This window comes from Camelina sativa, chromosome 15 (genome assembly GCF_030686135.1).
Source record: "Camelina sativa cultivar CO46 ecotype springtype chromosome 15, ASM3068613v1".
Taxonomy (NCBI): domain Eukaryota; kingdom Viridiplantae; phylum Streptophyta; class Magnoliopsida; order Brassicales; family Brassicaceae; genus Camelina; species Camelina sativa.
In genome coordinates, this window is record NC_141894.1 from 32,531,762 (window position 1) to 32,650,158 (window position 118,397).

Genomic DNA, 118,397 nt, shown 5'->3' on the forward strand with positions numbered 1-118,397 from the left:
GCAAACTAAGGTTGTGAACACCCGAAAGGTGAATCAAATAGCAGGACGGAATTGGAGCGCAGGCCGCAGGAAGGTCAAGATGAACGTTAACCAAGGTGGTAGTAAGGTGAGCAACATGGATCCGAGGGGATGCTATGTGTGCGGGAAAGTGGGGCATTTCGCTCGCGCTTGTCCGACTGTCGAGGAAACGAAGAGCAATAACTTGTCAACCGTCACATGTTTCTACTATGGCGAGTTGGGACATTACGCGAACTCATGTCCGTCGAAGCCGGCCAAACCGAACACCCAAACTGTGAACCGTGCCCAGATAGCGAACCAAGTGAAGGAACCCCCAGCGAAGAAGCAAGCAACCCCAGCAAATGTTTTTGGTTTAGGAATAGAGCCACCCAAACCTCCACAGGCCGCGAAGGGCCCTATAACAGGTTTGATTGGGTTCTAACTCTCTTGTGATTGTTTTGTGTTGCTTGTGAGGTTGTGTGATTAGTTTGGCATTGCATTTTGTTATATTTGCTTTGCATTTAGGAACATTACTTGTTGGTGGTAACCCCACACATGTACTGTTCGATTCGGGAGCGTCCAATAGTTTTGTGACACCCGAAGTGGTTGACAAGTTGGGAGACTTGTGTGAGGAGGAAGAGGTGAACATTAATGTCTACACTGCGGGTAATCAGCCGCCGTTGAGGACAACAAGATGGGTCAAGGAAGTGTCGATAGTCTTGCAAGATACGAACCTCCCGGTAAATCCTTTGGTGATGCCATTGGAAAGGTTCGATGCTATTTTGGGAATGGATTGGTTATCGGAACACCAAGCCCATATAGACTGCAGCAGAAGCAGAGTTATATTTGAAAATGGAGGGAGGACCCCTCTAGCTTTCAATGGGATCAGCCCAAGTAAAACGGCATACTTCGCATCGGCAGCAAGGATTAGAAGAGTGAGTGAGGAAGATGAAGTTTATTTAGTCACTCTAACCGCGATGGGAGGAGATGACAGAGAAGGCATGGAAGTTGAGGATATTGCCATAGTCAAGGACTTTGGAGACGTATTTAGGCCATTGGAAGGATTGCCTCCACCTAGGAGCCATCCGCTTACCATAAATTTGGAACCGGGAGCTACCCCAATTGCTAAGGCACCGTATCGCATGGCGCCAGCCGAGTTGGCTGAACTCAAGACTCAGTTGGAGGACTTGTTAGAGAAGGGTTTTATAAGACCAAGTTCGTCGCCATGGGGAGCCCCAGTGCTGTTCGTCAAGAAGAAGGACGGAAGCATGCGATTATGTATTGATTACCGAGGTATCAATAACATAACTATAAAGGACAAGTATCCTTTGCCAAGGATCGATGAGCTGTTGGACCAGCTAAGAGGAGCAAGTTGGTTTTTGAAGATTGATCTAGCCTCCGACTATCATCAAATCTCGATTGCGGAACAAGATGTGATGAAGACGGCGTTTCAAACGAGATATGGCCAGTACGAGTTCGTAGTGATGCCGTTTGGACTTACCAATGCACCGGCCGCATTCATGCGATTAATGAATGAGGTTTTTCACGATTATTTAGATCGATTCGTGATCATCTTTATTGATGATATCTTGATATACTCAAGAAGTGCGGAGGACCACGCGGAGCATTTGAGGAAGGCTTTGGAAAGGTTAAGGGAGATGAAGCTATTCGCGAAGTTTCGCAAGTGCAAGTTTTGGCAGAGGGAGATTGGATTTTTAGGACACCGAGTGTCGGAACAAGGTGTGTCCGCGGATCCAGAAAAGATTGCCGCAATACAGGGTTTGCTGATGCCAACGACCGCAACGGAAGTAAGGAGTTTCTTAGGCCAGGCAGGTTATTATCGGAAGTTCGTAAAGGGGTTTTCGACTATCGCGAAACCTTTGACACGACTTACCGGGAAAGGAGTACCTTTCATATGGAGTGAGGAAGTAGAGGAGGCTTTCAGAAAGTTGAAGGGAGCGCTGACAACCGCACCGGTGTTAGCCCTGCCCGAACAAAACCAACCATATTCTGTGTTTACAGACGCATCAAGAGTTGGAGTTGGATGTGTTTTGATGCAAGGGGATAGGGTGATTTCCTATGCATCTAGACAGCTAAGGAAGCATGAGGAAAACTACCCCACACACGACCTAGAGTTGGCCGCTGTGGTGTTTGCATTGAGGACTTGGAGATCATATTTGTATGGAGAAGCTGTTCAGGTATTTACAGACCACCAAAGTCTTAAGTACTTGTTCACGCAACCGGATCTTAATTTGCGTCAGAGGAGATGGATGGAGTTCGTAGCCGATTACGACTTAAGAATCCAGTATCACCCAGGCAAAGCGAACGTAGTAGCGGATGCGCTAAGCCGAAGAAAAGCACAAGTTGATGTTGAGAAGGACGTGGAGTCTTTAACTGAGGAATTGAAGAAGGTAAGGCTTTTAGCCTTGGAGGGAGAATCTAGTGAGCCGTTAGGTTTACAAGCCGTAACTCAAGCGAGCCTACTACAACGAGTTCGTGAGGAACAACCTAAAGACGAGAATCTGAAGAAGATCATCGAAGAGTTGAAAGGGTTAGAAGGACCAAATGCTAGTGGATATCATCTAGCGGACGATGACACTTTACTTCTCAATGGGAGAGTGACCGTACCAAATCGGAACGGATTGCGAGAAGAGATATTAGGAGCCGCCCATAGCTCAGCATTGAGTATACATCCAGGGAGCACCAAGATGTACAAAGATGTGCGTAGATACTATCATTGGCCTGGACTGAAGAGAGCAGTAGCAAAATGGGTAAGCCAATGTGATTCATGTCAACGAATCAAGGTAGAGCATCAAGTGCCAGCGGGATTGCTTCGCAACTTGCCCATACCGACATGGAAATGGGACTCTATCTCTATGGATTTTATTACCGGCCTACCTATAAGAAAAGGGAGGATCAATGACGCAGTGTGGGTAGTGGTTGATCGTTTAACCAAAGTAGCCCGTTAGGTTCCAGTGAGGAGCACGGATCAAGCGCCAGTCTTGGCAGAGAAATACATAGACGAGATTTTGAAGCTCCATGGAGTGCCAGCGAATATTGTTTCCGATCGTGATCCAAAGTTTGCGTCAATATTCTGGCAAGATTTACATAGGGCGTTGGGAACAAATGTTCATATGAGCACCTCGTTTCACCCAGAGACTGACGGGCAGACGGAGAGAACTATTCGAACCATAGAGGACATGATTCGATTGTGTGCATTGGAGTGGTCATCTGATTGGGAGAAGAATTTGCCTTTGGTCGAGTTTGCGTATAACAATAGTTATCACTCGAGCACTGGCATGTCGCCATTTGAAGCCTTGTACGGAAGGCCGTGTAGAACGCCTTTATGTTGGACAGAAGTGGGAGAGCGAACAAGTTTCAACCACAAGTTGATTGATGAGACGACAGAAAAGATCAAGTTTATTCGAGAGAGCATGAAGAAGGCTCAAGATCGCCAAAGGAAGTACGCAGACCGTAAGAGGCGAGAAGTGGAATTCGAAGTTGGAGACATGGTGTATTTGAAGGTTGCACCACAAAAAGGAAAGGATCGTTTTGGCAAAGTGGGAAAGCTTGCGGTAAGGTTTATCGGACCGTACCGGATTGAGAGAAGAGTTGGCGAGGTAGCCTATCGGTTATCAATGCCCGAGGTGATGCGGTTGCATAAAGTCTTCCACGTATCACAACTACGGAAGCATGTGCCAGATCCAAGAATGATTGTGCCCGAGTCTATCGAGGAGTTGGAGCCAAATCTCACATACCCCGAAGGACCGTTTGGAATAGGGCAAAGAAGGACCCGGAAGTTGAAGAATAGGAGTATTCCTCAAATTCAAGTGTTCTGGGGAAAACAGAACCGTAAGGTCACCACATGGGAAGATGAGGATAGGATGCGTGCCAAGTATCCTCAGTTGTTTGCGGAAGAAGATGAGGCAAGACCATCAGAACCCTATGGAATTCGGGACGAATTCTATTAAGGGGGGGAGAATGTAGTGACCCTCACCTAAGGGTAAAATTTTGACGTGTTTTCAAGTCCAAAAGACCGGAAAAAGGAAGGCAGAAAGAAGAGCTGGAAGTTTGATGAAGGGAAGTCCGAGAAAAAGTTAACGGACCGAGAGTTGTCCGAGTCGTCCGAGACGTACCGCACGTACCGTCCAAGACGCATTACCCGGCAATCGCCCAGAGATGCCGAGAGTACCGAGTACCCGAGGAAGTGTCGAGTACTCGAGGGAGAGTACCGAGTACCCGAGAACGTGTCGAGTACTCGAGGAAGCTACCGAGTACTCGAGGAAAGCATCGAGTACCCGAAGAACATTGCCGATGGATGCCGATAGTTGCCGAGAGAGCTGCCGAGGACCGGCGATGGTCAACCGAGAGTAGAAAAAGTCTTCCCCAAGAATCACTTAAGGAAGTTAAGTGGAATGATTATTTTAATCAAGAAGGCTTAGTGGAGTTAAGTGGGTGAATATTTTATTCAAGGAGGCTTAGTGGGTTTTTAGTGGAGGATTAAAGAATTCAAGGGAGCTTAAGTGGAATTCAAGGTGTTGAAGCAAGGAGCTTCCAAGTGTTGAAGTCCCTCTAATAGGGAGAGTGCATGCGACTCCCATTGGCTGTCTCCACCGCCCACTTGTTCTATAAATAAGCTCTCACTCCTCTCATTTTCGCTCAAGGAAAGAAGGGATAAGTTAAGAGAAATTGAGAGAGAAAGAGTGAGTGTTTGGGAGAGAAAGAAGAGAAGAAGAGAGTGGTTGCAAGAGAAGACTATCGACCAAGACCATCAACGTTAGATCGATAAGGAAATCGATTCTAATCAAAGGAGAGATCCGAGTAGCCGCGAGAAGAGCTTCATCAAAGGAGATCATTCGTCGACGGTTTACTGTGAGTTCAGGCACATATTTGCATCGGCTTAGATGGAGAGTTGAAAACATCCATCTAGTGCGCGGTTTTGCATGTTGCATGTAGATGCATTTGCTTGAAGTTTTGTTATGTTTTCTTGTTTAAATGCATGCGGGTTGAGGTTGTGCTAGTTGCTAGATCGAGATGATCTAGTAACAAGGGCAAGTTTTGGTTGGAATACTTGTGAAATTATGGGTTTAAGAACCGCATAAATTCAAGTATAAACTTTGGTGAGATCTTGAGACGCTTTAGTCCGCGAGGGATTCCGGCTAAGCGATGTGAGAGTTGGTATTGCTATCCTTCCCATTCCGTGCCACATGCAGCCGCGACATGCAACCCATGTTCGTGTGTGTGCAGGGTTGGTCACGAAGAGCTCGGAGGTTACTGGGCTCGCTACCCTGGCCGAGGCTATTTTACACGATGGTGTAACGTTGGCTGATATCCAAACGCGTACCTTTGTGGTTGCGGCTTGGAGAATTCACAAGGGGTTGGGGAAGAGAGATGCGTACCAGGCCCAGATGGATTAAACTTGTTAAAAACTGTTGTTTTTATTACAAGTGTTATGGTTGCATGTTGTTGCATGCTGTTGCATGATTGTTAGTTATGGTTGCATGTTGTTGCATGCTGTTGCATGATTGTTATTTATGGTTGCATGTTGTTGCATGCTGTTGCATGATTGTTAGTTATGGTTGCATGTTGTTGCATGCTGTTGCATGATTGTTATTTATGGTTGCGTGTTGTTGCATGCTGTTGCATGATTGTTGTTTATGGTTGCATGTAGATGCGAGTGATGTTGAAATGGTTGGTTAGCTTTTTAGCTTCCGCATGCCATCTTTGATGGTTGTTGAGTTGTTTTCGCTTGCTCGTTGATAGCTTATGCTTGCATGTTGCTTATTTATGCTTGCATGTTGTCATATATGCGTGCATGTTGTGTGTGATTGGGGGATTGGGGTTGGGAATTTAATTTCTCTGCAGGAACCCTGAGCTCACTAAGTAATCTTAGATTACTTATGATAATATTGTTGTTCTGCAGGTGACCCTAGAGGGAACTAGAGGGCGTGATGAACGATAGGGCTCCGGAGTAGTTTTCTTTTTGGTGTCTATTGTAAAATTCAAAGTATGTTTATTTGCGAACCAAGTTTTGGCGTTAAGCCTTGCGAACTATTTTGTGTAATCGGTTGTGGATACCCTTTTAAGAAATAATGAATTCGTATTTTCTTTTAAATCAAGCGGGTCGTACTGGTATAGGCTTAGTCCGAGTCGGCCCAACGCACGACGTGTCCGTAGGGTTGCAAAACCTGAAGGATGTGTCGTGTGGTCGGGAACCTCGTCGAGGGACTGGCCGAAGGGCCTGATTTGTTCTCACACCCGGCCGGACCTTTGATGAACGTTCCTATAGTAGCGTCTCCGGGCTGTGGCATGGCCGGGATGGCTATAGCGCGGTTCGGGGGCGTTACAAGTGGGGTCCATGGGACAGGTTGTCACATGTTTTCTTTAGTTATCCGCTGTTGTTGATTGTTGCTAGGTTGATAGTGGGTATGGGACCACTAGTGAATTAATATTATTGAAAAAAAAAAACGGGAAGGGTTTGTTTCAATTCTCTTCAACCCCAGGCCCCCACTCTCTTTATTGGTGCATACTTTCTCCCAGCTGAATTTGGCTCCTCTGGCCGAATTTGAAGCTTCTTGCTAAAAAGAAAACATTACACATTTTCTCAATCTCCTCAATGCAATTCCTAGGGAGCAAAAAGATGGACGTCTAGAAGATAATAGTAGAGTAAATGACCGACTGTATGAGTTGTAACCTCCCTGCAAAAGATAGATTTATGACCGGCCAAGCTGAGAATATGTTCCTAATCCTGTTTAGAGGAGGATGGTAGTTTTGTCTTCTTATCTTTTTAAAGGATAGAGGCACAGGCACCCCTAAGTATCTCATAGGGAGTGAACCTTGAGTGAGTCCTAGTCAAAATGCTGACTATTATGAAAATTTCCTCTATCCAAAAAAAGATTGGTTTTCTCTCTGTTAACTTAATCCTCAAACCTGATTGAGCTTTAAATTCCTCAAGAGTATCCAAAATTTCTTGGAGAGATTGCTCTGTCCAATCAAAGAAATTCAGTATAAATTAAGTTACTTATATCTAGTATCATTGCTTCTAAAGGTGCATAAACATTAATTACTTCTTCTTTACGTAATCAAATTACAATCCTTTTTCCTTTTGTAGCATGTATGATGAGATATAAATTATGATTTTCAAAATGTAAGTGAAAGACGAAACGGTATTTTAGCATTGTATACGTCCACGAACGACGATTCTTTCAAAAGCAAATTTTAAAGTGTCATATTTGTCAAAAGCTAGATAGTAGAGATATATTCAGGTCCACTAACACGAGTACCTCGAAAATTTAGACTAACGCAGGTTGAACTACATACGTACATGTCCACCATTATCATTAAATCGAATAATTTCGTTTACTCATAAACTTTGAAATGTATATATGCATACAGTGGCGGATCCAACAAATCTTTTGAGAGAGCGCAAAAAAAAACCAAAAGTGTTCAGGTGGGGATTTGAACCTTTGAACTCAAATAGTATGTGGTGCATCATTGTACTACAAGAAAACAGTGGATTAGCGACTACAAGTAGCGACTACATTTGTAGTCGCCAAAAATAACAACTATATAGTGACCACTTTGCGATTATGTTGTGACTACAGTGATTTAGTCGCCAATCAGTCACTACTTTACCGACCACAGTAGATAGTCGTACTATAGTCGTCAATTTAGCGACTATTCTGCGACTCATTCGGCGAGTCATTAAATAGTCACCCCTTAGTCGCTAAATAGTCGTAAAAGACAGTTAAAAAAGTGTTTTTCTATGGGGGCCAACTGATATTGAGTAGTCGCCTATTAGTGGCATAGATGTAGACTTTAAAAACAAATTTCACCCATTTGCCGTCTTCATTCCAACACAAATTTCACCCATTTGGATTTATAAAAATTTTTATTTTCTCCAAAAAAATATATATATATATAGTTCTTAAAAAAAACAATTTATATATATATATATATATATAATGGCGGGAAATTTTTCATTAGAATTCGAATTAGTGGGGTTGGACCAATTCTCGTTTGGAAGTAGCCAAGATACAGTTCAGAATAATGGCGGTAAGTTTTTCTGTTCATGTAGTAGAAGAAGAAAACAAACATATGTTTTAAGAAGCCTATCATTTTCTTACTTTTATTCACAAACAATATTTGCATTGGATTTGGACTTATGAATATGCTCTATTTAAAGTATCTATATAGGTTATATATAGAATTTTTTCCTTATTTCTTTTTTTTGTTTCAATATTCATTAAGGATTAATAAGTACTAAAATAATTTATGTGAAGATTTATTATTATAATTAAGATAGAAATTATAATATTAAAATTAATTTATTATTTTTCTAAAATTAAAATTACAAATTCTTTTAATTATTATTATAATAGAGATAGAAATTATATACAGAATCTTTTCCTTATTTCTTTTTTTTTTTCTTTTTTTTTTTTTGACAACAACATAAAAGATTGACTTAAAGCCAATGAGACGGGATATCGTTGACGTAGATGGTAAGTTGAGCTTCAGAACGAACACGTCTTGCCAGATTATCGGCTTTCCCATTCTGCGAGTGAGGGACGAGAATCAACGAGAAGGATGCGAATTCTTCCTTATCTTCCTGGATGTTCTCTAAGTAAGTCGCAAACGCCGGCCACTCTGTAGGTGAAGACACCATCTTCACTAAGTCAGAGCAATCGGTAAGGAAAACAACATCCTGATTATCTGCCCCAATCATGCAACGCATCGCCCAAATAAGGGCTTCAACCTCTGCATGAAGCGGGGATAGACTACGACGAAGATTTGCTGCTCCCATAGTGGGGACCCCTCCCGAAGGAGGAGAGCAGAACCAACCTCGGCTGGCATATGGATCTGTCGCTTTCCAAGAACCATCAACATAACATAAGAGACTTGTCTGAAAGCTACCTCTTAAACCCAAACTACCATTTCCAGGGAAAATCCCTGGGATCACCGGCGTAGACTCAGTGACATCCTCTAATTGTGCTAAAAACCAAGCCTTAGATTCATCCACCGCTATCCGGAGAATTGCCTCTGGGTGTGGATCCAGATTACCAAAAAACTTATCATTCCGGGCCTTCCATAAATACCACAGTAGCCATGGATAAACCTCTGGAGTAGGTGTCTCCGAAAACCTCCAAAAAAGAAAATCCATATTCGTGTATATGGACGCCGAAGGGAAAACTCCTGGACTTGTCGGGAACTGAGATAAAGCCCACACCTGCCTTGCCGGGGAACACTCAAACAGAACATGATTAATGGTCTCCTCATGAACCCCACAAAGCGAACACTGAGTATCACAGCCCACACCACGTCTCTGAAGATTAGTGGAAACCGCCACACAGCCGGTAACCACTTGCCACAAAAAATGTCGAATCTTAGGCGGGCACCGGTATTCCAAACAAAAGCTTGTAATTGAGTAATATGAGGGCCGATAACTTTCCCCCCTGAGGCAGGGACCTTTTGTTACTGCAAAACAGCATACCCAGACTTAACTGTATATTTACCCGTTTTTGTGAAATGCCAGCCCAACAAGTCTGGCGATTCCGGCTGTCCTAAAGGTAAGGCCGAAATAGTGGCAACATCTTCTGGCACAAAAGTGGCCGTAAGTAGAGCCATGTTCCAGGAATTGGAATTCCTGTCGACGAAAGAGTTAACTCGGAGCGTGGGGTCGAAGGTCGACCCACAGCTCAATGCTGGTCTCGGGGATTGTGCAGGAATCCAGGGATCATTCCAGACGGAAATCGATTCACCTGATCCTACCCGTTTAATGAGTCCTTTGTGTACCAGAGAGCGAGCAGACACCATACTCCGCCAACCATATGATGGGGAATATGATTTAATTGGATCCAAAGGATCTGAATGTCTATAATAGCGGCCCTTAAAGACCCGAGCAAATAAAGAGTCTGGTACTGTAATCAACCGCCATAGTTGCTTTGCCAGGAACGCAGTATTACAGTCATCCAAACACCAAAAACCCAAACCTCCATCCGACTTACTGAGACACAATCTATCCCATGCTACCCAATGTAATCCCCTCGATTCTCCCGATGAGCTCCACCAGAAATTGGAAATCGCGTTGTTTAACTTCCTTGTAACCCCTTTCGGAAGCCGAAAGCAGGACATCACAAAAGTTGGAACAGCTGTAGCCACCGACTTAATCATCACCTCTTTCCCCCCCCCTTGGACAAGAGCCGAGCCGGCCATGCACCCGCCCGAGCTTGTAATCTATCCTGAACGAAGGAAAAAAATTTTGTTTTAGACCCACCCAGACTCTCCGGAATACCCAAGTATGAACTCATACCACCCATAGTTGTAATTCCAAGGACCCCTTTAAGCTCCTCTCGGAGGGTACCATCTACTGTATGGCCGAATTGAATCGACGCTTTCTGGAAATTTATCTTTTGACCCGAAACCCGCTCATATTGCTTAAGGATCCCAAGGACAACCTCACACTGATCCTTCGAAGCCCGACAGAAAAACAAACTGTCATCTGCGAACAACAAATGGGAAATCGTCGGGCAAGCCGTCGACACCCTAATCCCTGTAATAAGTTTGGCCTCCTCCGCCTTCCGAAAATTAGCAATAAGCACCTCCGTGCATAGAATAAAAAGATAAGGTGATAAAGGATCCCCTTGGCGCAGTCCCCAATGGGGAACAATGGAACCATGTGGTTGCCCATTTAGTAAAACCTTGTAACTAACGGACGTGATACACCATATAATCCAAGTGATCCATTTCTCACAGAAACCAAACTTCCGCAATAAATGTGCAATGAAAGGCCACTCTACCCGATTATATGCTTTGCTCATGTCTGTCTTGATGGCCATAAACTTTCCTTTACATGAAGGGTTAGTCCGTAACCCGTGAAACATCTCTTGAGCAATCAGAATGTTATCCGAGATGAGCCGACCCTCTACAAAAGCCGGCTGCATCTCCGAAACCAGAGAAGGCAGTAACGTGCGTAACCTCTGACACAAAACCTTTGAAATAATCTTATACCCAACATTACAGAGGCTAATGGGCCTCAATTCTGTCATCCGTGTTGGTTTATCCACTTTAGGGATAAGGCAAATATTTGTCATATTCAACCTCTTATCAAAAACCCCGTCTCGTAGGAAGGAGTTTACCATAAGAACCAAGTCCGCCGTGACCGTCCCCCACGCCTTCTGATAAAACAAAGCCGTCATCCCATCTGGGCCTGGGGCCTTATCCGGGTGCATCAAAAACACCACTTCCTTAACCTCCTTTTCAGTAACCTCTTTAGTCAGGAAATCATTTGTGTCCTCGGTAACCACAGAACGAACCTCACTCAGGGCTTCAGAGAAACCTGCCGGATCAGACGATGTGAATAAATCCTCAAAATAAGTTACCGCAATATTTTGAATTGAGGCCTCCTCGGTTGACCAATTACCATCTTCATCATGAAGACCAATAATCCTATTTTTAACCCTCCGTTGCTTTGTTTGGGGGTGGAAATAACTAGTGTTGTAGTCACCAAGCTTCATCCACCGACTCCTACTCTTCTGATACCAGTAAATTTCCTCATCCCGATAGGCCTTCCTCAAACTCTAAGTCAAAGCCGCAATCTCTTCAACAGTGGTTGCATCATTCGATTGAGCCGTTGCCAATCTTGTCTTTAATTCCTCGATTGTTTCTCGCCCATATGGCTCTTGTTCCTTCCTCCACCTTGAAATCGCCGCCCGACAGGAGACAATCTTCTCAAACACCTTGCCCAAAGCAGAACCTGCACCGGACGCCCAACCCGTAGCAATAGTGCCAAGCAGACCCTCTTTGTCCAACCAACGCCTGTCGAAACGAAAGACGCTCTTCCGCGACGGACTTTATCATCCAGAGAAGCTAAAATTGGTTTGTGATCCGACGCAATCATCGGTAGGTATTCCGTAAAGGCATTACTAAACATATCATGCCACGCCTCATTAGCTAAGGCTCTATCCAGGCGACACCTAATCGGCTTTTTATCCCGCCAGCCTCTCCAAGAAAGACTATCTCCAACCGATGGAAACTCAAGTAAACCACAGTTACGGATCATAGTGTTAAACGGCACGAAAGAAGAAGCATGACGCAATTTCCCCCCGCGCTTTTCATGATTGCCTTTTAATTCATTGAAATCCCCAATTAGAAACCAAGGTGAGTCCCGATTTAGGCCAATTCTCGTTAACCGTTCCCATACCGCATCCCGGTTCTTTAGAACAGGATCACCATAAATAAAAGACAGATAAATAGTCTTCCCTTGGAAATCAACTTCCACATCAATCAATCTATTGGATGCAAATAAAATTGAAACATGAAAATTATTATTATAAAATAGGGCTAAACCGCCACTACAACCAACTGGTTCAACTGTTTTTAAAGAGAAATAACCAAAATGACCAACAAAAGGTTCTAAAATAGAAAAAGATTGTCTAGTCTCAGAGAGGAACAAGAAATCAGGACGATGCTTCCTCCATAGATCTCTGAGATAGCCAATTGTCGCCTTATTACCCAAACCCTGACAATTCCAGCTTAGAACCTTCATTTATCAGTTTTTGGAAGTGGTGGTTTAGGACCACCCATTGCCTCCTTCTCCACCCCATGTGGTTTTAGCAGGGACCCCGGTAAGAACTGAACCCTTCAGAGCTGGACGCTTGCGGGGAGTACGGACGTAGACATTTAACTTCTTCGACCCCATACCTTTAAGACCCATGACACCTTTACCTTTGCGTTGCTTGGGCAGAGAGCCTTCCGCCATGACTTGCTGATCCACCTCCATCCCCTCAACACCATCGCCATCGGACATATTGGCCTCTTGGGCCTCCATAGTCTCCCCCGAGCCACCTAAGCCCCCAATTGCAGCAGCATCCACTTTCGGTGGAAGACTAGTCTCAATGGGTTCCTCTGAGCCTAGGGAGCACTCTCCCACAAGCCCTGCGACAACATTAACAATACCTTCTCCACCTACCTCAGAATCGATACTCGCACCCTCCTCCCCAGTTTCTGGCAAACCACAATCCCCAGCTTGGCCTTGTCCTTCTTCAACCACTGAAGCCAAATCCGCATTAGTCTTTGTCCCCTCCGCTTCCATGGATACATCAACACTAGTATCCTCCTCTTGAAACAACACTTTGCGGACCACTTTGGTTGGAATGGATACACCAGTCACCACCTGCGAAGCAGAGACCTCTCCCTCTTCCCTCACCACCGGGAGCTCCACATGTTCCGTACCCACAATCTCCTTAACAGCCAAACTTGAGTGATAATGATCAATGTCCTGAACAGAAGACTGGAATCGTCTCTGTTTAGCCATCGGTTCCCTTGCTGATAAGTCAGCCCTAGGCTTTGCACCCTTAGCATATCTCCCCTCAAAAGGTCGCTTGCCTTCCGCTTGAGAAACCTCCCCTGAGTGCTTGCCTTTAGGACCATTCTTATACCCCCGCTCATGACCAGAACCCTGTCTCCCTGAAGATAAGACAGCCCCTTTGTAGCTCTTAGCTTGACGATCTTCAGGTTCGTCATGATGCAGAACCGGAACATCAGAAACCACTGGTGGTTTCAGCAACGGGCAGTGATCATCGTCATGGCACAGGCTGAAACAGTGCCGACAGTAGCCGTATAACCGTTCATACCGGAGCGACACCACAGTCTCCTCACCATTGTGAAACTCTACTTCAGTCTCAAAACTCAAAGGCCTGAACCCATTGATTGTAACCTGAACTCGGCCACCATCAATGTCAACCGCCTCAACACGCCCCAAATCCGCAGCGATCCCTTTGAATGTTGGCTCAGCCCAGAACTGGAATGGAACCCCCATGATGTGGACCCAAAAAGTTAAGGAGGAAGGATACTGAGGATCCACCGTCGGTGACCATCGAACCATTGACACCATCCAATGGTCAAAGTCAAACGGAGTCATCTTCAAGACCTTCACCATGTCTTCTTCCTCGTCGAAGTCAAACTGGAATTTACCCATTCCCAGGTCTGCACCAACCACCTTCCCTTCTAACTGCCAGATACGCGGAAACATGATGAGAAGAGCTTTCATGTCTTGGCGTCTGGGATTGAAACACCTTCCGACCACCGTCTTGGAATAACCTTCAATCAGAGCCGTGTTATCAAAGAACGGGATCTTCACCTTCCTCTTGTTCACAGCAGGAACCGTAGACCCAAGAAGCTGACTCTTACTCATCAACATACTCTGAGACATTATCGCAGACACAGGGAACTGAAAAGATCGCACTATGAGGGGTAGCAAAAGATGGAGAGAATGATGAGTTCTCCTTCTGACCCGAGAAGCCCTTATATACCCCAACCAGATCTTCAACAATAACGAAGCAATCGCACCCTTGAAAGCCAAATCTCCCGAAATCCTCCGAAGATATCCAAACCAGCCCTCATAGCAATATTCTTCACTGTGTGACCGGAAACATCGTCGCCATATCCGTCCAAGATCACCAAGGACTTTACTCCACCGCGAATCAAATCCACCCCAAGAATAAAACCCAGATATTTGTATTCCATTTCCAACGTTGATAACTGATACCCATAAAACCAGAATCGAAACCAAATCCAAAATATACCACAGACAGCGGGAAGAAAATCAGATCCCAGAGATCCCCAAATCACAACCCTTTAATCCCAAATCGAGTACAATCAGACGCAACCACTGATAGCAAATCGAAAACCCATAACAAATGCATGAGAACCCGCAAGAATCGAGAATCAAGAACCCCGAACAAACGCACATCAAGAAATTAGGTCAAAACCCCGATATCGCCATCGTCGTCGCCATACGTTCTTTTTTGTTTCAATATTCATTAAGTATTAATAAGTACTAAAATAATTTAAATTTGTAATTATAATTTTTAGAATAATAATAAATTCATTTTATTATTATAATTTCTATCTTAATTACAATTTCTATCTTAATCATTTAAATGTTTAAGGCCCAAACCCACTACCTAATTATCTAATTAGGCCTTGTAATTCCTAAAAACCCATTAACCCACTAACTAACCTAAACCCATTAACCCACTAACTAACCTAAAAAACATAATCTCACGACACAACTCACAACACAACTCTCAGTTTCTTCGAAACTCTATCGCCTCTATCTCTCAAACCCTAATCTCACAACACAACTCTCACTCTCTTCGAATCTATCAGTCTCCATCACCAAGAAGATGCCAAATCGAGGGAAGAAGAGGAAGGTTGGTCCTAACGTTACTCAGAGAGCGACAGGGGCAACACCAAATCGACGGCCTAATACTCTGCCTAGTCGGTACAACTTCACGCCGGCGGGACAAGATCCTCCTCCTCTGCAGACGCCTGAAGCACAAGTCGGCAGTTTGCAACGACAGTCTCCAGCCCAGATCCGGAACTATACTCCGCCGCAACAACTTTTTCAGAACTCATCTACACATCCACCTCCACCCAAGCTACACCGGACTCCTTCAGAAGAAGTCCACTTCAATCCACGGACTCAGGGGAGAAGTCATGATGTCTCTCCGCCTTCTCCAGTTCGACCCTCTCAAACTCAGGCGAGAAGTCAGGCGAGAAGTCAGGTGAGAAGTCAGGCCAGAAGTCGGGAAGTCTCTCCGCCTTCTCCAGTTCGACCCTCACAACCTCAGGCGAGAAGTCAGTCGCATCCATCGCATCCATCATCTCAAGGGAACAACTTTGAAGAAGAATCTTCTCCGGTGTTGCCCGAACTACAGTCCGATGTGTTGCGTGCTCTAAATGCATTGCTTGTGGTTCCAGACAGGGATAAGTTCACCACTGTCCTCTCTCCCACACCCGCACCGAACACCCAATGGTATGATTTTCCTCTTCAATTATTGTGGTCTTGTCTTGTGCGAATATAAATGATTGTGGTTTGTCTTGTGCGAATAGCTTCTAAGTTGGTCTTGTCTTGTGCGAATAACAATGATTGTGGTCTTGTGGTCTTGTCTTGTGCAAATAACAATGATTTTCCTCTTCAATTACTGTGGTCTTCTCCTGTGCGAATAGAAATGGTTGTGGTTTGTCTTGTGCGAATAGCTTCTAAGTTGGTCTTGTCTTGTGCGAATAACAATGATTGTGGTCTTGTGGTCTTGTCTTGTGCGAATAACAATGATTTTCCTCTTCAATTACTATGGTCTAGTCTTGTGCGAATAGAAATGGTTGTGGTTTTTCTTGTGCGAATAGCTTCTAAGTTGGTCTTGTCTTGTGCGAATAACAATTAGTGTTGATCTTACTTATTTTATTGGTTCATGTGTATGGAGGTTTACTCGTGACAAAGGATCGAAACTTGTTCGGAAGATTACTAAAATTCTTCAAAACAAATTCGAAGGTTCCTTCTACAGCTGGACATGTGTGCCGCGGGACAAACAAGAGAGATACTTCCTTGAGTTCGCGGTAAGGATAGCTCCTTTTTACATAGCTTTCATACATAGCTTTACATGTCTTTTTACTCACAATAGCTCATTTTTTTCTAGAAAACCCACACTTGGGATCCTTTGATAACCGGGACTGTTCAAGCTTACTTTGAGGGAATCTTTCAAAACCGGATCAAAGACATGGTTAGCAGTGTGAGGACTAGTCGAGTTCAACCAAACTGGATTGGCGACACTCTCTGGATTACGATGGAGGATTACTGGGACATTGAAGAAGCACAACAAAGGAGTAAAACCTACTCTGATGCCCGTATGTCTGACCGTAACGGCCTAGGTCCTCACGTACACCTCTCAGGGCCAAAGTCGTATCGACAGCTTCAAGACGAAATGGTTAAGTAGCTGTTATTTTTGCCACTTTCAATTCTTACATAGCTGTTATTTTTTTTAGTTAATATTTGTTTCTTTGCTAACATTGCAGGTTGAGGAATTGGGAAGAGAAGTCCGACTTGGTGAGGTTTTTATCAAGGCACATACAAAGCCTGATGGTACATATGTTGATCGGAAGGCAGAGAAGATTGCTGGAACTTATGAGAAGACTGTTCAAGAGAGGTTGTCTCAGCTCGAGGCAGAGTCTTTTGCTGTGTCGGATGGAGAATCACGGCCACGGGACCTCACAACAGAAGAATATACATAAATTTTCCTTGAGGTAACTTTTTTAAAAAACCAATACACATTTATAGTTTCATTTGTCATCCACTAATCTTAACTTTTCTCTTATTTTCAAGTCCACTGAGAAAGATACAAGAGGAACACCTTATGGAGTTGGAAGCCTCAAGGACTGCCTTGTCAATGGAAAGCATAAGCAAGCATGTGGCTCTTCTACCTTTGTGGCTCTCGAAGAACAGTTGAAGGAAGCTCAATGCATGATAGAAGAACATGCTGCTCAACTGCGGAGGCATGATGCAGAAACAGCTGTGCGTGAAGCTGAGCAATTCAAACGTATTGCTGCCCAAGCTGAGCAATCCAAAGTTATTGCTGCCCAGAACGACAAGATTGACCATTTATCAGTCGTCGAGGATTTTCTGAGGGAATGTGATCCGCGGTTTGAGAATTTCGTTGCAAGGAAACAGACAACCACAGAACCTCTTCTCCAAGATGATCCAACTCCAACTTCATCAACCGCTGCTTAATAGGTTTCTTCTATGTCTTAACTCTTTTTGGATGAACTCTATCTCACTCTACTCGGATGAACTCTATCTCTCGCTCTTTTGTATGAACTCATTGCCACTTTTGTATGAACTCTATCTCATCCTCTTTTGATTTCTGTAACTTGAACATGTAGTGTATTTCAATATTTCGATATTATGTCTTTCTTAATTCGAATCTTTCAATTAATATTGGTATACAAGAATGAAAAGAAGAGGATAATGGGAATGAAAAGAAGAGGATAATGGGAAATTAGTATATGAAACTTTCAAATAATGAAATCAACAGCAGTGGCTAAATAGTCGTAACATACAGATTCTAAAATCAACATCAGTGGCCAAATAGTCGTAATGTAGTTTCTAAATAGTCACTACGGTAAGTGACTATATAGCGACTATAACCATTCAGTTACTAATTAATCACACTATAGTCGTAATATAGTTGTATTTTAACGACTATGAGACGACTACGTAATGACCATATAACGACTACATTATATGGTCGTACAGTAGTCGCTAAAAGGCGACTATAAATACGACTACATAAATTAGCGACTATCGATCTCCGACTGCTTGAGTTAGTCGCTATTTGGTCATAAACACAGTTTATACGACTACAAACCGACTAATAGTGTAATCGCTAACCGCCTGTTTTCTTGTAGTGTTGACCATTAGGCTATTTACATCACTAATAAGTATACATAAAATAAACGTTTTATATTTTTATCTGGTGCACTTGCACCCTCTCTAATGAACGTGGGTCCGCCTCTGTATGCATATATATATATATATGTTGTTACGTTCAAAATGCAGATTTATCACTACTTTTTTTTTGTTATAATTGAGCAGGTATTCAGATTATTCATTCCTCGACATCAAAACAAGTGTTCAAACTATTTCCAGGATATCTTTACTTCCAAAAATGGGAATAGGCTGTCCATTGTGCACGAAGCCCTGAATCCACGAGTTACACCGGAGATGAATGATCAGCTGATCAAAATGCCTTCTGCTGAGGAGATCAGAGAAGCTTGCTTCTCTATCCATCCGGACAAAGCACCGGGGCCTGATGGGTTTTCGGCCTGCTTTCTTTGTATCTGGATCCCTCCCTCGGAATATAAACCACACCCATGTTAGACTCATCCCAAAGATCCTCAGCCCTACAAAAGTCTCGGATTATCGACCCATTGCGCTCTGCTCTGTTTACTACAAGATCATTGCAAAGCTCCTATCTCACCGTCTCCAACCAATCCTAGCAAGCTGCATATCAGAAAATCAGTCAGCTTTTGTTCCCCAACGAGCTATCTCAGATAACGTCCTAATTACACATGAAGCTCTTCACTATTTAATGACATCAGAGGCTAAAATAAGATGCTTTATGGCTGTCAAGACAGACATGAGCAAGGCTTATGATCGCCTAGAGTGGGACTTTATCAAAGTTGTTCTTCACAGATTAGGTTTCAATCACCAATGGACTACCTGGATCATGCAATGCATAACTACGGTATCGTATGCATACCTTATCAATGGTCAGGCTAAAGGACTGGTGAATCCGCACCGGGGCATTCTCCAAGGCGATCCACTTTCTCCCTACATCTTCATTTGTTGTAGTGAAGTCCTCTCGGGGCTCTGCCACAATGCTCAAGCTCAGGGATGATTTTTTGGCTTGTGAGTGTCAAAGCAAAGTCCACGAGTAAACCACCTCTTATTCGCGGACGATACCATGTTCTTCAGCCGTTCAAACAAGCAAAACTGCCGAACCCTGAAGGATATCCTGCACAAATATGAGGAGGCATCTTGATGTGATCGCAGGACGCGACCTCGGACAAGAAGACCAAGACACGCCGGACGCGATTGAGACGCCTGACCAAGACGCATCGGACGCGGCCAAGACAACCACTTCGGACGTGGCCAAAGCTCCAACAATCCTTCCCGGAGCCACCACATGCTCCAAGAGCTCAGCGAAGGCGGCCAAGCAACGTCTCAATCTATTCGTCCGGTCATTCGCTCAACACCAGCCATCCCATGAAGACTCCGATGGCTCAGTTCGCTTAGTCTTCACTCGAGCGCACCATTGCTCACCTTGCCTAATTTCAACAAAACTTTTGAAGTCGAGTGTGATGCGTCGGGAGTCGGAGTTGGAGCCATCTTGACCCAAGGAGGCCGACCAGTTGCATATTATAGTGAGAAGCTTAGGGGTGCAGCGCTTAACTACCCAACGTATGACAAGGAGTTGTACGCCCTCGTTCGTGCGATGGAGGTTTGGCAACACTACTTGTTGGCGCGAGAATTTGTGATTCACACCGATCACGAGACCTTGAAGCATCTCCGCGGCCAAACCAACCTCAAGAGGCGCCATGCGAAGTTGTTGGAGTTCATAGAATCTTTCCCTTACGTCATTAAATACAAGAAGGGCAAAGAAAATGTGGTTGCCGATGCTTTGTCAGGGAGACACGCTCTCATCACTACTATTGACGCGCGAGTGTTGGGTTTTGAAAGCATCAAGGATGCTTACGCTGGGGACGCAGAGTTTGGAGATTGTTTTCAGAACCATGGGAAGGGAATTAACACCAAATTCTACCTTCATGAGGGGTTCCTGTTCAGAGGACGTCGGCTGTGTATACCAAATGGCTCTATCCGGGAGTTACTTTTTCGTAAAGCTCATAGTGGTGGTTTAGCGGGTCATTTCGGTATCACCAAGACCTTGGCCGTGCTCAAAGAGCATTTCTACTAGCCAAAGATGTGTAGTATGGTGGAGAAACACGTTGGTCGATGCATCGTTTGTCGCACTTCTAAGTCGACAACTCACCCGCATGGCCTCTACATGCCTTTGCCCGTGTCAACCGCACCATGGATCGATCTCTCCATGGATTTCATCCTCGGCCTACCCCTTTTGACGCATAGAGATAGTATCATGGTGGTTGTTGATAGGTTCTCGAAGATGGCTCACTTCATCCCGTGCCACAAGAACAATGATGCTGTGCAATTGGCGAATCTGTTCTTTAGTCATGTCATAAGGCTCCATGGCGTTCCTCGCACCATCATATCTGATCGGGATCCCAAGTTTCTTGGCCACGTTTGGTGCACTATTTGGCGAAAGCTCGGGATGAAGCTCCTTTACTCCACCGCGGCTCATCCTCAAACCAATGGCCAAACGGATGTTGTCAACACATCAATAGACGCTTTACTCCACACAGCTATCGCAAGCAACAAAGGCTCCTGGCTCAAGTGCATTCCGATCATCGAGTTCGCATACAACCAGGCGGTGCACTCTTGCTTTAACCTGCATATCATACGGGAGTCTTAGTGGAGAGCGTTCTCTGGTTATCATCCCTAGTCATCCACGAAGAAGTCACCGTTCGAGGTCGCATACGGATTCAAGCCATTGACGCCACTGGATCTCCTCCCTATACCACCAAATGAAGCCGAGAATCAAGATGGAGCCGCAAGAGCAGAAATGGTTAAAGCGTTGCACGAGGATGTTCGAGCCAACATCGAACAAAGGAACGCGCAATATGCACGCTTTCTCAACCAAGGCCGTAAACCGATGCTATTCAAGCCCGGCGACTGGGTGTGGCTTCACTTAAGACCAGAGAGGTTCTAGCAGAAACGAAAGGATAAGCTCAGCCCGCGTGGAGACGGTCCCTTCCGAGTCGTTGAAAGGATCAACGACAATGCTTACCGACTCGAGCTTCCAGGTGAGTTTGGCACATCTACCTCTTTCAATGTCACTGACCTCGTTCCATTTGATGTAGGTGAAGACGGAGATGTTTTGGGGACAAAACCTTTTCAAGGGGGAGGGAATGATGTGATCGCAGGACGCGACCTCGGCCAAGTAGATCAAGACATGCCGGACGCAACCGAGACGCCTGACCAAGACGCATCGGATGCAGCTAAGACAACCACTTCGGACGCGGCCAAAGCTCCAACAATCCTTCCCGGAGCCACCACACGGTCCAAGAGCTCAGCGAAGGCGACCAAGCAACGTCTCAATCTATTTGTCCGGTCATTCGCTCAACACCAGCCGTCCCATAAAGACTCCAAAGGCTCAGTTCGCTTAGTCTTCACTCTTACCCAATAGTGAAGACGAACAAGTCGCTCAAAGCAAGAAAGTGTACTCTTTTTACTTACTCCGGGTTTTTCCCAATGGGTTTACCGGAGAAGGTTTTAACGAGGCATGTAGCTTGGCGCACAATGCCTAAAGCCAAGTTGCTTCCCGCGCAAGGCCAAGGCGGTTATCTCTTTTATTTCTTGTCGTTGGTTTAAATTTGAACTTTGGGGAATATTCCTCTCTTGATGCTTTTGCTTATGAACGTTGAGAGAGTTTGTGGCTAGCGTGTTAGTCAAAAGGTGGCGATGGGTTCTCATTGCAAACAGAACACGTCAAAGGATGATGTGTGGATCAAGATGAATCTGTGTGTCCTTAAGCCCCTACCTAAACCTAACTATTTAAACTTCTCTTAGCCCTTGTTCCTCCTGTAGACTTGAATGAAAATACAAACTTTTCTCAAGAGAGATTCTTGACTTGTCTCCATCCTTTCTTTAGATTAATCCGGGATTCATCTAAGAGAAAGAACCCTATCAAACCTTGAACCGGGTTCATCGTTTGATAGCGACCGTATCAAGAGAAGAGCCACAACTCTTGTGTCGTCTATCGTTCCACCTTCGTCAACCTCGAGTTCTTTCCCCACGAGCCCTCGAGTTCACCATCGAACCATCTCAACTCGCTTCCACCGTCGCTTCCATCGCAACCGTCCGATAACCACTTCCATTCGATCGCTATCGCATCCGTTCCATCCAACCGTCCTGTTCGAGGCCTCACGACCGTATTCCTAAACGGCTCGTTTGAATCGCTTCAAACTCCGTTTCGTTTGTTTCTCCCATAGATCCGAAGCCACGAGCCTTTGCCGAGTAAAGTCTTACTGATCTTAAGTTGACCGAGAGCTTGAGCCGCGAATGTTCCGCAACCGCGTCTCCGGGTCACATCACATCTGGTCAGCAAATAAATCAAGCAAAGTCCTCCATCACTATTTCCTCTAAAATGAGTATTGAAGTCAGGACGGAAGCCAAAAGAACACTAGGCATATCAAAAGAGGGTGGTCAAGGTAAATACCTGGGACTACCGGAGTTGTTTTGAGGCAAGAAAAAATATCTCTTCAGTGAAATTGTTGATAGGATTAAACAACGGGCCCTAAGTTGTTCATCTCGTTTCCTCTCATCTTCTGGTAAGCTAACTCTCCTTAAATCTATTATGGCGGCTATTCCATCTTACACAATGTCCTGTTTCAAGCTCCCCAACTCTTTGTGTAAATGTATTCAATTTGCGCTTACTCGGTTCTGGTGGGATTCTAACGATGGGAAAAAGAAAATGTGTTGGCTAGCGTGGAAAAAACTGGCAAAATCATTCAAAGACGAAGGTTTAGGGCTCAGAGACATCCAAACCTTCAATGATGTGTTACTGGCAAATATCAGCTGGAGACTTCTGTCAAACCCACACTATTTGCTGGCGAGTACTTTATTCGGGAAGTATTGCAGGAACACCTCCTTTACCGACTGTGCACCCCCTTCATCGGCTTCCCACGGATTGCAAAGCATATGTATTGGCAGGGATTTATTCAAACCCCACCTGTAACGCCCGCGTCCCGCAATCCTAAAGGGGGGCAATTTGTTTTAAGAAAAATGATAGCTAAATGAGCTTAAGTAGCTAAGCTACTAGCTCAATCAGCTGGAATAGGAGCTAAACGAGCTGAACAAGCTCGATGAACTAGTTAGCTCAGCTGAGCTGAGCTACACCAGCTGGTACACTAGCTAGGTCAGCTGGCCATCAGCTCAACTCAGCTCGGTTAACTGGTCCGGTGCTGACCCAGCTGAGTAGTCCGGTCAGCTTACACTCGAGCTGGAGGAGTGTGGTAGCTCGGTAGCGTGAGCGGTCACCACCGGAAGGGTGCGACTCTTCAAAGAGACGTGACCCATCGAAAAGGGGCGAGGAATGGGCGTGTCCTTTCATGGAACATACCCATTGGCGTCCTATATAAGGGATGGACGCCCAGCCTCTCATACACCATCATCCTTCCTTCGTCCATCGAAGCCTAAGAAGAAAAGGGGGTGCGGCTCGGCGAGTATTCTCGTTTGAACTGATGCGCACGCTACCTCTTTATCGAAGGTACGATGAGACGAGCGACGGGTTGGCAATCGGGCCGAGCCGATCGTAGGATAAGCGGTGTTTCGTCCAAAGAGTCGAACTGACCGCAGGATGATCGACGGTTCGATCATAGTGTCGGACCGATCGAATGGTAATTGACGATCTGCGTCCACGGACGGATCGATCAAGCGTCGACCGGTGATTCGATGGCTAGTCGGATCGGGCGATCTAAGGATCGACGATACGAGCCGTAGGTCGGATGGATCGGTCGGGTGGTCGACGAGTCAGTCGGAAGTATCAGCTTGGTCTGTGGATTGGCGACTCGATTATGGGGTCGGATCGTTTGATCGGACCTGACTCTGATACCAAGACCGACGAGTCGACCGGGGTACCAAGATATGACCGATAGGTCAACGGACGGTATGTGCGGTAAGCTTCGGACATGAGTGGTACGAGAAGCCGATAGAGCAACCGTACACCGTGATCCGAAGGGACTATAAGTCCCCATCCCTAAACTGTGCAAGCCTGTGGGGTTGGTTGGTTGTATGGCTAAGCACCAAGGGATGGGTTAAGGTTAATATGATATTCCGCTGCGTATAAAGGTCCAAAGGCAAGGCCGCGAGCCAAAGCTAAGTGGACGGGTTAAAGGATATTCGGCCGGGAATAGGGCCGAGGGGAAGCCGTGACCGCGGACGCTGGGACGTCCGGGTCGGGGTCTTTCACCACCTGGGACGACTGCTAGGTAGTGGAGCTTCCACACCGATATGGAGAACACCATGGTTATCTCTCTCACAACCTCTTGCACCTATTGGCCCGCCTACTAAAGCCACCCAGAACCTCGCTGTCTCGGACCTCCTACTACCAAACTCGGCAACCTGGAACAGAGAACTTATCCGTCAGATCCTCCCCCAGTATGAGGAAGATATCCTTAAGCTAAGACCAAGTGGAACTCATGGCTCAGATAGATGGGGGTGGCTACCTTCAAATGATGGTTACTATTCCACTAAATCGAGATATTATGAAGGATTGCTGTTAAAGGATCAAGATGGATCCGAGTTGACGACTGCAGCAAGACCTTATCATCCCCAGAGAAATCAACATATTTTGTTTGATTGGAAATCTAGTATTTGGTCCACTAACTGTTCCCCCAAAGTAAAACTCCTTCTATGGAAAGCAAGTTAGAACGCACTTCCGGTGGGTGAAAATCTCCTCTACCGACAGATCAGAGAAGAGGCAAGTTGTCCTCACTGTGGTGAATCGGAATCTGTCCTCCACCTCTTCTTCCATTGTCTATTTGTCTCCAAGATTTGGTCCTCCGCCCCCTTAAAAGACTCCATCCGGCCCAAACTCATTTGTGATGTAAAATCTGGTATAGCTGTAGGATCCCGATTGATTAACCTCCCACCCTCCGGACTTGGTAATGGCCCTCTCTTCCCGTGGATCCTCTGGTCAATCTGGTCAGCCCGCAACCGCTTCATTTTTCCCAAAGAACAGATCCAGGCAGAAGAGATCCTCTTGTTAGCAATTACCAGAGCTAAAGAATGGCAACAGGCACAGATGAAAGAAATTTGAGCAAAGTGACCAGACCTGATCGATCCGCAACCACCTGTACCTCCCTCCACAACTATGTATTACACGGATGCGGCTTGGACGACGAACAAAAACGCGGGTTTCGGCTGGGTTTTCAAAGATCGACCCGGACAACGCTGCTCTATAGATCCTCATCCTCCGACTTTGTTGATTCCTCCTTGATGGCCGAAGCAATAGCAACTCTCACGGCAGTTAGAGTTGCCTTTGAATTGGGTTTCACCCATCTTCATGTAGCTTCAGACTCGCAGACGCTGGTCAAAACCCTCAACTCGAAGATCTGATCCAAAGAACTTCACGGGATTCTCCTTGATATCATGAACCTTTCGACTTCTTTTGTTAGTTGTTTGTTTAATTTTATCCCAAGAGATCGAAATGTTGAACCTGATACTCTGACAAAATAGGCTTTTTTAGTTTGTAATGAGTCAATTTAATTAAATGAAAGTAGTTGGTTGTTAAAAAAAAATAATAATAATAATTTTGATTATTTGCATATCTTAACTCTTCAGTAATTTATGTGGGGGTTAGTTAGGTAAAACGCGTGTCATCGACAAACCTTATGATTCAAAAGGCTAGCCATAACCTACATCCATCTCAACCGTCCAAAATTCACCTGCATCTATCTCGCAAAAGATCAACGGTGATTAATTCTTTGGTACGACACTTAAGAGTAGCAGTTCATTAATAACAAATCTCAAAGCATTCTTTTTGTTTTCTCTCCTTGGAAAAAGTACATGCAAAATCAATGGCTCCGAGTCCGAGGATCACAACAATCACTGGCCTGGCCAATACAATTTAAATCAGATCCTTTTATGTTTCTGTCCCTGTGATGGTATTTGCCTATTGATCCCAATACAATTTGGTGAGATATATAATTATATATTGTCTTAAATTTCCAAGCATATGAAACAAATAAGTTAAATCTATATTATGAAAGTTGCTCAACTCTCTCTATATGAGTGACATATCAGTAGTGGAGAGAGTAACACATGTCATTCCAAATTAAAAACAAACATATTTAAAATTAAAGAGGAATTTGAAACATTTTCTATATCTTTTATTTTTTTCAAATTACAAATAATTTTAATATTTATATAAGAAATATAGAAAGGCTTAGAACATATTGATGTATTTTTTAAATAAGCAGATGCATCACCAAAAGAAAAAAATGTATCGAGAGTAAAACCAAAAATTTATTTCATCTTCTTAGAGTAAACCATAAAGATATGAACATATGGTTTATGCGCTAGAATTTTCTCAACAATTTGACGGGTTGTAGCAGTGAATGAGAATTTGGTTACTATTGTATAGAAATTCATGAAAGTGTGTCCTTAGAGAAATTTGTCCAAAAAAAAATAAACAAGTGTCATTAGAGAAATAAATTTTATATATGAAAAAGATCGGAGTTTTGTTCACTATCGAATGAAAGATAGTTAAATCAATGATATAATGTTGGTTGAGGAAAATACATAGAAAAAAGAAGAAGAAAACTAAATTAAATTTCAGTGAAGTGAACTTAGTGCAGTGGCAGAAGATAAGTCCATTTGTAGAAGGCATCATCACACCAGAGATCGAGTCTCGCTCCCTACAAATATAAGGATTTGGCTAATGGGCCGGCCAGTTGTTGTCCGATGGTTGACAAAAAAAAAAATTGAATAGCTAGCAGGAAGGAAAATTGTCTATCTCAATTATAACCATTAAAGAGTTAACCAAACTGCATGAAAATCTTTTTGATAAAAGAAAATTTGATAGTCTCATGGTATTTAATTGAGAAGCTTAAATAAAAATATATCTAAATACCTAAGTTTTAGACAAGAATTGTAGGATGTTTAAATCTTTTTATCTACCAATCAAATGTGCCAATAGTTTTTATCTACAAAAATCACTTTAGAATAAGATTTAGCTTCAAACAAAATTTAGTATTTTTTGCCTCCTCAGAAAAAAATCTTAGTTTTGTTGGGTAATATATACTTTTTAATTTTTAAAATGTGAAAATATAAGAAGCAAAAAATATATTGCAATAAATATATATATATATATGCAATAATCAAACCGTACATAGTGCATGTATTCATCTAGTTTATAAGAAACAAGTAAGTTAAAAATAATGGATCACGAGCCCAGCCCTTTCGTTATTTTGTTTTTTGGTAATTATATATATACAGTATGTAGGCAGGCTTTAGTTATATGGACGAATTTGATAAATATATATGCGACCTCCTTCATGTTCTTCCGATAATCACTGTTTTAAGGCTTAAAATCCACTTAAATGCTATACTGCCAATCAAGACTCAAGACTCAAGAGGCTCGGTTAAAATAGTTAAGACCTCTTCACTTCCACCAAAAAGCCAAGCCACCGAAACTCTTCATCTCCCTCAAATCTTGAAATGGAGAAGACGACTCAAGCGACTTCCCCCAAGGTATCACCAATGGTTTATTTTATCATTACATGAACATTCGTTTTGCAGACAGAATCTTATAATTTGGTATTGTTTGTGTAGCAAAAACCATTGACGACGTTAATTGACTCATACGTTGTACAATGTGGAAAGTGTAAGAAACTGAGATATATAGAGACACAAGAAAAGTATGAGGAGATTCGAAGTAAATCACCAGAGACATGTTTTGAATGCAAGAGTTGTGAAGAACCTGGATGTGTGGTTGTGGACTGTGATTCCCCTGGTGTGCGTTGGTTTGTGGATCAACATGGTATACCCAAAACCCCTGAAGGGTTGAAGAGGCTGTTGGTTGTCAGAGAAAACGGCGAGAGAGTGGATGTGTATTACGAATCTCTCCAACAAAAAAGACTAAGGAGTCTCACGGAAGTAGCTAAGTATATTAAAAGCAACGAACAATTCAAAGACGTAAAGATTCAAGACCTTTCCTTTGCCGCACCCAAACTCATGAAGAGACCAAAGTTTTAAGGATGCTGTTGATAACACAAGATCTCAGTATGGGTTAAGGTTTATCATGTCTCTTTAGCTTTTTCTTCTTCTGCATATGATGAACAAACTTAAGCACTAGCCTTTTCTTTTTAATGTTTGTTATGAGTCTTAAGTTTTTTTTTTGTTATCTATTTGCTCTTAAGGGATGGTTTATAGAGAATCAACTGTATCATTTTCTAAGGATGTGTTGATGTTAATGAAAGACTCAAAGATGGTAGTAGAAATCAAAATATACACCTAAACATCATTTTTCTTGGTAGAGAAACAGAGATAAAAAAATGCCATGAGAAAAAGAAAAAAAACAGGGAAATACTATTCACCCAATTGTTCATTTCATTTTTTCAACCAATCAAATTATGCCAATTAATAAAAAAAATTAGTATTTTTAGAAAACTAAAAATATTATTAAGTTTTGGTTTATCAGGTTATATGTTAGTTTAGATTTTACAATATAAAAGAGATTAAATGTTAGTTTGGGCTAACAAATGAGAATTAAAATTTAGATTTTACAAATAAAAAGGATTACACGTCCAGTTTGAATTGACAAATCGAGAATTAGAGTTTAGATTTTATAATAGAAAAAAGATTACATATTGATTTGAGTTGATTGAGAATTAGGGTTTAGATTTTATAATTAAAAATTACGGTTTAGATTCTTAATGATATTTTAGAATATATATTTTATATATCATATATTAATGATATTTTAGAGATTAAATATTATATATATATATATATTAGTGATATTTTATAATATATATTTTATTTAATTAATTTAATATGACAGTGTAGATTGACTTATGTACGAGAGCTGAATGCCCAATCGTCCAAAAATCAGTAAAACAAGTGAAAAAGTCCACAAAAGAAAGCCTCTGACGGGGAAGGAGGTTTCCTCAGGTGTTTCCAAGAGACAAATACGACGACGTTTAAGATGAAGAAACAACATTTGTTAAAGTTCCGGGGGGTGTCACAAACATTGCTTCCTTCCTCCTTCATCATCCCAAATCGATCTCTCTCTCTCTCCTCGAAACTCTCAGAAAACCCTAAAAATCAGAAGTTGAGATCGATGGCCTCCTTCGCTCGCCGAGCCATGAGCTTAGCTCAGATCCAATCCTCCCGTGTTCCCGCTTCTATTGGTCAGCGTCGTGGTCTCGCCGGCGCCGCTGGTAACTCCCCTTATCTTTCTCGACATTTCCTTTGAATCTACGATGGTTTCGGTATCAATTTTGTCTAATTCGCAAATGTTACAACTTTGCCAAGGTTTTTGTAATCTCTTGTTTGTTCTCATCCTTCCTCCTAGGTTCTAAGTTGAATCACTGTATAGTATATATTATGTTTAAATATAAGAATGTGATTTTGAGCAATTTTTTGTGGCAGATCACCATGGATCTACCAAGGTTGACTTCTGGAAACAGCCCACGAACCCAGGAAACTGGAAAGAGGAGCATGTATGTGTCTTTAACTTTCTATGTTTTTGTTATATGAAGCTGCCTGTGATCTTTTGGTGAGATTGACCCCTTCTTCCCTGATCAATGTGTGCAGTTTGTGCTTATCTCTCTTTCTGGCTGGGGCTTGCTCTTCTACAGTGGATACAAGCTCGCCACCGGGGGTAACAAAGAGGTACTTGCTTTTGCTCTTGCTCTTGCTCTTCTTCCGTTGCAATGCGGCTTCATGTTCCTTCCTTCCCTAAAAACAAGTTTTTTTTTTCCTTTTCCTTTTTTAATCTTTGCAGAAGCCTGTCGAGAGTACACAATGAGTTTCGCTGTCACCAGGAAGATCTTTTATGTCTCATTCTCATGCACTTTTTTTCCCCTTTCAGCATCTTGTGAGACTGGTCTTGTGTTTCATTTCAAAATAATATGCATCTCATGATGTCTGCAATGAATGATGATTCTTTATTGTTTTGTGTTTCATAATATCCTTATGTTTGAAACAGTCAGGATTTAAGCGAAAGCATTGTCTCTCTTTATGTACCTTGATATATGCTTTACATTCTATTTGATTGTCCTCCGGATGCCAATTTTTTGTTGGAGGTGATTCTGCCCATTTGAAAGTACATCTTTGTAAGTTGTTCTTGTCTGCACCTTTTCCCAGCACTGCTAGTGCGTTTATTCTTGACTTCAGCATACTATTACCGTTACTGCTTGATTCTTGTTCTCGATCTCTGGCCTTGTGTGTATTTTTTGGCGAGGCTAGAAAGTTGAAATTAGATGAGCTGCATGTTCTCGTAGTGCGAGCTAAATTAGCTTTCCAAGCCCGACTTGTTTTTTTTTCAGTTGTTTGTGTTTCGTACTTTGTCTCCCCAGTCACATAACAGGTGCAACAAGCTAATGATTAAAGAAAATACAGAGCATCCACCATACAATACAAGTGTTTTGCAGAATAATTAAGTTAGAAGTCAAATGAGTTGGGTGTGTTGGTGGTGAGGTCGAGGCAAGTCTGGCAGTTACAATCAGAGAAACGACAGAGCTTGCAGCCAAAGCAGACACAAGAAGTGCAGCCTTTGCAGGATGGAGAGCGAGTGCATCCTCTGTATACTTTCCTGCTTCCTCTTTCTTCCCCCTCCTCGCATGTTATCTTGTCATATGGATAATCACAACACTTCCAATTGGGCTCTGCCATTGCATCATGGTGCACCCGACATTCCTCTTTGCTCCGCAACCTGAACCTTCTTTCCTTCCCGCATCTGCTGCAACCAACAAACTCATCCCGATGAATGATTTTTGATCCGTTGGATTTCTTTAATGATTGGTTATAGTATCTGAGTAACACTGTCTTTGAAAGCGGAACCTTGTCTCCCCCGATGAACACCCACACATTGTTCCTCCAGTTTTTAGAAGTCTCTCTCTCAGAATGCTTTTCGAAGGCAGCAGGCGTTAACTTGTCTACCATCATAGAATCGAAGATGTCAAGATCACTCTAAAAGAAAGTTTAAAATGGAGATACAAAAGACTGCACGAAGATACATGAGGCAGCCACACATGAACATGAACAATAGAAAGTTTATGAACATGGAGATACATGAACATGAAAGACTTTGAACGGCAGCCCTGGTTTACCGAGGCAGAGACAACTGCATTGCATTTTCTGACTATCATGATCTCCGTAAACGCGATACAAAAGAAAGTTGCATAGATAATGTCACGCGATGAAACATGCACAAATACAATACGAAAACCCATTTAGATAAAAACACAAGAAAAATATCTAGGAGAGAGAGAAGAGAGACCTTCGGGGCAAGCGGGAGTGCATTGGCAGGTGATTTGAAGTTCTCCATCTGAGAAAACCCTAAGCCTTGCAATTGCGTCTCCGTAACGGTGGCTGGTGCAGCCACACATCACCTCGACGTAATCGTCTCCCACATGGACTTGACTTATTTCTTGAAGCTCCTCTTTGCTGAACAACTCCTTCGACCCACATTCTCTCTCCATCACCGATCGGGACTAGTAAAGAACGAAGAAGAGATTCCTCCTAGTTAGTATCGTAATATCAAGGACCTGTTGGCATAAGCTTGAAGATAGCTTGAGGTGCAAGCTATACTAATCCTACCGAGTTATGGAATTAGGATTAAATATATTTAGGAGTTATCTAAATATGTTAGTTAACCAGTTTAGAATAGGAAAGTTGTCAACTCTAGGGTTGAGCAGTTGTTATAAATACCAAGAGGGTGTTTCATGAAGGCTTGCGCGTCTAGGGTATTCTCGAGAGATGCACACAAGGTGTGTGGCGTCGCCCCACTATTGCTTGATATGATATATAATTGTAATTGAAATTGTAATCTTGTTATAGTGGATTTGTTCTGGACTAGGTCCCGGGGATGTAGGTTATCCGAACCCCGTTAACAAAGCTTGTGTCTTGTTTACTATTATGCTCTTCCATATACGCACAAGAACATCTCGTACTTCAACATATATAGATCTAGCCACATATATGTGCTTTATTTGGTATCAGAGCCTATAGAGAATTGTTTTCGTTTCGGGTGTGATCCTGGATTTGTGGCTAGCGGAGAATGCATATGAGAAGGTAGAGAGTATTCATGAAGGGGCAGAAAAATCACAAACTCTCATAAAGGGTTTGTTCTATCGGAGTTGTATAAAGAGCGCAACTAATTTGGTTGTTTCTATTACCGTCATCGGGACACGATTGAGAAGAAAAGAGTTTTACTGACATGGGCTTGAAAAGAAAGGTTAAGTGGATGAGAATTACAGTGTTCATGAACGTGTTTAAGAGGAGAATGAAATTGTGAATGTGACAGATCGGAACAGAGACTCATGGATTGTGTAATTTGAAACAGTAGAAATCATTCGTGTTCATGGGGTTTTTGTTGTTAGTTTGTCTCCTCTAAGACTTACAAGATACGAGAGATAGGTTTGTTATTACTGGACCAAGAGCTATGTTTATTAAGAGAAGAAGGTAGCATGGCTGTATGGGCTTGGATTTTTGGGTTTCAATGGCTATCAAGATATTAAAACAACGATGGTGAAATTGGTGTTGTCAAAGTCGATCCTCTACTCCACAACATCAATTTGAGATATAATTTAAAAAAAAATTAAAGATTTGAGTCTTCATCTCCAGCATCAATGGCGATTCACAATGAGTAAGGAAAAATTAGAAACTTGTGTTAGAGCTGCTAGAAGAAATAAAGGGTTTAAGAAATTTTGTTTAGGAAGCTGGTGGACACGTGTGAATTTTGGGAATTTGTAATAAATCAGCTATACATTAGTTTTCTTCTCTGTAGATCGAGTGTTTAGCTCACACAATTAACAAAGTTTGTTTTTCCTTCTTTTGGTGTGTGGTTTCAATTGTGCTGAAGAGGTTTGGTTGAGAGAAAGTGATGTTGGCATGTTTGATGTTGGGTTCATCGATCTGGACTCGTAAGTTCATGGAGATGATAGGGAGAGTCACGGCAAGTATAGACATGGTCGATTGGAAGAAGCTGGACACTATAGTTTCGTGCCGGAGATAGATTTAAGGGCGAGTATGACTCTCTTCTTGGAATCTGAGATTTATCAAAGGGAGTGATTGAGAATCTCCTTCTACGATAGATTGAGGTTTGAATTTATTTCTCACTGCAACTCTTTGAGTCTTCTTTTCTATTGCCGTTTTGACTTGAATGGAACCTTCACATTTACATGAACTTAAAGGAAGAAGCGAATACAAAATTGGTAAAGTATGTGGTAGCCTTTATGTAAATCAGAGGGTTTTTAAAGTTTTGAGTTTTTGAGAGGCTGATGGGAAAATTGGACAGAGATTTGGAAATCCTTCTTCAGGTAATGTGCTTAAGATGTGAAGATTCAAAGGGTGGTTTTCTCAATCTCCGATAGAAGTGACCCAAGAAAGATTCAGAGGTTGAGAAGCACGCCAGTGAAAACGAGTACGAGTATATATCGAAATGAAGCCTATGCAAGATTGAGAACTAAAAGGACAACAATGGTAAAAACAATTTGTTGATAAGAAGAAGTATTGAGGCCTTGTCTTATTTGATAAGCATTCTTGGATGTGTGTTGATGTAAATTGAAGCCAAGAGCTTTATAGAGGAGTTTCATAGAAAATTCAAAGCGAGAAGATGAAAAGAATTATGTTCGTAATCATGCAGTCACCAATGGTTCTTGTGTGGGGTGAAGTCAGCTGATGTTTTGTTTGATTTGTTGTATGTGTGCCGTGGCTCGGATGCTTGCCTTATTGAGACACACAATCAATAAGAGGGAGAAGTGAATTACCTGTGCGTGGACTGTGGAGAGCATAGAGTCTCCATGAAGAAAAATGAGATGGTGAGGGTTTGACTAACCGGAAGAGACTGACGTAAAGCATCAGCTCCATTGAAGAGGAAAACAAGAGTTATTCCACTCTAAGCACCTGCAGAAGAAAGAAAAAATTCATGAAGAATAAGAGCAAATGGGAGATCTGAGAGAGAGAGAGAGTGACGAAGCAAATTAAAATCTTGTGAAGACTGAAGCAATGAGGGAGTAAGGGAACTCACCAATGAGTTCTGCCAATGTCGTGAAAGAGATTCACGAACCAACCGAGAAGAAGTAGCGTGTGGGATCAAATTTCTTTGTTTTTGGACTTTGGGGATTCAGCTAATGAATCAAGAGGGAGTGTTGGAAGTTGATTCATTGCTTAATCCTACAAAAGAGAAACACGAAACAGAGTGAACAGATGCCAGAAGAAGAAGAGGAATCGTAAGAATGATGAAAACAGAGTGAACAGATGCCAAAAGAAGAAGAGGAATTGTAAGAATGATGAAAAGAAAAAGTTTTCGGGATTCAAGAACAGTTTTCTTTCTAGGATCGGTACTTTCTTCTTCGGTTACTATTGCTACAGGCCTCGGATTTAAGCTACGAAAGGTGTTCTGAAAAATTGAGAGCGAGATCTTTCTTATGATATAAAGATCGCCATCTGATTCGTTGTGCTCTAATGGGAAATTGCTTTTAAAGTTGGACTGCTTGCAGGCTGCATCATTCCGGATCTGTGCTAGGAAAGTGGCCGTAACTTTCAAACCGTAAATGCAAATCCTGATCTGTTTTTTCCTGCGTCTTCATTGTGTTCTGCGTCGAAACTGATGAAAAATGCAGAATTTTTTGTTGTCTCAAAACAAGAAGTTGTGAAGAAATATATTGAAGATTAGGTTGGAGAGCAGAATTTCAGAAGAGTGGATCATCTTGTCAGCTTGTAAACAGTTATGTGTGATTAACAAAGTTCATAAAGAAGATTGTGTGGTTGAAGAGATTAAAAGAGATGACAGAGAAAAATAGAGTTGATGGGAAAGAAAAAAAAAGGAAGGGACAAGTGAGATATGATCTGCATTATCAAGGTTGAAGTATTTGATCTCTTTTGGATGGAAAGGAAAGAGGTTCTTCTCAGTGATTATCATAAGTTCGGTCATAAGTTTCAAGCTGATTTGAAAGGAAAATCCTATGAGAAGCTGATTGGGATCAATCTAAGATGTGTCCGCTGCAGTCACAAAGACTAGAAAGACTAAGGTGAAGTATCTATGATTATGTCTCCGTGGAGCTTCTGGGTATTAAAGATTGTTCAGAAGTTGAATCTTGTTTAAGATAAGCATTGAAGAATGAAAGCGATGAAGATAGTGTTCGACGACATCAAAAGGGGATCAATCAAACTTGACATAAAATAAGATATAAGAGAATGTGTGGAGAGTGGGTAAGTGGAAGTCGAGCATCTTCCCGGAAGTGAGGAAAAGGTAGATATCTTAACTAAAGTGTTCAGAAGAAACAAGTTTAAAGAAATGAGGGATCTCATTGGCGTGAGAGATTTGGAAGAAAATGATTTCAAGCTTAAGAGGAAGAATGTTGGCATAAGCTTGAAGATAGCTTGAGGTGCAAGCTATACTAATCCTACCGAGTTATGGAATTAGGATTAAATATATTTAGGAGTTATCTAAATATGTTAGTTTACCGGTTTAGAATAGGTAAGTTGTCAACTCTAGAGTTGAGCAGTTGTTATAAATACCACTACCGAGTAATAAATACAAAACTCACCAATAAATTTGATAATGGAAGATTAGAAATCGCTAAAGAATGATAGTCTAATACTAGTAATTGTATTATCTTAACACACCTATAAGTGGCTCATCAGATTATGAAGGCTTGCGCGTCTAGGATATTCTCGAGAGATGCACACAAGGTGTGTGGCGTCGCCCCACTATTGCTTAATATGATGTACAATTGTAATTGAAATTGTAATCTTGTTATAGTGGATTTGTTCTGGACTAGGTCCCGGGGATGTAGGTTATCTGAACCCCGTTAACAAAGCTTGTGTCTTGTTTACTATTATGCTCTTCCATATACGCACAAAAACATCTCGTACTTCAACATATATAGATCTAGCCACATATATGTGCTTTAGGACCTTAGTTACATATATTATATATCTTTAATCTATTGGATTAGATTAGAGCCCTAAACACCAAGGGACAAGAAGGTAATTTAATATGAGTGAAAAGAGAGAAAAGCCCTAGCATCAGTAGCAAGGATCTGATAATTATATCAAAATCTCAAAGGCTAAAATGCTTTTGGAGTAAGAGAGACTTTGGTGTCCTTCTAGGTTTTTAGGGATTTGAAAGACAAAGAAAGAAACTATCTATACTATAGAGACAGAGAGATGATGGATGCGAATTAGGTGGGTGGCCAAAGAAAAACACCAAGTCGTGGGGCATGGCCGCATGGGAATTGTGAATCTTTTTTCTAAAAATATATATATATATATATATATATATATATAAATTTATCAACTTATTTTTTAATAACATATGTATACGTTACGTAAATAAATATATATATATATATATATATATATATCACTTATTTTTTAATAACATATGCATACGTTACGTAAACTGCGTACATACATAGATGATAGGTTGATGTGTACTTGTAATTGTGGTGATTGTCCATATTTGATGTTTGGTTGGTTGATAGATAAATAGAAGAGAAGAGATTAAGGCTGCAAATGATTGTACTTTTCAATCTGGTTGAATGAGTTGAACATGCTTTTCAATCTTGTTCAGCCAAAAATTCTCTATTTAAGATAAATATGTTTTCAACCCAAATCTATTGGGTCCCACCATATGACTGGAAAATAACATTTTTTGCGTGAAAATTGTTCAACCATAAAATAGGAGATGAACAGATTGAACGAGATGGAAAACTAAAAAAAAATTATTCAATTTATATATTTGAATTAATATTTTTGGATTTTAAAAAAATATCTTTTAACAAATCAATATTCGAAATCTAGATTGTTATTTCGATAATCAAGGAAATTCAAAAAGATTGTGAGTTTAAAAATCTGTTTTTTAAATTATTTATTTATAGTTTTAAATTATTATATATATATATATATATATTATATTTTGAAATATGTAACAAACAAATCGTTCACTAACTAATTATATTTTTTTTGGGCAGCAAAATGTTAATGATGATGTGAATGATGATAAGGGTATTGGAGTGGAAGAAGAAACACATGATGGAAACTATATGAAGATCGTCCGTGATCAAATTGCTGAGCAAATATGGTCTACAAGTCGACGTAGTTTTCGTCAGCAACGTTAGATTTTATTTTATATAATATTTTGTAATAAAATATTAATTTTCCAAATAAGAATTAATAATATATTAGTTTTTTTTAAAAACAATTCTTATATTTAAATGTATAATTTAATTATATATAATTTCAGATACTATTATAGATATATTATTAATATAATATTTTTGTATTCAGCTATTCAACTTAGTGGTCACCATTTAGCAAACTAATTAACTAGGTAATATCCCGCGCATATGCGCGGGTTGTTGTATTAGTTATGTTAATTTATTTTAGTTTATGTAATAATCATAAAATTATGAGAACTTTATGAGAAGATTTTTTAATAAAGTTTTTTATAATGTATTTTTGAAATTCTCCTTAAAAATACATATATAACAAACAAATTTCCTAAATGTTAATAATACACTTTATTTATTCAAATCATAAAAATATACCAGTTATGTAAAAAATATTGTTAATGATAAAAATAAAATTTTACTATGATATTCGAAATTTACCGAAAACATTTAATAATTAAATTGCCAAATTATTGTTGAAGTATCAATTAAATATATTTCCTATAAAATCATATGAAATTCAATTAAAAATCCCAAATGTTAATTTAATTTTTAATCTCTTTTATTTTCACCTTAATTTAAGCTATATTGCTAGGTTAAATTCTAATGATTTCCTCTTTGTAGTAAAATTTTGGAAATGTAATATCAAATTGTTTTTTATATAGAAAATCATTAAATTACAAAATTTTGAATCAAAGAAACATTAGAATGATCATTATATAATTATATTTTGGATCACAAGAATTAACTATAATGATGAGTATACAAATTCTCAAAAAAAAAAATGGAGGAAAGAAAGAGTTAAAAATTTTGATTTAATAATTCTATTATGATAGTTAATTGGGACGATTGAAAAATTGGACCCCTGACTTGAGTCAATTGCAAAATTGGACCCCTCTTTTTCTCTCTCCAACATTTGCCACTTTCTCCCTACTAAATCCTCTGTCATTCCATGTATTCACAGAAATGCCATTATTTCTAATTTATTTGAATTTCTTGCGAAAATGTTTATTACATCCATATCCTCATCTTCTTCTTTTATTTACGGTTGTGCCACCGCCATCAATTTTCCAACCACCATGATCAACCAAATTTGATGCTCTTATTGCTTCAACAATCCAAATTTGTGAGCTTAAATAACACCCAATGCTATGAGTACTTCATTTTTTCCATCTCCTCTCTATTTTAATCGAAAAAATTGAAAGTTCGTTAATCTTGTTATATCTCGTGAACAAGGAAAATTGGCGCTGTGTTTCTTCAGTGGTGACTAAATACGACGTCCTCGGTGCTTGACATTGCGAAACAACCACCGATAAGGTTATTTTCCGGTAGATTTCGTGATTTTCTTTGTTTTTTGTCGAAACTAGACTTCATTTGTTAGTCCAACCGTCATAAGATCATGTAAAGTCTACTATTTGGTCAGTTTTGTAATTTAAAATTTATCGACTTTCGAGCCCGTAGACTAAAATTCCAGTCTCCTTAATTTCATTTGAAAACAAAAAAATGTAGTGTAGACTGCATTAAAATATTTCCAACCAATACCTCGTTTGCAGTCTACTAAGGTGTATTTTTGCAATTGACCAAATTCTTGACTTTTTAGTGATGACTGCTAGGCTATGTCTTCTTATGATAATAAACGAGTAGACTTCAATAGTGACTATTTTTGGAATTGACCAAAATATTTAAGCATTGACCGTAATATTATTATATTAAAATAATTAGTTGACTGCAATAGAAGTCTACTACTTAAAAAATTCATATGTTGGTCAACCACAAAAATGACCACGGCAGACTGCAAACGAAGTCATCATTAATGTAGACTTCATACGAAGTCTACTTGGCGAAAGTCAAACTTGATCAATTGCAAAACTAACCACGACGAAGTTTACTTTTTCTTGTTGACGGATAGTTGAAGTCTATTACAGAAGTCTACTGTAAAGTCAATGGGTTGGTCAATTGCAAAAATAACCATAGTCGACTATATTTGAAGTTAACCAGTTGAACTTTCCATTGAAGTCTACCTTGTTTTATCTATTTAATTGCAAAACTAACCAAAAAAATTAACAAAGGAAGACCACAAAAGAAGTCAACCGGTTCTGGTAGACTTCATTCGCAGTCTGCTTTGTTAAATTGTAATTGCAAAATAGACCCCAAGAAATAGACTTCATTTGAAGTTATCCTCGTATAGTCTTTTTTATGTCTACTCGTTGATGTGAACATGAAGTCAGCATTATTTGAAAACCAAATTATTGCAAATTGGTGAATAATTTTTAAGATTTTCTTGTTGTATTCTTTGATATATGTTATTTATTTGCCTCTGTATATTTTTGACATGAATCCATATTATACATATGGAGAAATCAAGTTTTTGGTTTTCATAGGCAGTTAGGTCATTTAGGTAGACTAATTTGGGAAGACAACGTGTTGGAGTTATCTGTGAAGTCTGTATAATTGAAATAGTGTTTAATTGAAATTTATAAATTTTTCTTATTGATTTTGTAGTTCATTTGTTTTGTATCGGTTATGTACTTGCCTCTGTATATTTTTTTCATGATAATATATTATACTTTTGGATCAATCATGTTTTTGGTTTTGTTAGGCATCTAGGTTATTGATTTAAGACTTCTACGGGTAGTCAGCTGTGTAATGAGTATTTGACTTGCTGCTTACTCTTTCAGGTAAATGGCGCAAATACCTGTTGTTTTTGGAGTATGGGTGACGAGAAATGGGTCTTGGCATTTTGATATGGATGGACGCAAAGGTGGGAGAATGTTTTTTTTATGACACGGTTGTACATACGCTGAGCTTCTTGAAATGGCTGTAGAAGATTATCAGATTGACAAAGAAACAGAGATGGTTCAGTTATTGTATCCCTTAACAGAGATAATGCTTCAGCAATTGCCCCAAGATACCCCTCCTGTCTATGTCACAAATGATAGATCAGTTCAGAACTTGATAGATTTTAGTAGTAGGAATGTTGTTCGCCTTTGCGTCTCTACGCGATGCATGGATGGACAGCCGGTTAAGGAATGTGTTAATGATATAAAAAACTCTTGTTCTATAGACGATGGGGAGTCAACGGGTGAAGTAGGTGACGATGTAGATCCAGGTGCGGATGAATGTGTAGAAGAATGTCAAGAAGCTCTCCATGATACTACATATGAGAAGCCGAAAGATGTTGATGACATGGATTTCAATTACAGTGAGTACGGGAAATTTGAAGATGAAGATGAAAATGACGATAACGATGGAGATCACCTGGATGTAGATGCTGAAGAAGGGAAACCGTTTGTTGGTGGTATTCATGGACAGTTAAATAATCCTTGGATAGACCAACTGAAAGTAGGTCAATGCTTTCCATGCAAACATGATGTCATAACATAGGTGCGTTTGACCGCTATTATGTTAAAATTCTCTTTCAAAATTAAGAAGTCTACAAAGACTCGGTTGGTGGCAATATGCTCTGTGCCAGGATGCACATGGAGGGTCGTCGCCAGTGTGAAGAATGATCCAACAACTTTTTGGGTCACCAAATATCTGAACGTGCATACATGTTCTATTGTGGACCGCCTAGCTCACCGTAAGCATTGCACCTCCAAATATATTGGGCAGCTTTTTGTAGAACGGGTAGAAATAGTAGATGGTGTTGTCCAACAACATAGCGAAGATTCAATGAGGACAATGTTCGGCATGACATTGGATTACACAACTTCGTACAGGGCTTTACAATATGCATTGGAATATGTGAGAGGAAACGCCGAATCTGGATACACGAATTTGCCTTATTGTCTTAGAAAAATAGAGCAGTCAACCTGGGAAGTGTCGTTGACCTTGTTGTTGATGACGAGCATAGGTTTAAGTACCTTTTCCTATCTTTCGATGCTTCAATCCATGGTTTCAATTACGTGAGGCGAGTTATTGTGGTTGATGGGACCCATCTCACCGGAAAGTATGAAGGTGTATTGCTAGTCACTTACGCACAAGATGGTAACTTTCAGATATTTCCCTTGGCTTTTGGAATTGTCTACTCGGAGTGTGATGCTTCATGGGATTGGTTTTTCACCAAATTAAGTGAGTGTATCTCGGATGAACATCCACTGGTAGTAGTTTTGGATAGGTGCAGTTCAATAGCTAAAGCATGTCGCAATGTTATTCCATGGGCAACACGAGGGATATGTCACTACCATCTCCAAAAAAACATAATTTCTAATTTTTGTGGGAAGCAACTGATGTACTTGGTGAAAGGGGCAGCATATGCGCATACGCATGATGATTACAACCGCAACATGGCTTCTCTTACTAACGTAAATCCGGCCCTTGCAGCATACTTGAATGAGGCAGATCCAGCTTTATGGTCTCTGGTTTACTGTCCAGGAGATAGATACAACATCAAGAATAGCAACATTGCAGAATATATCAACTCGATGATAAAGAAAGCCAAAGGTTATCCCATCACATATCTCATTGTGTTTATTACGAAAAAGTTAGGTAGGTGGTATTGGAAAAGACGAGAGGATGCACTTAGTCTGACAACCACTTTTAGCCGGGGTGTTGAGTTCTTATTGGCCGTAAGGAAGCACTACGCAGATATGATGACGATAGAACGCATTGATGGTTGGCGTTTTTACGTTAGGGGTGGGCAACGTGACTGTTTGGTTGACTTGGAAGCAAAAACTTGTTCATGCGGGGTGTTTGATGTTGAGAAAATACCATGTTCACATGCAATTAAAGCTGTCAAGGCAGATTGCATATGTCTACCGTAGTCGAAGCTTACTATAGAAAAGATTATGTCTTTGCGTCATACGCGGCTAACATCATGCCCAATGTCGAGCACGATCCAATTGGGCCACATACCGATGTATACCTCTCATACTGAAACGGAAGCCTGGTAGGCAAAAGAAGTCTCGTTGGCTAACATGGATAGAACTGTCACGTAAAACAGAGAGCAAGCCGAGGAAGTCTCATAAGCAATATGCTTGTTCAAAATGCAGACAGCCTGGACATACTCGACCACATTGTGTAAGTAACAATCCCACTTGATACATTTTTAACGTTTTGTATATGATCGTCGGTTACACTAACAATTATTTCTTCAGGTTGCTGAAGACCGCGAGTAGAAGTTAACTTCATCGTGAAGTCATCTAGAATTTCCTTAGAAATAATTTGTCTCTGTAATATTTTTAGGAATGTTCCAACGTGTTCAAGTCGACACCCAATATTAAAGAACCCTAGTACTTAACTATCATTTATTTGTAAGACCATTTTATGATACTCCTCTTATTAACCAACCACTATCAGCTAGAGAATGATGAGTCAAATTTCGAGGTTAGTTTCTGATACAAATTCGCAAATACAAATTACTGGTCCAATCTGCAACTACTGCGGTAGATCGATGATTATTGTGAAATCATGGACAGATGCAAATCCCGGAAAAAATTTCTTCAGATGCACTATTCATGGTTTTTCCCATTGGTCAGACGCAGAACCATCACGTGGTTGGCAAAGGTGGAGCTTATTGAATGCGAGGGATGAGATCCGTCGGCAGAGAGAAGAAATCAAGGTACTTCAAGAATCTATAAAATGAAAGAACAAGTGTACAATGGTTTGGTGAACTCTGGGGTGGTTAACACATGTGTTGAAGACAAGAAGGGAAAAAATGATTTACTGGCATCCAATGAAAGGGAAAAAATGTTTCGACAATTCATGGTTCTCTCTTGGATAGGTTTCATTGTTGTCATCGCAATGTGTATAGGGATGTGTACGAAGTCTCTAAATTAACTTCAATCAGATGTCTATTAAGCTTTCAATGTATGATAATGCTTCAATTCTACATTCATTGTACCCTTTCGATATCTCTACATTCGTTGTACCCTTTCGCTATCTCTACATTCGTTGTACCCTCGTTTTCTCTACATTCATTGTATCGTTGCCGTCTATTTATCTTCTTCTTCACATATAAATATCCTCTCTATTTCCACTCAATCTATTGCATCTCCTTCTTTGATAACAAGAGAACAAGCTGGTTACAAGCTATGGCCGGAGAGAGTTCCAGTAAGCGTAAGCGAAGCAGTTCCAATTTCGTGTGGGAAGAGGAAGTAATAGATGCCATGAAAGACGCGTTTGAGAGGACGAGAGCCGTGGTTGAAGAAGAGACGAGGGATCACTTCAAAGCAATTCTTCGTATGATGAGAGATCACATGAAGAAGAAGGAAGAGGCTATCGCCCTAAAGCATTAAGTGGATCTGATCGACGCTCAACTATCCCAACTGAATCAAATATTGGGTCAACAACTTGTCGACTTCGAGGCAGAGCACAAGAGGTTAGATGAGATGAGAGAGGTAGCGGAAGCTGATGTCAAACAGTGTGTGGTTCCTCCTCCTATTGATTGGGGCAAACTTCATGTCCGTCTCGACGATTAATTTGCATTACCCAAACTCCTATTTGTATTTTATTTTTTAACTTAATATATGCATACTGAATACCTATTTCTATTTTCTATTTGTCAAATCTACATGTCCATTGTGCATCAAGATCCATAAGTCTCTAAGTTAACTTTAGAAATATGTCTACTAGGCTTTCGCTGCACGCTATTACTTCAGAAATATCTCTTCTTTCTCTCTCTTTCTGTATTATTTTATTAATTTTTAATAAAAATTTAAAATTACATATTCCCCGATAAAGTTTATAAATCTATCACCTTTATGTAGGTTGCAGAAGAAGTCTTTCGGTTAAATTCAATCATATGTCTACTAAACTTCCCCTGTACACTACTTTTGTTCACTAAGCTTTCGTTGTACGCTACTTGTCTTTTTTTAAGTTATGTTTTATTTTTGGGACAATTGCACTCTTTCACTCTGTTTTAAGCTTAACGTTTGAAGTTATATATATGCAACGAAAAACTGACCAAAAAATACCAATATCCCACATATAACTAGTAGACAACAAGAACAATCATCCTTACACATTAGAGTTTTAAAGGAGGATCATACAAAAAATATCAAGATACCACCCATCATCGGAGTTTAATCAGTAGGATCCCACTCACAAAATATAAAGATCCCCCAACAGAAACAAAACATCATCCTACATCATCCTACATCATCCTATTTAGTCTAACATAATTTAAACAAGAGTTTAAGTCTTTCAAACACGGGAGTTTATAGTTAGTCTCGGATTGGGGGAGGATCATAGAGCCCAAACTCGTCCATGTAGTTCTCCTCATTTGGTCCATGGCATTCAATCTCTTGAAATAAGTCACAAGCCATCTTCTCCTTTATCCATGTGATGTTTGCATCGCACAACGTAGAAGGAAAGGTTATCCCAAGAGCATGACATTCCATGATGTGACCCGGAGACGCGGATGCGGCACGGTCGCGGCTTGAGCTCTCGGTCAACTCACGAACGGTGGAACTTTCCTCGGCAAAGGCTCTTGGCTTTGGATCTGTGTGAGAATCAAACGAGGGAAACGGAGTTTGAAGCGATTCAAATGAGCCGTTTAGGAATACGGTCGAGAAGCCACAAATTGGTCGTTCAGATGGAACGGATGTGGGAACGAGCGAACGGTCGGTTGCGATGGAAGCGATGGTGGAGACGTGTTGAGATGGTTCGGTGGAGAACTCGAGAACTTGTGGAAGAGAACTCGAGGTTGCGAAGGGGAATTAATGGAAGCGAAGCGAGGGGAAACGAGAGTGGATCGAATGACGACACAAGAGGGCTGGTTCTTCTCTTGATACGGTCGCTAACAAGATCGAACCCGGTTCGAGTCTTGCTAGGGTTCTCTCACTTAGACAATCCCGGATTGAGCTAATGAGAGGATGGAGACAAGTCAAGAATCTCTCTTGAGAAAAGTTTTATTTTCATTCAAGTCTGCCTTTTACAATGAGGGTTTAGGCCTTTATATAGTGAGGCTTACAAATGGGAGACTCTACAAACCTAGAAACGTGGCCATGATCTAAACCATAAACATGGCCAAAAAGCAAAAGCAAAAGTAAGACAAAGCAATGACCAATCCAACGGTCATAGAAGGATCTAGAAGAAATTCAAAGAAGGAAGGGAAGGAGATAGGGTGGCCACGTCATTGGCTGGACGTGGATAAGATCTTCACTTCCTTGGCTCCTAAGCATGTCAATAAGTGTTTCCAAGTCATGAGCCAAGTGGGAACGAAGTGGAGATGCACTAGAGTTCGCTGCCTCGTTAAAACCTCTTCGGTAAACCCATTGGGACAAACCCGAAGTAGGAAAAAGAGTACAGCTCCTTCTAATGACTTAGGGATGTCTTCATGCTAGCTTGTTAGTGAAGACACACGAATCAAGCTTCCCAAAGCTGGTCGTGACTCAAGGCTCTTCAATGGTGATGCTAGCCATGAGCCCTTGATGTAAAGGTTGGAGCTTGGCTTGAAACTGCCCATTAGATAACCTTGTCTTGCTCCTCCTTGATGATCCTTGGGGACTGGGTGATGCCTCGTTGGTGTTCGGGGTCAGATTCTTGTCGCCTACGCTGGTTACTGGACGCTGGTACCATTTGTCCGAATGTCTGAGATGCGTCCGAGAGGTGATCGCGAGACGTCCGAGAGAATCGAGTGTTCACGGCCGAGTGACCAATTACGTGATCACATCATTCCATGTACTTCAAAGTATACACACCACAGTCACCTGCCTTCCTGTTCGGAGGCACTCCCTTTGTAACCCGCTCATGAGTGTACTTCTCGTACGACCACATTTGCTTGAACTCTGGGGTGGCTAACTCCCGCAGCACGTAGGGAACCAACACGGCAATGGGCTCGATGACAGATGCAAGCTCTTCGTCGCTGGTGACACTCGGGATGTTATCCCAGACGACGATGTGTCTCATGGGAATCGATATCCACAAAGCTACCCAGTGCGTCGACTTCACATTTAAAGGCGCGTATAAGTCGTCCACTTCCAGACCCCATTGCTTGTTAGTCTGTGCATACGGTGGATACTCCCTTGAGTGGTAGCTGAAGGCATCGGCCGGCAATAGTTTCCCAGATCCATTAGCATTTGCCGCAGAATAGACAAAGTATTTGTACTTCGTCGTCCACAGATGAGTGAACATAGCATCTAGGAAAGCCACTCTACTTGTTTTAAACCTCTCAGGATGTTGTGCGTGTCGATGTCTCAATAGATTCAACCCCGCATCCATGTGCTTGATAACCACATGGATTTAAAACGAAGTTATATAATATTGAAGACCGAAGTTTTCTAGTATACTTGAAGTAGATGTTTTGTAATAGACTTACCGAATCTTGTAGCCACGCTGCTTTTGTCTACAGTTCGTACCACCAAAGACAACTGCGGGATTTCTCTGGGACCTTGTTCTTGTACGTCCTGCGGGTGATGAATGGTTTGGATACATATAAGTTACTAGAGTTTCAAAAAATATAATTTTTGAAACATACCATAAAAGTTAGTAAACTTACGGATCTTTCTTTAAGAAATCAACCAAAACCTTCTTCAACTCCTTGTCTGCTTTAACAAAAGGATTGTACGCTGACGTGGCTGACTTATCACCCATGATAGTCTTGGCTGTGTTATCACCGACAAACGGAGAACGTTGACTTGACGCCAACCTCTTAACCCTTGCCTTGTGCCGCAATCCTAGCCGCTTCTTTCCTTGGTTCTTGTTTCTTGGCTCTAGCAATGTAGTCTGCAGCTGTTGGGATTTCCGTGCGAATAAACACAGGTGGGTCTGACTCAGTGTCAGATGAATCAGAGCTGACTATCTTTGGCACCTTTGTATTCGTACGAGTAACAGCTGGAGATGGTTTTGGGGTCTCAGATTGACCTGGCTTGTTCTGCAAATTTCGATTTAAAAATTACATGATCATTTATGAAAACAAATAATATTAAAGTCGCAGCACATGTTTAAAAGTCTCGAATAAAACAAACAAAGACAACACGGATATAGAAGTCTACTTCAAATAAGGAAGTCGACTTCAAATAAGGAAGTCTACTTCACACGGATAAAGAAGTCTACTTCACATAAGGAAGACATCACTTGTTTTTATGTCTTCGAAGTTGACAAATTTTGGAAGTCTAATTTTTTCTTCGCCTTGTACCTGGTATTGTGATTGTGAGGGACCGTAGTAGGAAATTGCAAGTGTTCAGAACTAACCATATCCGTCTGAGAGTCGTTCTTCTCCTTTGATACAGCCTCTGGTCTACCAATAGCCGCCTGAGAGTCCTTCTGTTCCTTTGATACAGCCTCTTTTGTAGCAGTAGCTGCCTGAGAGTTTTTTCTGTTCCTTTGATAAAGAATCAGCCTCTTTCGTACCAGTTACATCTCCCTTCATTTTGGTAAGATCCGAAGACAGGCTTTCAATCTTATCAGTCAACATGTCATACCGCAAATCGCAATTGTTGAAACCTACTCTCATCTGATCGAGCAGAGCTGTTCCCCACATGCCGAGCTCATTTTTAAAGGAATCCAAAATGTTGAATTCCATGTCAGTCGAAGGACCTGGACAGTGCCTCTTCCTACTTGGTTCACCAAATTCACCGACTCTCTTATTCGATCCCTTTTCTTCAATCTTAACATTCGGATTGTTGGATTCATAAATACCAACCGTCTCCCACAAACCTCTCCCCCACTTCCATGGACCAAAATCCCCATTGAATGCACTCAAAATGTTATCAATCTTCTCATCTGATTCATCGTCTTGCCAAACAGGACTGATCATGCCACCAATGGTTTAGAAGTTTATGAAGTTTGTCTACAATTTATATAAAACAAAAAGCAAAAGCAAGTTCAAATATAACACAATAGGGTTACCGACTCATCTAATATCGTGCATAAACTATAGACAAATCACGTGGATGCGTACCTGTTTTAGAATATGCTCTTTGACATATTTTCTTCCGTGACAACCGCAGTAAGCAAGCAATGGTGGACTTGGATTACCTGGCAACGGTTCCCCAATTAATTTGGCAAAATCAGGCATAGCTTCGTACACCCATATCTGCAGAGGTTCGACAAATCCGTCTAAGGTGTAACTCTGCTTGTTTAAGTCCTTCTCCTTAACAGACTGAATCAGGTTCTTGAAAGCAACTCTTCCCCATGGATAATCAAGAAATGCATCTAAATCCATGACTAGCCTAGCCATATTTAGATGGGTGGGCGTTGATGGTTTCCTAGCTTCTATAAACCCAGCGTAGATGGCTAAATAACCCAACCTAACACGCTCTATTCTATCCCAATCGTTTGAGTTCTTACATGCTGCGACCAGTTGCTCAATACTCGGACCGCTGTCTAAACTGACTCCAAGCTTCTCCCAAAACTCTTCCATCTCGTCTGAAACCTCAACCTCTGGCTGCTCCAACGACTCGACATCTTCACAGTTAAGTCCAGTGATGGCCTCAAACTCATTCAAAGAAAATCATAAAGGGTTAGATCTAACAAGACTCCAAATCTCGTACTTTTTGTTGCAGACTATCTGTAAGGTGAGCATATGGTGAACCAGTCTGGAAGCCCATTCAAATTGGAGACGGTTGAACTGTAACAAGACACCAGTCTGAAAACGCATATTTGTGGCTAAGTGTAGTTACGATCGACTTTGTGTTTGTATGAGCATAAAGTAAATAACGCACAAGCTTTGTTAACGGGGTTCGGTTTTTCCTACATCCCCGGGACCTAGTCCAGAATAAATTCACTAGAACAAGATAGCAATTACAACTGCATATGATACAAGCACTACTATGCCTATCATTCTTTTCTAGATGAATAAACCATCAAAAGATCTCTCTATCTTGTTGATGGGGCAACACCACACATCTTGTGTGCATCTCTCAAAACTAACTTGAAGCGCGCAGGTCTTCATGAAGCGCCCTCTTGGTATTTATATCAATTGCCCAACCCCTAGGGTTGGCAATTTTCCTATTATACAACAAATAGAAAATTGAGAACTTTCCTTTCTTTTTGGATAAGGAAAGTTTCTCTTCAAGATCTCATCTTGAATCTTCCATTCAAGATGTTCATCCAGCTAAGCAGCCGCCACTTGGCTTGTCCAAGTCGGCCTTAAGCTTCTTTACTCAAACTCTTCAATTCAGCTTCTTGTACTACTTCCTGTATTAACGTCGGACTAGTACAAGAACTGCTTCAGACGTTTGATACATCCTCCGATATATCTAACTGCAGGGTTCTTGATTCAACACCTTATCTTCTCTGCTTTGTGTTAATCAGTGTGTCAGCACCATCAGCAAGTGCTACTTAAGGTCTGCTCTACCGGCATTTGTATTAAGTAATACTTCATCTTCTGTGTCAGCTCTTCCAGTATCTGTATCATGTAATGCGTCAGCCTCTATGTCAGTTTTGTCTTGTTTTAGCAGAGAATCCATGACATGTTCTAAACCTGTTAAAACTTCAATCAACACAACATCTTCAATCTCTCCCTTGGTGATTGAGTTTTATAATTCCATGCTCCTTTTTAAACCAGCTTCAATCTCTCCCTTAATGATTAACTTTTCAATTCTATGCATCTTATAAAACCAGTCATCACACTATCTTCAATCTCTCCATTGATGACTGAGTTTTAAATCTCCTTCAATCTCTCATTTTATGGTACATCGTGCAATGTGTCTTGACAGATCAAGCATCCTCATTCTCCCCCTTTTTAACTTAGTCTGATACTCAAGCACATCCTTTAATCACTAGTAAAACTCCCCCATAGTTTCTGCTCTTAGCTCTCATCAGACTTGACATTCTCTTCTCCCCCAGCTTGAGTGCAAACTAAGTTAAAAACAACCAACATATCACTTTCCCCCATATTTGCATAGCATCTATATTATTCTTGAATTAAACCCGCTGCTAGTCATGCATTTAATGCACTCATCTTCTGAGCATAAACATTGAAGTTTCCTTTATTGATTAACTTTACTCATCCGCAATATCTGCAACATAAGCTTTGATATCTTCATATTTCTCTTCTTTTGCAAATCTCTTTGTTTCAGAGTCTCATCTAAAAATGATTTTCAGCATTCTTCATAGATTCCAACATGTTTCAACATCTATGCTCTTTGCCCTTCATGTCATTAGAAATCATTATTGCTTAAGATTTGAATCATCATCCATCTGTATTCCCGGACTCAAAATCAATTCTCTTCTACCAGAATCTATTTCCACATGTCTAGAGTATCTCCATCAATTTTCATCCCATTCCGAGTTCATTTGGTCGTCTGTTTGATGTTTCCACCGGAACTGATCAAATCTGAAACTTCAGATGAAATGTGCCCCGATCAGGTTGAAGAAGCTCAAATAAAACACAAAGCAACCATCAATATCTCAATCCCACCGTTGAAACTCAATACAGAATTACCACAAATCTTCCCACCAAGTTTCGGCTTGATCAGATTAGGTTTCATTCACCAAATAATGCCTTGAATCAGACATCTCAGAAACTGTTTCTCCTTGCTTCTTTAATCTGAAAAGTACATAGTTTGACATTGATGATGCAATTCATATCTCTTCTTTGACTTGAGATTCATGCTCATGATCACAACCCTTGATAGCTTCTCCATTCTCATGTAGTGAACCCAAACTTGTTCTTGCTACCAGCCACATAACCTTAACCAATTCACTTAGGCTATCCACATTATGCTTAATCTGAGTTACTCAAACTCTGAGCACAGATTGATACCGACCAACTTCTCATCTATAGTGAGTCATCATGTAGGATTCTCCTTCCTAATTGCTTTTCTCTCATTGTGTATCTTTAAGTTTGATCATTTTTCTCAAGCTAATCACCATGTTGAGCCAAACTTAAGAATTCCTCACAAGAATCTTTATTAACTTTGACATCTGTTTCGAGACTCTACCCTTTGATCACCAACCAATATTCTTGCGTCAAATCATTTCTTAAGTTTCAGCCATGTCCGCAAAACCCTTTTTTTAAACTCCTTACGATGAAAACTTAACTTAACTCCTTCCTCCAATTCTGAACAACGACTACAGCTTTGACGACATCTCTACATTGGTTGAGCAAGCTTCTAGTGATGATGACTTCACAGAGAACTAGAACTATTCACATATCTTTGTGCCTCATAACCTTAGCTCTACTTCTTCAATACAAGATCTATCCCATTACTCTCTAGCTCACCACAAGTGTTATGTTAACTAGACTGTCTACCAGTGACTTCATCCAAGAACCTAAAGTCACTGACATCTTTTCTCTGTGCAGTCACTCCCAAATGGCATAAGTTCTAAAAGCAGCATTAATTACCATTTCCATTAATCTTCTGCTTTCCTGTGATATATCCTTTCACAAAAGAGTGGATTCCTTAACAGATCTTGATCATAGCATACAAAGTTTCTCAATATCAACAGAAATCTATGTCTAATCCACGTAGACTAAATCTTCAAACACCGTCCATCACTCAACGGAGGTTAAAAACGTGTATTGAAGCTTTTCCAAAACAGGGAACTCTTGACTGAAGCATTTGTGTCTGTCTTGATGCAGAGGACAAGCGGAGTAGCAAACTAACCCAGCAAATTACAAAATTTGGTGGGAATATCAACAAGAGTCATACGAAGCCATAGGAAAAAACAGATCACGATTTGGAGTCTCGGTTTGAGAGTTACGACCAATTTCTCAAGACAGATTCAGACTGATACGACCTGCAAGCATCTAACTTTGAGAGAAATTTCCCATCAAACCACAAGGAATCATAAGGTGATCTTTATATCATTGGAAAGATCTTACTTCCAAGTTTCTAAAACATCTTTCAAAGCTAGAATCCGAGTTCTGTAGCCATAGTTACTGAAGAAGAAAGTAGCAACCCGTGAAAGAAAAACTGTTCTTGAAACCTGCAACCTTCTTTTCATCATTCTTTGATTTCTCTGCAAATACCAGCGACATCTTTCCAAACCATATTTGATTCATGTTTCTTTCTCATGAAAATAACCATTAATAGCTGATCAAAAACAAGAACACACTCTTTGTTTTCTTCTCCCAAAGCTCTTTCTATGAAGCTCAACATTCTTCTTCCTCTTGTTGATTGTGTGTCTCACTAAGACAAATTCCAATTCACGACACATACATCAACACACTTCCAAATCATACTTCAACCAATCCCTTTTGACTGTTGATAATGCATTTCCTAAGCATCGGATTCCAAAATCTTAACTTTGAACTCCTTGATCCCTTCCTTGACACCTACTTTTGATTCAACATACGTCATTGCTTGCTTATCACCGAATGATATAAATCACACAGTCAATTCTTCAAAGAATATCTGGAATCCTCGCTTCAATCACAATCGCCATTCATCACTTGACTTGAAACTATATATGCTACACAACTAAAGAATCAACACATATCTTGTCTTCTTCCCTATGAATTTAGCTTTCATCTTCTCTGCCAGCAAGAGACCAACCTCGGAATCAAAATTTCTGTTTTGATTTCACAATTGTCTTATAGCCTTGTTTCTCCATGAATCAGTTTTATTCTGCTTAAGCAATCATCTCATTCTCTATTCGAGCCAGAATACAAACTTCAAGCAATTTTGCAAAATCATCTCCGAAATACTTTTCTTCTATTCAAATCAACCACAAATCAGACAAAGAAGACATCATCTCGATGATTTCTTGAAACCAGAAGTTGAATCCACCTTTGCTTGAATGATTCTTCAACATCAAACACCTCTTTTCCTTTCAAATTGCTACAAACAAATCATGAGGAGACGGTTCTCGATATCATCTCCCTCGATAACTTGAGATGAGTCGACAACCCTTTGATTTTACAAACTTCTCCATTCATCCTCAAATTCTCTATGGGTTATAAATTTATCAACAAAGACTTGCAATCCCTTTCTTCGTTTCTCCCAACAGCGCAAAATCAAAACTTTGATACCCTTGAAATCTTTTTGAGTAGCGTAGAAGATTCAGACCCAATCCGACTTTGGTTGTTCTTCTCAAACCAACCGGTTATCTCTTGGTTCAAATTTAAAACCTCTTTTATTCCTTCCAAGTCTACGATTCTGAATTTCATATGAAGCCCCTAATCCTCCTAAAACCTCAAATATATTCTTCATGATTCATCGACAACGGACAGAGAACCGGATGCGATACAATGTTTTAAAAAAAAGTAACTCTGTAACTTCTGATGACTTCTCTTTACTAGTCACTGCTACTTTCTCTTGTAGACACTGAAGCTTTATATGAACCTTGCCTTGTCTTTACTTGGATTCTGAAATTTCACACAAATCAGAATTCTCAATCTCTTTCCTTACATCAACATGATGATTTCCACAAGCTTGTAACTGTATCTTCAAAATCTTCAATCATTCAGTTTAAATGACTGTGATAGACAACAACACAATTCCACACCTGTGACAAAAGCCATCTTTTCTCAAACAAATCATCTTAATAGCAATCACCACCATCTTTGTTCATCCTAATTAAAAATATTATGTCAACTGGTTACTTAACATGCTCCCTGTGGTGCTTTCTTGAATCTCATAATGCAACTGGTTCCATCTGACAACTGTGGAGCATCATATGCATTCACCCAGATGAGTTCTAAGGCCTTTGCTCTCTTCGTGCATACCACTGAGAGCTTTTTACGCGTGACCAACTACTTCTTCAAACTTTGTATTCCGCACAGTAGCTTCAAGTCATTAATTCTTGACCTCGAAATCTCTCCTCCATTCCTCGATGAATTTTTTCAATAGCATGAGAAACACGACAAGTCTTCCATATTATGACTATTCTGAATCTTAGTATCTTACAATGAGATCATGATCACAACTTTTGCTTCGACGAGAACAACTCCGGTGACTTCTCTTCCTTGATAACCAAAGATATAAGTCGAGCCTTCAATCTCAATTGATTCTGATTGTGGACTTTGAAACAATAAAGAATGTTGTTTTCTTTTTCACAAGAATCAGAAATTTCTTGTACTCGAGCTTCTTCATCCTTTATCCCCAATACATGAAATCAATCTCCATGATTCCTGCAATACTAAATTCACATCTGTCTCCGATAAACCTTCTCCTTTCTCTCCCACTAAAACTTGAGCATACGTCTTTATGAAAACTCTTCAATTTTCTCTCTTGGCTTTCATAATGATTGTAGTCTCTCTTTCTATTTAACAGATCATGAACTCTTTTCTTCTCATCCGATTCAAATTTCTCCATCTAGCCACAAAATCCAGGACCATACCCGAAATAAAAACAAGGTTTCTGTCGAGAACCTGCTCTGATACCAATTGAAAACACATATTTGTGGCTAAGTGTAGTTACGATCGACTTTGTGTTTGTATGAGCATAAAGTAAATAACGCACAAGTTTTGTTAACGGGGTTCGGTTTTTCCTACATCCCCGGGACCTAGTCCAGAACAAATTCACTAGAACAAGATAGCAATTACAACTGCATATGATACAAGCACTACTATGCCTATCATTCTTTTCTAGATGAATAAACCATCAAAAGATCTCTCTATCTTGTTGATGGGGCAACACCACACATCTTGTGTGCATCTCTCAAAACTACCTTGAAGCGCGCAGGTCTTCATGAAGTGCCCTCTTGGTATTTATATCAATTGCCCAACACCTAGGGTTGGCAATTTTCCTATTATACAACAAATAGAAAATTGAGAACTTTCCTTTTTCTTTTTGGATAAGGAAAGTTTCTCTTCAAGATCTCATCTTGAATCTTCCATTCAAGATGTTCATCCAGCTAAGCAGCCGCCACTTGGCTTGTCCAAGTCGGCCTTAAGCTTCTGTACTCAAACTCTTCAATTCAGCTTCTTGTACTACTTCCTGTATTAACGTCGGACTAGTACAAGAACTGCTTCAGACGTTTGATACATCCTCCGATATATCTAACTGCAGGGTTCTTGATTCAACACCTTATCTTCTCTGCTTTGTGTTAATCAGTGTGTCAGCACCATCAGCAAGTGCTACTTAAGGTCTGCTCTACCGGCATTTGTATTAAGTAATACTTCATCTTCTGTGTCAGCTCTTCCAGCATCTGTATCATGTAATGCGTCAGCCTCTATGTCAGTTTTGTCTTGTTTTAGCAGAGAATCCATGACATGTTCTAAACCTGTTAAAACTTCAATCAACACAACATCTTCACAGTCGTGATTGATAATCTCGTCCCATTCATCCGGCTCGAGAGCTTTGTAGAGTTCATCAAACAGCTTCGTATCGTTGCTGTAATAGCCGATGCTTTTTTTAGGAAGCGGCTCTTCACCTTCGTGTAAAACCTACGAGGAAATTCTGGTTTTCTCTCATCCATCCTGCAAGATAAGATTAGGTTTGGCGGGGAATTAAAAAAAAAAAGATTGAGAAAGAGAAAGACTAATCCAATAAGTCTATGCGTCAAATTGGAAAAGAAGGCTACTATCGAATTGCAAAAGAAGTCAACCTTCAGTTTGATCGAAGATAACAATGGCGGCGAAGACGATGCGGTGAAGATGAAGCTGAAGCTGAAGCGGCTGGGTTGAAGAATACAGAGTTCGTCGAGATCTGGTACAAATAAGTTAAACAAAGTAAGTAAACTGACAATCCGAAAGATAGAGATTTAGGTTTAACATGAACAAAAAAGAATGGAAAATCAACCGTTAGTGATAAGCGATAGAGATAAGCGGCAGAGATAAGCGGAAGCGAAGAGTTTTCTAGATCCTTATGAGGAAGAATTAGAGATAACTATCCTTTGTTATCTCCGTTTTTAAGTCGCAAATATTAAAATAATTTTTATAATCCCGGTTTTATAAAACCAAAACCGTTTTATTAGAAATAGAACCGGAAAATTATAAAAAAAAATTGTAAAGAAACCGATTAAAACCGGATCCCGTGTATCGGTAATATTAAACATATAGAAATTACCGCCAACTAACGTCAAATCAATTTATACCTTGTAATGATTATGTTGACGACTTCTCTGGCAGACTTCACCACGGGAAACTGAACTGTCTGCAAATCCATCAAATTAAATTAATTTTTGTACTATTATGCTGAAGACTTATCAAGTAGACTTCTTTCTGGGGAAACTAAAACATACTTTAAACTGCAAAACTATCAAATCAAATTAATTTTTGTACTATTATGCTGAAGACATATCAAGTAGACTTCTTTCTGGGGAAACTAAAACGTACTTTAAACTGCAAAACTATCAAATCTAATTAATTTTTGTACTATTATGCTGAAGACTTATCAAGTAAACTTCTTTCTGGGAAACTAAAACGTACTTTAAACTGTAAAACTATCTAATCTAATTAATTTTTGTACTATTATGCTGAAGACTTATCAAGTAGACTTCTTTCTGGGGAAACTAAAACGTACTTTAAACAGCAAATCTATCAAATCTAATTAATTTTTGTACTATTATGCTGAAGACTTATCAAGTAGACTTCTTTCTGGGAAACTAAAACGTACTTTAAACTGCAAAACTATCAAGTATAAAGTGATATGATATAGAATCATTTTAAGAATGAAACAAACATGAATTATATGATGAATTGTAGTGATATAGAGAAAGTTTCAATTACCCAACCGTGATCAGTCTCCAATTAAGCGTGGATGATTTATATTGACCGATACAAGACTTTCAATCACCAATTCTCCGACGTCAAAATGAACTACGTACTATTTTTTTTAAAGAGAAAAGAAATGATTTACTGATAACTTTTTTTGGTTGCAGTTTTAAAATAATCAAAAGGCCCTGTGCTGGTTTATATATACGAGACGAAACGGTTACAAGAAACAGTTACATAATTAATAACGCAAACCGTCGCGTCGTAAATCATTAACGAGTAGACTTCGTCGACTGACTTCTTAATGGAGAAGTCTACTAAATAGGTCAAAAAATGAAGTCAACGATATCGTCCAAATATTATAGAAACTGAAGCAAGTTTAACAGATTACAGACATAAATACGCCATTCAAACAAACAGCCACGATAAAGAGAGGTTCACAGATTTTACTTGAAAGATCTACGAAGAAAAAGAGATTAATACTACAATTAAGATCATACCGGCGATTAAGACATTCTCGACCACCCCGCGTACACGACGAATTGACAGATGTAATTCCTTCATCTGATCTTTCACCTTGTCTAGCTCCTGCTGAACCCATACCATTTCATCATTTTCCTGGATGGCTGTAATAGAATCCCTTTGGTCAGCAAGTCCACCTCTCATTGCTTGAAGTTCTTGCATAATAGCCTCATCCCACCATTTCATAATATGGTCATCTCCATCCTATACTGTACCATAGAAGTAAATATACCATAAGAATATTATCTATACTCAAATAATAATTATACCAAACAAATAAACCATCATACAATCTAACAACTTCATGGTTATTGCATCCAAAGAAAATCCTTCTAGGATTGTCGGCTGTGGTGGAACATTTCATAACGGTTTCCCTTCCGCAGAAACATCTGTCAGGAATTCCAACTGTCAGGCCAAGAAAGTTTACTTTGGGTGGACCTTCACTCCATACTTGCAAAGAACTAGAAGATGGCTGAGTGTAGCTGTTTAACCCCATATCCGTGTGCAAAATGAACAAAAAACTATGAGAACATATATATTTTTGAAAAAAATTAGCTAAAGCGTTACAAAAGCAAATAGCCGACTTCATATGATGAGAATACTTATCTGAGATGTCCTTCAGTTTTGAAGACGATAAATGATGAGGATAGAATCTGAATTTTCGAGAGAAACAATATCGGAATTTTAGAGAGAGAAATTGTGGAGAGAGAGAAAGCACATACAAACTAGGGTTCACCTACATAAAGAAGTATTTATATGGTTACCGAATCCGGTTAGGTTAAAATCAGGGAATTGGTACGCATTCGGTTAGGTTCAGCTATCGGTTTGGTTAAATTGTCGGTGAGCTTAAAATAATATAATATTACTAGTTGATGGCATAAGAAAGTCAACCACCAATAGTCTACAGATAAGTCTACTTAAGCAAACCCTAAATCAAATAATTTTAACCTAATCAGTCTTACCACCCTTAATTTGACTAGTTTATATGTAAATTTATTTTATTACAATGTAGGAAGTCTATGTGGTTATTATTTGGTCAAACGGTTAACCAAATTATTTTTTATAATTTTCAAAATTAAAATTTAACCTATAATTAAGGAGTAGAGTTACTTTTAAGTCTTCCCTTTGACATCAATTTGAAATCAACCTTAAAGATATCTATTGCAGACTTCCTCGGGTTAAATCTGTCATTTCGGCTTCTATTTTTTGTTTGGTCGTAAGGGGGTCAACTGTAATTTTAGCACCCTTAGTGGTTATGTTTCTCGAAAAACGAATATGGGGTCTACGAGTTCTTTCAAATGCAAATAAAGGTACAAAAAATGCAATTGTCCCTAGTTAATTTTGTTAAAACATTGCATACTTTTAAAAATAAAATATATATACATGTATGAAGATGATTTCTTTAGCTTGATTCCCTCATTGGGCTTTGGTTGAAATTAGTGTTGTTGAATCTGCATTGATAATTGGTTTTTTACAGCCACCAAATTTTTATTATACATATCTAATTGAAAATTGAAAATAATAAGAAGAGAATGAATGAAGGAAGAAATACATTAAAAAAAGAAATAAAATTGAACAAAATATAAGATAAATCCAGCAAAATATATAATCACACTCTTACCATAAGTTTTGAATTCATGCAAGAACATAAACAAAACAAAGAAAATATTTAGAATTTGTGATATGGTGGATGATGATGTGAGAATGGTTATTTATAGGATTTCAAGGATGTAAGTTACATTTCTAAAATAATTTAATTAGTGGAGTTACAATTATAATTTATAGTTTGTTTGAGTGAAAATGAATGGAAAAAAGTCATTCATAATTATGTAATTTCAGTTACAATTTAGTAGTAAAGTGTGGATTTCAAGTATAGATTAATGTACATTATTACATTTTTATTTAATTAAAAATAAATATAATTTTTAGAAATTAAATGATAAATACCAATAAGGAGAGAGTGAAACCTTATAAAATCATATGAAATGCAATAAAAATTTCAAAGATTAATTTAATTTTAAAAATTGAAAACAATTTTAAATATATATAATACTATCAAAAATAAAATATAGAATCAAACTCTTACAACACATATGCGATATAACAACATTTGATATTGGTGGGGGAGGAGGAGAGAATGATAACTTATAAGATCCAAATTAGATAATAGAGATGAATCTTATAAAATAAGAATAATGTAAATAGATATCATGTAGTCTCTAAAATTATAATTTAGCGTTAAAATTTTACAATGATATTTCATTTGATTTTTTGAAAACCATACAACAAAAATAAGAAATCGAGAACAAAAAAAAAAGGAAAAATAATTTGAGGTATTGTGGAAGAGAATGAGAGAATGTGAAAATAAAAAAGTAAGCCAATATGAGATAATGAGAGAATGAGAGAATGCTTATTTATATGATAAGAATTAGTGTAAGTTACATTTAGAATAGAATTATGAGAGTTACAATTATAATTTATTGTATTTGAATAAAATTGAGTAGTGGAATATGATTAATGCATAATTTATTTTATTTTCAGTTATAATTTTATTTTAATGTGTGAGTTAAATGTATTGTGTTAATTTGGTCTTAAATATTATTTAAAGCAATTAAACAATTAAAAACAAATAAAAATATAAAAAAATTAGAAAGCATTAAATGAAAATCAACCAATAAGGAGAGACCAAAACCTTACTTTTATGTATATTTGAATAAAATTGAGTAGTGTAATATGATTAATGTATAATTTATTTTATTTTCAGTTATAATTTTATTTTAATGTGTGAGTTAAATGTATTGTGTTAATTTGGTCTTAAATATTGTTTAAAGCAATTAAACAATTAAAAACAAATAAAAATAGAAAAAAATAGAAAGCATTAAATGAAAATCAACCAATAATGAGAGACCAAAACCTTACTTTTATTTATATGATTTCTCTGCAGCTTTTTCAGCTCATTCAGTTTCTTCAGCTCATTCAGTTTCTTCAGCTCATTTTGATGGTTCAGCTTATTTTTATTCAGCCCATCATTATTCAACCTATTCAGCTTGTTCAGTTTGTTAATCACTATTTGCAGCCTAAATCAAGAAGATTTAGTTCAAGGAGAACATGTTCAAGGACAACAATCTCAAGGTGAAGACCAACCAAATTATACTCAGTACTATGACTATCTTAGTGGAAATAATTTTCCTGGAAATTAGATTGTTGTTCAAAATTATAATATGTATCTTATTGCATTTAGTTTCTATGTTTGTTTAGTTTTAATTTTATAATATTATGTTTTCACTATTTTATTGAAGTTTAGTATGAACTTTTAATCTTATTAAAATTGATATTTATTTTGAAATTTTATCGTAATTATTATTTTATATTATATTAATTATAGTTACTAGTTTATATTACTAAATGTAATAAGATAATTTAAAAATATTAATGATATATCAAGTTTTAGTTGATTAACAATAATTTTAATATATTTTTAAATCAAAAACATGAATATAATAATATATAATAAAAACCATATTTGGTGTAATACTATTCACAAAACACTAAAAAAATGGAGATAGCGTTTGTTTTGGTGTTTGGTTGGAGAGCATTAACACTATAATTTGGTGTTTTGGTGTGCCCGTTGGAGTTGCTCTAAGGGCATCATTATACGGGGAACACTTTTGGGTGTCCTTAGAGTAAAAATATTATGAAAATAATGTAAGATCATTAGTTTAGATTTTTTGTTAAGAAGTTTGTTATTGGGAGAACATGTTTAAGATCATAAGATTTAATAATATAATAATCTTAAACATATTACATTTATAAAAACTTTAAAAATAACATTTAAATTGCAAACTTATAAAACTTTTACTAAAATTCAAAATACAATACCAAATTTTTTATGAAACAAAAAAAAAGATTAAAAGAAAACAAACAAACATATTACTTAATTAAAGCACACAAACATTTTATTTAATTAATACATAGTTTAATGTCCAAATTTATTCCATATATTCTCAATCAAATCCTCTTTTAATTTGTGAAAAATTGTTTGCATAAAATTGTATCCATTCACAGCTTGCTACGTCAGCTTAGAACTGAGCCAAGATCAGTTCTACATCAAAAACTAAAAAAGTGTTCTAAACCCACTATTCATTATTTTCTAATTTTTTGGACTTAGAACACCCTTGATGTTCTCCTTATAACGATGGCCTAATAGGCTGGTTCTATATATGCCCATAGAAATTAAATTACCGCTTCTCTCATTTTCTTTCTGACTTTAGAGCTTCGAATAATTAAGGTTTCTTGGGTTTACCATTTATGTACACGAGAAATGTTTTTCTTTGAATTAGGTATATGACAGTCACATCTCTGACCTTACTCTCCACTGCGGCTCAACCCCTAGCTATGTGCCCATGCATATGTACATTATACACATATATACCAGTACTAGTACACACCTAAACTTTAATTGTCTCTTCAATGTGTGTAGGCATGTCATAAGTTACATGTATTAATGTATAACGTATACAACAACATTATCTCCTCCATCTTATTGCAAACCCCAAAAAAGTAACCAAGACGATAGAACTCAAGTCAATAATGTGCTGCACCAAACTCCACCTCATGCACGTTGTTTTTCAGGACTTTGACCCTCAAATTTTACCTACGACCAAATTAATATTAAAGCACTTGTCTTTTCCATTTTAACAAATCATATAGACCATAGCCTTCATATATATAAATTTGAAGGACATAGATGTTAATTACTACTACACGGAACATGGTCACGAGTACGGGTGTCAAAATGGATAATCCGACCCGACCCGGCCTATATCCACATGGGTTAGAGACTTTTGTGGGCGGATTCAACCCAACTCATTTATTATAATGAGTTGAATTTATATACCCAAACCCAATTACATAAAACCCAATGGCTAAATGGGTTATATGGGTTAACCATATAAAAATAAAATAAAATAAAATAATTGATATTAAATCCATAATATATTTATATAAAATAGAATTATAAAACCAACCAAACTTTTCAAGCTTAAAAAGTTCATTTCTAGATATTATAGAAAAATTTCACATTCATTTTAGATCATTGACATATATATTATTGTTTACTTTTTTTGTTTTTAGCAAAGTAGAAAAACTTAACATTTGTTTTAGATATTTTACATAAATTAGTTATAAAAAGAAAATATTTTACATATTAATATATATCTATATTATATTATATGCATATATATATTATTTTTGTTTTTTTCATTCAACCTATTGGTAACCCATAACCCTAATGGGTTTACCCTGATAAACCCACAAACCCATTGGACGAACCCATTTATTTATATGGGTATAAAAACTTAACTCATACCCGTTAAAATAATAGACAAACGGGTAAACCCATGGTTTCTACCCATTTTGATACACGACTCACAATGCTACCTATAACATTAATTACACATTAGTTGATGACTTGCGTAAATTCCCTTTTTTTTTTTAACAGCACATCAGTTTCCATTTAGATATGCAAAATAAGGCAAAAATGCAAAATAAGAGACTAATGCAAAAGACAAGGCGGCTACACAAAAGAATTCTCTCACAGATGTCGCTGAGAGAAAAACACCAATGATGAGATTTTATGTTTTGGCCTCAACGAACGTACTGTTGATCATTTCACCTTTTTAGTTCATCTTTTGCTAATTTCAATATATAGCATATCTAAACACAAAATGAAGACAAATGATCGATGTCCGTAATAATTCCTTCCACAAATGACAACATCATAATGTTTTTTTTTTGTTTACTTTGAAAATTTTGAATTGTTGAGCAAGTCAATATATCTTTGAGCAATCTGGTCGGGTGTATAGTCCGTATAATACCATTTTCCCACAAGCAGACCTTCCTCTCTGCCAAGCCTCTCAATAAGTCCCTGTACTTCATCTCCTCCCACTTGACTTGGATTCAACAAGTTACAGGCGACCTCTATAACTCCTTCCCCATGCACAAGCGCCATTGTCTGCACTGAAGCCAAGCCCCCTCCTCTCTCGCTCGTCTTCCTTGATAATCTCCTCACTGCCTTGAGATTGTTTGACATGACTGGTACGTTATAGTTACTCACCCACCCGCACGCCCCAACCGCTACAACCCCTTTGGCTTTGCTCACCTCTTGTGGCCCTGCGTCTGGCTTCACTGGCACCATCTCCAGCTCCAACCCACCTGCCCATTCATGTCCCTTCCTGTTTGCCTTGAAGTATCCCAGCTTCCTTCTGATCGAATCCAGCGTGCACTGCTCCTTATCTGCTGCTCCATATAGATATGTAGGAACTGCACCAGGGAGGGTCGGGTATCTCATTCCACATACCAATATAGAGAATGCTACAAAGACTTTCATGTTCTATGGCCTAAGAGATGATGAAGCCATAAACAAGACAGGACATAACTCTGGCTATCAAAAAGTACACATCAACTACAGCCGACAAAACTACAAACAATGCTCTGCTAAGGCCTAAGAACAATAGAGTATTACTACAAAGACTTCCACGTTCTATGGCCTAGAGTTGATGAGATAACAAAGACAGGACACCACTCTGCCTATCACAAACATCAACTACAACATACAAACAATGATCTGCTAAGAGCAGAGTGTTACTACAAAGACTTCCACGTTCTATGGCCTATAGAGATAATAAAGACAGGACATCACTCTGCCTATCTTAAACATTAACTACAGCATACAAACAACGCTCTGCTTAGAGCAGAGTGTTAATACAAAGACTTCCTTGTTCTATGGCCTAATAAAGACAGAACAACACTCAGCCTATCACAAACATCAACTACAGCATACAAACAATGCTCTGCTAAGAGCAGAGTATTACTTCAAAGACTTCCATATTCTATGGCCCAATAAAGATGATGAGATAATGAAAGACAGGACATCACTAAACCTATCACCAAGTACACATCAAATACAAACAATGTTCTGTTCTTAGCTTAATAAGTGTCTTTTAAAATGGAGGAATTCACAGGTTAGTTGCTAGTGAGGTGTTCTATTAAGTTACTGACCTCGGAGAGTGGAGCCGATGTCCATTGCTAGGGAATTGGCAACGGAAGAAACTTGTTCTATAGAGGTTTGAGACAAGGGGTGAAAGCATATGTGGTCGACCACTCCAAGGCGGGGATGGGATCCAGAGTGCAACTCAAGATTGATGGTGTCGAGAGCAGTCTTAACCATTGCAAACACTGCATTCTTCAGGGATGAAGATGACCCAGTAGCAAGCGAGGATACAACAGTATAACCGACCCTGCCATAAGCCGCATCTTCAAACTTGTTGACGATTGCAGCTGGTGGAAAAGGCTTTACAGCTCTCTCAATGGCTTCGAGGGCCGTCTTGTTCCGCGCTTCAGATATGTATACCTTGCAGCAACCAAGCATTTCTCTCAACATCTCCTCGGACCACCTATAGATATATGTTACAGATGTGAGAACGTTTGTTCGTTATAAGGCCAAAAAAAAAAGCTCTGACAGTATCCACCACAATTAGATATGTGGTCAGCAGTCACATGTCGCAGAAAAAAAGGAAAAGCCAATAAATAATAATAAAAAAAAAAAAAAACAGAGATTGACGTCGACACACACGCCTCTTGAAAGCCATACATACAAATACAATAATGATACAAGAGAGTGCTCGTATGGAGGAGGGAGGTCCTAGAAGTCGAGATTGGAGGAAGGATTTGGGTATCCTTTGAACTCCAACTGTTTCTTGGAAACGCCGAGAGATGCGCAAATTATGTTGAATTTGACTCGGAGATGATCCTTGATCCGGTCTTTGGCTTCGTCCTCGGGATCCAAAAGAGGGAACTTAACGAGCAAGACATGGAAATCATTGAGATGCTTGTGGAGCTGAGGGGAGAAGCGAGTGGGATCAACACGGAGAGCTGAATTCCAAAGAAAAGAGCAGCCTTTGTAGAACCCGATGAGCTCGCCTGTCTCGAACCCGAGTTTCAAACCCAGATGACGAGCGTCTTCCCGACCCGACACAAGACCCTTTTCGTAACCCTCGTCGAAGCCTTGTTGAATGTGCGTCTCCTCTAAACGCACTATACAATCGAGGAAATCTTCGTTCAGACCGGAACTCATAGAAACTTGTTTTGCTAAATCGGATTGAACACCCGTAAAAAATATATTTCTTTTTATTACCTTCAATTTTAGAGTATTATTTTGGATGATAATGAGTACTTAGGGCAAGCCCATCAAAGGATTTAACAAGTATCTTAAGAGTTTCTAAAGTATTTTTACAGATTAAATTTAATTCTTTTTGTGTGATTTAGCTTAGGATCGATGGTTACATAAGATATTTTAGATGTGTTTAGAAACTTGGTTGTGTTAGTTTCTGATTGAATGAGTAAAAAATAAAATTTTCATTTATTTTTTTGTTACCCGATTTTCTCTTCGTCTCTCTCGTTTATTTCGAAGTCGATAGGTTCTCCACAGAGAAGAAGCAGAGAATTGAAGGTGATTCAATTGGAAAGGGGATTTCACCGTCGGCTCATCTCCACCGTTCTGGGTAATTCAATTGGAAAGGTGATTCAATTGGTTAGTTTTGTAAAAATGCGTATGAATCTGCTGCTTTGTGTGGGGATTGAGTTTCTGGTGAGCGTAGTACCAAAGCTCAAGTCACTCTTTGCCCAATTCTCTCAAACAGGTTATTCCACTACAAGAAAAATCAACATTCATAGCACACAATAAATACTATCATATGTGTTTAATAGCGTTTTCATAAACGCTATGTTCTCCGCAGCTATCTTAGGTGTCACCTCTATTATAGCGTTTTTGACATGTTATTATATATCGTTCTTTCATAACATTAATCAAATGCTATAATATTGTTTTCTGTAACACATATTTTGTGCTATTTTATATTATGCCATAGCATTTTTTGTTTGCTATATGGAATTCTTTAATTTTTAATTTGATTTTTTATAATTTATATATTTGACCATAGTTTTGCAGACTTTATTTAACTGGATTGATATTTAAAAAAATTATTTCATAAATCATCAACATACATAACATAACGTTAATATAAGCAAGTCTTACATATCATACCAAGTCTTATAATATGCTGCCCTGTTTTATCCAAAAAGCTAACATTATAGCTTATAAGGATAGAGACAAACTTCAATCTCTTAAGTCTCTTCTCCTCTATCGCCTTCCCATCAAATGCAGTACACACGTCTGAAGAACTGTTCCTGTTAGCATTCCCGTCCAGATTCCCTGGAATCATGTGTATATACATCAACTTAAAGCTTATGTTTTCGATTAGTTTTTTCATTACAGTTCAAGAGTATACATAGTTACATACCTCTACTCCAAGTTCCCTCTTGTAGATGAGCAATAAAACAAATAGGTATTACCACATATATAGAAACACCCAATGTTCAACTATGCCTTACCATCCAGCACCAACAGCTACAGTTTTTGTACCAATATCAAAATGGTTGTTCCTTCTTCTCTCTGTATACACCTCCAACATCGCTAATAGTTGTTTTTTCTCTCTGTATAACATTAAAAACAGATAAACTCACATTGCAACTGAAAATTTTAATACCACAACAAATCTTTGGCCTAGATAAACAACTCACAGTTTACGTCACAAATTATTAATGGAGAAGAGAGTTTTACCTCTTTGTATGTTGTTATCTTCTTGGATTCCAACTTTTGACAAACTGAGAAAATCCAGATGAATGTGCAACTGATCAAAATTAATAGAATACTTTCAACTCGTTAATACAATACTAAGGTGCTTTTGTGGTAAAGAAAAGGAAGATATTCACTAACCCAAAACGCTGACAGATCAAATAAAGAAATTTTAGCTCAAACTCAAAAATCAGAGACTTATGGGTGAGTAGAATCAACACTAAAGTTATCTATAAAACAAGTAGAGAATCGGATAAACAAAACATTCACCTTATATCAGCCATAAGTTCGACATTATAATCACCAATGTGTAGTTCATAGAATAAAAGCTTTCAAGCGGAAGATGGCTTGCTCATTATCCGCCCTAGCAAAGTTAAAAACGTAAGTAGCACGAGATAGGTAAGTGACTTACATGGTCTCCTTGAACTCAACTGTCACCACAATCAGATTTCTCGCAGTCCTCACCACTAATTCACACTGCAAAATGACACACAATCAGCTTCTCTGAATTGCAGATCCAAATCACAAGAATGTCTGGTAGCTTACAATAGGAGCATATGAGAGATAAGACATACTCAATTTGAAAATTGAAAGTAGAAACATTCACCGGTGAAGAACTGTGGGAACTTGACAGGCAAAATCACAGCTTCCTTCAAAGCTTGTTTAGCACCTTCAAGCCCAGCAACATCTGTCCACGCTTAACATTAGGCTTTTCCCTAACAATATCAGAGTTTAACACAGCTCAAAGATTTGGTTGCTCTGGGTCCTCTCCATCTCCTCTAGGCTTCGTGGCTACAGCTGTAGCATCACCACCGTTTGATTCTAGGCACGACCCACCTTCGTCCAAAGAAGAAGTTAAACTCATGAAGCCTCTAAATAAGAAGTTAACCAAAGCACAACTAGAAATTCTGATTCCAAACCCAGATTCAAAGGGGGAAAGAGAGGCAGAACCAACAAACCTTCTCCGACGGTAACCAGTTTCTCTTCTCGATCTGGAGATGATATTCAGATCCGAAACCGAATTGGTTTCTCGTATGTTGGGATAGAGGGTTCGTTATTGTGACTGCTTCTATGCTGCTTCTCAGTGATGCTGAAACTGTGGGAAGAGACGGAGATCGATTTCGGATATTGGGAAACGGTCGTCGAGAAAACAAACATCAATTTCGAGAGAGATTGATTGAGTGATGAAGTGTTGCTGAATTCTCACTCACATCAAGCAGCGCCGGTGAGAAAGACGAAACCGGAGGCAACTATTGTTTATGAAAGGAAGAGCTAAAAGAGAAGAATTTGGGTTGTAAGAAACGGATCTGAGATGCACATAGGAAGATATCGATTTTGGGTTTGAAGGTGGAGAGACACAGACTCAGATCTTACTTTTGTTATAAAAGAATATAATAAACATTTTATATCTTTTACATTGGACACTTAGGCGCAAAACCAAAAAAATTAGCTACTTGTTACCGCTTTATCAAAAATTTTAGGTTTACAGAGCCAATTTTAGTTTTCGGCTTACTTATTTGAGGTATAGCGTTTTTAAAATGCTATTATATAGTACCATTTCCAAAATTTTATTTATTATAGCATTTGCCAAAAACGTGCTATGTTTTTATGCTATCAATGCCTATATTTCTTGTAGTGTTCTCTTTTTGTTCTTATGTATATATATCCCTCGATGAATATAGTTCTCTGTCTGTTTACAAGTTTGTGTTTTGTCTGAGTTCTTGTATCTGCTTGTGTTTATTATATCTACAGATACTTGTTTGATAGTTCATGTATTAATTGTTATCTAGTATTAGTTTTATGAGATTAGGTATATAGATGATTGAGTACAAACTTGTAAATCGATTTTGAAGAAGAAGCTGAGGACGGCTGTGGATATTGAGGATGTTAGGAGAGAAGTTGAGATCATGAGGCATATGCCTGTTCATCCTAATGTTGTTACTTTGAAAGATACTTATGAAGATGAGCATGCTGTTCATTTGGTTACGGAGCTTTGTGAAGGTGGTGAGTTTTTTGATAGGATTGTTGCTAGAGGTCATTACACCGAGAGAGCTGCTGCTGCTGTCACTAAAACCATCATGGAAGTTGTTCAGGTTTGTCTTTATAGGATTTTGCCTGTTTTAGTTATTCTCTTCATTTTGTTGCAGAGAATGGCCTAGTCTCTGGCTTATAGTTATAGGACTGAGAGCTGTGTGATGTCTTGCTGTCTTGGTTGAAGCTCTAGTGTGAATCTTATTGCCATTGTTGCTGATTCTTTGTTTCAGCTTTTTGGACATTATTGATATGTAGCATTGCTTTTAAGGGCACAATTTGCTGCAAAAGGATTCAAAATTATTTCTTTTCATGTAAATTAAGAGTCTTTAGGAGTGATTTTAGATGTGAGATTAATGAGTTTCCAATGTGTCTTTTTCGAGGTGTGTCACAAGCATGGGGTAATGCATAGGGACCTGAAACCAGAGAACTTCTTGTTTGGAAACAAGAAGGAGACTGTACCTCTCAAGGCGATTGATTTTGGTCTCTCTGTTTTCTTTAAACCAGGTAATGTGGCTTTGGTGCTCTATAAAAACGTTATCTCTGAGGTTTGGTAAAAGATCGAAACTCACACCATTGTTTTCCTTGCAGGAGAGAGGTTTAACGAAATCGTTGGTAGTCCATACTACATGGCTCCCGAGGTGCTAAAACGGAATTACGGTCCAGAAGGATGCTTTGCTGGTCGGTGATGATTCTGAAGGGCATTGCGGTTCTGTTTCTTTCCTCTGTTTTCGGTTGTGTTTAAGACTTCAAATTCATCATGTCCATAAACTAATGAAGATCTTTGATGCTGCGGCAAATTCATTTAAGCTCTCTATGATTGGATGCAAGTGCATTTGTTCTATGTGAAGAACAAGAAAAATCAGAATTAGGCAAACAAATCTCTTTTAATCATCAAGAACAAGAAATTTTAATTAAGAACTCCAAATTTAACAACCTCCAATGGACCTATGAAATAATGAAGTTTCTTAAGAAGTTCTTAATTTCACTTTTTTCCAAAATTAAAAATAAAATATGTTTTAAGAAATTTTGGTTAAATCCTTTGATGAGGATGCCCTTAGGCCTTCTTGGGTCATAAAGTTAGCGGACCGATATAGTTTGGCTTTTTTTTTTCTTTTCATAACTTCTGCATTAACTTCTGCATTATTTTATTAGATCATGATTAGTAAAACATGAATAAAAGGGTGGCAGAACTAACTTTTAAAAAAACATAAATTAAATAACTAACTACTCTAACCATATATCTAACATATTCTCTATATAATATACAACTAGATTTTAACCCGCGGTACACCGCGGGATAAATATTTATTTTTATAAATTTACAGATTTTGTTAGAATTTATTTAATAATTATTTTCTATAATATCATTTTTATTAAATCAGTTTGATTATGCATGTTATATATTGGTGTTGTTAAAAAAGTAAAAAAATAAAAAGTTTACTTGTATTAAAATATGAGACTAATAATATTTTATTTCTTAATTATATCGGTTTGAACCCGTCTTGTCTTAGAATCCGTCCCATAGAGAAAGACTGTTGACTTGATGTTTTATCCAATAGATCTTGTGATTTACAATGTAGTTGTTTCTTGTATGCTCTAAGGTAAATTTTGAACTTGTGAAATATACTTGAGGAGATGGATGTTATAAATCAGTGATAAACAATATTCAGTCAAGAGCGAAATTACGGCACCCAATGAATTGATCAAAAACATTTAGATGGATTTTAGGAGGATGCAATGAGTGTTCTAATCTCAAATGTGAAAACTGTAATCTTTGTTCAGTATTGATAACCTTAATTTGTGATATGAGGCTATTAGTATCGTCCTCTCTATGAGATATAACTTTTTCTGTATGGATTTGAATTCACCCAAACATTAATGGGCACTATTGGGCTATCTAGCTGTGAAAGACTGTATTATTAAGGAGTTGTATTTACAAATTTGCTTAAAGTTTTGGTCCTCGTTAACTAATTAATTTTGATAATATATATACCCAAACATTAATGGGCACGTTTGATATATTTATTAACTTAATCCCCTATATTTAAATCAACCGCTAATCATGTTAATTATCAAAATGAATTAGTTAAATTATCACATTCGACGGAAAAAAGAGGATGAAAACATTTTGCTCTAACTAAAAAAAAAAGAGAGCGAAATATTTGCCCGTGTAAAAATACTTTCGCATCATGACAGTCGATATTTTGTTATTCTCAAACGGTTTGAATATGTTCATATCCAAAGGTTCACAAGCTGCTGAGCTCGAAGCGTGACGATGAAACGATTCCCATGAGCCAATCCAGTCCTTGCTCTCCCAAGAGCTTAAACCACCGCATTTCTCTTACAGATCGCTTCACTACCTCTTCCGTGAACAGCGTCTCCTCTTCATCCTTGTCGGGATCTTGATCGGTTCCACTTTCTTCATCCTCAAGCCTTCTCTTTCCCGTTTGGGTGCCGTTGAGTCCACCTCGCTTATCACCATATCTGTTTTGTACGCCGTCAGCGATTATCCGCCTTTCAACATCACATTTAATTCCAACGGCGGTGGATATAAAACCGGTCGTGTTCCTGTCGGTTACGGAAGAGACTGAGGATCGTTGTCACCGGAAAACTGAGGATTCGTCGGTAGTCATCTCTAGAGGGGAGATGAAGTGATCCATTGTAAAGAGAAAGAGTTTGTGGCTAAATATTTGCAGTAAGCCGTTGTGTTTGATGATGCTAACTTGCGATTATGGGTCAAGTATTTAAGGCGATTAATAAGGTTTACTTTTTCACCTTAACACATAACAAATTTAATTGGTTACCGAGTAATTAGAGATTAAATATTCGCATAATATCTAGTTTTTGGGGAATATGTCAAGTTTATTGATGATATTTTCTTAGCCATTAATTTGTTTCATGCATTGTTAATAGAGATTTGAGGAGAAAATAGATTTTGGAATTAAATGTGAGAGTAATTAGGGACATACATAATCGAATGTAGCTGATTTATAGGCTTCTCATAACTTTATATTTTGAAATCAATTATTGTAAAGATATTGTAGAGATTCTTGAAAGAATGATTTTAGGAATTTTTAGTTTTTATTGTAGAAAAACGATTGAAACAAAGATTATCTCTACTAATTTGATTAAAAATAAAAATTAATATTAATAGCAATCTTGTAAATAGTTGGTAACTTGAGGAATTATTTCAAAAATGTTTCTGAAAATGTATATATAGATATATACTATTTTATCCCTACAATATTCATTTCTACCACCACCATACTAACCCCTACCACCACCATAACTATCCCTACCACCACTAATCACATCTCTTCTACTTTCTAACAACCACCTCCGGCCGCCGGAGCACCACCGGACAATCGCCAGAAAACCGCCCGACCACCGTCTGAACACCATCAGAGCACCGACGGACCACCACCGGAGCACCGTTGTAACACCACCGGACCACCGTTCACAACTGTCACCGGCCACCCTGTCCACCACTATCCCTAAACCATAAAACACAAAAAGGTAGTTTACTTTACCCTTCATCCTAAATTTCTAATTTATTCAAATTAGTGGTTATATTATTTGTTAGCTTTTTTTTGGTCAGTCAGCAAATTCACTCATTTCTAATTTATTCAAATTAGTGGTTATATTATTTGTTAGTTTTTTCTTTTGGTCAGTCAGCAAATTCACCCTTCTTTGAATGGAGTTTTTTTGCACAAAAAATATAAAATAAATAAAGAACTGAGTTTGTAAAACACATGTAATGAAATAAGTGAACTAGATAGAATTAGAGTTTAATTCTTTGATTTTTCTTTTTAATTTGTTGGTGAATGTAGAGTTTGATTCGGAGGTCAAAAATGATAAGTGTGTTTCTAATTTATTACATGTTGCTTGTCGTTTAGAGGTTAGTTATGTTTTTAACAAATTATATGTAGATATTCCTTGCATGGGCATCTATTTGTTCGTGGAAGTTACCAAAGTAGTGCGGAAGATCCACATAGTACAAGATGATCCTTATGGTGACCAAAACTTTGTCTATGATATTGTCACCAATGTTGGACCTATATACACCATTGCTGAGTCCGACTACGACACTTAGATTAATTTTGCATATATGTATAGTATAACCAAGAATTATTCGATTACTGTAGTAGATGAATTAATTTTTTTTTTTTCTAATTTTACTGCAGTTAAGAACAGTTTATTTTGATATAGAAACTTTGTTTAATTTGTTTTAGGACATAAATTATAATAGTTGAAATTATTTATACAAATAAAATCATATTTACCATTAGAGTTTTTGGCTAACTTGCCACTAAATTTTAAAGATAATGTGAGTAGTAAATTACAATGTGATATTATGTGGTAATTTGTCAGAAATACATTTTGTGGGATGCACTCCATTACAATCTCACTTCTCATAAAATGTTTCTTGGTTCTTAATTTCTTATATTTATGACATGTACACAATACATTGGAAGTTCAAGACTTCATTTAATGGTAAACTAAGACTTCATTTAATGGTAAAATTGGACCAAACTCGAGGCATTTCTGAAGAATCAAGGAAACCCCACATAAACTGAGAACAAAAATGAAAACATGACATTTATCAATGTCTGTGGTTACTCTTGTTTGAATATTTCATGTCTAATACTAGCAGGTCATAATTCCCAAAATACCAACTTTCAGTTTTTGTGTCATTTAAACAAAAGACACAGATGCCAATAGAAATGACATCGCGACAGCAGAAATGAAAATAGAACAAATCTTCTCCAATATCATCATTTCTTGTGTATCTTCGTTCTTCTTATTCTTAATCTCTTGTGTATCTTCGTTCTTCTTCTTCTTCTTCTTCTTCTTCTTCTTCTTCTCCTGTTTGACTTGACTTCCGAAAACTCAAGAGGAGTCGGCAAGGTTGCAACTAAAGTTGACTTCTCCCACGACAATTTGCAGCCAAGACTGACAAGATGTTTCCTCAGGTCGATAGCGCTCATCCTCAGATCTTTAGCTATGTCCTCTGGATCGGTTTTGAAATTATCGACATGAAGACAGAGCACAAGAACGTAGCTTATCAGAAGGTTGGTCTTGTCAACAGTTATCTCACTTGTCCTCAGAAAAGGATCCTTGAACAATGTGAAACATTTCTGACGGATGATTTCTGGGAACTCATGGCCGTTAGCAGAATGGAGACCAACCGTTGAGTCCATGTCCTTGAATTTAACCAGATGGGTGAGGAGCGATGAGACAGCACAAAGCATCTGCCTCTCGGAATCAACCTGCAAACAGAACAAAATGAAACCAAGGTGTTCAAATTAACGAGCTAGATGATACTAGCACAAGGTCTCTCTGAATAGAGCAAACAAATACGAAAAGGCGAAAGTGGTGCAAGTCAACAAGATATAATTGCATGTTAAAAGTCCATTGTAAAAAGGAATCAAGTGTTACCTCGATATTTCGCAACTTGTGCAATCTGTTGCGGACAAATACAGGGTAAGCACTGGTGATTGCTGCTGCTACGGTTTCCTGTTCGAGAAGGAGGTAAATATCTTGAAGGCATTTCCGTTCCTCCTCATCCATGATTTTGTCTAAAGGATAAGCTTTAGAAGGAGTAGTTGCAGAGGCATCATAAGGAGGAATGTTACGGGCAACAATAGAACTGGTGCTAGTGTCCTGCATAGAGAGACACATTATCATTTACATAGTATACATTACAAATCCTCTTAACGAGTCTCAAGAAAACAAATACCAATACGCAACATTGCATACCATATAGCCGTTCATGAGATGCAAGCAAAGGATTAAAGTAGTGCTATGGATATCTCAGCTTATATGTACAATAATAACAGTAAGAATGACTGATACGATACAGTAGGAAACAAGCTAGACATAGAAAAGATCTAAAGATAGAGTGGCATAGCGATAATAGTAGTAAGATGCGAGCTTTAAAAAAACAAACTAAGGCTATCAATATCTAAGCTTTTATATACAAATGATAACAGTAAGACTGACTGATACATTTGGAAACAAGCCAGGCATAGAAACGATGTAAAGAAACAGTAGGAAACAAGCTAGGTATAGAAAAGATGTCAAGATAAAGTGGCACACCTGAGGCCCACTTCCTGAAGCTTCTGCTTCTTCTTCTGTTTCTTGCCCTATAACATATGGATCCAATCGGATAATCTGCAAGTTAAAAACCCAGAACACTCAGAACTTATAAAAATAAAAATAAAAACACACAAACCAAATCCAAAACATTTGTTTTTTTCTCTAATTCACAACCCATACAGGACACTGGGAAAACATTGAAAATCTAGATTCTAATACACAAAGCAAAGCTCAGCTCTCTATGCACAAACAACCCTAAACACTGAAACATTCTTACTAGCCACAAAAGAAAGCAATTAATCAACAAAACACAAATCAGCAAGAAAGAAGAAACCAGAGAGTGTCAACCTTGTTGGCAGCAATCGGAAAGATTCGGATTGTCTTGGCCTCTCGATTTACCACGCCAATTGAGTACGCAGTATTCGGTTCCACCGCAGTCTCGCGGGAGTAGCTAGTGCCCTTGAAGTACACGTTTGCACCTGGCGGGCGTACCACAACCTGAAATTTCTTCTTGGGCTCATCCCTATGCGTGTAAACGGTAACCTCCGGGGTCTCATGTACTCGCTCGCCTGTTTCAGGATCCACCTCAAGAGGATCGTAGCTGGAGCTGAAATATGCCACGATAGGAGACATCCTATCGGGTCTCTCGCGGATCTGCGTGACTCTGAGTCTTATCTTCTTGCTCTCTTCGACATGATCTGTGGACTGGTTGTTAGCTCCGGACTCCTGACTATGGAGGTGTTCGTCTCCCATGGTTTCCTCAAAAAGTGGAAAACTATATATATAAAAATCAAAATCGAACCATCAATCGAAAAGTACAGTTGTGGGAATCGCTAATCAAGTTTTGTATACATAATAAAGAACAAAAAAAAAAGAAAAAAAAAAAGGAGAACATGAGAGAACTTACTGTGTGATCTTGGAGACACGACAGAGGAACTGCGGAGACTGTAAAAAAAAAAAAAGAGAGTAAAGTATATAAATACCGGACTTGAGTGGAGTGGAGTGCGTCGAAAACCCTAATTTAATAATCTCAAGTTGTTAATTTTTTTTTTTTCCTATGGTTTGGCTTAAAACTCACAAAATCTTTAAGCGCTATATTATAGCAAAATAATTCTATTATCATGGTATATTACACAAAATACCACTGTATTTTTATACAAAAATAACTTATGAAAAAAGAATTATATAGTTGTAACAATAAAATACTATCCCACTTAAATAGCAGTTAAAGTAGTTTCAACTAAGTTATAATTAAAGAGATTAAAGGAGAATAAGGTTTAGAGTTTGAGATTTGAAAAGTAGTAGAATCAAACTGGTAGTTCTTCGATAGAAGAAAGCACAATCCGTTCGTTTTCTCTCTCCTCCCCTTTCTCTCTTCCTTCTCTCTAAAAAACCTAAACTTAATATTTGCGCCGCTGCCTCTTCGGTTGCCCTTCCGGCACCGGAGAAGGCTTTTCTTCTGTCATCGTCATCCTCTGTGAGGTGGTCCTTCGTCTCCGGTCTGGTTCTCTCTTGATGGTGGTTTCCGGTGTTATCCCGGCGCGTGAAGCGGACTCTTCGTTAGAGGGGTCTGTTAGTGAAGGTTCGAAGGAGTTGCTTGAGGACGGCTTCTTGTTCGTGGCTGGAGTCGGCAGATCGGGGCTGAAGACTCTGTGTGTTAGGATTCGCCGGTGGGTTCGTTGGCTTCGGTGAGAAGTGAGAGCCGTAGTCTCTCTTTGGTGAGCTCCGGGGGTCAGATCTGGTGTTTCTCTCACTGGATCCTGACTTCTCTCCGTCCAGCCGAGGCGTCACGTTACAGATCGGATTTGGCTTTGACAGGTAGGTTGGGCGGTTCTTCATTGTGGGCCTTGAATCTACAAGGGGAAGGCAGTGGTGGGTGGTTTGCATCTCCGGCAACAGAGGCGTGGTTTTCTCTTCCTCTGATGCAGCTGTGGCTTCGGTTTGGTTGGTCGGGAAGCTTCTTGATCAAGCCGCGTTTGTTCGCGGTGGAGCTTTCCCTTGGTTCACCCTTCCAATAGAAGCTGTGGTTGCGGCGGAAGTCGGAGGAAGACAGGAGGGTAAATATTGCATCGTTGCGGTGGTTAACCTAGATGTTTCGGCATCCTTAGGGGCTATCATGGGTCCCGGGTTATGGAGGATGGGTTGAGCCATCATCCTCTGTAAAACGTCATGATTTTGTGTCCACCAGACCGGATTGAAGCAAATCTACCTTGAGGTTGCGGTGGTCGCCGGAGCTGGAGGAAGCGTGTTAGATCTGAGTGAGCGGGTTGCTAGGCATGGGACCTGACTTCGCGGAGCCTAAGATCGGTTCATTGAGCATGTCGGAGGATCTGTAGCGGGTCAGGTGGTTCACCAATGAGGAATCCGAAACAGAGTTTGGTTGCTTCTGTCAAGGGTTCCGATTTGGTGTGACCGCCGCAAAGCCGTGGATCCTGCAACCACCGACGTTCATGTTCGAGCTTCTGTCTCAAGGTCATTCAGCAAGATCCGATCGTTTTTTTTTTTTTTTCCGGCGACGGCAACGTCCTCCGTTTCTCTCTTTTTGTAACTGTTGAAACCATGTAATTTTTCAAGGCCAAACCCATTTTTTTGGGAAGGCCCATTAATATTAATATAAAGTTTTATTAAAAAAAAAAAAAAAAAAAAAAAAAAAAAAAAAAAAAAAAACTAAGTTATAATTTACAAAATCTTTTTATTCTAACTTACATATAGCTAGAGATTAACATTTTATAATCTTATTATATAAAATCAATGTATGACCAGTGCCAACAATTTATTATAATCAGTGTCAGCAATTTATTTTGTAGTTTAAGTCAAAAGCTAATTACTATTGGACACCAACAGTACCAAATACAAAATGAAGTATAAACTGTGCAGCCAAGGGCATAAAAACATTAATGTGTTATTTAAGCAATGTTGTTAGAAATAAATTAGTTGCCAAATAATTATACTATATAGTTGTAATCAAAAAAATCAACACAAAAAATTAGTTTTGTGATTTATCTGCGCTGCAGCATGGGTCATTATCTAGGTTGTTTCTAGGTTGATCGTTAACAACACTCATTTAAATTGCAGCAGGTTAACGACGTCGAAGTTATTATTCGGTCTTGCTTGATGACAATTTTGCAGATTTGATATATTTGCTTGTAGCATAGTCCATTTATAGATTTCTCTATGGAGTGGGTTTGTTTTAGGCTTCTAAAACTGGGTTTTGTTTGGAGGCTACAATGGGGTAAGATGTTATTAAATATCTGGGACAATGACTTTGTTGATAGTCATTTACAGTGCGGTACTAAAGTTGGTAGCTTCTTTAATAGTTCAATGACATTGTTGATTCATAAGTTCATCATACTTTTCACTTTAAAAATATCATATAAATTTAACAAAATATTACCCCACACTTCAGGGTGCGGGTTACTATCTAGTATAGTAGTATTTTTTTTAAGCACCACTATATGAACTCTCAATTATTGTTACGATGAACGGCTATAAGTTGCAATATGTGTGTTTATGGCCAACATAGTGACTAATCTAACTTTTTTTTTTGTTATTACTAGGTAATTAGTCCACGTAATGTGTGGTTGTATGCATAATAGTTTTGATTATATTTCTTAAATTTTCTTAAACTAAAATATTGTTTTACTAATATATAATCTCCAAAAATTATACTAATGTATGAATCTCAAAAAAAATTATAGCAATTTCTCAAAATAACACTCCTGTCAACATTTTTTGGTATGGTTATTTATTATACAAAATTTAAAATATATAAACTTTTCTATAAAAAAAAAATTAACCAATACTACAAAGAATTATTAAAAATTGATTAGCTATATTTATATAAATAATAATATAGAAATTTAAACATTTTCCTAATATGAGAGAATCTATGTTTATGATCATATTTTATAGAAGTTAAACATTGATTTAAAGATTTTTTCTTAATGACATTGTAAATATAAGACTGTAGTATAGTAAAATTGAATCAAATAAAATTATCAAAAAATTTAGTAACTACGTATAAAATTATTGTATATAGAATATTCCTCATTTAAAAGTTTAAAGCAATTAAAAAAGTTAAAAATATATTAAAATTTTACCAAAAACACTTTTTCTAGAAATATAAATATATTAGTTGGAAAGTTATTGGGTAGGAGTTACATTTTAGTTAAATGTAGAGTTAAATGGAGTTAAAAGTGGGTTAACTATAAATAAATATTTTAATTTATTTTTGACTTAAGAGAAAAGGAATACCAAGTGGCTCAATCAAAATTTAAACTTACACTTTTTGATTGTTTTGTTGATATAAACTCAACACTCACACATAATATTCCAAAGTGACAAACTAAATTAGTTTTTTTAGAAAAAAAATATGAACTTCAATCTAAATATTTTTTAAAACCCCAAGAATAATTTCAATCCTTTTATTTTTTTTTTCACTCATCAATTTAATTTATAGTGCTAGATTTCATAATAATGGTTTCATCTTTAGAGGATTTAGTTAAATGGTATCTTAATAATTATATTATTTTCTATATTTCACTTCCAGTTAAACATGATTTCTTTTTGGAATCATTTTTTCATTTTGCTGAAATCACGAAAATAATTTTTTTATAATTAAGTTCTTTTTGTTTTCAAAAACCTCAAATCTTAAATAATAGAAATATTATATTGATCTTTACATATTTATCTATTGGATCACAAAACAAAATAGACTTTATAAATGGATAATTATATTGATCATTCTAAATTATTAAAAATGATACATGAATATGTGAGATAACCAGAGTACATAATAGAGAATTAGAGATGGATCTTTTCAACTTCATGACCTTATTGTGTGGTGAATATTGTAAGAGTATGAAAAATAATGACTTATAAGATGTTAATCTAAAATAGATAATGAAGATAAACCTTCTAAAATAGTTTCTCAAATAAACTTGATTTTTTGTTAAAACCAACATATGTGAATTTAAATTTAGCTATGGAAATTTTAAAAATATTTATGAATAGATTAGAGAGGCAAGAAATATATAAAAAATATATTTTATTTTTATATAAATAAAATAAAAATTGAAAATAATATTAATTATATATAATACTTTCTAAATTAAAATATTGAATCAAAATCTTAAAACACATATTAGATATAACAACATTTGATATTGGTGAGAGAGGAGGAGAGAATGATTACTTATAAGATGATAATCCAAATTAGATAATGGAGATGAATCGTTAAATATAAAAACAATGGAATTTATATATATATGTATATATATATATATATATTTATATATATATATATATCATGTAATCTCTAAAATTAAAAATTTACAATGATATTTCATTTGCTTTTTTAACCCATACAACAAAAATAAGAAATTGAAAACATTAAGAAAAAACAAAAAATGATTTGAGATATTGTGGAAGAGAATGAGAGAATGTGAAAATGAGAAAGTTAAAAATGCCAATATGAGAAAATGAGGCAATGCTTATTTATATGATAAGAATTGATGGAAGTTACCTTTAGAATTATTGGAGTTACAAATATTATTTATTGTGTTTGAATAAAATTGAGTGGTGGAATATGATTAATGCATAATTTATTTTATTTTCATTTATAATTTTATTTTAATATATGAAATAAATGTATTGTGTTAATTGGGTCTTAATTATTATTTTTAGCAATTAAACAATTAGAAAGAAAAAAAAATTAGAAAGTATTAATGAAAATCAACCAATAAGAAGAGACCAAAACCTTACTTATATATATATATATATGATTATTATTGTATTAGTTAATTATATAATTTTTTTAGGAAATTAGAACGTATAACCAAAAAAAAATACTTTAATTTATTGCATAACTACTATAACCATGAAAATGTTATATAAGATGTATTTTATACTTTATCCTTACCACCATCACCCCTTACCACTACCAGCCACTTCCGGCCACCGTCCACCACCCAGCTCCAGCCACCAATTCCGGCGACCTACCTCTGGCCACCAATTCCGGCAACCCACCTCCAGCCATCAATTTTGGCCACCAATTTCGGCGACCCACCTCTAGCCACCCACCTCCAGTCATCCACCTTCGGCCACCCAGCTCCAGTCACCCATGTAACGCCCCCGCCCCCGAACCGTCCTATGGCTCGGTACATCCAGAACGGCCATTGGACGCCACTTGGAAATAGTCACTAACGACCCGGCCGAGATTCTAAAACAGATCAAGAGCCTTAACCAATCCGTTAGTGTTATTCCCTCCACTTTAGACACCACGTAAGCTTGCCAGCCCTCGTGATGTCCAAGCGTTGAGCCGACTCAGACTAAGTCATTATCAAACATTACTCGTACTCACGAATATATAAAACCAATTTCATTGATTAAATAAAAATATTTCACAAAGTTACCAAAAGAACTTGTAAAGTTGTGGCCAGGCTTAGAGCCAAAAAGATTATACATTTTAGACATATTAAACTTACTTTTTTTTTTCTTTACACAAAGGCACAAAAACTACACCGGGGTCCTATCGTCCAACACACCCTCTAGCTTTCCTCTAACGGTTACCTGTAGAAAAAAATATTATCATAAATAATCTAAGATTACTCAGTGAGTCTTAGGGGTCCCTGCAGTAGATTAAATACACTTTATTTATCCAAATAATACAATATCAAAATATACCACTTATTTAAAAAATATTTTTTATGGTAAAATAAAAATTTACTATAAAATATTTAATAATTAAATTCCAAATCTTTTTTTAGTATCAATTAAATATATTTCTTAGAAAATTATATGAAATGCAATAAAAAGTCCCAAAGATTAATTTAATTTTTAGTCTGGTTTATATTCACCTTCATTTAATCTATATTGCTACGTTAAATTCTAATGATTTCCTCTTTGTGGTAAAATTTCGCAAATGGAATATCAAATTGTTTTTATATAAAAAATCATTAAATTACAAAACTTTGAATTAAATAAAAATTATAATGATCTTTATATAATTATATTTTTGGATCACAAGAAATATATATATATATATATATTGATGAGTATACAAAAAACATATTACAATTTCTTGGAGGAAAGAGAGAGAATAGTTTATTTTGTTAAAACATTGCATAAGTTTTAAAAAATAAAATAAATATACATGAATGAAGATGATTTCTTTAGCTTGATTCCCTCATTGGGCTTTGATCGCTGTTGAATCTGCATCGATAATTGTTTTTTATAGTCACCAAAATTTTAATATAGATAGGTAATTAAAAATTAAACATAATAAGAAGACGAAGAAGGAATGAAAAAATACATAAAAACAAAGAACTAAAATGGAACAAAATATAAAATAAATGTAACAAAATATATAATCACACTCGTACCATGAGTTTTGAACCCATACAAAAACATAAACAAAACAAAGAAAATATTTATAATTTGAGATATGGTGGATAATGATGTGAGAATGTTTATAGGATTTTAAAGAATGAAAATTACATTTCTAAATTATTTATTATACATATGCAATTGAAAATTAAAAATAATAAAAAGACAAAGGAGGAAGAAAGAAATACATAAAAATAAAGAAATAAAATTGAACAAAATATAAGATAAATCTAACAAAATATAAAATCACACTCTTACCATAAGTTTTGAACTCATGCAAGAACATAAACAAAACAGAAAAAATATTTAGAATTTGAGATATGGTAGATGATGATGTGAGAATGGTTATTTATATGATTTCAAGGGATAAAAGTTACATTTCTAAGATAAATTAATTAGAGGAGTTACAATTAAAATTTATAGTGTGTTTGAATGAAAATGATTGAAAAGAAATAGTCAACTCATATTTATATAATTTCAGTTACAATTTAGTAGTAAAGTGTCGATTTAAAATATAGATTAATGTACATTATTACATTTTTATTTAATTAAAATAAATTATTACATCATTTGTCTCTCTCTTTCTTAGTTTACTTAAAAAAGCTCTTGAAAACAAATTTTATCATTTAGTGATCTAAATAAAGAAGAGAGAGAGAGAGAGAGAAGACGCCTTGAAGGGTGAAAGCTGTGCAGCAAGTTGTTGGACTATTCCTTCGTCTTGACTCTTTAGGGAAGCTACGCACATCACGTTCATGTGGCTTTCTGCTTTTTCCTATCAACCAAACTTTTTTTGAAGAGACTTTTAAAGTAAATGGATCACTTGCATTAGTAAGAAAGAGAGAGAGACAAATGCTTAGTCAGAAATAGAGACAAACGAATAACAAATTCATCGGGACTAAAGAGTCTAAGGTAAGCTATCAAGCGACATACTATGGCAAACAAAAAAGAAATGAATTAACACGCAAAACGTCGATTCATCAGACTCAGTGGTAAGATTTGAGCACAGCGCCGCAGAAATGACAGACGATAGCCTTCCAAGCTTTGCGGTAAAATGGAACCCCACAGAATCTTGTGGAGGTTCTCATGTCCGCAACCACTGCTCCACCTCCGCATCTCGAACACAACCCGGCCGCCGGCTTTCTCCCCCGGACTTGCTTCCTCTGGTTTACAAGGAAACAGAATATGGCCATTTCTCTAATTCTTCTTCTTGAATCTTGTTGTGGTATTTTTTGTTAGCACTTCAGGTCTTGGGGACAAGGCTTAGTTAGTTAGTACTTACTACTTAGTAGTGTGTGTTAAATACAAGTTTGGGAGATATCTAACCGTTTGGATGGGGGCCGCGTGTCACACACAGATACAGCTGGCTCGCTGACCTCCATTGACTCTTTTTTCTTTTCTTTTAAATATTCAAAATTGACATTGAATTATAATCACCACTTGTGCAACATCTTCTCATCACTCTCAACTGCTTGACTATTTAATACCACAGAAGCCCATTTCCTCATTTACTACACCCATTGACTTTACAACAAAATTATTCCAACTGTAAGGTCACCACCCCATACGTACTTTAGTCGTCGTCACGTATTGGGGGACAAATTCAAAAGTCCTAGAGAAAGGCGTCTGTGAGTGGACATTGTTCACTTTTTAGGCACAATGAGGATTTCACAATTTTGAAGCTTCTTTGAAAGATGATTAATATGAAAGGTTTTAAGTACAATATGAAAAGATGGATAGTTAAATGAAATCCGAGGAAAACAAAGGAGAAGTGAGTGGCGGAGTAAGTAAATCCCCCTTGGAAGAGGAGAGGATCTGAAAAGTTTACTGTTTGTATGTTAAATTGGGGAAAAATGGGAGATGGGTTAAATGTGTGAATGTGGTCACTGGTCAGAGAGCTGCCATCATTGCTCGTCTTGTAGCCTCTTGCTTCATCTCTGCTGCTTTCCCGCTCCCCCTGAAGTACATGTACACTTGCTGTTCCCACACAAACAGAACAACTTGTTTAACCACTTCTTCCCTTTTTTACATAGGTCAAATCTAAAATGAATAAGTGATGCAGGAAGTGAGGGAAACCTGAATAACCCAGATGCTCACGAGTGACTCCAGACAGAAGAACCCAAACCCAATGAAGTAGAATATCTGCCACCCCACCAAAAGCTAGCCAACTCAAAGTACGTACTACAACAATTTTAAGTTTTTTTATACTAATTTTCAACTTACCCCGACCAAGATATTCCCACTTAATACGTCGATAGCCGGCAATATTCCTCTGCATAACACAACAATATAATATCATTCCACCTCATTCCTTTTGTGTGATTTAAGGAACTATTTTGTAACTTACGTCAGAGATTTTCCCTTGAAGATAATTGGAGGAGCCACCGCCGCAAACACACAAAACCCTATGTGAAACTGCAGTCGTATTTTTAAGCTTTTACTCACTTCCACTTTTTGATGTGTCAAAACCCATTTAAAAAACACAAACGCAAAACTCACCAAATACGTGAAGAAAAACCACCCAAACTTCAGAGCACTATCAGTCCTGCACACAACCAAAACAACCCACATCTCATTCGCATCCAAATTTTGACACTTATTAAGATGCTATCTGGAACTTCACTCTTTTTTTTGTTGCACCCCTCTTAATAAAGGAACACACCACGCAGCAGCAGCAGATAGTGTACAGGATTTTAAAAGAACAATCTTAAGTGGCATGAATACGCGCATATACCTCATGGCACGATAAAGAGGGCGATACCACATAACATAAGCTCCAGGAACCCCCGATATGAAATAGATAATAGCTAGAAACCATATTGTCGGACCTACACCCGAAGTACATAAGTCAGCAGCTTGGCATCATACAAGCTCAGTGTACGTGGCAACTTTTAACTGGTTCCAAGACTAACCTTCTCCCTTAATCCACGCGGTGGTAACTGCAACAATGTTCCATAGCAGGCACACCACAAGACCTACCACCAAACAGCAGAGATTACTAATAACTCAAGAAATCCACCTCTGTTGCAACTGGAGATGGGTTGATCTCATTTAAAAGAGAAAGCACATACCCAGCATTGATGTGAAAGCAACATATTGGATTCTCTGCAGATGGATGGGTATCTCATTTGAAATGTCATGATGGATGAGAGGAAAAAACGGCGGCCAGTTTTTCTCTTCGATCACAATTCCGGCTACCAAAAGAAAGATGGCAGAATAAGCATTTCCCATGGAACGGAATGTCAGGTTTCTTACAGAAGATAAAATTGACAAAGATACCCTGTGCTATAGCATCTTCTTTCCGCTTGAGTTCCTGGAAAATACCAACAACAGATTTCAGAAGACAGAAAGATATATACTTGAAAGGCTGTAGCTACAAACTACTGAGGCCAAGCTTTACAGATTAGATGACACGAATAAATATGCTTTCACCTACATAACACATCAAAATGATATGAAATCCGATGTAAACTAATTATTCTTAGTTCGGGAAAAATTATATAAACAAATAATTGTGGGGAAAATGACATCATGGTATGTGACATTAGTTGGTTTCAATCGGAGTTACAGCTTACCTGCTCCCGCCGGTTCAATTCAGCCTCCTTTTCCCGGAGTTGCTTCTCTTTAGCTTTAAGATCCTAGAAGTTGGCAATCATACAAAAATAGTCTCAGGGAATATTCTGAGATTATAACTTGGTACTTAAGGAAAATACCTTTCCAGAGTCTAGAGGAATATCAACTGTGGCACCGCGGTCATACGGCTCAGGGGGAAGAGGGGAAAGCTTTGGCGTTGCGGCTGGAACAGTTCCAGGATTCTGAAGGTTCAAAGACAACAAAAGTGGGTGGAAGAATTTAAAAGCATATAGGAAGAGAAAACAAAACAAAGAAAAAAAGAGCTAAACAATGCAATGGAGATCCACGAGAGCTTTAGAACATCAGAGACAGCAATTCAATGGACAAGAAACTGATATGAATGTGTAAGTAAAAAAACCATTTCACCCATATCCAAGACAAGAAAAAATAACAATGCCAGTGAAAAAGTAGTCTACTAGATTCTCCACAAGTAAGCACCAAACTGAAAATCGAAAAAAGATGTAAGTGGGAGATCTATATTAAAATCGTGGACACGAAAGATAAAGCTCATTCGAAATAACAAACACTCTCTCAACAGGTGATGGGAAAAAAGCAAGCGTTACATTGATCTATCAGCGTCTAACAACCCTAGAATGAGCAAATCACATTCTGAAACATGAATATCAATCAATCGACCAAATTGAAACCGAAAATTCGATCCCAAGAATTGGAGTAGAGGAAAATACAATTAACATTAAGAATCTGAGAAAATCAGATCAGAAACAATGCAATTCAACAACAACAGGAATTTAAAAAAAAAAAAAAAAAAAAAAAAAAAAAAGGAATCCCTATATGATGACTGATGAGATTGGAATCAAGCTTACCGCAAAAGGATTAACCTCGCCGTCATCAAAGGAAGGAGACTGGTAGCGAGACATTGGCACGTAAGGTAACTCTGCAGATCCAATCTCTCTAGACTTGTATCACCCAAGCGAGCGAGCGAGCAACGAAGAAGAAGAGTAAATGTGTTGGCGCGTCTGGGTTTACACCCGGTTTTCTAAACCAGAAATTAATAACCAACCATCTATGTACTGGATTTACACCCGGTTTTCTAAACCCGAAATAAATAACCAACCATCTACAGTATAACAACAACAACCCTTTTAAACACAAATCCGTTTTATCCTATATGTCTCACCTTCGATTGTGTCTTTTGGAATGCATAGTAATGGAAATTGAAGCTTTGTGCAATACAACACCCTTTCCAAGTGACCTTTGACCACCCTTTCAAGACTCTCGTCTTGTCCAGCATGTGACCACCCTTTCCAGGGACCTTTGGTGCATGCACGGAATCCAAACACCGCGTTCGTTCTTTTGCAACGTCTGCGGCAATAGTTATCAAGGTGGCTGACTATGTGGCAGTGGTCAGTCATCCTTCACCACGAGTGGTCTCACTTTGTGTGGCAACTCTTTACCTTTAGGACTTGTTGTCCTCTTTATGTATCCTGTCACCTTTATAGTTTCAAGTCAAACTTTAAAGCTTGTTTTATGTATGTTTTAAGATCGAAATTTGTAGTTTATTTTGTCCTCTTGTGTAAATTTATTGGTGTATTTGGCTCTTCTTCAAAGGAAGCTTGTAAACCTTTAATCTAATATAATGGAATGTTTGATGAAAAAAAAAAAAAAAAATATGTCTCACCGATCACACCATTAAAAGGGGCAAGTGTTATTGTGATACGATTCTCCATAAGGAAGTAAGTGAAGAAGAGGATGACGTGGACAGAGATAAAGAAGAGAGCAAATACTTGGAACAAGAGAGAGGCTTTGCCGTTACGGGATCAGCTTAAAAGAGCTGTGAAGCTCATCTTCTTCATTATGTTTAATCTGAGTTTGTAAATCCTTCTGCGATGTGCTGAGGTACCGAGTGATGTGCTCGGTGACTGATCAATGTTGATCAGTGCTTATTCAGTTTGGGCTATCAATTGTATTCATTCCGTTATCTCTTTCACAATCCATAAACTCTGTTATTCTCTGATTCCTTTCTAATTGGATATAGTTTGAGTTTACAAATACGATTGATCAAGAATCTATCAATGGTGCGGTGAAACTGGTTCGATTGAGATCGCGATGGCTACTTTTGATGATCCGACGTTGATAAACAGTGAGAGCTTCCAGGAGAAGGCGACGGAGTGTCAATTGAAGGTTCTTGGCGGCGAATACAATCGTCTAACTCAGGCGATGGTTGTACAGGATGACAAGTTGTTATCTCTGGAGAAGGCGATGCGTACGGTGCTTTCAACCTTGGGGAAGCTGGAGAATCATCTCGAAAAACAACATGAACAGCCGAAAACATCTCAGATCTCGCAGCAGGTATCGTATTCTTCTGAATCACCTCCGCGTTTGTCAGATGTTGGAAATTTGTCTTTGGAGAATCGATCGAGCTCACTTCGTCAGATCGAGATGCCAGTTTTTGATGGTATGAAACCGTATGAGTGGTTCTCTGAGGTCGAGCGTTTTTTCCGTGTTGGTAGATATCATGATAGGGATAAATTGGATTTGGTTGCCTTGAGTTTGGAAGGAGATGCATGGAAATGGTTTTGTTTGGAAAACCACAAGAGGGAATTTCTGGATTGGATTGGTTTGCAGTGCAGATTGTTAGCTCGATTTGATCCAGTTCAGAATTGTTCTCCATCAAAGGTGATTGCGCGTTCGATGCCAGAGGTTGCTCAAACAATTGATTCGACTCTAGATGTTGAATCAGAAGCTGAATCAAACATGGGGACTGATTACGTTCAGGATCTTCAGGTACCATCTATTAATTTGGAACCTAGCCTTAGATTTTGCAAGGAACCATTGACTGTTGTTGAAGTATTGCCATCTGATATTGTGAGGAAACATCAAGAAGATCCACATTCTGGTTTTGAAAATGTCAAGAACAAGAATAACGCCAACCAAGTGTTTGATGGATTGTGCCTTAAACGACACAGATTTAATCAACAGAGGAAACGGAGTTTGTCTCCCAAATCATGGATGTTCAAGTTCAAAGATACAGTAGCATCACCAGATTTCAAATCAGGTTTTGACGTCAACGGGAATCAAACTGCTTATAACAAATCTCTGCGTTTGTTTGTGGCCAGAAATGTGGCAGGGTGTGTTCTTCTTTTGTTTCAGATGGTGAAACAATATCACATGACAAAGTTGTTGTGTAGAGTGATGATAAACCATGATTCAAGAAGAACGCAAAAGTTTGTGTGTGGAGATGTGATGTTGTACTTGAAGAAAAACTACAGGTCTAAGCTTAACAAATCATTATTAGGACTGGACTTTGGTGTGGCTATGAAGCTGCTTGAATTTCTTACACTAGAGAAAGCCAAGTTTGACATACAGCAGAATAAGAGTTGGCTAATTGTAGTTGGCATGTTGCACTTGTTTGGTAGCCATAGTTGGGTTTCAGATTTGTGGAGGAGGAAGTTGTGCAAGAATTGGTGGTTTAAATTCAAAGATATCTGCAGGAATAGAGTTCTGGTTTCGCAAGGAATTAAGCAAGAGGAGGTTGCAGTAGAGTTTCAGTTTCATAACACACAGCCTGCACCTTCTCCAATTTCCAGAATTCATAAAGACAATGTGGTTTTTCATAGTGGTGATTCATGGTCTGATTGTGATGTTGCTGTTTTAATTTCTCAGGGAGTGCTATGGTTTCAAGCTGTAAATGAGAAACCAATGGCTGCGATTATAGTACAGTCTCTTTCAAGACTTACCAATGAGTTACACAATGCTGCTAGAGAGTTTCAGTTTCCTCATTTCAAGCTTGAGGACAAACTTGGTCTCAACGGGGGAAGTAATGAGGATCAAGCTGCTTCGTTTCTCCATGAGTTTCAATCTGCATCATCTATATTGTGTGTCACCTTGTTGTTGATAGGGACAACACGCTAGCTGCAGAATGTCAATTATGTGAATTGCAGAATTAATTGGCCACGACATGGTGTTGTTTATGTGACAAAAAAAGTTGATTTTCAAGTTTGGCATCGTTGGAAACACAAGGTGGGGAAGTTGCAGCCATGTTCAGAACTTATGCTGTGGGGACATTTTCAATCTGGTGAAGGGATCAGTCTAAGTGGGTTTGGTTCAATTCCTTTGTGTTCTTGTCGTGCCTTCTTCTTGTGGCGAGGCTGGTCTATTCATGAGAGTTCCTGACCTCGTGAGAGACATGCCGTATCCATTCCTTCTTTTCTTAAAGCTTGAGGACAAGCTTGTCTAAATGGGGGGAGTATTGATACGATTCTCCATAAGGCCATCTTTATCGACACAACAGTTGGGCTGTTCTTAGCATAATAAATTGATAAATTTATTCAACAGTGATCTTAGAACACATTTTTTGTTCTTAAATTAGAACTGATTTTAGAAGAGTTCTTTGTCTACCTGGCAATGGTTGAGATTGAGAGAGAGACTTAAAAATTTTTTTTGACTCGCAATCTCACAACGAACGAAGCTCGAAGAAGAATGGATTCACGAACCAAGGGGAAGACGGTGATGGAAGTTAGAAATTTTTTCATATCAAATCAAATCATCTTCTGATCGTCGTCTTCCACAATTTCTCTTCACCGGAGCTTTTTTCCCGATCGATTTACCGACTCCGACGTCACCTCTCTTTCCCCCGTTCGTTTCTGATCTCTGAGTCTGCCTTATTTCTGTTTTTGTTTTTTCCCAAATGTCTCAGTCTGATTTCAGTTTTGATTTCTAATTTTGTGCTTCAAATCGCTTCTTCTCCGGCTAAACTCTTTCGTTTCTTCTTCGGATCATCGGAAGCATCGTGAATTTTACATTCTCTGGCTTATTTTTACTGTATCGCGATCTAGTTTTGGAATACATAAATAAAATGTTAGGGTTTTTGGATTTCTTAAGATATCACAATCGAACGATGTTAGTCTTTGATGGGATTGGGATTTTAAATTTGTTCTTAATATCAAAATGCTTCACTCATTATTGTTCTAAGTTTATTACTCTGTTTGCTTCAGTTTTTGTTTGTTCATCTTAATTATTGTGTGTTGATGATTGTGCAGAGTTCTTAGTTGCAATTCCCATTTAGGAACAATGAGTGATGCGTGAATGGGCATTGTACTTGTCCTAAAACAGGACAAATGCTTATGGATTCAAGGATTGTTCCTAACCGAGCTCTTAAGAATCTGATTGTTCAATGGTGTACAGCGAGTGGTATATCTTATGAGTCTGAGTTTACTGATTCTCCTAATGAGTGTTTTGTTTCTGCTCTTCCTACTAAAGCTGCTGTTGAAGCTAACAAAGCTACTGTATCGATTCTTATTAAGTATTTAGCAGATGGTTCTGAAGCAGCTCAGACTGTTGCGGCTAGGGAGATACGTCTTTTAGCTAAAACGGGGAAAGAGAACCGTGCGTTTATCGCGGAAGCAGGTGCGATACCGCACTTCTGCCGTCTTCTCAAGTCTGAAAACGCTATTGTGCAGGAGAATTCAGTGACTGCGATGTTGAATCTATCGATTTATGAGAAGAACAAGAGTCGGATTATGGAGGAAGGTGATTGTTTGGAGTCTATAGTAAGTGGTCTCACAGTTGAAGCGCAAGAAAACGCAGCAGCTACATTGTTCAGTCTCTCTGCTGTACATGAGTATAAGAAACGTATAGCTATCGTTGATCAATGCGTTGAGGCGTTAGTGTCGCTGCTTCAGAACGGGACACCAAGAGGGAAGAAAGATGCGGTTACAGCGTTATATAACTTATCGACACATCCAGATAACTGCAGTAGGATGATTGAAGGAGGAGGTGTGTCTAGTCTCGTTGGAGCTCTCAAGAACGAAGGGGTAGCTGAGGAAGCAGCAGGAGCTTTGGCTTTGTTAGTAAGACAATCTCTTGGCGCTGAAGCTATAGGGAAAGAGGACTCCGCTGTGATGGGGCTCATGGGAATGATGAGATGCGTAACACCGAGAGGGAAAGAAAACGTGGTGGCTGCGTTGCTCGAACTTTGTAGGAGCGGTGGAGCTGCTGTAGCGGAGAAAGTGTTGAGAGCACCTGCCATTGCGGGGTTACTTCAAACGCTTTTGTTTACCGGGACGAAACGTGCTAGACGTAAAGCTGCATCGCTTGCTCGTGTTTTCCAGAGGCTGCAGGTCCTAAAGATATTGAAGTTTGGAGATATCTATGAAGATGAGGACATGGACAGAATGATGGAGCAAGTACTTCCTTGAGACAACATACACACCCTCTTGTTACAATTGCAGTTTATGATACAAAACAAATTTTTCCTAGTTTTAGCTCTTTGTAACTTCAATATTTATGTATCAAATGTAAAATAAAAATTGATTATTATATTATTAAAGCTTATGATATTAAACATGTTCTCCCTATAACTAACTTTTTAACAAAAGATCTTAACTACTGATCTTAGATTATTTTCCTAATATATTTAGTCTAAGAACACAAAAAAAAGTTATGCCTATAAAGATGCCCTAAGGAAGTAAGTGAAGAAGAGGATGACGTGGACAGAGATAAAGAAGAGAGCAAATACTTGGAACAAGAGAGAGGCTTTGCCGTTACGGGATCAGATTAAAAGAGCTGTGAAGCTCATCTTCTTCATTATGTTTAATCTGAGTTTGTAAATCCTTCTGCGATGTGCTGAGGTACCGAGTGATGTGCTCGGTGACTGATCAATGTTGATCAGGGCTTATTCAGATTGGGCTATCAATTGTATTCATTCCGTTATCTCTTTCACAATCTATAAACTCTGTTATTCTCTGATTCCTTTCTAATTGGATATAGTTTGAGTTTACAAATACGATTGATCAAGAATCTATCATATTGGTTGGCAAAAGATGAAGAAGTCATAAAAGTGTTGTTATTGTAATGTTTTTCTCATTCTTTGTTTGATAATCGGAATCTTCTTCATCGGTACTCTTCAAACCTTAACCATTAATTTGAATATTCATGGGTCTATTACTCTATATACCATATGATAAGTATAAGTATACTGTATTGCTAGAAGAATTCTGATTAATGGGGAGGTGTCGTCGTTTACATGGTTTCTACTTGGGAGGCATAGGCATTACGTACATAGAACACCTTGCCAGCTCTGCCCACATAGGTTGTTCACCACCAGATGCAACCCAGCCCGGTAGAAGATGCGACTCCAGTGGAAGGAAGAGGCTGTTAATGGACGCAACTGAAGTAAATAATCATCTGGGGTGCGATTAGCTAGACTGACATTGCCATTACATTACAGAAAGGGAAAAAAAAAAAAAAGAAGAAGAAGATGGAATTCGGGCGGCGTCAGGATTGGTAAGAGCAAGTGTCAAGGAAGGAAGGGAGATAAGGTAAAAGACAAGAAAACGCAAGAGGCAGATGTTGTTGTCTCTTCCAGGTCTCATCGATTTCATTCCGAATCCAGTTAAAGAAAAAAATCTAATAAGAGAGAAATGGGAAGTGAACAGAGTCGTTGAAATTCAAAAGCAAAACTCAACAGCCAAAAGAATTGGAAGAGGAAAGTTGTGTTTCTCTTCTTTACGTTTATAATGGGCTTGATTTTACCAGCAAAAGGCCCAAATAAGAGCTTCTTGCTGAACGAGAGGGTTCAATCGTCACCTTATACCATCTCTACTCATTGCCGTCACCGGTGAGACTTCCTCCTCCTAATCGACGTTTGAGATGCATTCTCGCTCCGCCCTACTCTCCCGATTCCTCCGTCCGGCGTCGAGATGCTTCTCCTCTTCCTCTCCGGTCACCGCAACGCAATCTCCCAAGAGCCTCGAGGCTCTTCGAGCTCGGCTGGCGAATGAGTCGCCTTCGCTTACCGATTTCATCCACGGCGATACCTATTCGGTGGAGGTCGGAACCAAGAAGAAGCCTCTCCCGAAACCTAAATGGATGAAGGAATCTATTCCCGGCGGCGAGAGGTATGTCCAGATCAAGAAGAAATTGAGAGACCTCAAGCTTCACACCGTCTGCGAGGAGGCTAAATGTCCCAACCTCGGCGAGTGTTGGTCTGGTGGCGAGACTGGAACCGCCACCGCCACGATCATGATCCTCGGGGACACATGTACACGCGGCTGCAGGTACCTCCTCTTAATCCCCATCCCTGAGATCTTTCCTCTCTGAAAGGGGCTAATTCTCTATTTTTTTTTTTAGGTTTTGTAATGTTAAGACATCGCGTACGCCTCCACCGCCTGATCCAAATGAACCGAACAATGTGGCTCAAGCAATTGCATCCTGGGGAGTTGATTATGTTGTGATCACCAGTGTAGATCGAGATGATTTACCTGATCAGGGGAGTGGCCATTTTGCTGAAACAGTGCAGAGATTGAAAGTCTTGAAGCCGGAGATGCTGATTGAAGCACTAGGTAGTAATCATGGGATTAACAGTTTCCGGGTTTGATCATCATGAATTTTTTTTTTTTTGATTTTTTTTTTTTTGTAATTTTCTTTTTTCTTTGATGATGTAGTTCCTGATTTCCGTGGAGATGGTGGATGTGTTGAAAAGGTTTCCAAGTCAGGGCTTGACGTCTTTGCCCACAACATTGAGACAGTTGAAGAGCTTCAGAGTTTTGTGCGGGATCATCGTGCTAACTTTAAGCAGTCGCTGGATGTGCTTAGGATGGCTAAGGACCATGCTCCTGCAGGCACCCTAACAAAAACTTCAGTAATGCTGGGATGTGGAGAGACCCCTGATCAAGTGGTCCAGACTATGGAGAAGGTGAGAGCAGCAGGGGTTGACGTTATGACATTTGGCCAATATATGCGACCGTCTAAGCGGCACATGCCTGTAGCTGAGTACGTGACACCAGAGGCCTTTGAGAGGTATCGTCTTCTTGGCATGGAAATGGTAATTGTCCCTTCCTTACTTAAAAGTTTTATTAGCTGAGAAATACTTTGGGAAAGAAAGCTAAATGGAATGCGTTGATGGTAAACAGGGATTCAGGTACGTAGCATCTGGGCCAATGGTGAGGTCGTCGTACAAAGCAGGAGAGTACTACATAAAGTCGATGATAGACGCTGACCGAGTTGTTTCTCCTTCTACCACATCCCTTTAGATACCCACTCAAGATTACACTATCTGCATATGTGAATTCTTTCACTTTATTGCTTTGTATTTTTATTTTTTTTCTGCGGGTTTCACAACACTTATCCGAAGCGTTCTGAATAATCATGAGAAAATGTAATACCATCGTTGTTCAGTCTCCTCCAGTTTGTGTCTAGTTTCTCTCTTTCTCATACTTCCATTGTACTCCTGGAATACTTCTCTGATATATACGACTCTGCTCTGTCAGAGCATTTTCGTCCAGCTGTATTGAACTTGAAAGTTGAAACAGCAGTGGTGGCCTGGTGGGGACTAACCATGAACTGAATAAACCATTTTTTTACTTAAGATTGTAGAGTGATGATACACAGAGAAAGGTACTTTTCACGTCTTTCTTATACTTTTTCTAGATATTGCTGCTCTTAAAAGCTGGGATCACCAATCCACCATTAAGACCTTGGTGCAGGCTGAGCAATGAACGTGGGGACATCCTCTCTCGGCATTATGAACCTCTATCTGTCACTTTTTAGATTAACAAATGTTCAAGACATCGTAGACTTGATGAAGATCATCGGCATTATGAACCTCTATCTGTCCCTTTTTAGATTAACAAATGTTCAAATGTGTTCGTTGATACTTTCATTTAAAACCATGTAATATATTTTGTTTCTCATTGCATCATCAATGATACCTTTCCATGGATGTTTTCACTGCTACTACTGAGATGACTTGTGAGAAATACATTATTTGATACACTAAGTCTGTTTAATAGCCTTCTCTTGGTCACACAGTGGGTTCAATTATCCCTTCTGCATCAGCGTATCACATTGTTATGATTGGTTTACGGGTTTGGACATTCATCACTCATCAGAGTCTAGGGAATTATAAAAAAAATTTGTTACATTCGATCTGATAAGTATATGCATCAAAACTTTAACACGATGATTTTACCAATGAATTGAATTTGCATCAAAATCTGAATTTATATCTGTCATTAGTAAAATTAGTATTTAGTATATAGTATCTACAGCTAATTGGAGGAGTCTTCTTTAACATGTAACTGCATGAACATTTTGTTTATTTAATATATAATGGTTTCTAAAAATGAATTCATCTGACGAACATGACACAATATTCTCTCTTTTTGTAGACAGATATAGAGAGATACAAAGAGACAAAGAGATGGCACACATATGACTAAACGAAACGGCTGGTAAAACAAAAGGTTACTTATCTAACCAAGACTCAGGACATCAAAGTAGACCCGTTTGCATCTGGGATATGCTTGCTTGTTGACAAATTAATAATACTCAGGGTAGTGGCACCGGTGGAACTTGGCCGTTGCTTCCTGCTCCAGCTCCAATGGTTGGGGTTGGAGCTTCATATCCGGGGTTCGGGACAAGCGTATCATCGCCACCAGGGAGTTGGGTGCGAGGTCCGGCCCCTTGTCCACCATTATATGATGGGATTCCCCCACCTGTAAGGGGAGCTCCGGTGACAGGATTGTAAGGGTAGAACGGCTTCTTACATTTAGGAGGAAGCAATAACCTTCCAACACCGGGGATGAGAATAGTTGGTTTGGGCTCAATGGTGACAAGAAAGTCAGGGTGTTTGACATCAGTTGTCTTACGGGACTTGGGAACGTGACGTAGTCCACTCACCTTGTCTGCAGATCCAAGCAATAGGCTTAACAGCACGACAGTAACTGCACAAGTGAGAAGGGAAGAAGCCATTATTTGATCTTGTTCTAGAGAAGAAACTCGGGAAAGTTAAGACTTAGGATGAAGTCTCGTGTGTTTGTTTGGCCTTGAGGAAGGAAGGCGTTTGTGTATGTATATAGTAAATACTGAGCTAATTGTGGGAGCATTTAGCGAAGGTGAGATGATATGGTTGAAAATAAAGGGTGTGTAACAAATGGGTAGTGTGGTTATTATTAGCGAGCCTCCAAAGTTTGGTGGTAACAACGTATACACGTACTTTTGTAGTTGCCTTTTAATTATAATTCTGTCTACAGCTTTGTTGTTGCATTCTTAAATGCGGCCTCATGGACCAAACTACAGTGGGGCTGTGGGGGAGCCCAAATAGGTGAGTGTGGCTTTCATCTAATTTGCAAATATTTTCTTTAGTGCATCTGATTAAACTAATTGTTCTATTTTTTTTTTTTTAAATGAAAACGATGATGGGAGAAAAAAGAGAAAAAAAGAAACTAAAGATGCATCTTATACGTACACATCTCATGTACCCGGAGAAGAAAAAAGGAAAACAAAACGGTTGAATGCGTAAAATAAGTGTAGGAGAGAGGCTGATCATGGGACAGGGTAGGACTTATTGTTGCACATGCACTTATAAGCCATTGGACATGTCTCAGCCTCTTCCAGCGTTGCACACACAAAGCTAACCATCACAAGACGGCATGGGGAGCATGAGCCACAAGCGTGTGAGCAGTCTGGCAACCTAGACCCAGCCACCTGCACGGTGTCCGGCCTCCTCCTCTGACGCTTCAATGTCCCTGTCATCCCCACATGATGATGACCTGCACATGAACAAACTTTGAGAGCTTGAATATAGTAAAAGAGGTGTGAGGTGAGAGAAAGAGAGAAAAGCATACATACTTGGATGGGAGGGTGTTGGTAAATGCCTAGCCAAGAGAGAGCCAAAGAAGAAAGAGAGGAATACAGCAAGGAGAAGAAGAGTCTTCATGATATATTGTAAGTCGTATAGTAGAAGTAAAAATTTGAGATAAAGTGGTGTGTGGTACGTACGGCAAGAAACAAGGTATATATGATCGTTAACATAAGGTTAGGAAATTGAAGAGACTCACGGTAGAGAAGAGGAAAGTCACATGAAAACAAGATCGAACACATATGGAATGATATAAATTTTGAGGAGATGTAGTATATGAAGCCTAATTAAAAACTCTTGAACTCATTCGTGTTGCTTTGGTGAGTGTCATGAGCTTCCTCTGTCAAAAACTGAAAGTCATACTTTTGTATGCAATCACCTTTAATTGATCTTTTATAACCCTTTTTTTGTGTGACCTGCATTAATACCCCCAATTAATGTTCTTACTAAAATTAAAAAAAAAAAAAAAAGGTTGAGCATTTGCTGAGATAGAGGATGAAGGGACATTGTCTTGGGCCTGTGTTATAACATCGATGTATATTGTAGAGTTATTGTATATATACATGAATTCTGAATTCATATATAATTACGTACAGATTATACAGAATTGCACAATTTGTTTTTCAGAATTGCAATTCTTCTGTTATCCACTTGAGTCATCTCAAAATTCTAACACTAGCTACTACACTTTCTTGGCAATCAAATTAAATGTTCACTTTTAAAATAACATCTTAAGCGGTAAAATATTTAGGTTTTGAATGGTTGCTCCATACACTCCATAATATATAGTGTGTACTAACATTTTAGTATGGAGTAGAATGTACTATAGTATATATAGAGTAAACATTGGTATTTACAATACCATAAAATAGTATGCATAACACAATACCATTATGAATGATAAAAATTGGACTATAGTATGGAGTGGTGTGTACAAAAGATTAAAGAAAAGCTTTAATAATATTTTTAATCTTAATCAATAATAAGATGTTTTTATAATTACAAATCAAAATATATTATTAAGTTCAAATATGTGTAATGCTAAATAAATTCGATAAATTCGATTGAAAAGCTTCAATGATTGAAGAGAAGAGAGTACTCTCAGACTATAGTTTTTGTTTTTTGGGAATATGATTTTTTTATTGTAGATTTTAAAATTTATGAATGATCATAGGGAAATGGGGCGTTTGTCTATATGGCCTTTGTCTCAGCAAAACTTTCATAATTGGGCTTTCTGTCCGTACTTCTAAATTTAGGCTTTTTTAGTTGCGAAATGTCGGATTTACCCTCCTTGTCGATGCGCGGGATTTGCTTGCCTTCAAATGAGAGAACTGTAGAGTCGATGCGATGGGGTGACGAGTAGTTGTTTTTCTATGGCTGGGAATTGACGATGTGGCTTGCTACAACAGTTGATTAGGTTAAAGGTTCTAATCCCCAAGGATATATATGAGGGTTTGTCTTTCTGTGGACATTTGGGGAAAAATTAAAAAAACAAACCGCAAAAATTAAAAGATCTGGGTAAATTTCAGAAACTTACCTTGTGCAAGAGAAAGACAGAGATGAGCGATGAGGTAAATAACAACTACTATCCTTGTATTTCTGTGTTTCTATAATTTGTCCGATGTAGAAGGTTTGCTGTGAGTTGTGAGTTGTTGTGAGTAATTGAAGGTTTGCTGTGAGTTGTTGGTCGTGAACGTTTGCTCATAATATAGCATTACCTTAGGCTTTTTTGATCGTAGGTTGCTTTACACAGCAGTTTGGTGCTATATGCCATGTTGTTAGGCCTGTCTAGTTTGTAAAGCAAGAGAGATGTCCTCACTTTAACCTTACAATCAACATTTGTGGGTTCTGTTTTGTCTATGTTTTGTTGTCATTGATGCTTAGCGGTGACTGCATCGATCCTGTCCTTCGTAGTCTGTTCATACAATGTTCTCTCTATATTATGGCGACATTGTCATGACTGCTTTGTTGACCGCATTTCATTGATGCTCTTTCTGTAGGTGGAAGAAGTTGCAGTCGTTGTGATTGCAGGTACTTGGGAATTCTCGGAGTCTGGAGTATGGGCTTTTGTTATTGCGAAGGAATGCTATGCAAGGCTCATCAGTATGCGTTTGTCCATGAGTTATGAAGAACTGGTTTCACATGTAAATCATGAGTTTGAGCTGCAACACATGAGTCTCACGGCAAAATTGAGTTACTGGCTTCCATGTGCACTTTCGATCTTCTCCATAAACAGCAGGCCTCCAGTTATTATTACCACTACCATGGGCGTCAGAAACTTTCTCAATGTTCGGAGAGGAGCCATTCACTTAAATTTGTTGCTATCTTTGGAAGCTTTTCAGGAGGACGTAAGTGGTAGCAGGAGCGTAAGGATTCGACATACGAACAATGGTCGAGAGAATGATAGACAGATTGGTGTATCTCCAGAGTATGTTCAGGAAGCACACGAGTGCATAAGGATGTATAGCGTTGACTCTAGTGGTGCACAGACCAATGAAGGGACTAATCGACCTGGTGTCAGGCGGATGTTGTTTAATGATAGTATTGACAAAGGGAAAGGCATCGACTTAGGTGATGGGCAATTTTCCAATGGCGGGAGGGATAGTTGTCGAGTGGATGAGTGTGCCAGAGAGTTTGGAGAAGGAAGTACTGGTTGCGAGAGGTTGGTGGCAGATAGAGGTGCAGAAAAGTGGCCAGGAACAGATATTGGTGGCATAATAAGACTTGCAGATGCGGCGACACCTTCACTGTCAGATAACATCGAAGACCAGACGGAGGAGGAATATACCTGCAATTCTGAGGATGAACGGGTTCTGCATGAGGTACAACTGCTTCAAGAGCAGGCAGAGCAACTAGCCAGAGAAAAGGGGAAAGCAGTTGTTCCTCAATCACCAGATCAAATTGTGCCTGAAACACCACATCAACTTTTGCCTTACTCTGACAACTTCATTGTCCCTGATGTTGAAGCCGTCAATGATCCTGCCAGTGATGAATGTTTCACAGATGGCCTAACAGCTTCTTCCTCTGAAGCTGCGGAAGATTTGGATTCCCTCTTTTGGAATGATGTTGTTAACACTCCAACCGTTCCAGAGTTTGGGCGATCTGTTATGGAAGAAGGTGGTCCGTCATTGGTAGCACAACCTCAGGACGCGATGGCTCAAGAACCAGACGGGGGCAGAGCAGATGTTGGCGATCAGGTGCTCTCATATGTAACTACGGCAAGACATCAACCAATCTCTCGCAACACATTGGAAGATGACATTAACTTTGATCAGAATTTGCCAACTGAAGACGCAGAGCCGGTGTTTGTTGATGTCATTGATTTGACGAACACTGATGGTTGTGGACCTGTATCAGCTGTAGAAGATGCAATCTATATAGGTCGACTGTTTAAAGACAAAGACGATATGCAGAATACAGTGTCGATATATGCTATCAAACGACTTTTCTATTTTCGGCAAACAAGATCTGACCCGGAGAGGCTTATATTTGTTTGTGTTGATCCGCATTGCAGATGGAGAGTGTTTGGTCATTCTGTGTCGAAGTTCTCAAAGAATTTTGAGGTTCGGACTGCTATGTTGACCCATAGTTGCACAATTACATCAAGAGCACAATATGCAAAGCTAGCATCTTCAAAGGTTATTGCTTCTGTGTTGCACGGCAAGTACGCAAACGGTCGTCCAGGCCCTAGGGCAAATGAGATCCCACACCTTGTTCTGGCGGAGCTGAATGTCTCTGTCACTTACATGAAGGCGTGGTATGGCAAAGAAATTGCAGTTACGCACAGTAGAGGAAGTGATGCAAAAAGTTACAAGTTGTTGGCAACATATATGTATTTGCTTGAGCAAGGGAACCCTGGCACTGTGTCTAAACTGGAGCACACATATGCAGAAGATGGGAGTAAGAAGTTCAAATATTTGTTTTTTTCTTTGGCTGCAAGCATTGCAGGGATCAAGCATTGCAGGAAGGTGATACTAGTAGACGGTACAGCTATCAAATCAAAGTTCAAAGGGGTTCTGATAGCTGCAAGCATGCAGGATGCAAACTTTCAAGTTTACCCAATCGCTTTTGCTGTCGTCGACTCTGAGAATGTACCTGCTTGGACGTGGTTTTTCAGACAGCTGAGTTTAATTGTTCCAGATGCTGAAGACTTGGTAATCGTATCTGATAGGCACCGCGCTATCTATGCTGGAATTGGTGAGGTTTACCCACAGGCTTTTCATGGGGCTTGTGCAGTACACATAGAGCGAAACGTGAGACACTTTGCTGGTAAAGGGTTATCTGCATTAGTTGGCAAAGCAGCTCGTGCCTTCAATGTTGGTGATTTCAACGAGTCGTCACTGGAAATAGCTAATAGAAGCAGCCGGTGTGCAGAGTACTTGAATGAAATACCACTTGGACATTGGACTCAAGCTCACTGCCCCGCTAAGAGGTATAATATAATGAGTAGTAATGTCGCTGAAGCTCTGAATAGTGCTATAGCGAAGATGGTTGAGCTCCCAATAGTCACGATGGTTGAGTCTATTAGGACCAAGCTGATGCAGTGGTTCTGCATCAGACGAGCAAAGGCAAAAAAATTGGCTACCCTTCCTGAGCCAATAACACCTAATGTGAATAAGTTTATGCTGCGCAACCATGTAGCATCCGCAGGTTTGGCAGTTATAGCAGTCTCAGATTGGGCTTACCAAGTCAGTGAAACAGAGGGCAAGACATACTTTGTCGATCTTGAGAAGAAAAGTTGTTCTTGTATTGGGTTTCAAAAGCTTCTTATACCTTGTTGCCATGCGTTGGCTGCAGCGAGGATAAATGGTGTTTACATTCCTTCACTTGTAGGAGAAATGTATCGTGTCCCTGTTTTCGAAGCTACTTATGAGGCGCTAATATACCCTGTCCCTAATCATGGCGATGAAGAAGTCCCTGTAGCAGTTGTGGAGAATGAGTTCAACCCTCCGACTAACCCACCAGGTCCAGGACGAAGAAGGAAGAGAAGGATTCCTTCTAATGGAGAACATCCGGTAATGACCAAACTTAATCCTTCATCCCGTGTAAATTTGTATTTTAGAGTGTATACTGATTTTGATGGTTGCAGGGGAATAAAAAAAAAAATAGCCCCCCATAAGTGTTCAACATGTGGACAAGCAGGCCATAACCGAGCTACTTGTAAAAACTTCCTAGGATAAGGTATTGGATGTTATATTTGTGTTTGGTAGGTACTTCAGTGAGAGACAGGCTCAAATTACTTTCACATTGAGAATAACAATAGTTTGAATGTAAACAGAGAAACTGAGTGTCTGTTCTGTTTTCAGGTAGCGGCGGACTGTTTTTTGGGCACCAGATGCAAGTAGTAATGTTAGTCGATATATGATGAATGAAGAGGAAGTATTGGTAATTGAACTGGTTGACCTTTTTGGGGTCTATGGAGGGAAGCTGCAGTCGCATTGAAGAGGAATGTTTTTTTTTTCGAGCCTTCAGACTCTGCATTTGTAATGTGGATGAAGTACTGCAGAGCAATGTCAGTAACAAGTGGAGGTGGATATGAGAAGGTGTTGTAATGGTTTTTTGGATCATAGCTTATTACTTGAAAGACTGACTATTTATGTGTATGGTTCAAATTGTTGGTTGAACCTTTGATGGTATTTGTATGGATATTAGACATATATATATATATATATATATGAGAAAGCGTCTGGTGCATAAATGGGAAGCGGTACATATAAGATTACATATTCGACTGCAGATGAAAACACAATATATTTTATGCGACAGAGATTTGACAGTACATGAAAGTAGAGAAGACTTAAGCTACTAAAGAGAGACTAAGTTCGAGTTAACAGAATTCAGGAAAGCGAACTGCGTACATGAAAATAGAGAAGACTAAATCTACTAAAGAGAGACTCAGTTTGAGTTAACACAATTAGAGTACATATTCGACTGCAGATGAAAACAAAATATAGTTTCTGCGACAGAGATTAGCGAGTACATGAAAATAGAGAAGACTTAAGCTACTAAAGAGAGAGTAAGTTTGAGTTAATAGAAAATATAAAGCGAGCTGCGTACATGAAAATAGAGAAGACTGAACCTACTAAAGAGAGACTAAGCTGGAGTTAACACAATTCGAGAAATCGAGCTGCGTACTTGAAAGCGAAACACTTGGGACAGAGGTGGAGGACAGAGAAGTTGTTAAGGTAACAGTGTGGGAGAGTAGGAAAACGCATAAAAGGCTCATAGAAACCAGCATTTGGTGTGCCCATCTCTGTTATTTGGGTGACAACCATTTCGGCAATGCCAACTGCCTCCTCTACTGATCGAACCAAAGATAAGAATGAGAAAATTACTTCCATACCAGTGTCAAAGGACCCAGAACATATGAGGAACGTCCCTAGAGCAAAGTGAGCGTATATGTTTTCGGAAGCTGAGGACCTGAGGAGATTTATAGAGGCGTCAGAAGGTCCGGCTTGGGCAGCAAGTCGCAATCCTTCGACATACGCGACACTCTGGTTCCCAGCAGCCAAGCAGCGCAGTAAGAATGGGCGGTAAATAGAATCTTGATTCGCAAGAGGGCTTACAAAAATGAACTCGTCAATGTCAACATCATGCAAAACAGTAGGATCAAGGGCAATCCTATTGAATTCAGGACCAGATGCGAGCAAAGGTCCCAACTCACGAAAACCATCCTGGGAAACCCGTCTCACTATATCTACCAGCAAAACATGAGGAATGGAGTCCATTGAAATAGTTTGTAGTCTGATTGTTGTGTTTTAGACACTCTGTGAAGGAGTTTGAATTTGGTTGAAATATCGGGAACACTTTTTAGTGAGTCAGAGTAAACCATTAACTATAGCACCTACCAAGCGCTGTAAACTCAACCATGTAATTATGTTGTTGGTGCAACAGGAGAAGCAAGTGGGAAATTATAGAGGATATTTAATAGGTGAGTGCGTATTAAAGGCCATAACCGAGAGATAATAAGGAGAGCTCCCTAGAGGGAGACGTTAGATATAAAGTAGGCTAAAGTGGACATAAACATTGGCATAAAACCGAAATTACATGGGAAATAGACGATAAAGCCTAACATAATAGAAGATACATAACTGAAAACCAGTACAAAAAACAATCTGGACAACGGTTGGAAAGTGAGCATGGACCACACTTCGGAATATGGTCATATCTCCAAGTGTTTGCATGAGACCGAACCTTTCTTGGACCAATCTTCATGATTTGACGAAAAACAGTACTGCCAATTTCATCAGCAGCTTCGAAAGAACCAACAGATGCTACAAGTAAATTAGAATTGTAAATGGCATCTTCATAAAACCCAAGGCAAATTTGGAGGAGCGATATTGTAAAGGAAGCATGGGGGTGAGCTGCAGGTATGCTTTGTAAGAGTTGCGGAGCTGTCTCCGCATGTCCATGTTTGGTCGCAAGTTTCAAACTCTCAAGATAAGAAGCTGTTGGATTATTTGCTTGTAGACAACGGGAGAAGAAAGGACGGTAAGGGGAAGTGAGGTTAATAAGATTTGGATTTTCGAAGAGGAATTGCAGTGAAATTGTATGTAGAACGCTAGGATGGGAAGCAAGACCGGAGTAAAACTTTGATGTAGAAAGCATACCTGAGAGATCAGCAAATGTAGAACGACCAACTCGAGAGGCAATGTCAAGTGCGACATGAATATCAAGTTTATCCATTTGAGGAAACAAAATGTTTCAGTAGAGAGAGAGAGATTGAAGAGTTAGAGGTGATGTACATAAAGTGAGTATTTATGGTGGTAAACAAATACATTAAAGTCGGGTACTAAGGTGTGTATGATGAGATACAGAACAAGAAGCGTAGTAGACTTGTATCTGAGTTGGCATAGATAGTATTGCAGGTATCTGTTGTCCTATATGTTTGACTAAATGGCAAAGGGTTTCAGTAAGAGATGTGTTAGAGATGACTTTAGTGGGGATAGAATTCAAGGCTAAGCGTTTTAGTAGATATGAGATTTCCATCTGCATTGAATGTTTTATCGAGTGCGAAATTACAACAGCAAACAGTTGTAAGGAATTGGAGACCATTACCATAAAATTAATTTATAATTCCTGCAAACTAACGTTGAAGGGGACTTAATGAGTAAAAGAGGCAGTAATGATAAGCGGAGTTGTTTCTGAGGAATGCGATGCCGGTTAGCCGGGCTCGATAGAGACTTGCTCTACATGGAGGTGTGTACCATATTCTGGTCTGACCAAATGGGGTGTCAGACGGGAGAGTTTGTCATGAAGATGGTACACGTCTGGTGGAATTAAGTTGAGAGGAAACATTCCTGCTGCTGACGTTATGATCTACACCATTGTTATTAGCTGGATATTGCTTGGTCTGACATCGACACCCGAGTTTGCTGTGGATGAGGTGAAATCCCGGTAGAAGAAAGAGGTAATTGAAGAAGAGGAACAATCGCAAGGCAAGAAGTCTCATTAGGCTTCAACTGGGAGGAGACATGAAAAAGAGCTTCGGAGGCTTTAGGTTCCTGGGGTGAAGAGGTCTGACCTTCAAGGGCATCAATACGAGAGAGATGAAGAAGTGGATCATGGGGAGGATCAACTAACAAAAATCTATTTTCTTCAGCTTCCTGCATAAGCAAGGGACAATAAGAGGTACCTACGTTAACCAATAGCTTCGTATGAGGGTTAGTTATAAAATAGGCAAAAGCATTGATAAGGTTATATAGGTTGGAGAGAGCACATGTGTGGTGGAAGATGCGAAGCATAAGGACTTATCAGAATATGCGTCAGACGTTTCTGCAGTAGGATAAGCGTGCTGTCCATGCAGCGAAGCACAATCAGAAGGCGTGACACGCGATAAGGCGACATTAGTATCTGATCCAACCTCTGAGGAAGAGTTTCCCTTCGCACATCCCTCTTCATCTTTTTCATTTGATTTGGATTTAAATAGGAGTTCACCCAAATCAGCCAGTAAAGACTGCTTAAAAGCTGTCAACTTTAGCGTTACAATACCATCAACATGCTTCGCACACTCAAAGACGTGAGACATTTTACAGTGCTTTCTGGTATGACGTGTGGAATCAACCTCTGAAGATGAACTCACCAAGTCACGAATTTTTTTTTTGCGGATTGGGAGGACGTTAAGAGTTGGTAGAGATGAATCGCCTCCAAATCCAAACTCTGGCCTAAACTTATATCCAGATGAGACAAGTGATTCTAAGAGGTGCCTTTTGGGATCACCTCCAGCAGTAGATTCGAATTCAGAGCCTGGTGACCAAGGGAATAAAACCTGCAACTGCAATATATGATAGGTAGATGTGTAAGAAAGTAACTACAATTACAAAGCTGAGTAGGAGGCAGGGAGATCGCTTACCGATGGATCATGCTCAGTCGACAATATGTTGGAGGTATGGTAGGACTTGCATTTGGGGAGATATGTAATACCTTGGTCAAGAAACGTTGACCTGTCTTGACTATTAGGAAGAAAGTTGAGCAGCGCGGGGATGGATTTAAATGCTAGTAACTGAATTGGAAGAGGAAACCCATGAACAGCCAAGGATGATTGTTTGAGTTTTTTAATAAGCGACGCTTTATCTGGGATGTACTCTCCAATCGTGACCATCCTAAATAGGCGTTTGAATGAATGACAGCCCCACGGATAGTGAAGAAAGAATTGAATATCTTTAACCATCTCAACAACTTCCAATGAAGGTTTGACAGGCTGCGTGCGGCAAAGCAGAATGCCTTCAACAATTACAACTCATGCAACTCTAAACTTCCGCCAAGCCGGCATGTTTGGTTCAGCCTTCAACAGGGTTAGAAGATCATCAACAGTAGTGGAGCCAAGGTCACGCCCTATAAGTTTATACCAATATGGAGCACATCCATCAGCATGTGTGGTTAGAGGGAGTAGGTCTTCAGGTGGTGGAAAAGGTGCACATGAAAGCCCAGTCAATTGCTCAAACTCAATCAAGGAGAACCGCAGAGGTTGGCCGCCATAAACAAACCAAATTTCGTCACTGTTAGGAGTATAAAGCTGTCTACATAAGAGCTGGTGGACTAGTTGACCAGATAGTGAGCAAAACCGAACAGGCAAGGAGAAAAGAGCCCCAAGAGGAGATGCCAACAACATATCTAGCTCAGGCAACCCAGCGAGAATATGCAGGATGTCAATGAGGTACCGAGGTCTTGAGTAGGAGTTGATACGAACAACATGTGAAGGGTAGCAATTAACAGCGAAAATCCGTTCAGGAACGTCACCTTGGGGGAATAGAAGGAAACACATAAAGAACGCTTAAAAGAAGATTAAAAATAAACCCTAAGAAGATTAAAACACATAAGATTAAAAATAAACCCTAAGAAGATTAAAACACATAAAGAAGATTAAAAATAAACCCTAAGGATTGTAAGACAGGGAACCCAAGGGAGAAATGTAACAGAGGAAGAGTAACAACAGAAGATTAAAAATAAACCCTAAGGAGGGTAAGACAGGGAACCCAAGGGAGAATAACAACAATAACAACTAATAAGAGACGCTTTGTCAACAATAACAACAGAAGATTAATAAGACAGGGCCACCAAGGGAGAATAACAACAATAACAACTAATAAGAGACTCTTTATCAACTAATAACAACAATAACAACAGAAGATTAAAAATAAACCCTAAGGATTGTAAGAAAGGGAACCCCAGGGAGACATGTGATAGAGGAAGAGTAACAACAGAAGATTAAAAATAAACCCTAAAGATTGTAAGACAGGGAACCCAAGGAGAAATGTAACAGAGGAAGTAACAGCAGAAGATTAAAAATAAACCCTAAGGATTATAAGAAAGGGAACCCCAGGGAGAAACGTGATAGAGGAAGAGTAACAACAGAATATTAAAAAAAACCCTAAGGATTGTAAGACAGGGAACCCAAGGGAGAAATGTAAGAGAGGAAGAGTAACAACAAAAGATTAAAAATAAACCCTAAGGATTGTAAGAAAGGGAACCCCAGGGAGGAATCTAATAGAGGACGAGTAACAGCAGAAGAGTAGGACATGTAACAGGAAACCCTTATAGACTAACTATAGGTGAGGCAACAGAAGCACGGAACAATGAGGGAGAGTTGGAAGGGTAGAAAAACAATAGAACCTATACTGAATCGACCGAACAAGATATCCACCACATCAATTTAGCCTACAACTTCAGGTAAAGTAATAGCAAAAGAAATAACACAGAGCAGAGCTCTCGAACGAGAGGAAGGATAGAGTCGATGGGTCTACTAAGGAAACAGATGATAAGTACTAACTATATGTGGCTATTGTACAATAGACATATACAATTATGCAAGTAATCGAAGTACAATTACTAATCTATTTCAAACTTTTTACCTGCTGATAGTGAAGTAGTATGTTGGTTAGTAGAGGCAGACATAGCTAACAATTGAACCTACGGAAGAAGGATTAAGGTGGTTAAGATGGATAAGAATCTCATATAAGTTTAAAGATAACATTGAACTTGAAAAATATGAACTTATCGAGAAGGGGACATGCCTAACCCTTCGAATCGAAAGTTCTTCAGACCTACCGATTGGTAGAACTACAGACACAGTCTGAGGTGCGACCTTTATATAACCCTTTGAAGACTGAGAATAGCAGAGAAATTTCAAGTTCTTGGAAGAGAGGAGTCGTAAATTTTCCAGGCCGAAGTGAAAGATGTTGAAATTGAATGAAGCCTATTTGTGTAAGAGGCAGTTGAGATAAATACCGAAACAAGACAGCAGATCTGACTACAACGGGGGGAGATAAAAAAATTTATCCGTCATGAATGTTTCTGCAGATTTTAGATAAACATTGATGGTGAATCGTCATCAATGTCAGCAAGAGGCGAAGGTTTAACGAAGACTAGAATAAGGGAAAAAAAAATTAAAGGCAAAAAAAAAGTTTTTTCCTTTCGAGTTGTGAGGGTTAGCGATGTAATTTCAGGTATCCAACAAATGCTAATTTCAGAAGCACGGACAGAAAGTCCGAATCAGACAATACTCTTGGAATTAAATGCTTATCTCATAAATTTCTCTAGGGAAATTGAGCTGTATAACCAAAAAAAATACTATAATTTAAAAACTAACTATACTAACCATATATCTATAATATACTCTGTATAATATGTATTAATGACACATTTTACCCCTCCACCACCTTACCTCCACCCACCACTAACACCACCTCCGGCCACCTTCTCCACCGCCAACCTCCGGCGAACTCCTCCGCCACCGATCTCCGGCCAACTCCTCCTCCGCCGACCTCCGGAGAAATCCTCCGCCACCGACCTCCGCCACCGACCTCCGCCACCGACCTCCGGCCACCGATCTCCGGCCACCTACCTCTGGCCATCAATCTCCGACCACCTACCTCCGGCCATCGACCTCCGACCTCCGGCCATCGACCTCCGACCTCCGGCCACCGACCACCGGCCACCAACCTTTGACCTCCGGTCACCTCCTCCGACCGCCGGCCACCACCTCCAACCAACAACCACCACTCCCTCAACTACACAAAACACTAAAGTGGTAATTTTGCTATACCCTTATCCTGATTCTCTAATTTTCTTTATATATGATATTATTTACTGCTATGATTTTTTTTTATTTTGGCTACTGAGCTAATTCACCCATGATCATATATACACATTTTTTAAAGTACAAAAGAAATACAAGTTTTTTAAAAAGATGATTGACTAACTAACGCTCATCTTGAAACTCAACTTTTTTAAAAGATGGAATGTGATACACCGAAAATTCAAAAGATTGATATAATTGTTAGAATATCAAAAATTCAAGGAAATCTAGCTACTTAGACCCAAATTAAAAAAGATTTATTTTTCTAATTATTCAAAAATATATTATAAACCTGCAATTTTTTTTTAATTCAATAACTCCGGTGTAAGTACGTAAATTTCTTTAATTTCTTAGATTCTTACAATTATAAAAACTATATCTTATTTATAAACTTTATTATTCAGGAGACGTAATTATTTACTTTTGAGGTTGAATGTTCCATGTTTTATTCACGCCCGCCTTACAATTCTTGGCAGACGTAAATAATAACATATTGATCCAATCCCAAACCAATTGGCATTAGAAAGTTAAGTATCCAAACACAGCCATCCAATATTTACATGAATTCTACAATACATATTGCGCGTGTACGGTGGTGATAATGACATGGGTAGGGCAAAGGAGATATTTTTCAATCGACTTAACGTATCAACCAACTCGATTGAAAAATATTTCCTTTGCCCTACCCATGTCATTATCACCACCATACACGCGCAATATGTATTGTAAAATTCATGTAAATATTGGATGGCTGTGTTTGGATACATAACTTTCTAATGCCATTCGAAGCTTCTAGAGGCCGCGGTTTCAACTGGTAGTATCAAGCTCCATCCTCACTGCTCTTCCCATCAGGTGACCCACCTCCTCTTCGCAGATGACTTGTTGGTGTTCACTGAAGGTAGCATGCACTCACTGTCGGGGGTGAGAGAAGTAATGAGCATGTTCAAACGTCTGAGTGGCCTAGATATGAACCCAGCAAAATCAGAAAGTTTTTTGGGGGTTATTCTGATATTGAGATTGATGTCTTGAGTGCTTTCTCTGGTATAAAAGTTGGTTCCTTCCCAACAAGATACCTTGGTCTTCCTCTCAACTCTGCAAGGATAACCTTTGCCACCTTACAACCTTTCCTTGAGAAAATCACCTCCAAGCTACACTCTTGGACTGTAAAGTCTCTTTCCTTTGCTGGAAGAATTAGACTCGTATCATCAGTCGTCTACGGAATGGTTAACTTTTGGAGCTCGGTGTTTAATCTGCCAAAGAGGTTTTATGAAAAGGTAGACTCTCTGTATGCAGCTTTCCTATGGAAAAATAAGATAGGTTCTGCACAGGGAGCTCGAGTGGCTTGGCAGGATGTCTGTAGACCGAAGGTGGAAGGGGGCTTAGGAATTCGGAGACTGCAAGATTTTCAGATTGTATTCCAACTAAAGCTGATCTGGAACTTCTTTGCAAATGCTGGTTCATTGTGGGTTGCCTGGCTCAAATGTAATGTTTTCCACAGGAAGAGTTACTGGCTCTTGGAGGACAACCAACGGCTCTCTCGAACAGTAAAGTGTATGCTATAACTCAAACCTCGCCTCAAGGAATTTCTCCGGTGTGAAATTGGAGATGGACGAACTGCTTCTTTCTGGTATGATAACTGGTGTGAACTGGGTCCTTTGCCGGATTTTATTCAAGGAAATGGACCGCAACATTTGCGGGTAAGGAGGAATGCTGTAGTTTTTGTGGCAGTGCGAAATGGAGAATGGAGGATGCCGCCGGCATGATCTGATTCTCAACAATCCTTCATGGCAATTCTCACATCTATATCTCCTCCAAATGATGGAAAAGGGTCTGATACGTATCTCTGGAAAAGGTTGTCAGGATCTTTTGCTCAGAAGTTCTCGTCCAAGGAAACTTGGGAGCTACTAAGATCTCCATCTCCTCTGGTTCCGTGGGGCAAGAAAGTATGGTTTAAGGAAGCAGTGCCGCGTTACTCTTTTATAACGTGGCTCGCCTTTCAGGGAAGGTTGCCTACCAAAGACAGGCTGCGAAATTGGGGATCAATGTCCCTCCAAGCTGTGTGCTCTGTTCGAATGGGATTGAAACTCAGGATCATCTTTTCTTCCACTGTGCTTATTCGTCAGAGGTTTAATGAGCTTTTGCAGACAGAATTATTCCATCCCCTCTATCGGGTTTAAGTTCTATCTCCTCCTGGATCCTTCAAGTGGTGCAACAAACGTCTACCAATGCAGCAACTATCATCAAACTCGTTCTCCAGGTTTCTTGCTATCTTATTTGGTGCGAAAGGAATGCAAGGCTCTTCACCATTGCTACATCACCATTTCCAGTGGTTCAAGACGGGGTTGATCGTACAATTCGTGATCGTCTGCTCTCCATTCCTGGGGCTACAACTTCTCCTTCCTCCCTTTAGCTTATTACTTCGGTTGTACACTACAAGAAAACAGGCTAACGGCCACTGTAGTATTAGTCGCTAAATAGTCGTTAAAATAATTTATACGACTATTTAGCGACTATTTACTGTTGTAGTTAAAATTTTGTCGCTAATTCATATAATCGTTAAATAGTCGTTATTTAGCGACTATTTACCGATGATATACTGTTGTCGTTTAATCGTCGTCGTATTGTCGCTATTTCCTCACCCGAATTGGTGACAATTTGCCGACAATTTAACGACTTTGTGGACCTTAGTCGTTGATTTGTCGCTAAATTTAGCGACTAATCTGCAACGAAGTTGCGACTTTTTACTTGAATAAAAAACTTGCAATACTTTAGTCTGAAATTAGTCGTTGTATTTAACGACTCTATGGTGTCAAAATGACGACAATGTAGCGACTACTTTGATTTACAAAATAATGAAATTAACTGGCTTTTATTGTTTTGTAATCATTTTTATTGTTTTGTAATCCTGTTTTTAATACTGATTTACTAAATGAAAAATCATATGAAAAATCATTATAAACATAACCATAATTCTGAAAGCAGTTCATACACATGTCCAAAATAGAAATCAAACCAAAAGCAATGAAAGAAAAAGTTTATGACACATACAAACTGAGAACTTAGTTCTTGAGTTAAGAAACAATAGAGATCATGGAGTTGTTGATGGAAGATTGTCCTCCTCACCTGTTTGAGAGGCTATAAACTCCAGGTAGGCTGGATTAGTGTGGCGCATAAACTTGGCCATCATCGTCAACTCCTGCTTTTGCTCAGCCATAAGGAGAGCAGTCTCTTTTTCTCGAGCAGCAGCTTCAGCTCTGAGAGTTGCCTGAATTTCAGCCTGAACTTCAATCTGACGTTGAGCTTCCTTAAGTTGCTCTTGCAATGATAGAAAGGCTTCGGCTTGTGATGGTTGATTGCCCTTTCCCTTTCCAAGAGTATCTTTGAGGCTTCCAACACCATAAGGTGTTCCTCGTGAATCCTTCTCAGTGCACTGTTTTAAGCAAAAGAAAAATTGTAAGTAAAGAGCAAAAGAAATGAATGATCGAGTAGAAATGCTACTTTACCTCAAGAAAGATAGCAGTACATTCATCTGTGGTGAGCTCCCGACGGTGTGAAGTACCATCTGAAATAGTTGAATCTGCCTCGAGCTCAGCCATCTTCTCTTGCAACTTCTGCTGATAAGCTTGATGTATTTTCTCTGCCTTGCCATCAACATAAGAACCATCCAGCTTTGTATGTGTTTTGAAAAAAACTTCACCCATACTGACCTCTCTTCCAGCAATGTTAGAAATTAAACAATTGTTAGTACTAGATAATATAGAAATGTTGATAAATGAAACTAACAAAATAGAAATGATTTAGTACCAGATCATCTTGGATTTCCCTATATGACTTAGGGCCTGATAAGTGGATGTGAGGACCGAGACCATTACGGTCAGACATACGACACTTGGAATAGGTGTAACTCCTTTGCTGTTGTTCTTCAGTATCCCAATTAGCAACCATCACTTTCCAGAGGTCACCTTCAATCCATGAAGGTTTTATTCGAGCCGTCCTTGCATCGCTAACCATGCCCTTCATCCGGCGGTTACAGATGCTGTTGAAATGTTCTTGAACAGCACCTGTTATCAATGGATCCCAGGTGTGAGTTTTCTACATAACAAAGAGGAGAGTTAGAATTATGTCAGTGAAAACAAGCAACAAACAAAAGTAGAAAACATGTTACAGAGAACAGAACTTACCGCAAACTCCATGAAGTATCTCTCTTTTCTATTGGGAGGCACACAAGTCCAAGTATAATATGGACCATCGAATTTGTTTGTAAAAATCTTGGTAATCTTCCTAACAAGTTGGCCTTTTTTGTCCCGATCAAACCTCCACACACACATGTAAACAATGATAGTTAGTTTGATCAGTTAGAAAGCAACATATTGTCGAACCAAAGACAAACAAGTACCAAACATATTGTCGAACCAAAGACAAACATTACCAAGTTGTCTTCTCCCTAAGACAAACATATTGTCGAACCAAAGACAAACATTCCCTTATGCTACAGACGAGAGTTAAAACAAACCAAATCCACAAACATTACCAAGTTGTATTCGGCCTAAGACAAACATTCAACATTCCCTTATGCTACAGACGAGAGTTAAAACAAACCAAAGCCACAAACATTACCAATTTGCTACAAACGAGAATTAAAACAAACCAAAGAGACAAACATTAACAAGTTGTATTCGGCAACAGTATGGGAGAGAGAACACTCGTAAACTGCTCATGGCCAGAGATTGCAAAGTGTCATCCTGAAGTTGAGGCTCAGCATCGTAATTGTTACCTTGAGAAGTTGGTTGTCGAGAATGACCATGGGACTGCTGCGGTGGAGACAGCGGATGATCCTATGGTTCATTCACGACGTTGTTCTGAACCTTCGTTGTCGACATTGGCGGATCAGGAAGGCGATTGACGGTGTCCTGGATAAGCGTCTGTGGCAGTGGGAAGTTCCGGAAACTCTGGGGGATGACTCGTTGTATCTCTTGTGGTGTGAACGGCGGAGGAATTCGAGCCGTCGGCATGAAAGTGTACTGAGGTGGAAGAGGGTTGTTTCTTCGTCCGGCGGGTGGTGGTGGGTTAGAGGGTCCGACTCTCTGAGAAAGGTTGGGTTGAACCTTTCTCCTTTTGGTTTTAATTTCAGGATTCGACGCCATGAGAGAGGATTCGACGATCGAGGAAGATGGATCGAAGACGATGAAAGAAGAAGGAAAGAAGATGGATCGAAGAAGGATCGAGGAGAAGAAAGGAAGATGGATCGAAGAGAAGATGGAAGATGGATCGAAGAGAAGAAACGATTTAGGGTTTGTCGAAGAAACTTGTGTCGAAGAGGAGAAGTCTTGTGATGCCTGTGGATTGATCGAAGAAGAAAATGATTTAGGGTTTGTCGAAGAGAAGAAGAAAAAGCGATGGATCGGTTTGTGGATCAAATTTTATTTGGGCCTAAGTTGATTTTTGGCCCAAATTCTTTAGTTGAAAATAAAACAAATTATTTACACATTATTAACAACACGTTGTGATTATAATCACAAAAGAGAAGATGGGTCAGATGGTTATGGCTTGGTTATTAAACATTCATCATCCTGGGTTCGAGTACCCCTAGTTGTAAATTTTTATTTGTTTTTTTTATCACTCAAAAAAACTTATGATTCAATATGTGGTGCTTATAAATTCAAATAACTAGAAAACACAAGTTTTTTAATTTTTATTACAAAGAAAAAGAAACATATCTTAAAGCACCAATAATCTTCAGGGTTTTTTCATCATCTTCCGAAGACGATAAATTACACATAAGTTCATCTTCAGGTTCCGCATCTGCAACATCGTAGTCAATGTTTATTGGATATCCCCTTTCCAAATTGTCTACTATGACATCTTCAATTGTGGTCATCAATACATCATCATCATTTTCTGTTTGCAAGAGATTCGGGTCTCCATCAATGTTTCCCCTCAGATTCACTTTTAGAACATTGAGCCATAAATGCTTCGGTTTCTTTATGTATGGGAACGAAATATAACATACCTGTGAGGCTTGAGATGCTGTTTTGCAATCAACGTGTAAAAGTTACACATATTATATGTTAAATGTGATAATGACAATAAATAATTATTGGGGCATTTATATACATACCTAGAATAAATGGTTCGTTCTTATTGTACTTTCTGGATGAAAGAACGTCTACAACGCCACCATTACTTCTCCAAGTGCCTCTACCAATTACAGGGTCATACAACTTGCATTTAAATAGTGTGATCTTCAACCCAAGCATCCTCTCATACTCAAGTTCTATGATATCAGTTATTGTTCCGTAGAAATCTGCAGCGTCAGATGCATCCGCATAATTTTCACCTTTAACAGAGACCCTTGATGTGTCTGTATTTTATAGGTTTTGACCATAGTTTTTAGGATTTTTTTGAGTCTTTTCCTAGGTCCAAATGTGCTTTTAGAGTCCTTTTAGTCTTTTGTGAGTCTTTACAGGTCTTAGGTGACTTTGGAAGGAATCTGAGCATTTTGGGGATGAAAATATGCATCTGGAGCTTAATTGGTTGAAGACTGATCGAGCTAGAAGGAAGATGGAGTAAGAGCAGAAATACATTCCGGATCGACTGATCCTCGTGAGATCAACCAATCCCGTCCCCGACGCAATCTTTCCTTTTCTGATTTAAACCGACTTTTTAGGGATTTATTTTACTATTTAACCACGGGGCTCGACCCTAGAGAACTAACTTTTACTCTACGCCGTTTTTGAGCACTTGTAAGCTTGAGAGAAGATCTCTTTTTCTGAACCCTATTATTTCTCTTTGCAATTCGATTATGATATCTTCATCCTTGTTTTGTTGTGCTTTGATTTCCATGTTTGAGTAATTTCTCTGTTGGGTTTTGGGTTTCAAAGGGGGTTTTATGATTCATTGATTTAGGTTGTTAGATCTGGGATTGATCTGCTGTGTTCTTCATCTATTGTTGTGTTTATTGCTTAAACTAGATTAGCTACCTAGTTTATGACCATAGGTTTAATTCATCTAGGCATCAAAAGTGTTGTTGAATTACTTGAAAGAACTTAGGTGAGCAAGGTGATCCTCGGCCAACGACAGTTGAAGTTGGGGCACCTTGTGAACATAATCGGACTAGAACTTAATGCTTGCTAGGATTGTTTAGATCCAAACGATGGTTTAGGGTTCATTCGATTCCTTGCTTAGATAACTAATACTGCGACAGTAGGTTAGTTTTATATTTGAGATTCGAGTTCAAGAACGGTTCCTAAAGCTATCCCAATCCATCACCCAAATTCGTGATCATAACCCTTGATTGATTCCCTACGCCTAATAATTTCTCTTAAGTTTACAAACTCTTATTTATTTTCAGTTTTGTTCGGTTACTTGCAACACAAACTATCTCTTTGCTTTAGCTAAACTTGGTTTATATAATTTCATAGTGTATCGTTTGGTCTCTATGGTTCGACCCCAAAGTGCTGCGACGACACCACTAGATCGTGGTTGAGTGTGCTTTGGGTTTTAAATTGAAACTTTGATCAATTTGGCGTCGTTGCCGGGGACCAAAATGTTGCCTTTGAAATTTTAGATTCACGTTTAGTCTAAGGTTTCTTTATTTCAGTTACTACTTGCAACTTTATTTCTTGGTTTCAGGTGTATGCATACAAGGAGCAGCAAGAAAACTGATCTGCGCATACTAGGGAACAAGGAATTAGCACAGCTCGAACGCGAGAACTGGAGAGCAAAAGCACAGACCAATTCTATGGCTGACGGAGAGAACACAGGGGCTAACCCGCCCAACCCTCAGCTTGGCATCATCCGACAACAGCAGAGGCAGAACCAACAAGAGCAAGCTGAACTGTACCCACCTCTGAGGCAAGCCACCTTGAGGGATGAAGATGCTCAGAATAGGCTGTTTGCGAATCGATCTGCGATTCAACCTCCCGCTCCTGCAAGGCAAGACTATGAGATTAACCATAGTCTAATCAATCTGGTTCAGAACCGCGTG

General features: G+C 38.9%; 14 protein-coding genes, 1 long non-coding RNA gene and 3 pseudogenes across 26 annotated transcripts in view; 9 read left to right on the top strand and 9 right to left on the bottom strand.

The window, feature by feature from the left end:
• Positions 1-3,968, top strand: part of LOC104748892 (uncharacterized) — a 5,299-nt gene extending 1,331 nt beyond the window's left edge. The window contains exons 2-4 of the mRNA XM_087487461.1: positions 1-422; positions 523-2,768; positions 2,967-3,968. The exon at positions 1-422 is cut by the window's left edge and continues 1,019 nt beyond it. Coding sequence (XP_087343587.1) covers positions 1-422; positions 523-2,768; positions 2,967-3,968 — 3,670 coding nt within the window. The remainder of the gene's footprint in view (positions 423-522; positions 2,769-2,966) is intronic.
• A 14,676-nt stretch (positions 3,969-18,644) lies between these two features.
• On the top strand, positions 18,645-19,232 carry LOC147927457 (secreted RxLR effector protein 78-like). Its single transcript, XM_087487462.1, has one exon. It carries the CDS (start codon positions 18,645-18,647, stop codon positions 19,230-19,232), a length of 588 nt encoding a protein of 195 aa, XP_087343588.1.
• Positions 19,233-29,232: 10,000 nt separating this feature from the next.
• Positions 29,233-30,214, top strand: LOC104747772 (uncharacterized). The gene is made up of 4 exons (XM_010469462.3): positions 29,233-29,415; positions 29,627-29,697; positions 29,792-29,869; positions 29,982-30,214. The coding sequence occupies exons 1-4, from the start codon at positions 29,316-29,318 to the stop codon at positions 30,003-30,005; spliced, it is 273 nt and encodes a 90-aa protein (XP_010467764.2). The 5' UTR covers positions 29,233-29,315; the 3' UTR covers positions 30,006-30,214.
• A 426-nt stretch (positions 30,215-30,640) lies between these two features.
• Positions 30,641-31,705, bottom strand: LOC104748890 (protein ULTRAPETALA 2). The gene is given in 2 exon segments (XM_087487464.1): positions 30,641-31,168; positions 31,417-31,705. Coding segments are annotated over 2 exon segments (792 nt in total). The 5' UTR covers positions 31,681-31,705.
• Positions 31,706-40,191: 8,486 nt separating this feature from the next.
• LOC104734065 (uncharacterized) lies at positions 40,192-42,896 on the top strand (annotated as a pseudogene).
• A 20,180-nt stretch (positions 42,897-63,076) lies between these two features.
• On the bottom strand, positions 63,077-65,945 carry LOC104747771 (formiminotransferase cyclodeaminase-like protein). 3 transcript variants are annotated; one of them, XM_087486895.1, is made up of 4 exons: positions 65,823-65,945; positions 65,040-65,482; positions 64,448-64,842; positions 63,077-63,709 (listed from the first exon to the last, which is right to left on the bottom strand). In XM_087486895.1, coding segments are annotated over exons 2-4 (921 nt in total). In that variant the 5' UTR covers positions 65,042-65,482; positions 65,823-65,945; the 3' UTR covers positions 63,077-63,185. The 3 variants fall into 3 exon arrangements, with proteins under 3 accessions (XP_087343021.1, XP_087343020.1, XP_087343022.1); XM_087486894.1 differs by lacking the exon at positions 65,823-65,945 and having other exon boundaries at positions 65,044-65,548; XM_087486896.1 differs by lacking the exon at positions 65,823-65,945 and having other exon boundaries at positions 63,077-64,239; positions 64,355-64,842; positions 65,040-65,178.
• On the bottom strand, positions 65,068-65,522 carry LOC147927458 (uncharacterized). The gene has a single exon (XM_087486897.1). It carries the CDS (start codon positions 65,520-65,522, stop codon positions 65,091-65,093), a length of 432 nt encoding a protein of 143 aa, XP_087343023.1. The 3' UTR covers positions 65,068-65,090.
• Positions 65,946-66,417: 472 nt separating the features above from the next.
• On the bottom strand, positions 66,418-68,630 carry LOC104747770 (uncharacterized). Of its 8 annotated transcripts, none has more exons than XR_761232.3 (6): positions 68,042-68,630; positions 67,658-67,919; positions 67,495-67,559; positions 67,068-67,137; positions 66,748-66,940; positions 66,418-66,659 (listed from the first exon to the last, which is right to left on the bottom strand). It is a non-coding gene; the product is annotated as an uncharacterized LOC104747770 (long non-coding RNA). The 8 variants fall into 8 exon arrangements; XR_015581519.1 differs by having other exon boundaries at positions 67,068-67,111; positions 67,690-67,919; positions 68,042-68,601; XR_015581517.1 differs by having other exon boundaries at positions 67,690-67,919; positions 68,042-68,601.
• A 102-nt stretch (positions 68,631-68,732) lies between these two features.
• Positions 68,733-69,994, top strand: LOC104748888 (calcium-dependent protein kinase 32-like). Its single transcript, XM_087486898.1, has 3 exons — positions 68,733-69,175; positions 69,497-69,620; positions 69,705-69,994. Exons 1-3 carry the CDS (start codon positions 68,990-68,992, stop codon positions 69,800-69,802), a joined length of 408 nt encoding a protein of 135 aa, XP_087343024.1. The 5' UTR covers positions 68,733-68,989; the 3' UTR covers positions 69,803-69,994.
• A 3,696-nt stretch (positions 69,995-73,690) lies between these two features.
• On the bottom strand, positions 73,691-76,284 carry LOC104747769 (uncharacterized). Of its 2 annotated transcripts, none has more exons than XM_010469460.3 (5): positions 76,123-76,284; positions 75,564-75,974; positions 75,216-75,290; positions 74,556-74,780; positions 73,691-74,386 (listed from the first exon to the last, which is right to left on the bottom strand). In XM_010469460.3, exons 2-5 carry the CDS (start codon positions 75,966-75,968, stop codon positions 73,892-73,894), a joined length of 1,200 nt encoding a protein of 399 aa, XP_010467762.1. In that variant the 5' UTR covers positions 75,969-75,974; positions 76,123-76,284; the 3' UTR covers positions 73,691-73,891. The 2 variants fall into 2 exon arrangements, with proteins under 2 accessions (XP_010467762.1, XP_010467761.1); XM_010469459.2 differs by having other exon boundaries at positions 75,564-75,990.
• Positions 76,285-83,401: 7,117 nt separating this feature from the next.
• LOC109129210 (uncharacterized) lies at positions 83,402-83,858 on the bottom strand. The gene has a single exon (XM_019236942.2). The coding sequence runs from the start codon at positions 83,789-83,791 to the stop codon at positions 83,585-83,587; it is 207 nt and encodes a 68-aa protein (XP_019092487.1). The 5' UTR covers positions 83,792-83,858; the 3' UTR covers positions 83,402-83,584.
• Positions 83,859-84,264: 406 nt separating this feature from the next.
• On the bottom strand, positions 84,265-87,264 carry LOC104747768 (secretory carrier-associated membrane protein 1). Of its 2 annotated transcripts, XM_010469458.3 has the most exons (12): positions 87,056-87,264; positions 86,312-86,413; positions 86,174-86,236; positions 85,878-85,911; positions 85,670-85,792; positions 85,511-85,573; positions 85,333-85,426; positions 85,098-85,143; positions 84,946-85,013; positions 84,822-84,870; positions 84,675-84,740; positions 84,265-84,575 (listed from the first exon to the last, which is right to left on the bottom strand). In XM_010469458.3, exons 1-12 carry the CDS (start codon positions 87,107-87,109, stop codon positions 84,489-84,491), a joined length of 849 nt encoding a protein of 282 aa, XP_010467760.1. In that variant the 5' UTR covers positions 87,110-87,264; the 3' UTR covers positions 84,265-84,488. The 2 variants fall into 2 exon arrangements, with proteins under 2 accessions (XP_010467760.1, XP_087345196.1); XM_087489070.1 differs by having other exon boundaries at positions 84,946-85,143; positions 87,056-87,222.
• A 4,021-nt stretch (positions 87,265-91,285) lies between these two features.
• LOC104748887 (U-box domain-containing protein 17 pseudogene) lies at positions 91,286-92,389 on the top strand (annotated as a pseudogene).
• Positions 92,390-93,738: 1,349 nt separating this feature from the next.
• LOC104747767 (lipoyl synthase, mitochondrial) lies at positions 93,739-95,475 on the top strand. Its single transcript, XM_010469457.3, has 4 exons — positions 93,739-94,249; positions 94,323-94,534; positions 94,637-95,016; positions 95,105-95,475. The coding sequence occupies exons 1-4, from the start codon at positions 93,843-93,845 to the stop codon at positions 95,222-95,224; spliced, it is 1,119 nt and encodes a 372-aa protein (XP_010467759.1). The 5' UTR covers positions 93,739-93,842; the 3' UTR covers positions 95,225-95,475.
• Positions 95,476-96,272: 797 nt separating this feature from the next.
• Positions 96,273-97,031, bottom strand: LOC104747766 (putative cell wall protein pseudogene; annotated as a pseudogene).
• On the bottom strand, positions 96,273-98,043 carry LOC147927459 (protein EPIDERMAL PATTERNING FACTOR 1). Its single transcript, XM_087488992.1, has 2 exons — positions 97,824-98,043; positions 96,273-97,744 (listed from the first exon to the last, which is right to left on the bottom strand). The coding sequence occupies exons 1-2, from the start codon at positions 97,909-97,911 to the stop codon at positions 97,518-97,520; spliced, it is 315 nt and encodes a 104-aa protein (XP_087345118.1). The 5' UTR covers positions 97,912-98,043; the 3' UTR covers positions 96,273-97,517.
• Positions 98,044-99,399: 1,356 nt separating this feature from the next.
• On the top strand, positions 99,400-103,055 carry LOC104748886 (uncharacterized). The gene is made up of 4 exons (XM_087487465.1): positions 99,400-99,404; positions 99,502-99,508; positions 99,834-102,848; positions 103,044-103,055. Exons 1-4 carry the CDS (start codon positions 99,400-99,402, stop codon positions 103,053-103,055), a joined length of 3,039 nt encoding a protein of 1,012 aa, XP_087343591.1.
• Positions 103,056-112,194: 9,139 nt separating this feature from the next.
• LOC147927460 (uncharacterized) lies at positions 112,195-112,820 on the top strand. The gene is made up of 2 exons (XM_087487466.1): positions 112,195-112,535; positions 112,697-112,820. The coding sequence occupies exons 1-2, from the start codon at positions 112,195-112,197 to the stop codon at positions 112,818-112,820; spliced, it is 465 nt and encodes a 154-aa protein (XP_087343592.1).
• Positions 112,821-118,397: the final 5,577 nt, after the last annotated feature.

Coding starts and splice junctions, on each gene's coding strand:
- LOC147927459 (XM_087488992.1), bottom strand. CDS start 97,911: ATGAAGACTCTTCTTCTCCTTGCTGTATTCCTCTCTTTCTTCTTTGGC. Junction 97,745..97,823: donor ACCAACACCCTCCCATCCAA/GTATGTATGCTT, acceptor GTTCATGTGCAG/GTCATCATCATGTGGGGATG.
- LOC104747771 (XM_087486895.1), bottom strand. Junction 63,710..64,447: donor CATCGGCTCCACTCTCCGAG/GTCAGTAACTTA, acceptor TCCCTGGTGCAG/TTCCTACATATCTATATGGA.
- LOC104747768 (XM_087489070.1), bottom strand. CDS start 87,109: ATGTCTCGCTACCAGTCTCCTTCCTTTGATGACGGCGAGGTTAATCCT. Junction 85,144..85,332: donor CCTCTTTATCGTGCCATGAG/GTATATGCGCGT, acceptor GGTTGTGTGCAG/GACTGATAGTGCTCTGAAGT. Junction 84,576..84,674: donor TGAGCATCTGGGTTATTCAG/GTTTCCCTCACT, acceptor GTGTGGGAACAG/CAAGTGTACATGTACTTCAG.
- LOC147927458 (XM_087486897.1), bottom strand. CDS start 65,522: ATGAGTTCCGGTCTGAACGAAGATTTCCTCGATTGTATAGTGCGTTTA.
- LOC104747769 (XM_010469460.3), bottom strand. CDS start 75,968: ATGGGAGACGAACACCTCCATAGTCAGGAGTCCGGAGCTAACAACCAG. Junction 75,291..75,563: donor TTCCGATTGCTGCCAACAAG/GTTGACACTCTC, acceptor TTTAACTTGCAG/ATTATCCGATTGGATCCATA. Junction 74,387..74,555: donor ACAAGTTGCGAAATATCGAG/GTAACACTTGAT, acceptor TTCTGTTTGCAG/GTTGATTCCGAGAGGCAGAT.
- LOC104748888 (XM_087486898.1), top strand. CDS start 68,990: ATGAGGCATATGCCTGTTCATCCTAATGTTGTTACTTTGAAAGATACT. Junction 69,176..69,496: donor CCATCATGGAAGTTGTTCAG/GTTTGTCTTTAT, acceptor GTCTTTTTCGAG/GTGTGTCACAAGCATGGGGT. Junction 69,621..69,704: donor CTCTGTTTTCTTTAAACCAG/GTAATGTGGCTT, acceptor TTTTCCTTGCAG/GAGAGAGGTTTAACGAAATC.
- LOC109129210 (XM_019236942.2), bottom strand. CDS start 83,791: ATGGCCATATTCTGTTTCCTTGTAAACCAGAGGAAGCAAGTCCGGGGG.
- LOC147927460 (XM_087487466.1), top strand. CDS start 112,195: ATGGCAATTCTCACATCTATATCTCCTCCAAATGATGGAAAAGGGTCT. Junction 112,536..112,696: donor ACTGTGCTTATTCGTCAGAG/GTTTAATGAGCT, acceptor TTGGTGCGAAAG/GAATGCAAGGCTCTTCACCA.
- LOC104747767 (XM_010469457.3), top strand. CDS start 93,843: ATGCATTCTCGCTCCGCCCTACTCTCCCGATTCCTCCGTCCGGCGTCG. Junction 94,535..94,636: donor GATGCTGATTGAAGCACTAG/GTAGTAATCATG, acceptor TTGATGATGTAG/TTCCTGATTTCCGTGGAGAT. Junction 95,017..95,104: donor GTCTTCTTGGCATGGAAATG/GTAATTGTCCCT, acceptor GATGGTAAACAG/GGATTCAGGTACGTAGCATC.
- LOC147927457 (XM_087487462.1), top strand. CDS start 18,645: ATGGGTTTTCGGCCTGCTTTCTTTGTATCTGGATCCCTCCCTCGGAAT.
- LOC104747772 (XM_010469462.3), top strand. CDS start 29,316: ATGGCCTCCTTCGCTCGCCGAGCCATGAGCTTAGCTCAGATCCAATCC. Junction 29,416..29,626: donor TGGTCTCGCCGGCGCCGCTG/GTAACTCCCCTT, acceptor TTTTTGTGGCAG/ATCACCATGGATCTACCAAG. Junction 29,870..29,981: donor CCACCGGGGGTAACAAAGAG/GTACTTGCTTTT, acceptor TAATCTTTGCAG/AAGCCTGTCGAGAGTACACA.